This window comes from Xiphias gladius, chromosome 8, assembly GCF_016859285.1.
Source record: "Xiphias gladius isolate SHS-SW01 ecotype Sanya breed wild chromosome 8, ASM1685928v1, whole genome shotgun sequence".
In the NCBI taxonomy this organism is placed as follows: Eukaryota; Metazoa; Chordata; class Actinopteri; order Istiophoriformes; family Xiphiidae; genus Xiphias; species Xiphias gladius.
In genome coordinates, this window is record NC_053407.1 from 16,207,859 (window position 1) to 16,352,037 (window position 144,179).

At 40.9% G+C, this 144,179-nt stretch overlaps 2 protein-coding genes across 12 annotated transcripts; both read left to right on the plus strand.

The window, feature by feature from the left end:
* The first annotated feature begins 235 nt into the window (after positions 1-235).
* On the plus strand, positions 236-62,102 carry mef2aa (myocyte enhancer factor 2aa). Of its 10 annotated transcripts, XM_040132414.1 has the most exons (12): positions 4,253-4,393; positions 10,977-11,011; positions 21,271-21,487; positions 30,112-30,315; positions 46,135-46,269; positions 47,729-47,951; positions 49,439-49,498; positions 54,626-54,810; positions 56,292-56,315; positions 57,827-57,956; positions 58,120-58,243; positions 58,420-58,756. In XM_040132414.1, the coding sequence occupies exons 3-12, from the start codon at positions 21,434-21,436 to the stop codon at positions 58,754-58,756; spliced, it is 1,476 nt and encodes a 491-aa protein (XP_039988348.1). In that variant the 5' UTR covers positions 4,253-4,393; positions 10,977-11,011; positions 21,271-21,433. The 10 variants fall into 10 exon arrangements, with proteins under 10 accessions (XP_039988347.1, XP_039988348.1, XP_039988349.1 ...); XM_040132413.1 differs by lacking the exons at positions 4,253-4,393; positions 10,977-11,011 and adding an exon at positions 236-468; XM_040132415.1 differs by lacking the exon at positions 10,977-11,011 and having other exon boundaries at positions 58,420-62,102.
* Positions 62,103-62,791: 689 nt separating this feature from the next.
* On the plus strand, positions 62,792-96,525 carry mctp2a (multiple C2 domains, transmembrane 2a). Of its 2 annotated transcripts, none has more exons than XM_040133943.1 (24): positions 62,792-62,850; positions 64,842-64,956; positions 65,673-66,669; positions 67,700-67,759; positions 67,850-67,958; positions 70,202-70,344; positions 70,443-70,519; positions 70,630-70,744; positions 70,846-70,869; positions 73,195-73,371; positions 74,073-74,203; positions 74,311-74,497; positions 74,742-74,835; positions 74,931-75,033; positions 75,129-75,231; positions 75,338-75,439; positions 75,567-75,641; positions 75,918-76,037; positions 85,906-86,025; positions 87,141-87,182; positions 91,912-92,021; positions 92,136-92,245; positions 93,410-93,507; positions 95,656-96,525. In XM_040133943.1, exons 3-24 carry the CDS (start codon positions 65,683-65,685, stop codon positions 95,713-95,715), a joined length of 3,147 nt encoding a protein of 1,048 aa, XP_039989877.1. In that variant the 5' UTR covers positions 62,792-62,850; positions 64,842-64,956; positions 65,673-65,682; the 3' UTR covers positions 95,716-96,525. The 2 variants fall into 2 exon arrangements, with proteins under 2 accessions (XP_039989877.1, XP_039989878.1); XM_040133944.1 differs by having other exon boundaries at positions 73,198-73,371.
* Positions 96,526-144,179: the final 47,654 nt, after the last annotated feature.

A 144,179-nucleotide genomic window follows, 5' to 3' on the forward strand; every position in this document is an offset into this window, starting at 1 on the left:
ACTGTTCTCTATGTTGTAGAAATTTAAATTTTTGTATTCTTTCCAGTCTTCTGAGAGAGGAGAGAAAACTCCTCGACACCTTCTGGAGTTATGAGTGACAGCTGTGGCTGGTCCAGAGAGCTCTGAGCCAAGCCCCATCGCATAACGCATGCCCGACATGTCTATGTCCATCTGGGGTCCTACTCTTCAAACCACTGCCCCCCTTGCTCTCTGCCGGCAGAGAGACCAAGGGACAAGAGGAAGAACAGGGTGTGAGGACGGGCCTCTTAGGGCTCGGAGGGAAGCATCCAAAGCCAGCTGGTCTGGCTTTGAGATAAATCAATGGGCAGCGTGAAACAAAGGCAACAGAAAGAAGAGGAAGAGTTGCAGACAGAATCAAAAGAAGAGATAAAGAGAGTAAATACGTGCAGGAAGAGAAGGTTGGAACAGCAGGTTCTGTGAAGGTGTCTGTGCAACAACAACAAACAGGTGAGACACAGGTGTCACAAAAGGTCTTGACTCCTTGCACATGGTGGACGTGTGATGCCATTTAATGCCAATGTCATGTCAAGTTTGATTCAGGTTTTCATTGTGAATCTAATACAAGATTACATACGTTCAGGTGAAATTTAATGAGCTGTTGTAAATCACTACCTTAGTGTTGGTTGTATTTTTGCTAGCATCACTGTTTTTTTTTCTATTGCTGGCATCACTTTGGGAAGATGGGAGGGGTGTGTGTCGACACAAACGCGCTGCTAAAGGAGATGCTGAGAGCAATTTGGATCCACACTGTTGTCAGTTGGCATCAGCCTGAACTCACAAAGAACCACTACACAGCAGAAACTTTACTGATTGAAAGCACTCCAAGAAAACAGCTGGGGACTGTTTCTGTCTAATTGTTTTTTTTTCATGTCTATTGTTACACACTGTCTAATGCACAGGAAACACCATAATAACATTCATGTGTGAGAGGACAATGTATTATCAGTTGATATTGTTTTTTAAATAATTTGTAATTTTATGCTGTCCCACTTTTATATGATGAAATGTTGCCAATATGGTTTCAATTTTGGATACTTTTTAGAAGATGGTAAAAAAAAAAATTGAATTTTTCCTCGATGATTAAAATACTACACTCACATGATTAAGCAGCAGTATGAATGATGGCTTATGTCAAGATCAGTAGAAAACAAGGAAAACTGAATGAGTGCGGAGTTTTTAGAAAGCCAGTCCTGGGACGTCAGTTTGAAGTGAGTTTATCAGAGCTGGTGTCCAGTACAACATCTCTACCATAAAAGCATCTCTGGTTGCCATGGAACACAATCTGAGCCACCCACATAATAAAGGAAATGAATTTGGCATAACAGTATAATCATAAAAATTACAGATTTGATTGAAAATGTGCCTCTATATTCGCAAGGAAAACCTGCCAAAACTATCATTGGTACTCATGAATACATAGTAATCTGGAAAAAAACAAAAATGACAAGTAACAGTCTAAAGCTCCCCAACAAGCACATAAACATATCGCATTACCCTGCGAATAAGCTGCAGTCTTATGGTGCAACATGAAGGACTGCTGTGTGTGAGAAGCGGATGGGAGTACTATAGATCAATCATCAGTGTGGCTACCATGCCCTTTTGGTTTAGCATTTACTATGCAACTTTTTTTTTCTTTCACTTTGAATGGGCCTGTTGCACACATCATTTTCCTGTAATGTGTAGTTAGACGCAACTGTCATTGATTACAATGGACAGAGTGATCGTTATACAGTATCACCGCTGGCCTGTTAAAACCGAGCAGGTGGAATTCCTGGGTCCTTTAATATTGCCCATTTTGGAGCCAGAGTTTGCAAAGCAAAGCAAAAGTGGACCAAAGCTCAAGCAAACTGCAGGAAGAGCTAACCCACATCACTTCACGTGGCCACAAGGAACGCCCTCATCTAACCTGAACCGGTGCATGGCCAGGAGCCAGGAGCAGGATAATTCAGACAAGTGCAACTAAATTGAATAAACTTCAAGCAGTTGTCTTTTAAATTTCACCATTATTGCATTGTTATAGATTATGACATAAGGAGACATAATTATTGTGACTTTAATTTATATATATTAACTTGTTGATTTTAGTGAAAGAACCGTTTTGCATGGGCATTAAAAATCATTAAGGACAGTTGTGACTTCCAGGCCTAGAGCCCTGAACAATCAGGAGGAATGAGGAAGACTAGACACGACCTTTTCCTGTGGAACTGGGACTAACTGGTGACAAAGGAAGCACAATACACTAGGGACCAGACTATACTAGACTAATACAAATGAGCTACATACAGCAGCAGCCATCCTTTGTGAAAACCCTTCTCCTTCATTAGTGAGCATGCTGTGTAATGAAACAGGATGTCATTAGGAGAGGATGCCTAAATAATTTTTTTTACTGTTCAGCCAGGGCAATGGTGCCATTAAATCACTGATTCTGTTTGCAGAGATATCAAATTGCTGCTATTTCTAAAGCAAAGAAAGAAATCTTAATGCTTTCAAACTTCAGTAATGATGTGTTTATGAAGTCCTGTGACCTGAATGATGAAGTCATATGAGACAGAGGGAGTCATTCAAAAGCAACATGACATGCCTTTGCTTCCAGGTAATGAGTAGTCTAATGTTGTGAAACTTTGTGCAACTCCTGTGTCAACTCTGCAGTAAGTAAGTAGTAGTGGAAGAGTGATTCATGTCGCATAATTAGGTATAAGTAGCAATACCACGATAAAAGTCCTGCATTCAGAATTTTTACTTAAGTAAAAATATGGGAGAATTATCAACACAATTTTATTCAAAGTATAAAAAGTAAAAGTACGCATTATGGTGGGGAAACAGCCAATCAGTTATACATTTTTACAGTTTTATTACATAATTAGATTAATAGTGAGGCAGCAACGTGTAAGCAGCATTTTGATGTTGTAGCTGGTCAAGGTGGAGCTCATCTTAACCACTTCATATATCGCTGAGTAGTTTCATATAAAGCAATACATCATATTTATGAGATCATCTTAGATTCTCTAGATAAAATCCTAATCTGTAATCACTACAGCTGTCCGATAAATGTAGACGAGTAAAAATATCCCCCTCTGAAATGTAGCACAAGTAGCAGATGATGGAAAAAAACTCGAGTAAACTATGTACTCGGGTACTTCCCTTCACTGAATTCAAGCCCTAGATGGGACAACAGGTAGCCCTGTTCCCTTGACCCCAGGTTTAAACTGCTGAATTTCTTCACGCTCTTTCCATTTGCTTCTGTAGCTACTCTAGTGCCCTGGCTAAACCCGGTCACATGATCTTCCGATCCCATACCGAATACATATTTGGACCGGTAAATGATAACTGGGCTCTATTTTTCTATCGCACCTGCCTCCGACACGCCGGCAGAGAGAGTACGGCGGTCCAGGCACCACACCTCCTCTGATCCCTGCACGTACACGTGACAGGCTCATATGAGAATCAATACGGTCCCGCCTTCCTCCCCTGGTTGGCTGCGCCACAGACGCTGCAGATTTTCATTGGCTGAGCGAAGTGTCCTTCGCGCCGAATTCCATCGCTGTTGTCTTAGCGATATGACGTCAAATGTATCTAATGTGATGAGGCTGAGCCGAGCTATTCGGGAATGTGGTCGCCCAAATCTGTAGTCAGCCTGGAGGAAAAAACAAAATGTACTTCGATATGAATGCGGTGTTTGCTCCAGATAGTTGTACTGTGTAGTTTGGTCATTTTGCCTGTAAGTTCGGACAAAGTTTCCATAAGTTTTTTTTTTTTTTTTTACACACTGTAAACTGTCTCACTCTCGGGGGTGATTTGGGACAGAGTTGTTTTGATAACGAATATGACACGAATCAAGTGACAGCAATCTGTTAAAAAAAAAAAAAAAAGCTACGTAACAATAATAATCAGCAAAGAGTGTGTTGTCTGCTGTACCAAGTCCAACACATCTCAGATTCATTTTTACTTTATTTGCGTTTTTTAAGACTTAGGGAATAAACAGAGACTTTTCCAACTTGTCCCAATGTTTTGACTGTGTGTGTGTGTGTGTGTGTGTGTGTGTATTTAAGTGTGTGTGTGTAGGTGTGTGTATGTAAGTGTGTGTGTGTACACGCGCGTGTGTGTGTGTGTGTGTGTGTGTGTGTGCACGCGTGTATGTGTGTGTTTGTCAGTGTGTGTGTGTGTGAGAGAGAGAGAGAGAGAGAGAGAGAGAGGGGCAGTTCGTCAGATAAGGGGAGGAGTCTCTCACTGACAAGAGGAAGACTGGCTTTTCTGAGTTTGTCAGCTCCCCCTAAAATAGCAGTCAGCGTGTAAATGTGAACTGAAATTACGTTTATCCGCGGGAGCCACCGATATAGAGTGTCTATATACAGCGACTGACTTGGGAGTAAAGGTGAGTAACGGAAATAGAAACAATGTTGCGTTGAGTGTGGCAGCGCTGCTGTAGCTGTACAGTGAGTGAGGGGAGAAAAGCGCAAGAGGGAGATGTAGAGTGGATTTGGGAGTCGGGAGGCATTAATCTATTTATCTGTCTTCTCCGGGGTACGTGCCTGATGCCAGATAGAGAATGTAAAAGCCGCGTCGTGTCACTTAACGTTCGCCACGTGAAGCGAATCGGCGAAGGTTTGGATGCCGTGAGAAAAACGGCCGGTCGGGCGCGCGCGCTGTTGATACCAGTCAAAGGCGAGAAACTTTTTCCAGGATTCATCGTAAACAGTCGTGCGCCGGCAACACGCTTGGCCGTCACTGCCCCGGGGTGTCGCTTTCGCGAATTGCCCAGTTGAAACCCGGTGGCATCGAAAGTGTGAATTATCGAAATGCACTTCGTAAAGCAGGCGCGTCGTTTGGGCGAGAATAATAATCGGTGTGTATGTAATAACACAGCTGAGGCGTCACAACAACAGCGGGCTGCAGTTCACGCACTGACAGTATCGTGGAAATAGAAGTTGAGGTCGGATAGCGAGTTTACAGCAAATGATACGTTTTCACATTATGCCACTTCTCGGAACCGTTTATCCCCCCCCCCCCAAACTTATTTGAATTTAACCTATATAATAATTCTTACGTACGTTTTGAATTTTCCATATAAGCGCCAAGGCCAGTTGCCAGTTCTGTGGGTGGTGTTGAGATCTAGATGGTGCTGGTCAGCCCGTGCACCGAGGCATCGTCACAATTGGTTACAGCCCTACACGCCGTTGTGTCTGTATATCCACAACATACTCTTATCCATTTAACAAGAGGGGACATCGAACATCAAATTTAAGATTATTTTGGCACTTTTAACGTGTCACACAGTGATTCGGGCGTCTGTATCCGATAGTATGGCGTATTTCCTGAAGATAAAGTAAACAAACCCAGCCATTACTTTATTTAAAAGGGATGACGGGGGTTAATTAATTAAGGCGAGATGTTTTAGAGGCAATCTTTGTCTTGATAGACGTCTCACTGCATAAGAAAATCACTTGAAGATCCCATTTGCGGGGTGGTTCCTTGAATCTCTCAGTCTCTTGTGACCTTAACCCCTGGCCACAGTGAGCAATGGCCAACAGTAATTTGACCTTCTCAAATGTTTTCTACTGTATGCCTACACCCTACATGTCTCATTAATATTGTACAGAAGGAGTAGTTGTAACAGAAAATACCACAAAGTTAATACTGGTATGAATTTAGTCTTTGGAAAATTCTTGGTCGTATGACATATTGCAACTTGTAAAGTGTGTTTTGTGTTGTTTTTGTGGATACAATCCTGCAGATGTAAACTGTCTATCCTCAAGAGCTGTGTATTCAGTGGATTGTTTAGTTACATATATTTTAAAATGATCACTTTGCATTAACCCCAATAATAAACATTTAACTACTTAATGTATTTACCGCAGTCATCTGGTTGAACCAATGACAAATTTGACTGTTAAAGTAATTCTTCAGGGACTCGAGTTGTTGCAGCACTACTAAAGCCCGATGGTATTTTTCACTGTCCGTTTTATGTTACCGCTGTTCTGACGGCATGTACATTACCATACCAACTGGTTGCCGGTGATTTCTAAAGCAAAGCATAAAGCACCCTCCAATCTGCAGTCATTAGCTTCTGTGCTGCCCCAGGCCTTGTCAGTACCGTGATCCACATCACGTGAGCTCTTATGTCTACTGTGTGGATGAGGGATTCTTTCAGTGCTGCTGAAATGAATATCATTTTAACAATTTATGTTGTATATTAGTCAAAGGAATGAATATGATGTCTGTGAAGGCACAGATAGAGTCATCATAAATGTCTTTCTCATGAATGCGGTGAACTGTTGCTCTAACCTCGGAGATCCCGAATGCTCTACCTTTGCCATTACACACACACAGGGAGAGGTTTGATAATATGACTATTAGATTTTACCCTGTATCATTTAATCATGGACAGGATGATGCAGTAATGCGAGATAGATGGATGATATTCCACAACGACTACCGCTGTTTATTAAACGCTTTAGCCTTTGAACGTGTTATGTTTGTGTGCCCCTGCTTGTCTCTGTAAATGTGCACAAGTGCATCCTAGCGTCTAAGCACAAGTTCTCAGTGGAAAGGGAGAAATGAGAGGTGGTGACGGTGCGAGGAACGGGCAGCTGCAGCATCTTGTACTGCTCTCCTCATCCCACTTCAATATCGGTGTCTCAGCTTCTCCTTCCAGGAGAAATGTGGAGTGTGTGGGCGAGTCGGATCTGCAATTAACGCTGGTTGTCAGAAAGAGAATGCTGGCGTTTACATGATGCCTCTGAATAACTGAGTGAAAGTCTTTCTCCTCCACTGTCCTCCTCCCAGGACATTTTCCCATTTTTCCAATACATCCTTGGCTTTCACTGGAAGCCAAGGATGTATTGAATGAAAAATAAGATATAGAAGCTGAACATTCTTGGTCCAATAAAGGGGATAGTGTTCCTTTGATTGTTTGGTAAGCGGAGATGTTCTTTTATACTGCAAATCTAGCTTTTACATTACAGCAATTATGGATATTACAATTGTTTTACAATCGGTTTATATATTTTTAATTTTTGACACGATTGTAAATCTATTTTTAAATCATTTGGCTTTATGTAATAATGTTTTCATGTGCAGCATTGAAGTGGCATCTATACAGGGGTGTTTGTTATCTTCGTACTATACATTTGGCAAGTGAGTTTTAAGTGCAGCTGACTTTTCTGGCGGAGTTAGCACATACTGAAAACAGATTCTTGGTTGGTTTGGTCGATGAAACTGGCTATAATAAGGTACTGACAGTAAATTTGCATAAATTCAGAGACAACAATTAACTACAGCACTCTTTTCTTTTAAATTAATAATTGTCATTCGCTCCTTTTTTCTTTATACAGTTGATTTTAGCTCTATATTTTGGTAGTATATCATGCTTGAAATGGCAAAAAATAAAAATTAAAAAAAGTTAAAAAAAAAATTAAACCATCTGTGGCATGATAATGTTCATTGGCTCAGTGTAACTTCTAAACTTTCTCTTTGACCAACAAAATCATCTAAGTAACACGATTCATTGTTTATTGGAGCATCAACATGGAGATTCCAGCATTCTCCTGTGAGACCTGGAGTCTGGATGCAGAATCTTGAGCCTGGCAGATAATGTTTTAGACCGCAGCTAACTGTAGACTGTCCCCTGTAGACTAACAAGAAAAGTCCTGTGCTGTTTTTTTTTTTTTTTTTTGGTAAACAAATATTCATCTTAATATGAACATTTTTTTTCATCATTTCTGTTTTTGTACAGCAAGCTAATTATCAGAACTAACCTATACATTTAAAGCATGAAAGTTTTGTTACTTTAAATTGAAGTCAAGAGACACATTTAAAAAAATTTTTTTCCCTTCTGCATCTGGTTAATAGTAAATAGGTCACTTGTACCTGCAAATATCCGGAGTGAGGGGGCGTCACGGTGGGCCTTTGGTTAGCACTGGTACCTAACTGCAAGGAGATCCTGGGTCCAGTCCCTGGCCCTCTCCCTGTGAGGCATTTGCACGTGCTTCTCATATTAGACAGGATGTTCATGTGGTGTGATTGTGAGCCACTGATCTGGGCATGCACTGGGTGTCAGACAACATTAACTTGCTAAATGGTACTTACTGTTTTACATGGACTGGTTGATTCAGAGTAAAAGGAATTTTCTTTCAAACATTAAAACACATTGAGTACATTGACTTGTAATTTTCAGATATCACAAAGTCAGTTAATAGAATTCATACTAAGGCTGTTACTTGACTTAAAAAGTGTTTTGTTTTGTTTTTACTTTTCTAATATTTATAATTAATAAATGTAATACAAGCAGATTGCTCCTTCATAAAATAGCTAAATTTCACTGGCAGTCAGGAACTCTGGAGAATCTCCAGTATTGTTTAGGCCCTCTAATAGCTTGATGTAAGCTCAGAGGGTGAATTTATCACTTGCTGAGGCACCATTTGTATAGCAAGACAGCTAGTAGTGACCTCTCAACTGTCCTGCCCTTGACTGAGACCTCTGGTGGTAAGCCACCCTGTTTGGCTCACTCAGCACATGTGCTGCTGAGCAGGGCAGAGCAGCTTAAGGCCGCACTGTCTTTCCCTGCCTCCCCTGCTCTTCCAAACAAGGCCTGACTGGAGGTCTATTCCCCTCTTCAACCTGGACCACACATTGGAATCAGCAAGAAGATCCTCAAGCAGAGCTGCACTCCAAATCTGCTGTTAATCTGCTTTCAACACTGTGATCCTAGTCCGTGTCTCACTACTCATCCATACTGGTCGCTGACTGTGACTCTGAATACAAACAGACAAATCCATGGTGTTACATAGCCACTGTCACCACAGTAGTATCCTAAAATAGGGACTGTCCTCTAGAAAACGACGCCATACCACCCATAGTTACGTTTAATTGTTAGGTGACTTCCAGCGGCCATAATAATTATGACGGGAGTAAAGGAGAAAGTCATGCGATGTAACATATAGAGCGCCAAAGTCCGCGTTAGGAGGAGGTTGGGGTGGATGGACGGGTGAACAAGACACAGGACTTTGACACAGGAGACTGCAGTTCTTCTCCCGTTTTGAAACCAATAGTCATCCATGACTGTTCCACAACCTTAACTGCGGGACAACGAAGGTCCTCTTACCTTTTTTAATCCAAACCATGACCTTTCCCTAAACCTAACCAAGTAGTTTTTGTTTCTAAACCTAACCATACCATGACGGTTCCATAAGCTCAACCGCAATGAAGGTCTGCCATGCCTGCCGTTGCAGGAATGCTATTTCAGGTGTTCTTATGGGTCGTATCAAATGGTAGGCACAAATGACCTATATGGTCCTTCAGGTTGGCGGACTTTTGAAATTTTTTGTATTCATAAAGCGCCATACATCAATTCAAATTCCCTCAGTTGCTGGCAACTGGCTAGAATAATAGCACATGAGCACTGTGTGGTTTGGGACGGTAGACTGTGGAAGCATGCAGTGGAGCAAACTTGTTTAGCACCTTTCAAAGATGCCACCTCCTCCTTCCTTGGCTTTCTGGAGTGAAAGAGAAACCACAGAATCACACTGTGCATCATCTCAAAAGCGAGTGGGCCACACTTAGAAGACATGTAGGCCAAACGCGTGTGTCCTGTGGTTTAGTTAGTCATTATTTCTTAGCTTGTTTTCTAATTGTTGTATACATGAAACAGACATTTCCTTGCATGGAGACGTAATAATAGTGAGCGACTATGTTGCTACACAATACTAAGGCGATATTAAGTTGAATCATGTGTAAAGCAAAACTGATAGTTGAAAAAGAAGTTAAGAAAGACATCTCTTTGCTGAGTTGCATTTTAACTGAATTTTAATGAGACATACATAAATCAAAGGAATATATTATAATCTAATTTACTAGATCAAAAGATCTCCCATGATTGCTAATATACCCCACTGTATTGAATTCCTGATGCTCTACTGTAGATCTTTCTCTCTCACTGGAGATTTAACTTCCCCGGCTTTGTATAGAGTTGATTAAGTAGAAGCATCATGAGCAGACAAACAGTTGAATTGTGTGCAAAGCAAACTTTCTTCAAAGTCTGGTAAACTCTGTGATGTTTACTATGCTGTTACAGAGTGCTAAAATAAGCGATTTGAAACATCTCTTACAACCTTTATCACCATTTAATCAAGGATCCCATTATGTTACCCAAGATAGTATGAAGTAGAGTCCATGGAAAACTGTTTACCAGTGGCTGGTGTAGTAAATACAGCTGTGAGACCTGGGTGTCACAGCTCCTACAGTGAGCCCATTGACTAAAAGTCCAGTAGCTGCTGGAAGGAAGAGCTGGATCTCCTGCAGCTGGGCAAGCCCTGTGGCCCCCCGAGCTGCAGGAAGGAGGCCTGGCCTGCGATATCCTTGTTTTTCTGTCTGTCTGAGAAGCCCCGTGAACCAGGACAGCTGGGGGGGATGTGATTCCTCCCATTATTTCGTAGCAAACATCAGACATATGAACAGGGAAGTGACCCAGACCCCTCTACTCTCTGGAAGCTGCTTCAGTCCACCGCAGGGCTCTGACTTGCAGTTCAAAGTTGTCTTCCTCTCCGCTGTTAGGGTTGTGCTCTAGCAGCATGAACACTACAAAGCCTTATGTATGGTCTTTTCGCTAGAGCATTAATTTCCAAACTGTTGTACATGATACTGAGATATGTCATGTTATGTTTTATGTTGTGTGTGCAGATTCAGGATGATAAAAAGTCTTTTTGAGCTTGCCAACTTTAGGGGAAATATAAGGCATGTCAAGTATGATTTTTACATGCCATGGGACTTTTCCATGGCTTGTAAAAGGTTTGTAAAAGGGTAAACATTACTCCTTTTTATTCTTTGAGTGGGCACAATTTAAAAATCTCTGCACTCTGGAAAGCCATATCATCAATATTGCTTTTTCAATTCCGTTAAAACTAGTTTTTTTGAATCAACTCCATCCATAAGGTTATTGTCCTTGAATCTCCGGCCCCTAGATCCCGGCTCTCTATATTGTGACTGGGATCAAGAGGTAGGTGTTGAGTCTGCCCGCTGTTTGTGTGCCTGCCAGTCTGTCCTATCCCCTTCTCCCAGTCCACTTTCCATCTGCATGCTGTCGGCTGCAAATCTAGGTGAAAATGGTGTAATTTTTTCACCAGTGAGTTGTTGCCAGCCTGTATTCATGTCAGACTGTGTTGTTGATTGTGTTCCCCCTCCTCCCCTCAAACTCTGTTGCTGGTCCAACTGCCAAGGGTGTTCAGAACGTATATGGGGGGGGGGGGGGGGGGGGTTATCCATCATCAGCCGTTGGCCCTGGGACTCAGGACCAGAGGCTATCAGCAAACAGTTTGACTAAAAAGATTCCTGGAGAGGTGAACAGCAGCAGGGCCTGTGGGGGTCTCGCTTTCTTTCTTTCTCTCTGTCTATCTCCCTCTCTCTCTATCACAGTGTTTGCACACAGTATTCATGTGACAGCTAGCACACATCATCTGATTTGGGAGAAACTGGGTTGTAGCTGCAGAAATGCCCCTTAGATTATTTGCTCAGTGAATGCTGTTCATTGATGTCAATAGATATTCAAATGGAGATAGACACGCGAGAGAAAAATCCTCTCATCTTTCAGATTGAAGTCAGTCTGCCAAGTTGTATCAGTAATAAAGAAATGATCTGCCTTGCATATTTTTTGTCACATCTGCCTGGTGAAAACAGGGCATTGAGGGATAGTCTTCTTTTAAAACTGCTGTTTACTGTTAAAACACATCATTCACAAAGCAGATTCAGAACGTGCAGAACGTCTCCTAGTGTGTCACATAAAACCAAATGGCATAAAACCCCATGACAAACCTTTTACACACTCAGATTTTAGACATTTCCTGCCACTTCCAGCCTCAATGTGTCATACTGTCTTTTCAGAAATTGCTGAGCAGTTGCTTTATTTGATATGTTTACATGAAATGAAATGTGTGAATCACAAAGCCGGTAAGAAATCATTAAAAGACTAATTCTATAACATTAAACTGTAAGAAAAAAAAAAAAATGCTACTTTAGCTAGCTCCTTTCACTGTTGTTATGACTCATGGCCATACTCACTGCTCAGATTGCATAAACCTTTTATGTAATGGAACACTGTGGGAAAGAGGCATCAAGTGGAAGATAAAAATGGGAAGAGAAAATCAAATATTTATTCTGAACTTTTTAATTTTTTCCATTAAAAACGGCCATTCTCTGAAGGCAGACTGTAACTATAATCCTAAACAATATGACCCACTATTTATTTAGTGAAATCTGCCTGCTGATCATCAAACACTGGGGGAGAATTGAATATCTCGAATCTCAGTTTTTCCAAAGATGGGTTGAGATTGGGTAAATGCACTACTGCTGAGACACATTATGCATGATGTCCCTAATATCCTTACACTGTGGATTCCCCCTGGAGGAAGATCTTGGTTCATCTTCACTGTTTACCATTTCTGTGTTGCGGTCTGCGCAACATCAAAAGGCTGCCATGGCACATAACACAACTCGCAGGGTTCCTGGGAGGGTGGGGGGGCTGCTCCCTATGGTGTTGGCATTATTATTATTCCCTGGTGAGAAGTCCATCTGATGATAGACAACCATGCAAATTGATACATGCCATTGTACCATATCAGACCACAGCACTACACTATAATGCTATGCAAATTTATAAACCTCTAGGACCATGCATGAGTTTGTTTTTTTGTGCATGTGTGTTTGTGTGTCTGTGTGCAAGTGTTAGATAAACAGAAAGAGTGAGAAGACTTTAAAAAATTACACCTCTGGCAAAAAGCAATAAAAAGTAATGAAATGGTGAAAACAGAATAAAACTCACTCGGATGTGTAACATGTAACTTTAGCAGTCAGAGCAAAGTGTGACACAGGAAGTGTTCATCCATAAAGACTCCTGAATACTGGTGTTGTGCCATGTCAAGACACTGGCTTGTTAAACTGACATACTGTCATAAGGAATGTTGGTGATGGAGGGTTTTTGCTCAGAGACATAGTTTGTTAAACCGGTGGGGTTAATATGAAGTGAGTACTTATTCATTAGTCTGTCAATTGCATTGTACAGACATAGCATGACATACTGTGGATTGGCTGATCAGAAATTATTTCTAAGGGTCAAGACGTTAAACTAAGAGAAGTTTCTCAAGTATGCATTAGTCTGTGTTACTATGAGAAATACTGTAGCCTGAACAGCTTGACACTCCCCAGTTGGTGTCTCTCTCTCTTTTTTTTTTCATCTAGATGGTTAGAAGTGTCTTCAGGAATTGTGGAGATATCTTCGGAACAGTATTAAATGTTATTATGTTATACGTTTTTGAAAGATTGCCTGAAAAGGATTTTTTTTTGGAAAATCGGATGCTTAGCTCTGTGATTGAAACGTAATGGTAGTAGTTGGTGCTGGTAGGACACTATAGAAACTGTACTGTATGTCTATAATTTCTCAGTTGACAAGCAAATTCATTTTTAATGAGACATAATTCATCACCCTGCCCTTGCATCAAGGAAGTTATCATCATTTTCTTTGTTCATAAAAGTTTCACTCAAATATGCATCTAGGGATTTACCTTGAGGAGAAGAGTAGCTTTGCTACATGAAATGGATATAACTGCTTGGAGAGGGTCATCTCTTTATCCTTGAGAAACTGAGAATCCATTCATTGGCTGGGCCTCGAAAACCTGACTGACGCAAATGGATCATTGGGAATAGAAGTGTCCCAGCAGTAATTATGTTACAACGCCGCTGCCGCACACTACCACAGAGGTGGGATGGGATGGGCGCGGGGTGCTTCTTTTAGTCTTGTTTCCTTTACATCTTTCCACATAGTTAACACAGTCATACTGTCTTTTCTCTCCCACTCTCTCTGTCTGACAGTCCCTCCCTTCCTCTCTTGTTTTCGTTATGTCTCTCTTTCATACACACACCTGCTATCAAACCCAAACACACGTGAAGTGCAGTGGAAAGTTTCTGACTAACATTTATCCTGCTCTTTTGAGCAAATGTCTCGTCCCTGTGTTGAATGACTCTTGAAGTAAGGAAAAAGTTGGTAGCTGATCATGTCATCCATTTGTCACTTTTCTCTTCTTGGCCTCTAGATCCCCACTGCCTGTGCCTTGAAGCTAGAGCAAAATGTCTGGTTTCATTTTTTTCGTGGTATCCGGGACTCCGTGGCACTAAGTCAGTTAAAAAAGAGACATGAAATTAATGTAATGTCAATGGCGTTTTCTCATGAAACCCCAAGGCACTTAGTCAAAGTCACCTTGCATAGTCCTCTCATCCCCTGACAGTAGTGTGAGAGTGCGATGGAGGATGTCTGCCTGGTAATGCTGTCAGCATATGATGTCCTTCGGTTATTGGTTGTTATATCCACTCATCGTCATTCAGATTTTGTAGATTGGATACATGTCCAGTATTTATCTGAAGAGCGACATCATTTCCATTCAGCCGCCCGCAGAACTTGGCCTACAGTGAAACATTTTCTCAGTGAGAACAGGTTCATCCTGTGGGGTATTCTTTCCTTTTGATGTCATTTTGGAGGTGATAAGTAGCTTTCTGTCTCCTGGTCCCCGTCTTTCAGCACCATCCCCCAGCCCAAGCAAGGTGCTAGCAGCATGGAGGATTGTTTGAACTTGCATTGATCCAATGTGGGATTACAGCTGGGTCATTGGAGAGTTGGACTGAGCTACCAGTCATCAGGGCAGATTAACCACTCGCTGTCTGCTCGGCTGCCATTTTAGTGCAGACTGTCACCGCTGGCTTTGTGACTGTCCCGGTCACTGTCTCCTTTTGAACAATGCATTTTTATACCTTACTTGATTGAGTTATGTTCAGACTGATTCAATATGTAGGGGAAATATATTGCTTAATGAAAAAGACAAGGAAGATGCTTGATGACCTTCTTACATGGCTTTAAATCTGTAAGCAATCTATTAAAGATTTATCTTAATTTTACAATCTCAAGATTTAGGCCTGCAGGGTTTTCTTTTGTGCAAACTATATGTATTTGGTTTTCCTTTAAAACCTTCAAGCTATTCATATTGAAATCATTTCAGCCTTTCCTTTAAATGTTATTTAAATCACTCTCCGGTATGAGAAATGTCACCCGCAGCAATGCATTACAGAGGAAGGGGAAGTGCTGCAGAAAGTCCATGATTTGCAGACTGCCCCACCTCTCTCTAAATTTCTCAAAGCCTCCTTTTTCACTTTTTTGTTCGCATGCCCTTGCGATAGCTCTTATTAATTATATCTCATTAGTTGCCTTGGAAACTGAGGTGAGGGAATGTTTAACATGAGTTCAAAGAATGAAAGAATGAAAATGAAAAGAAGAAATCATAAGAAAAAGCAAGAAAAAGACAGAAGGAAAGAAAGAAGGGGGAGGGCTGAAAAGAGGCTATGGAGAAAGTGGTTGTTGAGTGTGTCAGATTAGCATCAGGAGACATTAACACCAGTGATGCTGCTGGGGCCACAATCCTGCCTTTCACTGCTGGAGAGGGAGATAAGCGCACTCTGACAAAAGGGAAGAGGGAGAGAGCGTGAGAGGGCTGGCTTGCCTCCACTCCCCTCAGGCCAACAGCCCCATTTACAGGTACAGCACCTCCTGATGAAAGCAAGAACAAAGAGGTGGATGTTCATTTCCTACTGCACTGGTGTCAAGGCTCTGTTGAAACAAATCGGTAAAACTGTGGATTTAGGCTGCTTTGTGTTATGTCACCAGTCTGCCAGAAGCTAATCATAACTGAGCCACAGTGTTGACACTTTAGGTTCGATAAACTTAAGAATGTTGTCGTGGATGATTTCACAGAAACTCCATATCACTGCACATCAGATTACTGTGTGAGGCTGTTGCATCCCGTCAGAAATGTAGCTCTGTCATAATCATGTTGTTTCAATGTATATTAACTTGTGTTTTGAGAGCTGTGATTCATTCTTATGTAACCGGTGGAGTGTCTGAATAACAAGTAAAGGTCTCTGCCTACTAATTGTAAAGTGAGGGGCTGAAAGCAGCGAGTGCACCTTGTCCAGCCTGTGTAATGATCCTTCCAGTAAACATAATAAGCACACAGAGCGAAGCCAAAAGAGATGAGCCTTTGTTGTTGTTTAGTCTTGGACTTACAGTCAGCGTGGTAATAAGGGGAAGGATCAGAGGGGAAGGGTGTCCCCAAGGTGGTCCCCTCCCTTTCTTCTCCCTCTCCATCTCTCCATGGCTCCCTCTGACTCCCCCGCAGAGGGCATGTAGAAGGGTCCTGAATAACAGGAAGTGGAGGGGCAGGAAGTTGAGTCTTGTCTGCCCACGGCCTGTGGTAGGATACTGAGGCTAACGCTGCCTTGCACAGGAAGCGCAACTGTCACGGCTATGCTCAAGTCTTTGGCTGCTGTCCATCACCTTCAAAAGAAGTAGAGGCATGCTTTGCCTCACATAGTGGGTGCTTCTTTAACACAAGTCGGATAGAATGAATGCTCGAATAGCTTCAATATTTTAGATTTTATTTGGACATTTGAAATGTAGACTAGAAAAGATTATAGTGGTATAGATTTAGCTGATCCAGTTTTAGCATATTACAAACATACAGAATGCAACACAAATTTACCACGTCATTTTATGTTTTATATGGGACAACAGTTGAAGGAGTAAGGCCTCAACTTTGAGTGGAGATGAACGCAGGCTTACAAGCCGAGAGAGAGGAGGGCATGCTGGATCCGGTAATTACAATTGGAATTGAGCATGTTTTATTGATCGTGAAAGGGCCAGGTCTGTCACTAAGCCTCCCATTGTCTCCTCAGTCTTTCTTAAGGGAGGAGGCGGCAGACTGGCCCTCCTGTCAATTGACCAGTCTCACACCTCGTCATGGAGGGTCTGTGCGGCTCTGGTTGGAACTGGCTTTTATGCTTAGTTACTTGTAAAGATATACCATATGCCAAAACTGCATGTGTGTTCAACAGCACGGCATGGACTCGTTGTTTTAGACGTGTCACATTGACTTTCTGTCAAGCTGTTGTGGTCGTTCCCTTGGTGACATATTCTCGGCACATTGATTTATGTGTTACAAATGTTTGGTAAGCGTTTTTCAGTGCTAGACTAGTTTATATCAAAGTACACCAGGTGTATGTATGTTATCAAGGTCTTTTTAAAGAGTATGCAATGAAGCGCAGGTGTGCACGTGCTATAATGTGCTGCTGTGTGCAAACTAGACTTGCACCGATACGACTTTTTATAACCCAAGCTACTGGCTGACACCATCTACCGATCCGATACCAGTGCTCTTTTTTCTAAAATGTAAAATTTGCAAACCTGTGTTTGTGGAATTTATTAAGAGATATTTGAGCTAATGTGAATCTGTAAATGCAGATCACTTCTTGAGTATAATTGAAGACGTTTTTACACCAATGTGCTTTTTAGGCCTGTACATTTTTAAAAGGGTTTACGAATTGTATCGACCACGTAACAACAGAGAGACCATCAAGTTTAACAGATGTAACACACACAGTTTGTGGTATAGAATTACAGGTGTTGTGAACAGGTGCAGACATTACAAATATTGTAGCCGCGAGCTGCTGGGATCAGAGAAGTTCAGATCTGATGCTGCACCCTCTGTCCTCTGTCTGTCCACTTTGAAAAGGCTTCCCTTAGCACAATTACAAGTTGCTCCTCCTTTTTTTTGCCTCTGCCCTGGCGACAGCCGTGGCCGGTGGTGTTGTGTTTTCGGGTTATCCGTCTGTCCCTCAGTCTGTCCGTCCGTACATTCGACCATCCCATTCTCCTGAACGCGATATCTCAGGAACGCCTTGAGGGAAATTTGGCACAAACGTTCACTTGAACTCAGGGATGAACTGATTACAGTTTGGTGGTCAAAGGTCAAAGGTGAAGGTCACTGTGACCTCACAAATCACGTTTTTGGCCATAACTAAAGAATTCATGCGCTAATTATGACAAAATTTCACAGAAATGTCAAATAGGATAAATTGATTAAGTGATGACATTTTATTCCAAAAGGTCAAAGTTCAACTTCACTGTGACATCATAATGTTCTGCAAAAACACTTTTCTGGCCATAACTCAGGAACTGAACGGAAGATTGTGACCATATTTCCTATTTGGTCAGATACTGAATTGGTGACACTAATCTTGGTTGCCCACCTCAAAACTGTTGAAGATGTGTGTGAAGCATCCATGTTTTTCAGTTTGTAGCTTCTTTGCAGCAACATCCAATATCCTTTTTCTAAAATTCCTTCAGAGTCTTTACTACATATTATATATGCGTCTGGACAGACATGGATGTAAACTACAATTTGACTGTTTAGCAGAGGCATACGACTGCGAGGCAGTAATTCTAGTTTAACTCCAGTTTACCGATACTGATTCAAAAAATCGGATAGATGCATCCTTAGTACAAACCAGGTTAATGACCTAAACTGTTATTCCCTCCTGTCTTTATTTGCAGAGGTACTGTTGGTACTACTTATGCAGTAGTTAGGGGGTTCCTGTTCACACTGGGTGAACAAGTATCTACCGTGTGGCTGTACATCTTTATTGATGTGGCCTCATAGCCTTGTGTTGCCCAGCTTCTGCTTCCAGATAAAGTTTGTCCCCTTTCCTCTTCTCTATTTATGTTTATTTCTTCGTCTCCTTGTTTTTTTACACACACACACAGACACACACACACACACACACACACACACACACACACACACACACACACACACACACACACACACACACACACACACACACACACACACACACACACTCATGCACAGAAAAAGCACATGATTAGGACCATAAACAGCTACTCTGTCCCATTCTAGCACTCAGGAGACGTCAGAATGTCACGCACAAACATGTACTCTGCCACAGTACAGACACTGTTCTCCTTTGTAATCGGAACATCTTCTGACATGTTTATCTGGGTACTGATGCCTACTGAAAATTTCCCACTTAGTTCTTGAGAAATTATTTGATCTACATTGAAGTATGTTGTGATATGATCAAACGCACTATTAGATTCTAGTGAAATCCATTCAAATCCTCAAAATTCGGTTTTGTCAGAGCCATGTTTTAGCTTTTGACTAACGTTTGATGAATGTGGACACCAAGTTGGGAGCGCAGCACACCTGCAGTCTGAGGGCCCTCTCATCTTGTCATTTTGTATCTGTGTAAGAAAAAAGTCATGACACAGTCTATTACGCCTCTAGACTTGAACTGTCCTGCCGTGACAGCTCCTCTGCATAAAGACAGGTCAGAGTGTGCGCATGTCTGCATATGTGTGAGAATGTCCCAACTATTTCGGAAGTGCAGTTTCACTGGACTTTTATAAAATGAAGAAGACTGCAGCATCATGTTATAATCCTGTAATGTGTTACTTGGATGAACACATTCACATACGCACACTCTCAAAAAAAACCAAAAACTTATTGTGGCCAATTCAGACCAGACTCAACAGATGATTATAGATTAATCCAGCGAATTATAAACTCCTCTAAACCAAAAACAATTTCACTCATAGGCACACTGATAAAACTGTACAGTACTGTAAACTAGTGCAATGAATTTCATAGGCAATAAAATAAAATGTTTTTATGACCACTGATAAACAGCAAACAGTATAAACCCTCTCAACCAATACAGATCACAGTGAGAAAAATCTCCTTATCTCTATGTGGATAAAATACACCACAGTGGTCAGTCGTCTGTCAAGTTCATCACTTGCCTGTTCAGCAAAAAAACATTGAACTAATTTGTTAAAACAAAAATCTGTTCTGAGAGTCCACTGAATTCCGATGTAAAGAATCTCCACTACTCAAAATGAAAGAAAAAAAGAATCAAGATTTTTTTATTATATTAACTTCAAAAACACACAGTGAATTCAACAGCAGATATCCAATTCCAGTAAATTCACCAGAGGTTTCAATATTTTATAAACACAGTGGATGGTTACCAAATTATTACTTTCTGTAACTTGCACCACTGTTGCTTTCATGGTGGCTTAGGTATGTCTTTCGGGGGAGCTGAACCCATCCCTGTCCTGACCTCTCTCTAATTCGAACACTGCTTTGTCAGTTTGTGTGTGAAATGGTAAAGGAACAAGAGCACCGTCATTCTCGCTGGCCTGTTGTGATGTGGTTTGGGGAAATTCTTTGTGGGGGTTCAGGCGGTTACTTTCCTGGCTCAGACAGCCGTGCGTGGGTAGTTAGTGAGGTGATCTCAAGTCAAGTTTGCATACAGTGGAGCCCCAGTTCAGACAGCCAGACACCATAATGCCAGTCCATCTGTAACCCATAATGACTGTGTGCCACTGGAACTGGTCATTTTCATTTTCACTGCCAATTCGGCCCCTGGCTTCCTCACCTCACAACTGCTGACTGCATCTATTGGTGTGAGTTGTTAACCTTTCTACATTTGTACTCATAGGGGAAATGTAGTTGTTTAGACATTTTCTATTTGCTGGGCGTAAGTGATGGATGCGCCTCCAGGGAGGGGGCTATATCTCTTCTTGCAGAGAAGCAGAGACAGGACAGAGTTAGACGTTCCCTGGGGGACAGTGTGGTCTGAACCACTGGCCAGGTTACAAGCTCAAGCGGGAATATACCCCCCACCCTCCACACCCCCCCTGGCTTCTCCACCAGCCCAGGAGATTTCAGCTGCTGTTAACCCCAGACTGGCTGCTCTCTTAATCATCTTAAGAGCAAAGCTGGCATCAGGGTGGGTCAGCTCAGGAAGAGCAAGGAGAGGCTGTTCTTTCTCTGCAGGCAGGAGAAGGCAGATAAACAGATTGTCTGTACAGTAAAAATGAAGCTGCAGCCAGCAGCTGGTTAGCCTAGCACAAAGACTGAAAAAGAGTGTAGAGCTGGCCTGGCTCTGTCTGAAGATAAAAGAAATCTGCATACCAGCTCCCCTAAAGCTCACTAATTAACATGTTAAATCTTGTTTGTTTAATTAGTATTTAAATGTAAGCTACTAAAATAGCCTTTAGAATAATCAAATCAATCAATCAATTCTATTACAATTCAGCCCAACTTGTCCGTGACTCTTGTATAGCTGTTGCCCTTAAAGTGTGAAGACGTCTCTCATTGACTTCAGCTGTGGTTCAAGTGCAGCAGCCGAAGAGATAAGGGCACGCCATGTGGGTCTCATACTTTCTGAATGTGCTTGAGAACAAAACACAGAGCCCTCTGGTGCTTTGAAGTGCTGAAGGAGACATTGTTGAGTGTCAAGTTAACTTTCTGTTTTTCTCCCTCTCTCTCTCTCTCTCTCTCTCTTTCGGTCGTCTTGCAGATTGTGGTGTGGTCTGCTGAAGAGCAAAGAGTGTATTGAGAAAAGTGAAACAGCGTATACAAGAAGAGCAACTGTTGCACGATGTGCTAGGAGAGTGGAGAAAGAAAGCTTGTTGTTTTTCTGATATTGTTGAGGTGTCAGAGAGACTGGAAAGGACACAGCCATGGGGCGGAAGAAGATACAGATCACCAGGATCATGGATGAGAGGAACAGGCAGGTGAGTGTCACCTTTTTCTTTGTACGCACAAAATCTATCAATCTACCTGGAGCACTTTTCTAAAGGTTCAAATACAGTTTATGTAGGATATATATATAGGATATATGATATATCCTGATCATCAGGATTATCAGGCTCATATTCTCTTAGCTTTTTTAAAGATGCTACTGTATTCACTTTACTATGTGTCTGAGAAAAAAGTCTACTCTGTACCTGTCTGAAGGTTACAGTCTTCCTGTATTTTCCTTCCTGCCTGGACCAGAGTTCACCAGCTGTCATGGTGTGCATGGATCTAAACAGACATACCTCCCTTCCCAAAGTCCCAGCCAGCTGAACACGGACCATGACATTTCTTTGTCAGTGTGGTTATATTTACAGACACGATTCCCTTGCCACCCTGCAATTTCAGCCAGAGAAGTTGATGAGGCAGCAGGAGCGCCGGGCTGCAGCAGGGGCCTCATGGCGTGGGAGTGAGCTGAGGGTAGCGAGGAGCACAGCGAGCCGCCTGTGGCCTCCCCACACTGTAGGGCTTGTCCCCTGGCCTGGCAGTATTGCTGGGCCTCTTCGCTGTAGCTCTATGTGTTTGCAGCTGTTTGGTAGTAATTAGGAGCAGCCAGTGCACCACAGCACCCTCTCATTTGCAGGGTGGGTCAGCAGGACACACAGCACCCTTCTCTGCCTCGGCTACACTGGTCCTGGCTAGCCACAGAGAGGGAGAGAGCTGGAATTCACTCTGTCTGCTCACGTTAAATATAAACTCCTAAACAGCAAAACACTGTAGAAAACAGCCGGGGTCTGTTTGAAACAAGAATAACAGGCTTAGATATGTATAGCAGGAAAGCTGGCTCTGTTTCTTTTTTAGATTTGTTCCCTTTGATTTAAGAGCTAGGTTGAGGAACCATAAGTGCAGTTTGTTTGACGAATTATACCAATTAATGTAGATGCGTAGGTTTTCTGTATCCAGGTAGAATGCATTGTGTTAGGTCCTTCTCAAAACATAATCTGCATTCCTTCGCAGGTGGAACAACTTTTTGCTGTGCACACAGAAATATAATAGAGGTACAGTAGTGCTTCCTCTCCTCTGGGTATTAACATGATACGGTACTATCCAATGGGTACTCTAGCCGTGTCTCCGTCTGTTACTGTAAGGCTAGCATATCAGACAAGTGCGAAACAAAAATCTTCACTGTGGGCCAATTGTCAGTAAAACATCTGGCTCTGGGTGGGATCAAAACAGGAGGGCAGGAGAGGAATCACTCTTGGCTCATTGCTGGTATCTAGAGTCTATGCAATGACCTGTGACATCAGGGAAAAAAGGAAAGAGCGGAATTCACATGAAACCAGGTTGTCTTCTGATTGCTAGTCGAGCAAGTTAACCCTTCAAATGATCCATTGTTTTTTACAATGGATATATTAAAGGAGTGAGGGAAGATATTTAGCTCTATTGTTTCAAAGAAAAGTGGAGCTGCAGAGAGAGACCTGGCTTATTATTCATGTGTCTCCCAAAGTTTAGTGTTTGCATCAGATTTTAAGTGTCTCACTGTATAATTTGTAAGAAGGTTTATCAGCAGAACGCAGGCATTTCAGCTTGCATTTAGTTGGTTTTAGCTGGCTCAGCAGAGAATCTGCTATGACAATAGGCCGCTGTGCTAAAATAAAGCTTTAGTATAAAGTGATGTATGTGTGTGTATGTTTCTCTCTTTTTTTCCATGGGCCATGAAGCACACAGTGCCATCTCCTTGGGGCGTGCTCCGAACCAAGGGGGAATAGCCATTAGCATATGGTCCCCATTGTCGGGAGACAATTTGAATCTTTATCTACGCCGCTCTGCTACTAGCTATCCATACTCGTTGCATTAAAATGAAAGAAGTCCTTAAGTGGGCTAATTAGACAGTATTGCTGTACAGGATGTTGTGTGGGGACAGTGGGGGCTCCCTTGCATTATCGCTGTAAGAGCTTTAGGAGGGTTGTTAACCTTTCAGGATTTATAACATGGAATGTGGCACAGGCTGAGAAGGTCTGTAATTGCACAATCTATCGGGAATTGAGAGTGCACAGTTGAGACAGGCAGGGAACTTACCTGATATTTTTTCTATTTTACAGTGTATACTGAAGTCTATTCTCCAAAAATGACAGGTATGATTAGATGATAAATAAAGCCCTGTACAATTGTTGCATACCTTATGTCTAAGTAAGACATTTGTGTGCAGAGGTCCTGTCATGCATACTGTAGGACGGTAAAGAGCCAGTTCCTGAGCCATGGCCTGCATAAATGATGGTCCTACAACACAGCGACAGAGTCATCAGCCAGACTGGCATGATTGCTGATTGCAAGTGAATGCTGGATAACAACCAGAAAACGGCACTGCTGATTCTCCTCATTTACAGTATTCACTGCAATAATTACCTTTTGAGACACAGACAGATACCCTTGAATCACCCACAGACTCAAACAAACTCCATTTTTCCATCAACTCGTTTTCTTTCTTACATACACAGTACACATGCAATTTCTAACAGTGGACTCAGATGGAGCAGTGAAATTTCAAAAAGAGAGGAGCATCTGTTGTGTTTTGACTTGACAGGTTTGGAACTCACGAACCACACAAAATAACAACGTCAGACCCAGTGGCACTCAATGAGCATATGTAGGCTCTTACTTACTTCTCAGAGCAGCTGTCATGGTATGCGTGTGTGGATCTACAAGGGGAATGATGGTGAAAATGGGAGGGTACACATTAGTCTCGTAAGCTAGTGTAGGGGAGAGGCTGGTGTAGCCTAGTGAGCGGTGTTTAGTGACGTCCTCTGGATGCCATTAAGCAGGCTCACTGGGGGTAATTGCCCAAGTCATTAAAAGTTTGATGTTTTTGCTGCTGGGCGGAGGGTTGCCTGCCCTTGCTTTGGCTCATTTTGGATTTTGCTCTGGCACGTCAAATACCCGTAGGCACAGAAAAGCTTTCTCTCTCTCACTTTCTCTCCAGGGAGCTACACAGCACATACCTCCCATTTTTTAGCCTTCACTCATTTCTGAAGTTTGTGAGTGGTCATCATTATATTTTTGACAGGTAAAGAGCTTGTTGATAGGCAATGGAAAGAACATAGGGACACTGTTAAATGTGACAGCCATGGTGTATATTATTGTTGTTGAAAATTATATAATATTTATAGTAAGTTATATACAATAGTATAGTAATATAATATATATTACTATGATAATATAATATAGTAATATAGAAATTTCAATAAAACTAAACTGAAGCACAAAACATGAAGCTTGGTGGTAGTGACTGGATTTTTGCTGCTGAGATTTGCACAGAGGTTGTACCTTGTAACGCACACTTAAAACGCAAAATTATTCATGATTTTATAAACACATCACTCTCAACAAATTGAACAAGCCGATTGTCCTTAAACTGGTTCATTCTCGTTATTGATTAAAGATTTTTCTAGTAAACCTACTTATGTTTTGTTAACTAGCATGTCATCCTCTCCACTAAACAGGATCAGTCACAGCTACTGAAGGTTCCAAGGTCAGTCCCACCCAGTGGATGAGGCCTTTGCGCTCTCAGTTGTCCACAAGGGGATCCTTGGGCTGTCCTCTCTCCCAGATAGAGATGATCCAGGCAGACAGTCGCGGTGGCCCTGGCCTACCTCCCAGGCCCGCACACTCTGGCACCGCATAGCCAGGGCAGCAGCCACAGGGCCCGGGTCACTCCGCCAGCTGGTGCCAGACCTCTCTGTCTCTCAAGCTCGCTCTCATTTCTGCCATGGGGGCCGTCAGAGGTGGCATGAGGTTTTAATAAGGCCACTAGCTCCTCACCCCTCTGAAGGTGTTAGTGAGTCAGGCATCTACTGCCAAAGCCCCAGTCACAGCTGCACTCTTAGTCCCAGATGTCTTGTTTGTCATCTTGGCACCTCTGCCTGAGGGCAGACATTGATAGACCCTTTGATTGACACATCAGATCTGTGTGGATGTGTGTGTCAGGGTTCGTTGTAGCTTATGTTATTATATACTATGCAATTCAACAGTGTCTGTCTAGGGGAGGATGAAAACGACAAAACAAAACTTGCATTTAGCAGCAAAAACATGGCTAATAGGTATATGCGCTTGTGCTATAGATTTAAGATGCATTTATCTCAGAACACACTGTGCAATTTTACACATAGGTGGAGTGTGGCATTTGGCACACCCAGTTGTCATGTAACTAAACTTTGCATTGTAGTTTAACCAACCTAGCTGGTTTGTGATTTTTATATATCAAAAAGATGACTATTAACTGATAAGCCCAGTTTTTCCAGGGAGAGAATTTTCTTGTTGCTGTTTTATAAAATTTTTATCATTTCCTCTTGAGTTCCATTTTCTCAGTTCCAGTGATGGAAGATTCCCATCAGTGACTTTTATGTAGGCAAATAAAGTGAATCTACACTGTAACTTAGGGAAATGTAGCACACTTTTCACTGCTGTAGCACCACTCTGATTTTGACTGACACGATGGCCGTATTTTTACAGAAACATCTTGACCATTTAAGTGTTGCTTAAAATATGTTTTTAGAGCCTTGTTAGCTTGCGAACACATAAATCTAAAAAAAAGTATAAAAAATATGCATATAAGAACTGAATTCACAAGCTCAATTAAAGCTCTGTAAAAACAAGTTAGGACAGTGGGGAACCTGGGAACAAGTCAGAAACACAGGAAGTGTGAATTGAGAGCAGAATTATCACCTCATCTTGACACTGTGAGAGAGTCTTAAAAGGTCAGAATTTTCAGCTTGCCACAGTTTAAATGAAATGCTAGTATAGATACTGATCTGTGGTATTGTGTGAGCTGTTATAATGACCTTATCAATGGCAGAGAAAGTTGGAATCTCTCTAGTTTATTGGGAGTTTAAATGTGGCCTACCTTTTCTTTTGCCTTGACATTTGATGCCTCGGAGCAGCTGTAAGATGCACTGGTGCTGTGTGTAGTACAACACAGCTTTACAATACTGAGGCTAATCCTGTCATTGTAAATTACATGAATTAGTCAGGGAGCAAGACTACATATACCACATCTTACCATAGGAGCAAGTCAGATTTTGAAACCGCATAAAGTGTCTTTGTGGGTGTCTTTGATTGGTGAACCATAGGAAATCTCTTCCAGTGAACCTCCCACTTGACCTCAAGGATGTCTGTGGTTTTCCACTGTCTCACCATTCACCCCAGAGAAGATGGGGGTGGATGGAGGTTATATTAGTATATGTCGGTGTCTATGCTCAGAGCTGTTTTGTATCATATCTAGACTTCTTAGATATCCTAAGAGGCAATATTTTCCAAATAGCCTACTTGTTTCCCTATGAAAGGTAACTGTGTAAGTATATAAGAGTAATGTGGTTGTCACCTTTAATGGCATTGTGTGCGGCTGGGGCAAGGACCAAGTCTCAGTGCTGCTGCTGATGTTGAAATGAAGTGGTGCCTGGGTCAGCAGCCCTGCACTCAGCACTCTGCCATGCATCCAGGTGGAACAAAGTCCTCGCTCAGCGTCTCATCCTGGGCTTCCTGTTGAAAGGTGACATCTCCATGGCTTAACAGCCACATTCATCTGCTAAAGAGCATACAATTTGTTAATCATTTTCCCACATGACAGTCCCTGCTTTCCAGTTGGTTAGGCAAACAAACAAATATGCAAGCAGGTGAATGGGCGAGTGGGCAGCCTTGGTGTTTTGTCAGAGGAGACTAGTATCAGCTGGTTAGAACAGCAGGTGCTCTAACTTGGTAGAAACAGACCTGAGATTGGTCACATGCATTATCTCCTTTTCTGCCTCTATGCAGCAACCACCTTGAAAAAATCATCAGAATGGCATCCACACAACCACATAATGCTTTTTCTGTTCAGCCAAACTTACTCAAAGGCTTTATGTGTCAGCGATTTGCAGGGAAAACATGTCATTTGATTCAGCTTCTCCTGTATTTAAATCTTGTCATTTCAAGAAATGTCATTTTAGAATTTGGTTTGTCATATAAGCTCGACTAACATTGGTGCACTGAATAGAAAATGACACGGGGACAGGCTCCTCCATGTCTAGAGTGGGAATAATGGTCTTGTGTAATTACCTGTAGTGAGGAAGATTTGAAATTCACTTATCACAGTTGGAGTGACCCCAAAGCCTGAGCGAATACATAGACTCTATGCAGCACATAGGATTATACTGCATTATACCAGTTAAAATGAGGGTATAGCTACAAGCTGTGACCAATTAAAGTTGAACAAAGCCAGCTCATCTGCTCAACTCCTCTCTTAGTAGGTCAGTGAAAATGATGGCGAATACAGACACATGCACTCCTCTGTGGCTCTAAGCACAGCTTTTACGAGCACATTTACAAGCCACATTGTATAATACACATTTGACAGGAAACATGCAGTAAAGGAAAGTATAAATCTGAAGCCTTGGTTTCAAAATGTACACATTTAAAGCTATTTTCTGCAAACATTACAAAACCAAAGATGAAAACAGCTAAATTTCAATCCTCCCTGCTTGTGAAAAATGTTTTTCGCTTGTGAAATGAGTGTAGCATGCCGTAAAGAGGTGGCATAACATAATGACATGTGTGTATGGGTCTTAGGCAACCACAGAGACAGAGCTGCAGAGATGCAGGACATAAAGTCACATTGCAGATAGGGTTCGTGTTACCATTGGAGTGATGTATGACCCGAAGTCCCATCTGAGGGCTCATGTTACAAGGCTTATGCTGCACTACAGAGATAGCTTTCCGTATATGGAGTCAGGGGCTAGAGCAATGTATGGACCCCTGTTGTTGCCAAAGCTCTGACTCAGCTCGCTGACTCGTGCCTCTAACTAAAGGAGGAATGATCTTGTTATCTGTCACCTTGCTTAGAGTAATATTGTTGTATTATAATGAGACCATTAATACTGTTCCCTGGCTTAGCCTATGGTGTACACACTCCAGATGAGAGTATTTGTTTTTTAGTTTCAAAGCTTTTAAAACTTAGCAGCACTCTTTGCTCATAGGTTTAATACAAATCTTTAAAAAAAATCTTTTTTTATATTTTACAAAACATTTATCAGACAGCTGTTGTTACTTCGCAGATTAAGATTTTACATACAAAACACATAATTACTTTCTTAAATATGATGCATTGCTATAGCTGACAATATTTAATAGTTAAAATGAGCTCCACCTCCACCAACTACAACATTTAAAAGTTGCTTACAAATTAATGCAGCAGTAAAAAATAATCTAATAATGTAATAAATTATAACGTTGCATAATGAGTAATTTTACTGTTTAATTCTTGTAGTACTTTTTGCTGATAATACTTTTGTACTTTCATGTTAGTAAATTAGAATACAGGATTTGTACTTGTAATAGTTTTTTCACTTTGGTATGGATATTTTTGGCTGGACTGCAACAGCGGGCCAGCCCTATAAACACAAATGTCTGTGACTGACTGACTGAGTGATGAAGTTACCCCATTGGTTAGCCGAATGCTGTGTGGTTAAGTATTGGAATTTCCCCATTAGCTGTTGCTCTTTCAAAATGAAATGGCGGGAACAGGTTCTATTACGTCATTAGGGGGGCGATTACCGGCAGTGTCGCAAATGTAGTGCCTTTGTCACTAGATTTACCGACTTTTCAGGCCCCTTTAGTGACTTTTTTTCACAAAAGCACCTAGCAACAAATCTATTGACTTTAAGGAAAAACCTTAGCTACTTTCCATAGAAGAGAGTCGCCAGTGTTGCCCTGCTAGCACAAGGTCGGGCTTTCCCTCCGCAGGGTCATATCTGTATGTGTTTCATTCAACTGAGATTCGACCGTACGGCAGCTGACACATACAAGAATTAGCTTCTAACTTTCTCTCTAAAGGATCATTTTGTGAGTATATATGGCTGAAATCACAGCACTGCCGTTGTCTTTAACTGAAGTGTGTGTGTGATTTCATCAGACGATGTCACAATTATAAAATCAGGATTTTAGCAGTGCAGAGCTGCCTCTTCAAAATGGCTTGATAGTGAACGCTGGTTAACATTTAGTCTTAATCTGACGACAGAAACAGAAAAATATGTAAATATGGAAATTCATCTGTATTAAAATACTGTATATGTGAGCACAGACAGTAGGAGAGAAGGAAACAGATAAAGGGCTGAAACCGACTGACACAAGGCAGAATGCAAATACGACAAAATGACCTCATGGTTATGCTAATTATCGTATTACACAACATTATCGATTTTCCGAGCAGGCTTTAGCTATTATAAAATAGTTGTTTACAGAAGTTCCACAACAGTTTTTCAACTATGTGATCAATTTCATATGACATCCAGCCAGATACTAGGTTTTGACCTAGGCTTGTTACTTAACTAAAAAGATGTGAATACTTCTTCCACCACTGACAGTTACTGTATCCACAAACATGGACTTATAATAAACTAGTGCTTACTTTTATAAGAAGGCTAAATTAACATTGTCATGAGGACAATGTTAATTTTTGTGTAGATGTACAAATTTTTATATTGTACACTTTACTTCAATTGTTGTTCATTTTAATTCGATTGCTGTTCACTTTTAGTTTAGAGAAACTGTTTTCCTCTGTAATGGATGGTTTTGTTTTCTGTGTGTTCCTCAGGTTACCTTCACAAAGAGGAAGTTTGGCTTGATGAAAAAGGCGTATGAGCTCAGTGTACTATGTGACTGTGAGATAGCCCTCATCATTTTCAACAGCTCTAACAAACTGTTCCAGTACGCCAGCACAGACATGGACAAAGTGTTGCTGAAATACACAGAGTACAATGAGCCCCACGAGAGCAGAACCAACTCTGACATTGTAGAGGTGAGTGAGTGTTGTTATCTTGCTTTGTGAGGGAAAACTTCCTTCACATCATGCCTTTTTACATCGCTGTGATCAAGTATTTTCTCTTCATACACAAATTAGTGAGTAAGACATTTATGTTATTTTAGTACTGGATTTGAACCATAAAGTATATTTAGCCTTAAAAGCTTTGATAAATTCGGTGAGGGTAACAGACATACAAGGGTGAGGAACAAGTAACAGTTTCCTTCTAGTCACCATTCAGATAGGACACAGGAGGTCTGCACTCCCTGATAAGTTCAGCTTCTCTTGTGCCCATCAACTGACGTAGAGAACCTATCTCTGCACACTCATGCACACAGTAGCTTGTGACCACCATGGTGACGCTGTTTCCCATAGATATTGTACCTGTAGGGCTCATTTCTCTGGTTATTCCTCATTACAGACGATCACCCGGCTATTGCTGCAGTATTTTTTCAGTGAAAATACAGTGTTTAGTACATTCCGCACTGCTCTTTGAAACTAATCAGGCACTTGGGTTTCCTGGCAGCTACTGCATGCCCAGCGACTAGCGGAAGAGTAAGCCACTTGTTATGCCAGCATGCAAAACTGTCAGCCAAAAGTGTAAAAGCCAAAGTAAATGAGAATAATTAGGTATAAATCCTGTTCCAAACATCTTTCATTCACACATGTGTGGTTTCTCAGCTTATTCGAGATCTGGTTTAAGAGGCAGGTATCTTCACTCTGACTAAATGAAAGCACATACAATGTATGTTAATGCCTATTGACAAAATAATGACACTGCAAGTATAAAGTTGCCCATTTGGTTTTTATAGCTATTATTTAAAATACGCTTAGCATAATGTTTTCTTCACAAAGATCGTTTTATTAGACAATGGCAACTGCTGCATTGCAATACTCTGGTGGTTTTACTGCCACCTGTTCCCTACAACATACAGCATTTTTATTACAGCTTCTCAATTAAGAGACATTAGGGGTTTAAGATGGGTGAGATTGAACATTTTCAAGAATCCTAGCTTTGGAAAAGACTTTCACTTGGGGGAATTAGTGAAATTACATGCAGCATAAAGGAGTCAGCTGTGGCCCATCATATCTTTTATTCATGCTGCTGCTGCTGCTTGTGAATTACCTGCTTGGCAGAGCTGCAGAAGAGTGCTTTGGCATCCAGTAGACTCATGCAGTCACTCCTCCATCAGGGGCCCTCAGAGCAGAGTAGGGGCTCACCTGCATAAAAAATACATGGATACATTCCTTACTTACATAACAGTGACCACAAATTTGTTTTTTTGCCGTGACTCTGGGAGCTGTCTTATTTCAAACAAGACTTTTCTGCAAACACAACATCACTCCATACTCAGAATCATTATGGGGTTATTTACTGCCAGCTGGGTCATTCCCCTCATGCTGTAATATCACATACATCTGTGGTCTACTGAAGTATGTTTATCTTGACAGCATGGTCTAATTGCAATGTACATTGCACATAATGTAGCGACAGTGGTTCCACGCTGATTTCCCACTGAGCTCTTCTTGCTACTCTCAAGGAAGCTGCCCCGCTGCACAAAAGGCGAGAACAAGTCACTGTTGTCCCTGCTCATTCGGCCAGCATCTTTGCAGATATGCACAAATCCCCCTCTGCCTGCTGGCTACGTGGTCAAGGTTCAGAAGTGAAGAAGCAGAGCAGAAGTAACCAACCCTGTCCACTTCACAGCATCACCACATAAACCCACTATTCACTTGGCCAGAGAGCCGGTGTTGGACGTGGTTGACAATCTGTGGAAACTATGATTTGATCATATTTTAACAGAAGTCCTAATCTCAACTGTTTTTCTGACTGCCTCTATCAGTGAGCACTTTTCCAGTCTTTGTGCTTCTCTACAGCTGCACAGATCCTTGTACACTACACAGAGGAGCTGATGCATTTATGGGAAGAATCCACCCTGCCCCATTTATCTAGTGAAATGCGCCTCACATGAAGACAGTTACACTGGACACTTATCTAAATTTTTAAATTGTGTTAAACCAATCTTTGCCATGCAAACAATCATGTGCTCATTTGTCCAGTTTGAGGGGCCAGAAAAACCCTATCCCATTTTTTTTTATTGGGAAGCTCATTCCGTGTGAGAAACTAAATCAAAGGTCACATTCCTGCTCAGTAGTACCATCTGTAGATAAAGGGCTGATCTGTGCAGTGTGGGAGAACAGTCTCCATGTTTTCCACAGATGGATGCATGCCTGCGCCACAGTTTGATAACCCAGTGGTGGGCTATGGACTCAAACCTGGCTTGCAGTCCAAAGCAGTGCAGTAGGCTCAGATTTTTCTTCCGTGTGTGTTGGTGTGTATGTGTGTGTGTGTGTCTGCATGTGTTGATGCTATTACCCTTACCAACGCCCCAGGCGACAGGTAAACTGCTGATAGAAATCTCTCTCTTTATGCACTCACCTGTGTGTGTCACACAAACATTTCTTAATTTTTAAACATTTCTAAACAACATAAGCTGCCTTCCTTGTGTTATTTGTAGATGCTCTTATTTACTAAGTAAAAAATTATATATTGTTTTCTCAAAAGTATATAGTAAAGAGTCACAGCACTCACTCTTCTTTAACTTTTATGTTAAAACCAGCAACATCTGCAATTCCAACTGAAAGAAAACAGTTCCCACTCGAAAAAAAGTCTTTTAAAGTTCTCACGTGCCTATCTATATCCTTTTGTAATTCAGAAGGGCAATCGACACAAACGTTTATGCTGATGCCATCCTCTCAGATCATACTATCAACATATAGTAATATTTCCTTGGAAATAAATGTAGTATTTAAACAGGGTTGTGTTACTGTGAACTCACATTCATGAACTCACTGAAGGTTTTATGGTGTTGTTTGTGTTCTGTTTATACCACAAATGAAAATGCTGCTGTTAGTCATTAGATTAATCTAATAATATTTACTCTTCCTCCCCTCTCCGCTAGTGGAGCTAATGAGATTTTGCTTATGCTCTACTATAACCTCACACTGTTCTCCAGCACACAGAAAGAGCCCTGTGTCTCCAGGAGAAACCTTGAAATCAGATAGTAACTTCACAGGCATCATTTGGCATTTATGTGTCCCCTCTTTGAGCAATTCAATAAAATTAAGATATATGATATATAGTAGGATTAATCGGGTTTGCAGGCACATGGAATCAACATTAAGCCAACACTTAACTGTAATCTTATAAAATCAGGGTTGTGAATAGACTTTAACCCAATTTGAGAATGCAATTTTAGTCAAATACCAACGTTTTGTAATTGTAAATAACTAAACTGCACCATATGCAAAGAAGTGACTTTTCAAAGCTCTTTTTATATCTTTTACTCTGATGATTTGTGAGCGTAAACAACCCGAGATCATTCATAGGGAAATTCTGATTATCTTCCTCATTATAAAGAGGGGTGGCCATTGTTACTGTGACTTGGGGAGAGCAGACAATTCCCTGTCTGTTTATGAAGGAACAGTCCCCCTCTCACAAGACCACTACAGTAAGGGAAATGAGCATAAAATTATTGGGTAATTTCAGTCAGGTTTTATTTCATGATCACTATCAACTTTTGTGATAAATTGAGCTTTATAAACCATTCAATAAGATATGTAAATTTTGACCATTACTGAATGTCAAGCTCTGTTTTTTCATCTGAATTACCCCTTTTTTCCTATTTTCTTTGTGAATTTCACCCTGCCCTTTGCAGATTTCACAGTGACAAAAGCTACGTCCACAATAACCAAAACTAAGGGTGCAATTTGTCATCATGTCCCATATTCTGTATCTTATTTTTTTATCAATGGAGACAATCAATGCAGCCGCTGTGCTTCAAAAGTGCATTTTCAGTGACTTGCAGCTCAAAGAAAAAATCATTTTAATGCCAGTTATGGAATAAATCCCTTAAAAAGCTCTGGGCTGATTGGGCACCAGGAGTTTCAGACAGGGGATGTTTATGTTGTCAATCAAAGGCTGAGCAGTGATTAAGACTCATTTCTATCTTAATGAATGCAAATTGGCACATCTGCTATGGTGGGCTAGCTGTCCAGACTCTTCAATTAGCATGATTGATCAATTATCCTCCTGCTGGTGGCTCACTGGAAATGGAGGCCGGAGTGTGGAGTTGGGAGTTGGTGGGTAGGGAGAGAGATGAAAGAGCCTGAGAAAAAAAAGAGCAGAAAACTGTCCTAAACCTTGACTCAGAAAATCAGATGCTTTATTTGATTATACTAAAAGAATAGTCAAATTTCTTTTGCTCAAAGAGGACTCACTTTAACACACATTTCTTAAAAATAGATGGTGATAAATGCAATTGAAAAAGCTGTCATTTTATCTTTGGACATGAAAAAGGGCGGGTTAGAGATCCGAAGTTGACATTCCTCAGATTAAAACAGAGAAATGCAAGTATAACTCCACCATACTGGTATCTAATGTCAGTGGTTGGATTTCTTTAAAAGGTTATATGGCTAATACATCAACTTTACTTGAGCGAAACACAATTTGCATTTTAAGTGTCTGATTCTCCATCAGCGGAAATTATGATCAAATATCCCTCTAGGAGATGAGCCTCAGTCATGCAAATATTTAGTAGATCAGTTCTCTTTCAAGTCTGAATTTCTGTCGAGGACATTGTGGTGTGCGGCTTGTTTGTGCTAGTTTTAACGGTAAGCACAAATCCTTGAATATCAAAGCACACTGGTGAGACTACTCCGAGTACCAAAAGCAGACTGTCCTGAGTGTGTATTTATAATTGTGACATAAAAACATAAAAGGACAGTCAAATAAGGCTCTGGCTGGCACAAAGAGAAACTGTCATTGCTGCTATGTTCTCTTGTGCAGTTTACAGCAAATATTAACTATCAAGCTAAGTGATTAATAGAACTAATACAAAAATGAAAAATCCTCTGTGTGATAGTTACAGTGTTTAAGTAATGGAATAAAGATATGAGTCAGGCATTATTTTGGTGTTCGAACTAACCAGTAAGAAGTCGCTGTGTACAGTAAATATTGCATGGTGGACACATGAAGCTGCTTGATACTAATATTTAACAGTTAGTGGCAGAATTTGGTCACTGATCAGGGCTTTATGCCATTTACACTTGACTGTTTTCAAGAATACTATCCCATGAAACATGTTATGTTATGTTATTCTCCTTTAGTACTGCAGTACACACTTTTTAGGTTCATCTGATAAAAGTAAAAGCAGTGGTGTTGTTTACAATGACCTTTAGCTATTTTCAGATGATCTGTGTACGGATTATCACCCCAAATTGAAATGAATGGACATTCATGAAACTGAAACTAATGTAAAAGTAATGTAAGTTATATGTAATCTCTACTGAAAAGGCCAACACACAGTACCCCTGATCCCTGACAGCAACTTTAAAGTGTTATCGGTGAAAGACGATTTAAACTAGTACGGTTTACCTAGTATAGTTTACAGGACATTAGTTGAAAAGTACAATATAGTTTAAGCGTGTTTAAAGAACACGAGATTTGATGATGTCCCCAGTATACATTTTACTTTTTCACAGTTGTGGAATGTTGAATGCGGTATTGTCTTTTTTAATGATGCAGTGTCTGCGCTCACCATTAGATGTCTTGTATCAAATAAGAGGATGTCCATACTAATATTGGCTGAATAAGTATAGAAATTCATTTGTATTGTAGTTGTTGAGTTTGAGCTGTGCTTTGGATAATTATTGTTATACGGGCCCAGTTAGAGGTGGTAGTCTTAAAGCAGTTTCATGTATTTCTGAAGATCTTTTGTCTGGTGTGCAGGCACTAGTAGTTTTTTTGTCTCTGTGGCTGTGCTTCTAATGCTATGTTGTGATTTATTCTGAGGGAAACTGACGTTGCTGTTGCCAGAAACATGAGTGGCCTCGGTTCCTTTGCAGCTGAGCATTTTTCTCTGGAAAGAACAAGCTCTCTACCTGTTGTTGGCAACCTTACGGTAGGTTGATGTCCATGGGCAAAATCTAAACAAGGCTGCCGCTTAGTCTATCTGTCTATATGTTGACAGAATAAGTGAAAAAAAAAACTTTACATGTGAAGTTTAGGTTTTCTCTTCGTTCTTCCTTTGACTTTTGACTTGTGGATGTAAATCTGCTGCACTGCCCTGGTCTGCACTATGTCTGGGTGTCATCTTTAATATCCAGAGATCACAGAAGAAGGGACTGCAAATGCTTAAATCCATAAGGTTTTGCAAAATGACCATGCAAGTGTTTCACAAAATGTCAAATAAACCAGTTACAGTAAAACTTTATTTCTACATTCAGACAATTATCTCCACCGCCCGTTTTTTTCTAACCTTTTGGTTGAATTAGCCAACTAACTGTTTTCTTTTTCAGTTTTTGGTCAGTGTTTAAGGTCTTCAGAGAAACATGCTTGTGTTCTCAGTGTTTTATTTCTTCTTTTTTTCTAAAAACTAGTAAACTGTCATTTTGAGGAATGTAGAATAGCAACATTTTGTATGTAGGGGGGACTGGACTTGTGACAAGTCATTTTTCTAGTTGAAAATATCCATGATTTTTTATTGTCTCTACTGGCCAAATTGCTCAGTCTTTGTATATAATTATCTAAATCTTAATCTGTCATTTGCTGGTCTGTTCACAATGGTTTGGGAAAGGGGGAGCGGCAGTCGAAATGTAACAACAACATCAGAATTCAGAGCAGATATTTTTGTAATATTTCAAATATCTGATTGAAAATCTTTAATATTTACCACATTTACTTTGAACGAGGTGAAAAGTGGCAAATCAAACGAGAAGTTGGTCTTTTCTTCAATGAGGATGGCATCTGCCTCATGCAGTATGTAGAACAAATGTAGCTAATTCAAAAGTTTTCCTTAATGAGATATGTACAGTAGGTTCACTTCATTGTGACTTCATTTCCAGGCCTTTATAACGCTTCCTAATCACCTCCAGCTCTACACAATTATCCTTCTACTTCAGTCTTTCTCCCCGACTGTGCCTTCATCGTATTACTATTCTCCTTTTTGGTATTTCACCATAGAGCTCACAGCAGCAATGATGAGATATCCCCTTTAAGCTAAATCAAATGTCATTGCTATTGACATAGACTTATTGGGTTGATGTTGATTTTCCAGTGCTTTTCAATATATGTGAAATTTCTGCCAGGCCATTTTTAATATTACAGAAAAAAAGTATGTGCACTTTTGGGCTTCTGTGATTTATCGGAGTGATATTAAAATCATTTTCTATATTTTTATTTTGACTGTAGGTCATGCACAGTACTACTGATTACCTTAAGTATGATGATATTATATTTTGGAATTTTATTCTTTTAATCAATGGATATTTATATTATGTGTGGTACTGCTTTGTTATGAGGAATATGTTTCTTCTTCTGTGTGTTGCCACATGAATACAAAGCCTGTGAGTCAATCTGTTGTCTCCGGAGACATTGGTAAAGTAACAGGATGGGCAGTATTAATTTGTGTTTCTACAATCCTATTACCGCCTCTTCATTTTTTCACTCACTTAAGCACACCGTGTTGGGAAGACGAGCTTCTTCCTATTTCGCGTGTGCACCGCATGTTTTGTATACCAGAGAGCTGCCACTTAACCTTTGGGCCTGTGTTTCAGGCCAGGTCAGCTCTGGAGTTAACTTGTGTTGGAAGTCAAAACAAACATACTGGCTCTTCACACAGCACCAGCATCTGTTATCAGACTAGTGCAGTAGGACAAGATATAAATAAATAAGAACTCACAAATATCAAAGTGAAAACAGAGAGAAAGATTATCTTTGTTAGCCACAGTAATACCTCTGATAATGTTACTTACAGTTATAGCATGAGGTTTCAGTTACAGTGAGCTCCCGTGAGTCTTATTTGCAGAGTAGATACACTAAATAACAAGATAAACCCTAAAACATTACTGTAGGTTGTTTGTTGTTTAATGGATGTTTTCAAAAATGCATTCAGATGCTTGCATTTATGAATTAATTTTAAAAAATTCACTCTGGCTTCCGGTAATACATTTTTGCTATATTACATTATAAAGTTAGGATCATGGTAGTGTAAATAATCCCGTTCATTTGAGTTGTTATTACTCTCTTCTTGGTGTACAGCATCACATCTTCACATTGATATCTCTTACGGATAAGTCTGGTAAGAGTTGTCTGAAAAGTCTTGTCTCGCCACAGTGAGTGACGCGGTATTAAGGGTTCTGTTGCGAGCAACATGCTGGGTTTCAAAGTGCCTCTTTTTATAGGACAAGGACTCCTTTTCCTCTGGGCTTTTAGTGAAAAAGGGTCACCAGTCCTCTTTTGTAGTTTTCTGAGTGTAATGAAACAGTTGTGGTAATGTTCATGTGAGTATAGAGCACACTATTCTGTAATATATGTGTCCTCTGCTATGGAACTGTTACCTGATGGCAGTGTAAGGGCCTTTGATTGTCAAACTGTGAAAACGTAGTGTGATTACTGGAATTAAAATGACCATAACCAGCGGTATCCCTGCTCTTTATATGGGATTTTGTCCTGTAGGTCTTAACAACAGTTTTCCTTTGAATTGCTGAATTGCTTATCTCCATTATCAAGTACTGGTTTTCTGTGCATTTTCATTTGTGCATCATGTATTACATCTCGTTTTTTTATTATGTCTCTGCTCTCCAGTGTGTGATGCTTGTTACCAGGTTACTGCTAAGAGATTTTTGCTTTTGGCACATGTCGTGCTTCATTGACGTCAGAGCCTTTTTCCACCCTCTCAACTACGTTGCATATGTCTCATTTCAAACTGAGGGTTTCTTAGAGAGCATATAATGAAAGAAGACAACAGCAACAAAACACTGCAAGCCATGGGGTCTTCTTCTAAACATTAGTTTCCAGTGACACTAATGAGTTAATACTCCAAGATGTAACATTAGACACTACTAAAACTAAAAACAAAGTTTATTCAACATTGAGAAAAAAAAAGAGAATAGATGTTTTTTCATTTGAACTGATCTGTGTGCTTTTCCCGCGTACCTAGTGTGAAACCAAGTTTACAATAAGACATAATCTGTAAATACAGGTACCTCAGTCAGTTCAGAGTGAAAAGTGGACTTTTTCTTCTTTATGCATCCGCTTCCACAGAAAAGAGGATAATTGACATATCACTTGTCTCCAATTTCTGTGTAAAGAGAAAAAAACTTATTAAAGCTCTCAAGTGTATGTTCAGCATTTTGTTTATAGTTTGCCAACTAATTGATGGTGTCATTCATTTTATATTGAACTTTACATAGATTAAATATGATAATTCTTTATGTTGTCCAATTAAAATGATTTAGTTTAGATTTTTTTCTTTTTTTTTTTGATATTTTAACCTTGTGTTACCTAACTAAACACTATCTATTGTACCTTTTTATATTTTGTGATTTTTGAGGAATGACTTAGCAGAATCAATGGGTATAACACAAAAGTAATGTAATGAGTACTGTAACTAAATATTCCTCTAATATACCTTAATAAACATATTAAGCTAATGAACTAATTGCATCAACAAAAGTAATGGTAAGATAATTTGTTACTTTTCTGCAGTAACAATGTGTTGGACGGCATATACCGTTACAATGCATTATGTGTACTTTAGCTTCTCAAACTGAGCTCAAGCCATACACCTGTCATAAACTGTGGTATGAGCCACATGAAATAGGTCAAACGATGAGCTGACCTAATTTAGCTTGATCTAGTTACAGTGCAACAGCGATGCTAGTTATGTTAAAGATCATTAGAACCACACGCCATGAGTCCACCCTCTGTGTTCTCCAGTGCCCTTGCGGGCTGAGCGGCTGAAATGAGACCTTGCGCTTCTCTGCACAGCGGCTTCTGTGAGTTAGCTCATGCAACAATCAGCTTGCCCTTGTGCCCCCCTCCTCCTACTATGCGTGCTGTGTGGCCAACCCCTCCTGCCCAGGGGCGAGGACAGAGCAAAGCCTGCTGGGATTTTGGGTGGGTGGGGGGGGTTAGCTGGCACTGGGCCATCTTCCCCTGGCTGCCGGGCCTGACTGGGGACAGAGAGGGACTGCTGTGTCTCAGATTGATGAGGGCAGGTCTGTGGTCTGGGTGTAGAGTGTTGCAGAACAGACGTCCTGCTGGCATATCCTGCCCTCTCTGCCGCACGCCCCCCCAGCCCTCCGTACTCGCCTTATCGGAACTCCTAATTGTCCTTATGAATATTTTAGAGGCGAGCAGGAATGGGAGTTCAGGGTTGGGGGTATGGTTTCAAGGGCCCTGACAGCTAATGATCCACTCAATGACCAGAGAGAGAGAGAGAGTGAGACAGAGAGGCCGGGACTAAAAACAGTCAGAAAGATTTTCTGTATGTTAATGCTTTTGTCTGGATTGTAATTTTTTCTGATCATTTTTTTAATACGTGCCACCTTTTCTTAATGTGGAGTGGGAACAGAGGGCATGTTCTCATTCTTTTCAATCTGTAGATAATGATGACATTGATTTGCCTTCATCCTCAATTTGTAGTTTAATTCCCTCTTGTCTATACTGAAAATATGCAGTCGACTGATTGAGACTGTTCTCTCTGACTATGGCAGCTAATAGCTTTGTCACATCAGTCACTCACCACAGTCTCAGAGCAGAAAGCTCTGAAGGGACTGCTCACTGCACAGCAATTGCCTCTTATTCAGTAAAATGGATGGGCTATATTTAATTGGCAATCTATTCAGCCATATCCAGGTAATTGTTTGCGGTGTTCAAGATAGAATATTGGGAAATTGTCTCATATGTGAATATGGCTGCTTTAGATTTAGCGAGTGTGACTCACTGTGGATTAATAGCCCACTGACTTTGAACTCTTAGTTCACTGTGGTCTGTCCATTGTCATTGTGATGTCAGGTGGGATTGAATCCCACTATGTATATTGTTTTTCTAACAGCTGCAAGACAGCAATATGAAAATAAAATGCAGAGGGTCTAGTTGAGAGCTGGCCCCCTCCCGCTGCTCTTCCTGTCCACTGAGTAACTAGACAATGGAGTGAGCCAAAGGAAGGACATGAATCCAGCCTCATATCCTGATATCAGTCCACTAAGTAATGTATAATGGTCACGAGATTAAACAAGATATGTCTGGGAATTACAGAGGTCTCCTTATCTAATAGCCCCTCACTCCCAACTCGCGATGTGTGCTGGGAAAAGGAGAGAGAAGAATGCTCCCTATATTACAGTAACCTAGTGTTGCATTTGCCATGGCATACAGAGCCTAAAGACCAACAAAAATAGGCTTTTATTCCCCTCAAGTGAAGACTACAGCACCTCAGGGGAAAGAGAACATGGTGGTAGTGAAAGTCTCTTTAGATGTTATATAAGAGCAGAAATATTCCTTAGCAGATAAAAGCCTTCCTATCAGCCGCCTCCCCACGCTGATTTCCTAGCGCGTTCACACTCAAAGAAGCCCTTTGATAAGCACATTAGATGGAACGGCCTGGACACAATAGTGATGTCATGAGGATTAGCACGCTACCTTTCTTAGTGTAGTGGCGGGCACAAGGGCTAATTCACAGCAGAGCAGGGTGAGAGGCCGGGAGACCCGGCTGATATGAGGTGAGGGGAGGCCGCTTCACAACAGCCAGTTAAAATATAGATGATATGTAGTTGAGGGAAGGATGGGACAAACAACATGGTTTAAACACTCTCGATGTACTCCGCTTTTTGAACATTTTGTGTAATTTCCTGCCGTATTGCCATTATGCTACAAACTGTCTTGCTCTTGAGGGGCCTATAATCTGAGATGTGGTGTACCAGTCATAAGTCAAGTGGTGCTCTACCAATAGCGAAGGTTACTGTAAGTATAGCCTTCTGCTGTGATTCAGGCACAATGGAAGAGACTATACAACAGCCTCTTCATGCCTTCCTTTCAGCCATCTCCCCCACAATTTTGAACTTCAGCTTTTAAACCTAACAACAATCTTTCTCCTTTCACCCTGCCTTCTATTCACGTACAGTACTGTATAGTACATGAATAAGTGAAATGCAGAAAGCTCTCTTGACACAAGAGAGGGAGAACATCAGAGTGAAATGGTTTTCCAAGACACACAGTGGCAGAGTAAATTGCTCGGGCCCTTTTCACTGAAAGTGCTTCTCAAGAAACAGGTGATGTAGGTGGCTTATGCAATGGTTTGAGTTTTATTTTTAATCCATTGAATAGTGTTTGCTTCAATTTTGACATAAAAAATGTGAATATAGTGCAGAAAAGTAAATCAATGGTCCAGAATTTAGCGTAATGTCATGTACTCATTTGGTATGCAAGGTTGCCTTTCACTGCATTATAGCCTTCTGCTCTGAACGTATACTGCAAACCTGGCGAGGCAGTTATTGTTCTGAGTGCTCCCCATGTTTACAGCTAGGTTAGTAGTCAGGGATCAGATGGAGATGACGGATAGATGTTTTCTTCAGGACAAGGAAGCTTCAAGGCCTCCTGCAATGGAAAATGTTCCTTTGAGAGGAGTTGAAGTATCACACAAGCAAACTGATGGACACACTTACATGCATACACAGACAATAGTGCCCAGTTGGTTTGACGTCAGCCTCTCAGAGTCTCATTTTTATTTGAAGAGCCAAATTTCTATCAATACAGGTTTGGACTGCTGTGAGAAAATAGCAGCTGGCCTTGGTCCCACTCATCTTTGTGAGCCTCTCAGGGCCTTGTGAATAGATTACACAAGTTCCCTTGTCTATACTCTCTGCAGCCCCCCTCCCACAACAAAAAGCCCATATCTTTCATTAGACATGCCACTGAAAATCCCAACCTCAGCTGTATTCACATCCAGCCAACTTTACTCTCCAAAATACAAACCCCACAGCTTGGTTTAACATTTGAGAGGCATTTTGAAACTGCGTTCATCAAACTATTCATAACTCAGAAAGAAGTCATCTTCTCTTTTTTGCGGGCCGGTTGTCCAATAAGTTCCCATATTATAGGTCAGAACGCTATAGCGTCTGGAGCAATCTGCTGCATTGACATGTAAGAGCAAAGTTGATCTGGGGTCGGGTGGCCTTCAGGGCTACATGTGGCCCCTTGTACGGCCATGTCTCTGTGCGGCTCCCTCTGATTGGCCAGCGTGGTGAGCCAGGTCTTGACAGGTGTTTGGAAGAGGGACACCTGTTCGGCCATGTGCTGATTTAGTGATCCATTTACTGGGAGCTGTGGGCAGCATCTGTGGGACACCCAAAACATGCCAAGTCATTTAACAGAGAATTACAGCCACACTTTCCCAGGCCTTCAGTGTTATATACATTAGAACTCCACAGAGATGATTAACTCTTGCACACCAAATGTCCTGCATACACAGCACATTGCATCGCAACTTAAGTGCATCTTTTTGAATATAATACGTGTTTTAGTGATTCCTGTCGTGTCATGGAACAGATCGGAGTGCTGCCCTCGTCCGCTGCTATCTGGTTCCTGCTCACCATACTGTGCTTCTGAAACCATTCCCTAAATGGCTTGGGCCAGTGGGTGCGGCGTACTGAAGGCTGGCCAGGCTTGTTGTGAAAGTAGAGCAGCCCTGCCCGTCTCGCGCAGCCGTGCCTGACCACTCTGACCAAGATATTCACATAATGAGCAGGTTGGAACTTAAATTTGCAGGTTGAGATCAGATCTTTGGCTCACTGGTGGAGAAAGTGCATAGTTTAACCCCAGTAAACACAGGCCTTTCAGGACCCTAACTAAAGAGGGTTCGTTCAGTAAACAGGAAATGAACCAGCAAGGCGTTTTCTTAGAATGAGAAGAATGCCACTGCTCTGTACCACACCAAACAGTAATGAATCTGTGGTACAGTGCTGGCCATTCATTATCCAGGGAACTTTTCTCTCTCTCGCTCTCCTCTGGGCATTGTGGACACTTATGTTTGAAGAAATGTGGGTGCTTTTCTGAACTTCCTGATATCTGTTTCAGCCGTGTGCAGCCTGTGCAATGTAGATTGACATTGCTTCTGTACCTGAAAATATACAGTACATCTCTAAGAAATTGTGTACATGTGAATGCATGGAGCTAGAGTGAGCAGTGAGGGGCTGGTTTTAATGAGCAATGGTATTATGCAGGGTGATCATAAAGCCATGGCACAGGTTTTAGGAAACGTGACTTACACTGAGGTTGTGGTGAGCAGCCCTGGGTTAGCCACATTGTCTGCACAGACCTAAATGTACTGTCACATCGCTGTCAGAGGATGTAGCAGCTGTAGAAATACCCCCCCACCCCACACCTCGCCACACACACACGCACACACGCACACACGCACACGCACAAACACACGCACACACACACACACACGCAAACGCACAAACACACGCACACACGCGCACACACACACACACACACACACACACACACACACACACACACACACACACACACACATAGCAAACAAACCCACAAACACGCACGCACACACTCTCACCCCCAGCACACAGACATTGCACATATGCACCACACACACTCCTACTCATATAGTTTCTGTTTTTCTCACTGTCTCTCACACACACATTTTCCACTTTGTTGGGTGATGAAGACCAGAAACAGAGAGTGAGGTCTCATTAGTGTGTGTAGGTAACTCTCCTCTGGCTCACACTCTGACCCTTACATCCACAGGAGTCAGCGACCTCCCTGTAGACATGAGGCCTCCGAGGCAGCCCACAGACAGGGCAGGGCGCTGCTGTGGACCTGCAGCAGCCTGATAGAGAAACCTTGAGAGCAGCACATAAATCATGTTTTGATGTACACTGCCTTGATATCACAAGCTGTCAAATGCTGTCAGCAAGTCTTGTTAACGCCGCTATTCAGAGCTGTAATGAGGAGCAGAGAACAGCCTGTATGAAAGTGAGCAAAAGAGCACAGCGTTGCATTTATTTGTTTAGTTGTATGACGTGTTTTATTTTTCCTGAAGTGAGAATGAGCTCTTTATAACACCACAACACACCACGCTATGTACTTATGAGCCCTTTACTTTTACAATAATTGCTCGATTTCATGCTTAAATAGGCATTTTTGACCACATTTGATAATCCATTTTATTTCCCACATGCATTAACTTTGATAAGATCCCATGAGTGACAACCATACTGAATTACAGTCTGGGACAAACTAAAGTGCTCTGCTGTAGAATCTTCTTATGCGGGGCTTTCTCTCAGCTGGGTGGCTTATGATAACTGAAATAAAATGAAAAATGCAAACACACACTTGCAGCAACAGGGAAGGAAGAACAGAGAGGGACAGAGGCAGAGGGGGTGGGGGGCAAAAAGGAGAGAGAAAGAGAGGAAAAGGGAGGAGAACAATATTTTGTTTCTCTGAACACTTCTGAAGGGTTAAAGGATATGGAGTGACATTACAGTTTCCCCCTTGTTCCAGAGCCTTGTATTGAACTGTAGTTTAGCCTAGCATTTCTGTAACAGCTGTTAATGTTCTACTGTGACAAAAGGAAAATATATGAAAAATATCAAGGACAAACATAAAAAAAAAGGACAACAGTAATAGTTGTTAATTTTTTGGTACATGCTTGATGTTATTTTCAGACATAAATGTATAGTTAACAAGCAGCAAAAACACAGAGCCACATCTTGTATACTGTTTCTTTTCAACTGTGCAATTTCATTTCAGAAATTGAGAAACAAAGGCCATAATGACTGTGCTAGTCCTGATCCTGATGACTGTTTTGGGCACAGCCCCCTCATGGACGACCATTTCGGCAAACTAAGCGAAGAGAGTGATTTAATGTACAAGCGCTGCGGTGTAAGTACTTCCTTTTGTCCCCTGCTATTTTTTGTTGATTCCTGTCTTTATGTTGATGTTCACTACAGGCGCTAAACAAGAAAGAACACAGAGGTTGTGATAGCCCGGACCCTGATGCCTCATATGTCCTCACTCCTCACACAGAAGAAAAGTATAAAAAAATTAATGAGGAGTTTGATAATATGATGAGAAATCATAAAATCGTAAGTACTGTAAATGCACCGTTTTTGCTTGGCTTTATGGCACAAAGGATTTTTACTCCTTTTTTTCATTTAACTTTTTCCTCTTTTTGTTACCCTACCCCAGAACCTCTGTCAACTTCTTTCAGAACTACCCTAGCTTAAGATTAATACCCACTTTACTGGGTGTGCATTTGTTTCTTATATTGATTTGTTCTGCAACTGATATTTTGGCACACCCTGATAAGATCACATTTCATTAACAGGTGAAATGTTGCATCCTTTTGCTGGAAAAATGTACAACCCTAGTATCATGGTCATGTTACCATGAATCAAACAGTAGTCGCTATTTAAACACATTTGGAACTTACAGCAAATAGTTTCTTACTCATGTATCATGAGAGTTTATCATAAAGATCTGTGGGTTCTGTGATTTAGGTTTGGGTTGTTTTCACTTCAAACCGGATTTCTACCTCATAGCTCAACAAAAAACACATAAACAAGGAAGATTTAGATTCATAGTTTCTTGATAATGTAATGTTTACAATTTTTCCTTTCAGATCTTTCTATTACCTCTCTCTCACTGCATTCTAGCATTAAATATCTCTTACTCCTGAAGAGTTCCGGCAGTAAAGTGTTCTCAGAGCTCACTAGCACTACACTATCATCAAGGATCTTCCCTCTCCTTCATCAAGTACCACACTGGCTCACCCTCTAAAATACCAGAAATCTTTTGTGATCTTATCATGCGTGACCATATTAGAATTGTGCAAGAACATAGAGCTTACTAAGCAGTCATTTTCTCCATGTTCCTGACTTGAAGAGCATCACTTTGCCATTAACAAACTAATGATAACACCTGACTGGCTCACTGGATAATGCTATGATGAAATGTTCTCACAGCCACCTATCATCCTCACTTACGCTTTGCACAGTCAGCACTTTGTAGGTAAATGCAAGTGAGTCACGATCCTTGTAGCTGTGAATGCCCGCTACACTACCACCATCCCCCATTGCACAGTGGTGTTTCATAAGGCAAAAGTACATCAGTAGTGCTGACTGCTGCAATGCCAAAGTGATCACCTGAATGCATGTTTTTGGATTTTTGTTTTCTGTGTTTTGTGTGTGCTGTGGTAGCACTGAAGATTTGTGTATATTCTGTATGTATGATGTTAATGAGAATAAACTTTTTTGATGGTTGTACATTGTCACTTAATAGTGCTCAGATGTTGAGCGGAAATGATTCTTAAAATATTCTGTTATAAAGAACCTGCCAAGCTTAGTATATCCTTTTTTTGCAGTTCTTTAGTGTGCTCTGCCTGACTATTTTGTGAAGTTATTAGTTTATTAAAGCTAACCCTCAAGGGTAGCCCTTTGTTAATGATGCCATGACAACAACTGACCCAACAGACTCATCATCAGACCTTGGATTTTGAGTGTCTTTGTGTGTAAATATCTGTTTGTGTGTGTCTCCCTCTTCTAGCCCACAGCATTGCCTCAGCAGAACTTCTCCATGCATGTGGCAGTGCCTGTATCCAATCCTAATGTCATGTACCAGCCAGGAGGGACTCTGGGCAGCCAGTCCCTGGCAGCAGCCACAGCCTCTCTGAGTGATAGTGGGATGCTGTCCCCTCCACAGGCCTCTCTGCACAGGAATGTGGGATCCAGTGGAGGCCCCCAGAGGCCCACCAGTGCAGGAAGTGCAGGTTAGTGGAAAACAGCTCAGTCATTTGGTCAGTGAGGATGAGGAGGATAATCCAAACCACCTAGACTAGGTTTGATTTAATTTATTAAAGCACGTCTGTGTATATTCTTTGTTATTATAGCCTCTTTCAAATTATTCTGACAGCATAGTTTTTGTTTTGTTTGTAGAAAAATTTGACTATTCTAGTGAAAACTGATGGTGGTCAAGGAGGGGGTCATTAGCCTAGCTTTGCATAAAGACTGGAAACAAAGGGAAACGGCTAGCCTGGTTTTCTCCAATTGTTTAATAACATTATAACAGAAATATTAAATAATAATCTGTGGATTTTGAGAGAGTTATATTCTATACTATTTGTAACTATTTTTTTGATAACCAAGTTATTTGGTGCCCCCAGCATTTCTCTAAGGGTCTATGCTTGCATGGGAACTTCACGGTGATGACAAAACTACAGGAAGTTACCTCATCCAGCCAAGAAATACTTATAGCACATAATCCCTCATAAAATCATGGACAGATTCAGACTACCTGTTTTCCCTCGCTGCCACTCTTTGTGCTAAACTAGGGTAATCACTTCTTCTCTCCAGCTTCATACGTAGTGCATAGACAAGGGACTGGTATCTCCTCATCTAATTCCCCAAGTGTCAAACCATTCCTTTAAGATAATTTCAGGGTTTTTTTTTTTTTTTTTTTTGGTTGTCTCTAATACATATACAGTAGAGTTTACACCCCCCCAAATGGCATTGGATGCAAGGATGATATACGGGTGTGATACATGTCTTTCACACGCTTTGAATTGCTGATCATCACACCTTTTACTGTGTAAGCGTTGTGGAAAATGATGTCAGTCTACACTAGTACTTGTATGACTAGTCTGACTCAGTCAGTCCAGGAGGCTTTTGCAAGATTCAGCTGCACTGCATACAATAGAAGTAAATGCAACAAGGTGTGAAATACCTCATTCAAATTCAACCACATCAGAATTAGTTTACAGCTACCCATTCACAGGGGGTTTACTTAATGGTTGTTTTTCAAAAAAACCTCTTCTTGCTTGATTATACACTGCATGATGTTTATTGTTTTTTTTCTTTTTTTATGATTCATATTATATCAGCATATTTCAAAAGCTGAAAAAAAATATTTGCAGCGTGTACTTTGATTTAAGTCTCTCTCTTGAAAGTGTCTGCTTGGTTGATTGTTCATAAGACAGTTAAGAGAGGCTCAAATAGATGCCTGATTTCCAAGAGAATGAATAATTACTTGTTGAGGGTGCATCTTCATAGAGGAATCCTTGATTTTGTTCTCTTTAATCATATAGTGAACATTTCCCCACCATGAGAACACTGACGGGAGAACATGCCTCCCTTTTGTGTGCAGTGAAGATAGATCTACATGACATTTTCATGTCTGGTCTGGCATCTCCATCACATGCTCTGCTAGTTTGCAGAAGGATGCAGATGGTTAATCATATCACTCTGTGCATCTCATTAGGTGGCATGCTGGATACCACAGACCTTTCAGTGCCAAGTGGTGCGGGCTCCAGCCCAGCGGGTAAGTCCTCCCGGAGAGAGTCATTAGCTCTCTGTAGCTCTGCCCAATAGGCCTCCTGCTTAGCACACGGGCTGGATGGTTGCGTATCCATCTGTGATTGGTTCAAGACAGTCGTCACATCGTTGACTGGTTGTGCATTTGCCTGACTATATTTTCACTGCATGCAAGGGGAATTCATGTGTTGCTCCTCTCAACAGAGGAAATGTATGATATGCTTGTTAAATGCATGTTTGAGAGATGGGAAAGAGCTCAGCAGCATCCACACAGTGTGGTGTGTGTGTGTTGGATAGTGGTAACCACGTGAGGTAATTAGCTCCCCAACTGACTTTGGCAGATAAATAAATGCAGCGTTTCCTTTAAACTTCTCACCTCTATGTAGCCCTCCCCCCTCCTGTTTCCTTCCCTCTATTGACAGGTGCATCTGTTTCCCCCCACTACCCTGGCAGCCCTTATAAGGTGGGAGAGGGTCTGTAAGATGCCTAGACCAGCATAACCCTGTAGGTATTCGGGCCATGACATCCCACTAAGTCCTCGGTACACAATGACCGGACAGCCTGTCATGGCTGCAATGTGCTGTGTGAGAGGCGGAGGCAGGTGGACTTTAACTCTTTCCTTGTCACTTAGCCTTCTGTATTCCATATAGCATTTATGACAAAATGCAGAATTTTGTTATGAATTCATGTGACATTCAATGAGAATAACTAGCTGAAGGCAGCAAGAATATAGGGTTAAGGGGATGTAAGATTAGACATTGATGAGAAAGTATGAATACCACCTCAGATTGGTTTACAGTCAGCATTTTAAAGAGAGTACTGGGTAAGTTTTAAGTTTGGGGTGTGGCACCGGGTCGGGGTAAAGTTAGGACCCTCTGCCAGGGGGCGTCAGCGTTTGGCACAGTGTGAGCATGCTGCAGCTGTTGTTTGTACCAAGTGTGTAGAACAGCAGAGACTACAGGGATGAGAAACCTCTCCAGCCCTGCTGTCAGATGACCATTCCTGACATAGCTCTAATTTTTCACAAGTAGCTGCTATGACCATAGCAGAAGCTTTTTGAAGGTAGCTAGATGGAAGATGTGCTGTGTGGCATCTTCTCTCCTGTTTAATGGTGTCACCATAGCGAGAAGATTAAGCGCATGTACAGCAAAGTCGAGTGAAATACTGATCAAATACAAGAGGAAACTGACCTCCACACAACCTCTGGGTCCCTTTTAGGAGTGATGGACAGCTTTTGTAAATGTGGGATCTGAAAGCGTGATTATTTACTTATTAGTTGATTGTGAATATTGCCTATATTGCAAGCATGTTAATGTCACAGTGAACATTACCAGAAAGATTTGTCAAGCAAACGAATTTCTGTTCTTTCTGTATTAAGCCATCTATTGTTGTACGCATCTAGCGTCTGTTTCAGATATTGGCTCAACAGCTGCTACACCTTCAGAAACATCTCTCTTTAAGTCTCATTTTATGCTGTAACTCCGGTGTGTGGTTCTTTAATAGATCTTTTCTCTCAACAACTCAGACAATTATACCTAATTATAAGCTTTGGTTCTTAACTGGTGAGCGTTAAGAATGACAGTCCTGGTGAAAAGGGAGGATTTAAAAGAGTGCTCTCTGTTATGCAATATGTCTGCAAGCTGTACACATCCCTTCATTAATACTGGAGCATTACAAGCTCTTGAAACACATTTACAAAGCATGTTTGTATGTTCAACAGATAATGTCTGGCAATGGAATAGATAGTACTGTAGTCGCACCAAGTGCGTATTGGTGCAAGTTTTACCTTCAGAAAGTTATTCTCTGTTATTGTAGACCGTGATTTTCTCATGCCGAAGTTAATTAAACAAAGGGTGGTGATCAATCATTCCCATGCTGTATAAAAAACAATAACGTGAACAGACTACCAGTTTTCTACAGTCTGCAGTTTTTAGGAAAATAGTGGGGGGCAAGCACAATAATTTACCTGGTTGCCGTCAGTCTTCAGTCTTAACAAATCACCCTCTGCCCAGTCTCAGTTTTCTGAGACACAACAATAGGACTGTGCATGGCATCTACCATTAGAAAACTTTTCTGAGGCCCTTGTTTTACATCTATCAGATCTTCTCATTCATCAGGACATTTTCTCTTTTGTCTGAACCTGATGCATGTGGGATGTTGGGCACAATAAGTCATTGTGTTTTCTTTCCCTGAATTTAAAATGAAAACTGAATGTTTCAGTTGTAAACACATGGCCTTATGTAATGCCTCTTCCCAGACCGTGTTAATAATTCAGGACAATGAACAGAAACCAAATAGCAACATGCACAGTTTTCAGCCAGAGAGGATTTATTGGCACAACCAATCCGATAGAGAAGTCTGAATATAGTATGAGGGCAGACACCAGAAAAGCCAACTGAAATGTCCCCGTTGAAAGGCTGGGTCTTGACCTGTGGCAGTTACCTTGGCTCACAATTAACTTTGTGGTCTAAGTTTTTGTTCAGACATGTGCTCCTGTGTTGGCAATTAGTTGAAAGAAGTGTGAGATTTAGTCATCCTCAGACGTCTGAAGTCATAATCAGAGGTGCATTCCAAAGATATGCAAGTCAGGTGGGTTAATACAAGTCTAAATTAGCCAACAAAGACAGCACTGAGTGTCTGTCTGTCTTCGCCTTGTGATGAACTGGCAAAGTGTCCAGTGTGTCACGCTGTCTTCAGCCCAGCGTACGTTGGTATAGATACCAGTGGAATGTAAATGGCTATATTATTGTTATAATTTTACAAAAAACAAAATAGAGGGCAATGAGCAATGCAGGCAGGCTACAGAAACAGGTGTATTTGATTGAATAACTGTAGCCAATAAGAATGTGTAAAAGATGCACAAAGACAGCGTTGGCTATTCACATTCAAAACATTTACTGTAAGATAGGCAGTTACTTGCAAAACGCCAGGGAGATGAGGAAAAAATGCCCTTATTCGGGATAAACTACAGGCTTATAGCATGCCTTTGCTTTCAGTGCACACTTCATTCAAATTCTGCATTTAAATATATGTCATTTGAAGGTATAGAGAAGTACATTTGTAAATGTGTTACCGTGAGATGTCTTGTTATGTTCTTGGTGATGTAATCCCATGAGAGAATGGCCAAATGGCATGAAGCAGAAATAAAAAAAGCTAGCTAACTAGTCAAGCTTTGGCCTTTTTCACAAAAGACATTGTTATTTCATAGCAGAAAAGCAGGTGTAATTAATACTAACAATGTTTGCATTATATCGAGGTTGACCAGTTTCAGGGCCCCGGTACTGTGCGTGCTAGCCAATGGCTTGGCTTAATACATCATTCATTTTATTTGTTACACCTGTGCATTTGAACCTATGACAAGTCAAAAAGTCTGTTGTGGAAAAAAAGCCTGTCTCCTGTCTCTTTCCTTTTGTTTTTCTCAACCACAGCCTAATGTTTTGGGCAGAATCTCGAAGTAAAATATCACAGCTTACTGACTGTAATCAGAAGGCACTTCATTTGCCAAATTGCCACACTGCAGCCCATTCCTTTACATCAACTTCTATTCCCACTAACATCTCATTCCCACTGAATGACATATTCAGTGCTTTTAATCAGGTTTGCTATTTTTAGGGCCTTGGACATTTACTCTGCTAATTCTGTAAACATAATTTTCTAGTAGCAGCCAAGTCTTGTATGATCAAAGCCAGAGCTGAGGGCAATAGCTGCTTGTATATACTGTTGATTCAGCTGTGAGATACTATTGTAGGTGTCATAACTGTTTATTTGACCGTGAATTGTTGCTGTGCTTATCTGTAGTCAGAGGGGCTATTGTTCCATTATGTTCCTACGCAAGAGCCTACTCGCTGTGCACACACTTTGTATTTCACTGGAATACACGGAACACAATGTAGAAGTCAGCAACTTGTTGAAGTGTTACTGATCCGTTGATGCAGTGTTAGATACCATTTATTCGCCCTCCCCCCTGTTTTCAGGATTTGTACATATTTTTTGGTTTTCATTTTGAGTGTATGTTGTAAAAGTATAGTTTTTACTCAGACTTGCAAAAAGTAAATTGAATTTAAAATTCAAGGTTCACTTGAAATATTGCTTTTGTCTGGTTAACAGTTCACTCCATTTTTATAGTATATTTGTGTTGAATCTGCAGAATCCCACTGCAGACCTTCTTCAGGTAAATCACACTGTATCTTGCACTTGAAAATAAAGTACTCTATGTTGACGAAAACAGGATGAATTAGTCTTGTTTCTGACACCTGTATTAAAAAAAACAAACAGCAGATATCAAAATACCAGGTGCAGACAGTTTACAGTGTTCTCATGATTTGCGAGGGGTTAATATTTTTAGATGGTAGTTGTGCTTCAAAATTATTTATTTTAATTGACAAGCTACCAAGAACAAGACTGATTTCTTACATTTGCGAGCTACTGAAAATGAAGCAAAACATCTTTGGAGACTAAAGTGTTTACAAGTGACAAATTGCAACAAAAACATATTTCTCAAATAAAATTTCTTATTGAATTTCAATAATCTGTCCACACCCGATAATAATATTCATCTTTTTCACGAGATATTTGTCTAGTGATGAGTGGGTGTGTGCGTGCGAGGAAGCTCCTAAAGTAAGTCAGTGAAGAGTCATATTCACTTTTTGAAAAAAAGGAAATGATTAATGGCCATGCACATCAAGGTGTGAATGTTGAAGGGTGAGTCTAGCACTTTTCTATTGTTTGTGTGCACAGTGTAAAAAAAATAAAATAAATAAAACAACAATGTCTAGAGTTCTTTTATTGTTTTTATTCAACTGTAATGGCTTCAGCTATTTCTTTTAAGTAGTCACAGTACATTTGTCAGTGAACTGCTTCTCATCCCAAGATACAAAGAATTGACTTTGATGTAATCATTCACAATAAAAATAAAAGGCTCATCAATTTTGAAATGGACATTTTGTTTTTGTAAATGTGCAGGATAATTATCCAAGTCTATTAAAACTTCCCAGAGGGTTGGAAACACTTAACGCTGCGTGCTGCAGCAAGCTGGAAAACAACACTGTGTGAGAGGTTTGCTTGATGACTGGGAGTGTTGTAAGTCACAGTCCATGGTTTGATGATGTGTTTCTGTTGCTTTGTACCTCTGCAGGGAATGGTTTTGTTAACCCTAGGGGCTCTCCGGGCCTCCTCAGCACACAGAGCGGCAATGGCCTGGGTAAAGTCATGCCCAACAAGTCTCCACCACCCCCTGGCGGGAACATGGGAATGGGAAGCCGCAAGCCAGACCTAAGGGTTGTAATCCCTCCATCGAGCAAAGGGATGATGCCCCCGCTGGTGAGTAGAGCGCATACCACTGAACACAAATATCACCAACTAAAGGACCTTTAAGTCTCTCTGCTGCAGGGCAGAGTAGAGCATTATTTAGTGTCTTTAGACTTTCATAGCTGAACGCTTAGCAGGATTTTGCCTACGCACATTTTTTATGTCATCACATCAGTGGTGCATGCTGTGCTATTGAGGTTGTCACCTCACCAAGGACTATGTTTATCTGCCAAGTGGAACTCACTCACGGTGTGCAGGCCTCATCTGAGCTGTGTTCCTGTTGTGCGGCGTTCTTCAAGAATCTGCAGCCCAGGTGTCATAACTCTTGCCCAGTTAGTCACATTTAAATGAGAGGCTTTCTCTAATTATAATAATGAAGGTGCAGTTCGCTCTGACCACTGTGAACACCTGAGGCTAAACTAGATTCTCGTTGTCATAAATCAACATTCAGAAAACACTGTAAGTGGGGGATTTTCAGACACCGGCCAGCAATGTACTATTTCCAACTTTGTGTGTTGGATTGTTGTCAGCAGCAGGAGCCACGCCAGGAAAATGATTGTGTTTGGTAAATAGACCTCAGGTTACTGTGGCCGCTCCTCCTTTGCCGAGCCTCAACTAGCCTGAATCAGTGTTTAAATAACTGTGTGTGTGTCGGCATGTGAAATCGGTAAGAGCACAGGACAGGTTGTGTTGCAAGAGGTCTGAAACAGGTTAGGCAGGGTCGGGAGGTCAGTTCTGCTCTGTCTTGGCAAGGAAGCATTTTGGTGCTGGCTGTGGCAGGTCTGCAGACAGCCTGTCATTAGGCCATAATGGTATTAAATTAATCACATCTCAGTGTGACAGAGTGTAGATGAAGACTTAATCATGGGCCCAGGGTGTGAGCCAGATAATATCTTGTCGCCCTTGTCGTGTCTTCCTACCGCTATTGATTGAGTGTGGGTATTAAGACAGCCCTGGTCTGGCTGCAGTATGTCCCACAGCACAGAAAAGATGGAAGATGGGCTTCTGGTTCTTCTTTCAGCGCAGGGAGGATTTGAAATGCACAGTACTATGCAGTCATTGTTGGTACCAGTGACGAAACTTTATCTGCAATTTCTGATTATTATGAGGTGATTGCAGTGTCATGTTCACAATCAGGTGAGCATTAGTCAATATCCAGAACAAATTTGCAGCCTTAATGTACTCTTAGTTCCTAACTTCACTGGCTTTTGTCCAGGAGTTTGACTGCTTCTTTTTCATCATTTACATAATACACAAACTGTAGCTTCAGAGCGTCACATTCACACATTGTTGGAAAATTGTCGTCAACAGACTATAGGCACAAAATGAGTGTGATTTTACAATGACTGCAGAAGTCATCCACACTTTTCTATTCCCTATTGTCCCTTTTACTGTAAAATCTAGATAGCTGGCACTATCTCCCAGAGCGATTTATAGTCGCTCTGCTTCTTTTCTGTAACTCTGCCTCTCTTCTTTTCTTCGTTTGAGGGCAGTCGGAGGAGGAGGAAATGGATTTGGTGAGTTCTGACAAATGCCTGGGCAAATGGCTGAAATGTGAACATGCTTCCGGTAATCACACATGCTAGACTAAAGGCGGTGCTCAGACCGGAGATTGGCTCTCAGAAGTGCCAGCAATATAAAAATAAATAAATAAATAAAAGTTTTGTCACTGCCATGTTTTGGGCTTGGCCTGTGAAAATTGCCTGAGCCTGTTAAATTGGCTCCTCCATTCCCCACACGTCAGTGTTAGTCATATACCACCAGTAGTGTGTGTGTATTTTTTGTTTGTGTGTTTCTGTGAGTGAGAGAGAGAGAGAGAGAGAAAGAGAGAAACAGCTAAGCGCAAATCAAAGTTTTAATTTTTAAAACTATTATTTTGTAGTAACAATCTGAAAAGTTTGAGAATTAAAATAGGGTTGAGTAAAATATAAATCATTTATATGTTTTCCACGGGAAGAGAAGATGACATCATCTTAAATGATATCATTCTGTCAGATACTTGGGTTTGGTGAAGTCATCTGGCTGGAGAGTGTTGGAACAATACAAGGAAGCCATCAACTAGATTATGATGCAATGCTGCTTCAATTGTAACTGCTGGCAGCTGCACATACGCTTGTTGCATTATATTCTGAGGATTTGTTATGGTGTTGTTCTCCGTGTTGGCTTAGTGTAGATGGAGTGTGTGCATTTGTAGCTCACTGCGCAGTTTCCTGCATGACCACACCAAGCTCTCTAGGTGTGTTTTTGTGGACCGCATGCCAGTCACTGCACTAAAAACCACTGGAGCTCTGCCGTACGTAATTCTGGGATTAAAATGTGCCACTTAACCCTTTTGCACACTCTCAGTTAAGAGTTGTTTATTTGATTATAAAACTGATCTCTAGACCCACTTTGATTTGTCTCAGTCCAACACTCTTGCTATAAAACCATTTTATTTTCCTATCTAACAAAGTAAAACTCAGTAAGCAGATTCTAATAAATCTGATCAATAATTTTTTGTGCCTTTAGCTGCATGTCAGTTCTTGTGATTTCTGCACTGACTACATCTGTCACTTGTCTGCTTTAAATTGATGGAATAAATGAATTATTTGTTGTAATTACTGAAATCCACTTAGCTATTTTAAAAACCATGGTGACCTGTTTTGATGTGTGGATGCATATGCACATTATTATGTTTTTAGTGAGCTTTCTCTGTGAGAAACCACAACATCACTTACTGATGTTTTGTCCCTTACTTCTTCCCTCTCTTTTGATATTTGTCAAAACATAGTCAGTTATGATTCAGAACGATTAGGATATTGACAGCCATAAAGCTACACTACCACCTTGTGGCAGCCTTTATTATTACACTCACAGCTCTGATTACCACAACATGTAAAGTACAACTTAAAAAAATGTGAAAGCTCTAAATTAAAGGTCTTAAATGATTTAAAAGTACGTGCATTGTTTAGTATTAGAGTTAACTGTTTTTAGAGTGCTTTATTTTGGGCTTATGCTTACTTTCTTTGTTGCTTTTTGTGTTTTGCAGAACACCCAGAGGATAAGCAGCTCCCAGTCCACCCAGCCTCTGGCCACTCCAGTAGTGTCCGTCACCACCCCCAGCTTACCCCCACAGGGCCTGGTCTACTCAGGCATGCCCACCTCCTACAACCCTGCTGGTGAGTCTGGCCTCGCGCTCCGCTCATACCGAAAAAAGCCGCCTTAGCCGTGTCTGTTTGTACTGAACGCTGTTGGTTCTTGCTCTTTTTCTCGGTGGCGCACAGTGTTGCAGATGAAATGCGAGTGAGTTCTCACTGTGTGTGGCTGCCTTTGTTTTTACAGAGTACTCCCTGAGCAGTGCAGAGATCTCTTCCCTACAGGGCTTCAGCTCTCCTGGGCTCTCACTGGGCTCCATGTCGGCATGGCAACAGCATCAACTGGGCCAGGCAGCTCTTAATTCTTTGGTGTGAGTAACATACTTCCAAACAAAAGCACACTCTTCACAAGCCCTCACATAAAAGCAACACCCACCGTGCTCTGTGATATTATGCTGAATCACACATCTACATATTCCTGGCTTTTCACATTTTGTTGTCTCATTTTTGAACTGAACACAAAATGCCCTGCTTATCTTCTCTGCAGTGGTGGAGGCCACCTACCTCAGGGCTCCAACCTATCCATTAGCACCAGCCAGAGCATAAACATCAAGTCAGAGCCCATTTCACCACCACGGGAGCGTGTCACCCCATCCGGCTTTCCCCCTCAGCAGCCGCAGCAGGGGTCCAGCCGACAGGAGGTCCTGGGACGCTCACCTGCCGACAGCCTCAGCTCCTCCTGTAGCTCATATGACGGCAGCGATCGGGAAGACCACCGGCCAGACTTCCACTCCCCGCTGGGGCTGGGCAGACCCCCTGCTGGTTCTGAGGACAGAGAGAGCCCCTCGGTCAAGCGCCTGCGCATGGACACATGGGTGACATAAACAGCCCTGATCAATCCTCCAGTCACCAGCCAGTCAGAGAGAGGGAGGGGTTAGACATGGAGATAAAAGAAAGAGCAAGGGTCCTTAGTGCTATCATTATCATTATGATACTATTATTCAACTCCATTTCAATTTTTAAGACGGAGATGTAATGTAATAAGACATATGTCAGGACATACTGTATCTAAAGTAAATTCTCAAACTGATACAGTAAGATTAAAAAAATCTCAGTTAGCTGGACTGAATTATATGCACAAAGAGGTGGTATCAGGTACTTGGTGCAATTCAGTAGACTTTTTCAGAAGAAAGAAAATTGTTAAACAATAGGCGGTAGATTATTGTAGTCACTGGTCTAGTCAGACACTTACATGTAGTTGCTGTTTTGCTGTTGTGCTCGCATGTTGCAAACAATCAGAGAAACTTGTGTTGCTTACAGGCTGAGGACCCTTACATATGATGTTGACTGCAAGAACTATCTTTTAAAATCATGCTGTAACCATACAAGACCTTTATCTCAAGTGGCCTCTTCTAATTTATTGATTCAGTCGATCAGGAGATACGGACAGCATGGAGTTAATTAATACTGTACAGGAATTTTGGTCATACAAGAAACAACAGTTGAGACTACTTTAGTGAATAAATGAAACAATACTGTTGGGGAGGTAAAAACAAAAATAACAACAGAATTTATTGCAATAATGACATACTATTCATTTTATAATTTAAAAGAGTAGGATATATAAATGTGCAATTAAGATAATGCGAACCTGTCCAGTTGAACTGGTGAGAAAATCAACATGTTCACGTTTGTGTAACAGTTCATCAGTAATATAAGCCAAAGCTGTTATTTTGTGTTGATTTGTACAGTTGCTATGGTTTCCTAACAGTTCACTCAAATGCACCAGTTTTTCGCCATAGTTTTATTTTTCATGTGCTTTATTACAGACAGTGTAAAGTCATGTAAACCAGATCATGAATCAATATCTAAAGCCATGAACATTTACTGTTCTGTTTGTATAATTGAAAATTTGAGCCAAACATTTTCTTTAGTTGTGTAAATAGCGACTTTAATATATATCACCAGGGTGTGAGTACATACTGAATGTACTGTATGATCACCGTTTTCAAGAAAAGTATATTTTTGTGGATTACAGCCAAGTTTACAAGAGTAGACCCTTAAAAAGTAGATCATTCACTGGTCAATATTTGCTATTGTGTTAATTTTACTGTAATCTCTTCTAAATTTAATTATCAGCATAATCTCCTATGTGTTTTGGTTCCAGATGGTCGATTTGTTCCGTTTTTTTTTCTCTCTCTCTCTATTAGTGGTGACTGTTTGTCCTGAAGACATTGTAATAACAATGCTGTGAGGTTGAAGTTCCACTATTTTCATATTTGTGAAGGATGATCACAAGGCTAAGGGAAATTGGGTTTCTTCCCTCCTATTGTGTTAGCTCGTGTTAGTTGTGTACCAGCAGCTGCGGAATACACTGCCAACATTCAAACCCAAGGTCCCAGCCCCACATTGAAGAATAATGTATTGTTATTGCGTGTAGCTCAACTGAAAGACATGCCACCTCTCAGGCCATTTCCACTATCCTGTTACTGGTTCATGGAATTTAAGCAGAAGACATAAACGTGGTAGAAGTGGCTGCTGACCTTGACTGATCATGCCTGTGTGGTTGTAAATATCGCAGTCTACTTCAAATGTCAGTCATAATTACAGTATGTACAAAAATACTCACGTCTTTCCTTAATTGGCTCCAGAAATTGTATCTTATATCAATGCCCTGTAACTAGTAAGAGTACTGTAGGCCTAGGAACCTTAGGAGCCAGAAAGTGAAAATCTGAAGGTGCTGAAGTCATGTATGTGAAAGGTGCTGCAACAACAAGGCTGATGCCTCAGTTATCACACGTTGCAGAGAGGAAAAAAGGGGCTGAGACTTGTTTTATTCTCCATCATCACAGAAGCAAATAATTCAGCAGCTAACTCATAATAACAACAATGCAATGTCACTGACGTCAATCTCACTGCTGGATTGCACACATTTGTATGAGAAGTTTGCTGTACGAGGGGGGTATCACTCTGCATTCGCCGTGACATATCTTGTGTATGTTTCTGAGGTATCTCTTCTCTCCGCCCCCATCATCAACTCCACAGTCGTTCTCAGTATAAGGCCATAAAGATCTATGCAGTTTTAACCTCAGTTCACATGACATATTCAGAATATGATGTCAATACAGGTCGGACGTAGTCCACAAAGCATTAGGAAGAAGAGCATCTGTTAGCCTCTTATCCTGAAGTGCCACAGCTGGAGGTTGCTGGTCTTCAAGATGCATACAATACATTTTATTAAATGATTGATTTGGATCCCCTGGGGCAATCTCTTCATGTTCATATACCTTAGTAGACATTACATAATGTATAGTAATTCATAATGTAATCCAGTATAACACAGCAGGTGAAAATAGCAATAATAAAGGACTACAACAAAAATTGTCTGCCGGTTTTGGCAGCATCACCTCGTAGTTGAGCACATATTTTAGCACTTGATAATATATCAGGGAATTTTGTAGTTTCTCTATCTATATGCACAGTTAGGAAATGCCTTATCCCAAAGAAAAATTACACCACTTTTATTTTCTCTCAGTTAAAAAAAAAAAAAAAAGCAGACAATGCAGTTATAACTCAAACTTGACCAGACCTGCCTCTTCTCAGAAAAGACTCCCACAAGAAAATGCATAGTGAATGCACTGTGATACACCTTGCTCTTTTGGTCTGTGTCCAAATTGTGCACAACTGATGAATGTGAAAGGAAAGGGTAATCGATGAACCTTTGTAGAAGACTTTCTTCACTTTGTTGTGCAAGAGTACACTGCTTTGCTTCATGGCTTTTATAAACAGAACTACGTGTTTGGTAAGTGTTTGTAGTTGATAGTTCACATAACTAAAGAAGCTGTTTTCGGTTTGGATGCTCAGACCGTTTGGCGGCACAAGCTGGACTTTGTTGCCAATAATGAAATTATTTGTTTCAAAATCGAAAGAGATTTTAAGTTAATCTACATTTTATTTCCCTTGAATGTGTTATTTTATTTTCATCATACGATAAATATTCAAGTGAACTTTTTATTAAACAATTAAGATACTATGCTAGATGTTGTTGTACAAAATTTGTATTCTTCACAAAAGTACAAATATTGGCTTTTAATGTGTAATTTAGGTTATCTCTCTTATTCTGTATAAAATGAAGTAAAAAACTCTTACATAGAATTTGTTCTCCTGTGAAGTCCCAAACAGTAGAAACTGTCAACTTTATTAAACACCTCAGTGTATGCTCAATCCGAACTCAATGTCTATTCATCTCTGAATTTACCTTTGCAAATGCTTTTTTATTGACCTCATACATCAGTTAGTACACTGGGGCCACTGCAATCATCTATCACACAGTGACAGAAAGTGAACAGACAGCACAATGCTGTTAAAAACTTGAACTGCCTGAATTCATGTAAGAAGACTGTCTCACATACTCTCTCTATTAAATCCCCAGTATAAGAACGAAAAATACATGCCGTTATACTGGCTGAGTGCAGGTTGGCAGCCTGCGGTGGCAGAAACACTCTCAGTCACTCTGTCATTACTGGTGTCTCAACATGTAAGCGACAATTTGATGTTGTAGCTATTTGAGGTGAAGATAATTTTAACTGCTCAATAAAATATTGGACTCTGTCTTCTATAACAGCCTCAACATCATATTTCACTGAAGTGATTAGATGTTGTGAAGGAAAACCTGAACCTGCAAAGTGATTAGTGACTATAGAGCTGCAAATATTGCAGTTTCACAGCCTTTAGTTGACGTGGAAAGCGTTAAATCAGTGTTTGAGGTTTTATCTATACAATATGGATACAGATACATATACACATCAAATGCAAACACCATACAGTGGAAACCACAAAGTGTTTAACAGGTGGCATCTGGGGATTTCTCTTTTAGAACAGTGACTAGCAGACTATCACCAGCAGGAGGCACTGTAACACAATAAATCGCCCGGTAGGTTGCTGGGCTCGTTGAGAAGCCTTGTTAGCTCAGGTACAGGTGAGTCGGTGAACATGTGAAGCTAACAGGTCACAACGACTGTCTGGGGAAAAAAAAAAAAAAAAAAACAGGTAACTAGCCGCTGGTTGGACCTGTTAGTCGGTCCTCCTGAAGATGTGAAGCTATACATCTGCTATATATATATATATATATATATAGCTATATATCCATATGGGCCTCAAGAATTTGTGGGTTTTTTATTAACATAAGGTAAGTTTCATCATTTCAAAGAGACAGTTTCACAAACGTGAGGCTGAACTGAAACATTGACACACGGTAACTTAACACGTGCCCACAGCTGCCAGGTAAGTCGGAAGGAATTGCACTTCGAAGGTTTACGTGAGGGCCCCCCCCCCGGGGAGACTTTATTCCGAGATTTCACGGCTTTTTGAAGGGAAATAGAAATTATGCTTTTTTTTTTTAAAAACTCCATTTATCTGTAGTGACCAGTTTCTGTAAGCTAGAATGGGATATTACGTCTAAAACATTAAATAAGCTCATGAAATATGGTGCGCTGGTGTAGCTAGGTAGTGGCAACTCCTCGACAGTAATGATGGCAAGTTAACGATGTACAAAATAGTTCAAGCACTCTTACTTGTGGTACAAGGGCACACTTTTCTACTTACAGTTATTTTCCAAAGCGTAATTCTGAATCCTGGACTTGATTTGCATTTCTCTCTATTGTGGTGTTGCTACGGCATATGTATTAATAAAAACGTTAGCTACATTTTCCACCACCACTTGAATAGCAAAACATAAATCACTGCTAGACAAACAGGGGTTTTAGGTCAGCGGTGTCAGTCTTTCATCCTGTATTCACTCTGAAGGCTTGCATGTGCATCACTCTGTATATTTGTCCCCAAGTGCATGTATTTGGCTTCCTGTCCGTCAGACCAGCTGTGCTGCAGGCTGGAACGGGTCCAGTATGCATGTGTAGAGTAACCAAGCAGGGTTTCGGGCTATTTGAGTTGAGTGAGAAGGAGGGCGACAGGCCACCTGCCATCGGGGCTTGCCCTGTTCGGATCCCCGTCCCTGCCTTTCAACTTGGAGCCAAGTTGGGGTTCTTTCATGTGGGCCTGATCTCCTTAAGACATCAGCAAATATTGAACAAGACTCGGTCCAAACTCAAACACATCTGTTGTCATGTAGTCTCCACCGTTAGGCACAGACAAGGAGAGAGAGAGGGAACACCGGTGGGTCTGTTGCATTAGCTTCTGTGTGTGGACAGACAGCTATGGTTTATACTTCGCAAACACAAGTGCTCACTTTTGATGAGGCTAGGCTAAACCTTGTTCAACTGTAAACAAATATGTGGCTGTGTGAAAGAAATGCAGTTTGGTATTACAAGGCAGCCACCGAGTGCCAGATCCATGCTGAAGATCAGGGATGAGGTAAAATGAACAGATAGCCAACATTTCATATGCCACTGTCATGTTGTAAAATCCATCGGCAGTATTTTGGGCCTGTTTTGGAAAGATAAGAAGGACAGTTTTAGATTTACGCTAGATTATGGCATTAAGTATATTTTCAAATACTTGGATCTATTAGAGAGTCCATATTAGATGAACTGTAATGCATGCAAGTCTTAAAACAGACAAATATCTTAACAAATAAAAAATAAACAGTCAGTTATTCAAATCAACAATAAACAGACTTATGAAACAGGCTGTTCAACCTACTGTGCTGTGAGCAACTCTTTCATTATGACTTCAGTTCTTCAGTGTCTGTTTAATCTTTTGTCACAGTGTCATAATTAACTGAATATTTGTCGCCTCATTTTTTTTTTTCTAATCCCACGTAACTTGAAGTCATACTGTAAGTAATGTAATTGATCGTGGAAGATCTGGGCAGGACTGAACACTTAAGCTTTGACTGTGGCATTCTCATACTCATTGAAACTCAACTTGTGAGACTGGTATGGCTAGTTTCACCCAGTTTGGCCTCTCCACCAGTCTACTTGTCTTCAAACTTCCTCCTCTTTTTCACCACAGTTAGGATGGTTGAGCTGCCGGTTTGAAAGTTTTCTGCTGCTCTCCGTGGAAACTGAATCAGCGTGTGGCTTTGAAAGGCTGTTTAGCAGCTGTTTAGCAGAGGTCAACTGAACAGGTACAGCATGATGTTTTCTTTGACTAAATTAGACTGAGATGATCCAGGATGTATTTTCATGTAATGATAATTTAGGTGAAATAATCTATTCATAAATGTTTGTAAAATAAGACATCAGGCCTTAGCACTCATGCTAAGATTTTACTATGATAATGTAGCTTAACACTTATTTCCTGTTTTGTAAGGTGCTGATTAAGTTATCAGAAGGCATTATATGCTGTTTTTATAAGGTCAAGTGGGGTGTGGTGTGACAGTGATTCAACATTAGAGATGTCTTTGCTATTGTCTGTGTGTGGTGACAAATCCTCTGAAGGGCTTAATCTTCCACCATGTTACTAGATCTTAATTTACTCTAAATACTTCCTCTCTGTACAGTAATATAGGGTTTCAATAGATTGAATTTTGCCTTTATGAAATATTATTTGAGCCAAAGTCTCGAAGATCCAATGTAGAACGCAAGCAGAAAATATGTTCACAGGTTTTATATTTTTTGCTCAAAGCTAAGTGTGGGTAGAAAAAATCTTGGGTAGAAATCTTCATAACTTTAATCAGTGGCCACCTCTGGTTATTTTTACATTTGGCTGTTTATAGTTCATGTAGTTTATATCATTTCCATTTGACTGAGTCTGTGCAATACATTGGACACCTTGTTGCATTGCATTAGGACTGTGCACATCTAACACAAAGGACCTTGATATTTTTTTTTTATCTGAAAGGTATCAATCAATGATGGATGTCAAGAAAAAGACCTTCTTAGAGAACTTGCGTCTGAAAACTAGGTTGCCCAACCTGAAGAAGCCCGGTAAGAAGGCACTTGCCAAGCAGGGGAGGCAGCTGGTCCATCGGCGCAGTATTTCTGTACCAGACCTAAGGTTGGTGCCAGGTGAAGCATTTTTTACAAAGACCTTGGTGTCCCCTGACTATGATGCCATCTCCTTTGAGATTTCTCCCCATTTGAGTGATACTGATTCTACTGCAAGTGGCTCAGTCACTGATGGACCACCTTTCACAGACAAATTGAGTGACTCAATCCCGGAAACTAAACTCAGGGTTCCTACAGATCACGCAGGTGCAGCTTTGAATAGAATAAGTGCACCAGTAGAGACAATGAACCTTTATGAGGAAACTGATGATGTGAACTTGACTCGAGAACCCTTGTATGCACGGGTGGATAAAAGAGTCAAGTGGAATACACCTAAATTTACTTTTGACCCTATTCCTGCACCAAGATCTGTTTTTACCAATGCACAAGTTCTTTCACCAAGACCAGACCTCGCAGAGAGAGAGAGTCTCTCTGGTGAAGACACCCCAGCAGAGAAAATGCTTTCAGGTAATGTTGCTTCCGCACTGGCCAGAGCAAACACACTGGGAGACCAAGCGAACCCATGCATAGAAAAGAGGACCACATCAAATGACCAGAGAAAGACATCATCTGAAAAAGGGACTCCACCAACAATCAGAGAAACTGCTCGTCCAGACATGATGCCTTTGACATTAGATACTCTGGGTACTCCTTTCGAGAGTGCTGACGGTACCTCACTGGACTCTGCCTGTGGCACCCTCAGTGAGGACCGAGTCAACATGCCCTGGACGACAGACTCGGAGGAACTGGACCGCGATCCCTGCTCTCCCTTTTTGGGGAGAGAGTTCTATACTGAACAGGCTCTGCTAGAAGAAGCCCAGCATGACGAGACCCTGGAAGAAATAGCAGAGGTTAGTTTTGTTACGTGTCTTTAACTACAGGTACATTCAGAGGATCCTATTTTTATTTGAAGTCTTTAGATTAATGTTATTTGAAATGTTATTTGAAATTTGTGTTCAGATGTCATTTAGTGATTTCCTTTTATAGTGAGAAATCCAGTCATGTGCACATACACCAGAGACCTTATAGTTCTACAAACTTAGATGAAACTATTCATCTCATAGGAATTACATCAAAGTATTATGTCTCTAGTGCCATAATAAATTAGTCAAGAAGAGGTTGTGTGAAATTATGAAGTTATGATAAATAAAAAAACATAACTTGTTGCAATTATAATATGAAGCAGCACCACAGTAAGTACTGTGAGTAATGTAATATATTTCAACATTGGTCCCATTCACTTGAATAATTTGCATGCTTTCATTTTACTTTAAAATAGTTTTGGTTTGGTTTTTCACATACTTCAGCTGTTACTCTAAGAGGTGTCCTCGGACTCTAATATGGTGCCTTGCATTAAAGTGATATTTCTTTTTTAAGCAATAGCTTATACTTAGGACAGTAACTACTCAGTCTACTGGCGCAACATATCAAAAGCATCATCACAAGCTTGGTGTTAAATGTAAAGTGACCACCTGGAATTTGACTTTATAGAGCTCTTGGTTATAATTGAAACTAAGGCTATATCCTCTTTACTCGATGCCTCTTAGATATGGAAACCGGTTGAAAACCAGTCTTACTAGTTAGAGACACGATGTGGCGTGGAAATCTCTACAAAAAGTACATGGAGAGGCAGATAACATCTTATTTGGCCTTAGACTTGACAATTTTTACAGCTGTTAACAGTACAATACATACTGTAGACACATTGTTTTGCCCTAAAAGACATAATCTATAGTCATGAAGAGTATTTTAAAGTAAAGCCATAAAAATCATGTGAACCAGAGAGCAGTAAACACACCCATACATCTCAGCTTGACTGTACTATGCTAAATATTTGCAATCTGACGTTTCATAAAATGTCTTTAAACCTATTCTATGTAGATATCCAGTGAACTGCATGACCTCTTCGAAGAAAATTTGCAAGATCTTTTAGAAAACTCTGTGAGTATTCACTGGACTGCCGTGCCCACTGAAGTAAGCCAAACATCTGACATTTGAAAGCATATAAATGTCAATGGTTCTCCACATCAGGTTATGACGGCAGGGTCTGAGGTCCAAGCACCTCTCCCGTTCCAGCGATATCTCCTGAGCATCAACTTAAAGCAGGGAAGGAACCTGGTCATCAGAGACAAACGCTCCGGTAGGTCAACATTCTGCAGATGATTTATAAATCACGGCCTTTCCCAGCCCTTAAGACTAAGTAGCTGTCTCACTTGGGTCTCCAGAGGATAATTACCACCTTTTTATGAGCTAACATCAAACTATTCTCTTAACTGTGGGAATTTTTTGGATAACTGAGTACAGATCGAGAGATGCTGGATCAGATTTCATGTACATCCTAAAAATATGCAGTTCTTTGTGCGTTGGCTTTTAGCAACAGCTAAACGACGAGCCCTTGATGAAGCACTTCATGTACACACAGTGCGTATACATCTTGCTAATCTTTTTCTGTTTATGAACCAATAAAACAGTGGAAAGTTGTGAAAGGGAAATTGTGTTATTGTGTATAAATGCAAGATGGGCCATGCTCAGTTAATGCTTCTGTTTACGTGTTTGGATGACGTCTCTTGTCAAGTGGTGTATGTACAAAGAAAAGAACACTAGAGAAGTATGTTGTCAGACCAGTATGACAAAAGACAGAATGAGATAAAGCAATCAGTACTCATTGAGGAGAACACATGCTCTGCACATGAAACCACTGGTACTGCAACTTATTGAAACATCTTATTTTGAAATGATATGCCAGAGGTAATGGTAGTAGATTCTTTGCTAAATTGAATAAATAATCTAATCGTCATGAAGTAGTGCATTTGATCCATACTTTGTTTGCGATTATTAATTGACACATCCTGGTATAAAATTGATCCTGGACTTTGAAAGATGGTTTAGATTTTAACTAATTTAAATGAGCTGATTTCCATAACTGTGTTGTCCTTTGAGATTTGAGTCACCAGTGACAATGATGTATTGATCTGTGTGAGAAAGAGAGTGTGAAATACAAATTTCCCTTCCCTGGAGCCCTGTGAAGTTTATTTTGGGAAAGCAGCGACCTCAAGTGGATATTAATGGAACTATGACATATGAGTAAATTCATGTGTGGTCTCATTAAGTATGATTATTTACTGACTATTTTTTTGACCAGTATAGTTAGGTTTACTTAAAGTAAAAATTATAATTAAAACTAGTCATTTTAGATTGCAAGATGTGTTTTTATAGCAGACATAAGTGAAATGACAGTATTTCAAAACCACATTAATCTTATCTAATTGAAAATGTAAACCCTTAGGCTATGCTGTGGTTTTAACCAATATTGTACTTGCAGCTCCTGTAGCTTTGGGAAATCACTTTATGGCGTAATGGTGAAAGGACTTTGTTCTCATAATGACGCTTAACACAACTGGCATGATGTCAGGAGACCCTCCAAACCCAGTGCCCTACTCCCTGCTAGTTGAGACCTTACTGTCCCTGACAAGATGGCACCAAGATGATGCAATCCCCACACGCCCCCTGTCTCTCCACTGTTTGCCCAACAATCAACACCGTGCCAAAGGCTCACCAATGGCATACATTGTCATTACATATTCTGAAAGGACCCGCGCCACCGGCCCCCACTCCTTGGTTTTTGTTCTCCCCTTTTTTCCCATTAATTTCCATCGTCACGTTCTCAGTCATGCCAGAGCTTTTCTCCTTGCTAGCTGCCACATTCTCCTCCTGTCAAGTTGCCTGGAGGTTTCCCTGTCACAGGCTGGCAGGGTGGAGCTGCTGTGGGTCCTGCCTGCCTTTGCGAGATGTTCATTTGGAGTGGGGAGCTGACAGGCCTGACAGCCCATCCCCACAGGGCCTTTGTCATGTGATTCAAGCCTCCCTGCAGGCTCTCTCAAGCACCCCTTTATTCCCCTATACAAATGAAGGCATGGGACTGGCTTTCATTTTTTGGCCAATCTGCATGCAATTGCAGAAACAAAGAAGTCCCATACCCCCACCCCACTCACAGACAGACTTTCTTAACAGGCTTGGGAGATTAACACTGGTTGCTTCTAGATTCTGGTTTCTGGTTGCCTCATGCTGGCGAGTGTTTCTACTCTTTCACAATTAAACAGCTACATCCCTCGGTTTTTGCCATGTGTGGGGTGCACCTCCTCCTCACATATTTCAGTGTCTCACACAACCAGCATGGGGGAAGGGTGTGTATGTGTGTGTGTTTATGTATGTATTTTCATACAGTGTAAATTTTTAGTGACTATGTTCCACACAAAGTAAACATAGTTTTCATTAAATAATTCTCTTTCACCATGGATTGCTATGATTTTATGTTATTTTAACTTAACACTTTAAGCCATATCGTGTTGCTGATTTGCTCTTTTTTTTTATGTTGAATTTTAGGTACTAGTGATCCCTATGTGAAGTTCAAACTTGAAGGAAAACAGTTCTATAAAAGCAAAGTGGTTTATAAAAACCTCAACCCACAGTGGAATGAATCCTTCTCTCATCCTCTGCGAGATCGAGAACATATTGTGGAAGTTCGAGTAAGCATTGTTTGCTTGGATAGGAGTACATTATCTCACGATACAGGAGCCCATAATTTCAGTTTGTAATCTTAATGATGTTTGTAATGTCGTTGCAGGTCTATAATAAAAATCGAACTGCTGACGAGTTCATGGGTTCCAGCACTATTCCCCTAAAAATTCTTGAATTGTACAAGTGAGGAATATCTTTTTTTTTTTTTTTAAATTTTGGGGAATAGATTATCATAATGATAGCCATTCTTGTTCATCAGATCTAATCTTCATGCCCTTTCTGTCTTTCAACAGAACCTATGAAATGGAGTTGTGTCTTGTTGATCCAAAAAGTAAAGAAGATGACATGGGAATTATCATTGTTGATGTCTGCTTAATGTTTAGAGATGCCACCATCAAAAGAAGCCCTGTAAGGGTATTTCTGATATGAGAAGTATTTCTTGATGCAATTATTTGTCCATAGTCTCTGAATTTTTTGCACTGATTCTTTTAATTCTCTTCTTTTTATAGAGATGGCCAGCAAAGAAGAATAAGGTATGGATTGTGATATAATTACTTTTACATTTTAACTTGAATTTCCAATTTGTATCCAGAATGCCATTAGTATTCCTGCATTCAACTTTTGTCATTTACACAATCGAGCTTGCGGTTACCCTGATGTAAAGCACTAGGGGGCAGTAGCTCACTGTACAATAGTACAACAAAGAATGAGGTGTATGCTCAGGACTCAGGCTTTTGTGTATAACCTTGGAATCGGCGTAGCCTATTTCTTTTGTGGTTTTATGGTGAACCTTTTTTGCAATGCATATTATTTTCAGTGGTATCATTTTCTGTGAAAAAAGTATGGTACAATGTTACATCCTCATCAAAACCAAAATAATAGTATTGACTGGATGTGTTGTAATGAAAAAGCCCTGAGATGAGTATTATAGAGCAGTATTTTGTTTCGTAGTAAACAAAGTTCCGTCCTTTCTCAAGTGGTTTTCCATATATTGCAGCTGTAATTAGATTCAGAGTGAAATAGGAGGGTGGCTGTTTGGGACTCACACTGCAGCGAGTGGGTTTATATTCACACCTATGTAGTCACTGCATCTGCCACTGTTCAGTCTCTTGGTGGTCCAGTAGACAATCTCAATTTGAAATTAGATGACAAAGGAATGAAGCCATTTTCATACACATTGTAGGTTATCCACTACAGATGGTTAAAGATACTCAAAGGGAAACAGAAATGTGTGATGGGACTCTACACAATGTTCTGCTGCCTGAATCCTAGTGCTAATTTAACAATGTAACAATGCCATTTTTTTTGCCATTCCATTTTTGACAAACGTACAATATCTTATTGCATTTAACACCTATCCTGGAAGTGCTGAATACCCAGCTCTTACAGCTCTACTCCCCCTCTTTCAGAACATCGTTTTCTTCCTCTGTGTTACCACCGCAGAGACAGGGAATGGCAAGTGGCTAAGTAAAACTCTGCTGTGTGATAGTGTTTCAAACGGGAGGGGGGGCGTATGCTTGGGGGGGGGGGCTCTGCTGATCGAGGCATGTTGCCAGTGTGGGATGCCTAAGATCGGCAAGGCTGATAATTCCCAGGCATAGCGGGCAATAACCCAGATGTTAGGATGTAATATCACAGCTGTGGATGGACAGTGCTGAGGTACCAGCCAAATGGTCCTGGGTCTGAGCTCATCGTGCTTGTCCCCATGCTGTCCCACCATATGGAAGCAATCGCACAGCCCTTTTAGGACCAGGAATAGATTCTCTTTAGGGGCCACTTACAGTTAAGTGGAATTGTTTTATTGGCCGCTGAGATAGAAATGTGTCCAAGATAAACACTTGGGATGACTTGGCTAAGGCCTGTTTTATATCGCTCCTCCACTCCCTCTGTTCCTCTTCTTTTGAAGGGGCTGATATTTATAGGGCTGTGCCTGTGGTATTCCATGTTAATTCAGGTCCCTGAGATGTGCTTTGATCCCCCTCGGATTGGGTGGCAATGTGGGTTGCGACCCTGTAGTGAAGAGGAGGGGCCTGAGTGGCAGGGGAGTTGTAGTGGGGCTGTTTGAAGCAGTGTCGCTGGGGCAGCTGAAGGAGCTGGGCAATCAAAGAGGCTAGAGCAGATTACGGTCCTGCTCTTTAATTACAGTCAGCCCTACACAACCTCTCTGCTGTTTGTTTTTACAGCCCTGGCCTATCACCGCATGGCCTCACGGGAACTCTCACATGGAAACATATCAAGGCCTCTCTTTCTCACTCCCTCTGTGACACACGGCAGGAGAACTGGATTATTTGCTGTGCTTGTCCTTGATTTCCACACATCATCTTTTTAGTTTCATAGCATCATGTTACTAGAAAAGATTTGTTATTTTTCTGGTTAAATTAAAACTGGATGAATTTGCCACCATACATGAAACTCTTATGATGGTCATACATATCCTACATGTATGCATAATTTGCTGATGAGAGAGCTGTGGGGTTTGCATCATTACTCACTGCTGCCTGCTGTCTCTGGTGCAGTATGCCAAGTGTCCTGCCTCCCCACACTCTGTCTGGGAGCCAGTGATGAGTGGGACTGTCACAGCCAGGGACATCTGGCTGCTTGCTGACGTCCCTCTCTTCCTCTCACACCAGGAGCCTTCGTGGTGTGGCTTGCCTGTCAGTAGAGATGTGCTAATGTGCTCCAACAGAGATGTGCTGTATAGTGTAAACCTTTGTCCTACTTTCATGAACTCTGTGAACATGATAAGGTGCCAAGATGAGGCAGGAGCAGGTAAACAGAGGGGAGCAGAGAGAGCTTCAACAGAAATGGTGCTTTAAAAGAAGAAAAAAACTCTGTTTTTGTGTATCTTTACCCTGTAGCAGAACCAAGCCACACCATCCCAGCGGCTACCTGAAATGCAAAAGAATCAGCTGAAGAACCAGAAGTGGACTGGGGTGCTCGGTATCACTTTGGTGGAGGGACAGGACCTGCCGCAGTATGGCCATGGGGACATTTATGTCCGCTTTCGCCTTGGTGATCAGAAGTACAAGAGCAAGGTTAGACTTGTTTTGTACAAGTCTTTCTCTTTTCCCACTTCTCCTATGCTCCCTTTTCTCATGCTCCTCTGTCTTTTTAATGTCTGTTCTTTATACTTAAAGTGTTTCTTCCTGGCCCCTATCTCTTACTTCACCACTTCTTTCACTCAGCAAGGGCCTGTCAGTGACTCAACCCCACCTTGGCTCACTGGGCCATGGAAGAAGCAGCTCATTAGACTGGGCAAGACTGCCACTCACTTCTTCCTGTGCTTCGGTTTGCTGGCTTCATTGCCCTCATTTGCATACCCAGCATGCCCTGTTCATCTACCTGTACTTGTTGGCCTCCCCCCTGATGATTCCATGGTGTACTTGTCTTGTGTTGTCGTGTCATTTCTTTGTAAACCTCTCTGCTTTCCTCTCTGCTTGTTTGTTTGTTGAACAAAGCTGATTCTAATTGGAAGCTGTCAGTGTTTACAATCCCAGAGTGGCTACTGAGGTGTACACATACAAGCACACACAAATAGAGACACATCCACACAACACACCTCTCTTTCTCCTCTTCTGCCTTGTTCTAGTTGGACTGAATGAAATCTTAATCCACCTGTCAGTGCAGGAGCTGCTTGGTCTGATAATGCATTAAACCTGACATTGCGTGAAAATGTGTGAGTTTGTGCGTTTCCACATTACTGTATGTGCTGAATCTGTGTCTTTACTGCCCTCAGAACCTTTGCATTCAGGCCAATCCCCAGTGGAGAGAGCAGTTTGACTTCAATCAGTTTGAAGATAACCAGGAGCCCCTGCAGGTGGAGGTGTACTCAAAGAGAGGGAGGAAGGGTGAGGAATCATGGGGAATGTGAGTATTTCCTGATGGGTAGTGTTAATTTTTGCTCACATTGGCTCCTCCACAGAACTAGTTGCCCTCATGTGTTACAATGGAACAATTCTCCTTTTGTGTCTCAGTTTTGAGATTGACCTATCAAGACTCTCACCTAATGAGAGGAAGCTCTACACTCATGTGCTGGACCCAGGAAAGGGCAGGCTAGTGTTTTTGGTCACCCTGAGACCCTGCTGGGGAGTCTCCATCTCTGACATTGAAACAGCTCCCCTGGAGAAACCTGATGAGAAAAACACAATAGTGGAGAAATTTGTAAGTCTGTTTTTTTGGTATTACATTTTTATTTAATATTTTATTTTAGCTGATTCAGTAAGGAGTACAAATATGTCATATGGATTTGTATGAAAGACTGGTGGACACATTTTCAATAACATTAAAAACAGTCTGTTACATAGTAAGTTAAATGCAAGGATGCAATTTTATGTGTTACATTTTTTAACCATGCTCAAAAATGTGGTTTGGATAACATTTTTTTAATGATATTCATTTTTTTAAGAGCTTAAAGAACTCTCACAAATGTGTGGTGGAAGTTGGCTTCCTTCAGGTCAAGGTTATAAAGGCAAATGATCTTCCTGCAACAGACCTCAATGGTAATCTGTAAAAACAATTCACTTCTTTGTTTTCTATTCTCATCTTCATGGCCTTCTCTTTACAATAAATAAAAACTCCTATTTGTTATTTGCAGGAAAAAGCAACCCCTTGTGTGTTATTGAGCTTGGTAACAGCAAACTGCAAACTCACACAATCTACAAGACTGTCAATCCGGAGTGGAATAAAGCCTTTACATTGTAAGTAAGACATCTGGAAAAAAATCAGGACATCTCTCCTGTTTTGTGTTGTATATTTTAATGTCAATAACATTTGTGTAACTCTTATATTACAGGCCAGTTAAGGACATTCATGATGTGATAGAGTTGACTGTCCTTGATGAAAATGGAGACAAAACCCCAAACTTTTTGGGAAAAGTGGCCATTCCTTTACTGAGTGTAAGTTTGTTTAGTTTGTAAAGATCTTATATATCGCAGAAATACAAAATATTAATTCATTGTAAATTATGACTATAGACAATTATGTATTTTTAAATTCTACAAGGTTAAGAACGGGCAGCAGATATGTCTGTCCTTGAAGAAGGAAGACTTGGGAAGTGCATCCAAAGGAACCGTCACACTGGTACTGGAGGTTATCTATAATACAGTAAGGATCAAACTGAATGAGGTCAAGTTTGTTAGAATGGTGGTAACATTCTGCATCATATAGTGTGAACTCAAAAACCTAGTTAAAATACAGTATTATTATAATTTTTTTGCTTTCTTTGTCCCAGGTCAGGGCTGGTATCAGAACCTTCCAACCAAAGGAGACAAAATTAATGGAGGAAAACCTGAAGTTCTCCAAAAAGGTTATCTATAATGATGTTTTAGCAGAATTTAGCAGATGGAACAAAAAAAGCTTGCCAGAAGGTCCCCCCCCACATCCCACTGATAAAGTGGCCACAACAAAGCAACACATGGTCATAGTTTGAATCGGTCATATTCAAGCTAATTAGTTTAATTGGCTTTAAACATCTAACTTAACAAGTAGCAAATAATAGATTGTAAAGCTGATTCAGCCTCATTGTAAAGTCATAAACATTATGTCCAGTATCAAATGATACTAACCAATTATTTCCATTTAGGTTCTTGCCCGGAATATATATCGGGTTCGAAATATCAGCACAGCAGTTCTGTACACGTTACAGTACATTAAAAGCTGTTTTCAATGGGAGAGCACGCAACAGAGTCTAATAGCCTTTCTGGTAAGTCATTGCCTCATGTTAATGAACTCTCTTTAAGCCTAGGGGCGAACAAGTTTTGTCCCATTTCACTGCAGCCCAGTTTTAACTCTTTCATTTTATGTGAATTAGATGTTGAGGAGAATCTTTGGTTTAGCCATTTTCTCTCTCTGCTAGTCTTTTTCCCATGAACAACAATGGCTGCCTTCTGTTTTTATCTCGTTGTATGTGATGGATATGCTTTATCCTTTAAATCAAACCCCACTTGGCTTTCCCTCAGCTCTGATGACATTAGAGTGTATTTGAAGGGATGGGGTTTGGGCGTTTGTACATCTGACTTCTTAGCAAAGCCTCCTAACCCGGGGGACGGTGTAAGGAGGATCACAGTCTCAGCTTCCTTGGGTGGAGGAGTGACAGTCTGCCTCCGAGATTTGAACCTTGTTTAAATGTCTCTGTTTAGCTGTTTTTAATGAGGGTATGTGATCTAAGGTCCTAAGCTTAAATAATCTTAAATCACCCTGTGAATCCCCCTCAGTACAGGACATGTAATGTCATGATTAAGAGTGTACACTTGCCATGAAAGCCCTGCCAGCACCGTGTCAGGGTGAGGAAGCGGTCACAGACAGGGTGTGTGAAGAACTCTCCTTTCACTGCCTTTCTTCTGTCTGCGCTGTCTCAGGATGACATGCAATTCATACCTGGTGTATTCTATAAGCCCTTCTCACTGATCCTGAGGTGCAAATCCCCCCAGGCAATGGCCAGGCTCAATGTATCACAGCCTTTAGAACAGCACGGCACACAGACAGGCAGGCGGACACATAGACAGGAAGACAGAGAACAATGCAGGCAATTGTATAAGGACAGAGTGGGAGGCAGGCTGCTATCTGGGAAAGAAAGTTGGAGCAAAGAAAGAGGAAGACAGTTCGGTAAGAGCGCAGTCTACGAAGGAAGATAGCAAGAGACTTGGAGGCAGGGATATGGGCAGGAGAGCAGGAGGATAGGCAGGCTGACAGGGGACAGGTCAGCGGGACGGGGCCGTCTTCTTCCACCTATAATTAGATCCTCCGCAGGCGATGGGAGTGTGTGGTGGCACACTCTAATCTTTCATTTCCACTTCTATTCCACCTGCTGTTTAGGAGTGCAGCACACACATAGAGAGTGTAGAATGGAAGAAAAAGACTTACATACTCAGTTTGTCATGATCATCATTGTTACTGTAATGTAGTGCTCCTCAGTCTTATTTTTAAACTTCATCTGCTCCCTTACAGTGAGATGGTAATTCTTGTGACATTGACTGTTGCTGCTTTGTCCTTTTATTTGAAACAACTGCTCTATTTTCAGACACTAACACCAGCATAGTGGTTGATATTTTTAAAAGCAGACAGTAACAGATTAGTCAGAGTACGCCTTTGTCTGCAACGAGGTGTGCTTCAAATAGTCTAAGTGTCGAAGGTGCAGGGCGAGGATCGACCAAACAGAGTGAAACTGCCACTGTGCATTCATCACCCACTCATCAGCAGACCGGGAGTTCAACGAGTGTAAAGTTCTTTTTTTCAATGATTTATTATATTCTCAACAAGCAAGAAGCACATTGAAACATGCAAATCACATGTAAATATTGCATGTAATTGCTAGCAACAGGAAAAACTCTGAACTTACACTAGTGTCTGACTGTCAGGGAGGGCAACAACAATGTCTTGACTGACTGTCATTACAAGTCTAGTACCATGCCACTATCCACACTTGTGCCCCTGCCCACTCCAAGGCCAAGCCACTGTACAGTCCCTCCTTCTCCTCCAAGTCATCATTTGCAATTAAGTTAGTGTTTGGAGCTGTCTAAAGCAGCATGCTACCATTTGCTTTAATGAAAGCGGCTCCCACTCCTATCTTTATATCTTTAGGCAGTGGTAATAAGGTAACTGATTCAGACATTGACAGATGGCCTCTGCTTGCCTCTCAGATGTGCATAATTATACCACTAGTGTCTGCTCTTTTCCACAATGGCAGGTAGCGCAGGGTTTCTCGGGGTCTGCCGGTAGGAAATTCTGCAGTGGTGGGTCTAACTTTAATATACATTACAATACATTATTTATCAAGCAGGCAGATCAGTCTTAGCCTTTTTCACCATATACATCCTGTAATGCATTACCGCTGTTGTGGTTTCTACTGGGACTGCGGGATGCTTGCGTAGTGCTTTACCAGGAATACTTAGCCATTATATCACTCAGTCCCACAGGCCAATTTTCTGACTTCCACACAGCATGCAGTCTAAATTTCTATCCTGTTTATGTAGATTCATGTATGCATTATGAAGTGGTTGTTGGTGTGTCGTGTGTAAGGTATTCAAATTTTTCATGACGGATCACTGCTCTGTGTTCACATTAGTGAATGACACTGTGGGAAAAAAATTATTATTTTTTTTCTTATTTTTTTTGAAGAAGGCTTGTTTGTTAGATAAATAACTTTTCCTTCATGAGTGTTAATCAGAAAGCTGCACATCCAGGAACATATAAATTGAGCATTTACGGATTGATGGGTTATTTAGTTTTTTGCTGCTACTGAGTGTTACTGTGCGAGAGGAAACTCTTTAAGGAGTGGAAAGTCGTGCAGTGTTGTCACTGTTTGTGAGTGCAGGAGGTTACTTGTTTTGATTGTGCAATTTCATCAGCAGACTCCATACTGTTTGAAGTTGCTTTCGATTTTCCACCAATGGGTTGCAGTTTTAAAATAGAGTCTAATTAGGTAATGTAACAAAAGAAAAAAATCTTTCTCACGCATTTAAACAAAGTTCTGGCAAATCCTCATAAACATTTTCATCAGTGAACGGAAATACAAACAAGAAATTTGGATTTTTTCCTCTGCTTGTTTATGCTACAGTAATGAGCCTAGGATCTGCGCTTTTCAAGAGTTTGACAACAGCATGTTCCTTTCCCTGAGAGAGAGAAAATGTGACAGCTAAAATCTTCATAAAATAACGGCCTTTAGATGTGCTTTTCACTAAGACTGAGCGAGATGAATGTGCTATACATCAGCAGTGACTGCAGAGGGGTCACCCAGAGTTCTCTGCTGCACACAAGAATAGGACCTGTAGATGGAGCTACAGCACTGCTGGAAACGTGAATGGTGGCACTAAGGAGATCAGTTACTTTTCCCAACAGGAGCCATTCGTGGGAACTCTTGGAGTGAAATCCTCCATTCTGTCCATTAGACCAAGAGAAACAAGTTTCTTCCACAAAAAAAGAAGAAAAAAAGCTAAATGAGCATGTATTATCCAGCCAAATTAATCTGTTTCAGAAGTTTAAAGTTGAGAACAATTTTGATTTAGATGAAATGGGTGAAAGTTAAAAAAAAAAAGAAAGAAAGATCATTTACACATGAAAGCTGATTTTGAGCTTTGCTGTCATTAGACTGCTTTAAGTATTTAAGTAGAATTAATATTTTAACATATGAAGTACCTCATCTGTCAGAGTTGGAGTAGAAAGAAACCTGTATACCTTATGTGAGTATTTCTTTTTGACACTGCCAGGTAGCAACCACTTTAGACATCATTTGACAGCCTGTGAAATGCTGATTGCCTCACATCACACACTGTAAAGATGGCATTTGATGAATGTTTGATGCGGTGCAGCTGTAAACACACTTGGCAGGTGCAATGGGTGCTTTTTCGGGGCTGATAGAATCACCGTCTCCCCAGATGAGGGCAGGACAGGGTCAGATCTGGCTCCAGAGGTCTCAGGAGACCACCTGTGTAGAGCCACAGCAGTCGGGGCCATTAACCAGAACACCAGCCCAGCCGCGATCAAAGCTTTAATCAGAGTTGTCATAATTGTTCTTGTTAACACTGTCCCTGAAAATGAGATGCTTTGTGAATCTTGGATCTGCCCAGTTGTGGTTTACTGCATTGCAGTGTGGCCGAGGATTTGTGAGAACAGTGAGAGGACTGAGCACGCCTGTGAATTGTCTCCTTGTTTCTGCTTTGCATCTGTTTTCTCTCTGTTTGAAAAAGTTGGAGGCCTTAAGGGAGTGGGTTTCTTCAGTCTCATGGGGGTTACTCTCTCCATCTCCATGGCTGTGGGAGTTCTCACAGACTGTGCAGTGGGAATGTGTCTAGTAGGGAAAAAAATGATGGCAGTGATGGCGATCTGTGTATTCATGGTTTTGAGTCTGAGATCTATTAATTATTAAATGATAGGCTATGACTACTTGCAAACTGCTCAGCAGTGCCTCCTGATTTAACACAGTATTATTATTTTGCTACCCTGAATGGCTATGTGTCTGTTGACGGCTATTGAAATTGGCTGAATGTAATGTGTAACCTTGAAACATGTCCTCTTATTAGTGGGATTAATAAGCTTTCACTGCTAATACTCACTTTATTAGGGCTGTGAAATTGCTCATGTTTTTATATCTTTAAGGACATGGATTTCAGGTTTGAGAACATATTTAATTCAATTTAAACTAACCAAATTCATCATTATTGTTTAGCATCATTAAACAGTGTAAAATAACTGTTAAGTATGAACAAGTAAAGTGTCTTCAGATAAATATTATCTTACTGCACTAAATAAATGTGTTGACATCTGAGCAGGTAAGGTTTTATCTGTGCATCTGTTGTTCTTTGTTGTTTTATATTAAGCCTGTTTCGAGCCTAGATGAAGTATGCTCTGTGTTTAACCCCATTGTGTGTGCTGTATCATAATGACTGTCTTTAACATACTCACCACCTTCCTAGTCACAGAGGACACCACTCCCCAGGCAGCTAAGGCGGCGACCTGTCCGCCCTTTGTGTGTGGCTGTTCCGGGGCCAGTCTTGGCCCCGCTACGTTAACGTGCGTGTGAGCTGAGCTGACAGGGAGAGAGAGTCCATGCCACTCCCTCCCTACCTCCTCAGGGGAAAAGGCTCGCATGGCAGATCTGTCACCCAGGAGGTCGCTCAGTGTTAACGCTCCCGACACGGATTAAACACTAGTGGCCAGTGCCGGAGTGTGGGGTCAGTGTAGCCACCGCTGACAGGCACCATGGGGCCCCTGCTGACTGCCCCGCTCCAGCCCCATACTAGTGCTACTCTGGCCCTGGCATGTGTCTGACAGGCGGGGAGACAACGGTCAGTGCTGGCCCTGTGAGCAAATGCTAATGCTTTGCCTTGCCCGGCTGCTCTTCCTCAGTGCTTTGATAAAGAGCTGCTATCACAGTTGCACTGTACTGTGCAAGCGTCCTTACAAGCTGTGGCATTTGCTTATCATTTTGCAATGGCTAACGTTTTGTTTAGAAATTAGAAAAAAAATGCTTAAACTGAATTAGCTGAAATTATACTATACGACACCATGGTTTATTATTATTGTTATAATGGTTTATTTTTAGTTTCCAGTTTACCCAAGGAATATAATTGTTTATGCTTATATTTAGCTGTGGTTTAATCACTAAAATGTGTTCCTTTGTTGTTTTTTTTTAAGCCATTGTAAAGCAGACTAATAGTAATCATTGTTAACAAACTGGAAAGTTAACCACTTAACTTGAGTAACTTAAGTACAGTAAATATCGGTGTTAGTATATTTGATTTGAAAATTGAATTGTAAATTGTATTGCACTCCAGAACTGTTGCAACCGATTTCGACCTGCTGAAGAGGGACATGAAATTCCCTATTTTACTGCTGTCTCTCAAATGTAGCCTCTCTCTCTCTCTCTCTCTTTCTCCCCCTCTTCCTCTCTCTTTCTCTCTCTCTCTCTCCCCAGTCGATAAGACTTGAGCTGAGCGTATGTGAAATATTTATTCAGCGTTAGCTCAGAGCACTATGGCTGCCCACACACTCTACCTGCCCCGGAGAGAAATCTTATCTGTGCTTCCTCTGCCTCTGACACCCCCTGAAAGCCTGTCCCCACACTGGCCCAAGCTCAACACAAATTACATGTCTCATTGCTCTGCATTTACAGCTACTTTAAAGCCTGCCGCTCCTGTCCCCTACATAAGCCCTCAGCCAGACTCTGTTTCAGCCTGGCTGAAAAAAAAAGAGACCTGCGTGAGCTGAGCTGCTACGTGTGCTTTTGATTCATTATTAATCTCTTTTTTTTATATTTTACTTGAAAAAATTAATTAATTAATTAAATTAATTTATATTTTACCGAGAAAAAGAAGAACATCTCTATTAGAGTAAAGACCATTCAGGGTTTGGAAGAAGCTCCTGTCTATTTAAAAAAAAAAAAAGACATTTTAATTTATATTCTTAATATTTGTTTATCACATACTTGTACGCCCTCACACGCATGGAATTTGTCCTTTTTCTGTCTCGAGCGCATACATGCACAGAGACAGCCACACAGATGCAGCCTGAAGTCAGTCTTGTTAAACTCTTTCAGTGTATGTTCACGTAATCTGGCATCCGTCCACAGCCCCCATGACTGACCCTCATAATGCTGCCTGGCGCTCTTCTCGCTTTGTTTAGCTTTCCAAGTGGAGTGCAACTGAAGAGAAGTAGTGAAGATACAGCCAAGATGAAATCTTCTGTGTTTTTGGATGGTACATAGACTTAAAAATAAGGGTATTTTTGAAATGTACCACGGAAAAAAATAGTGGAAAGGGTGTTTTTGGTTTGCTGTTTTTTTTTTTTTTTTTTTTTTTTTTTTTACAGCAACAGTAATGATATTGTATGGCCCCATGTGCTGTGACATTACACTAATTTGGCTTATCAACTGTATTATATTTGTTATACTTATGTGACGCGTACATTTATAGCCAGTTGTCTCCTGTATTGTATAAGGAGAGCATTTGGCAGCCTTAAGACTGGTGGTACGTCTGCCAGTCAGTGGTTTGAGTTGGTAGACTGTGCCACCCCTTCCTCTGCTAATCAATTTACAGGATGGTAGAAACCCTTAAAGAAGGTGTCTTTGTCCCTTTGTTCCTGCTACGATATCTTCTCCCTCTCCTGGGAGAGTGTGGGTGGTGGAAGCTGCCCTGCTTGCTCAGCTTTAAGTTATTTTATTCACACTTTTAATCGCTGAGTGCTTTATTATTAGGTGCTGGATTCTGCTGGCCAGGGGATCTGCATGAGAAGGCGCTGAATGCATTTAGTGGAATCATATTAATGGCACTATAAAACAAATCTGTCAGGCTGTTCTTAACCTTGCTGGCAGAATTGCTCTGCCCAGGGTTGCCCCCTTCTCCGAGCGCTTACAGGTGGCTAAGGAGAGTGCATCTCCATCATCTACTCCACCGTGTGCTAATAGTTTTATTAATTCATTCTTCTTGTTCTCCCTAGGCACCCTGTGCATAATCATACAGACATTTTTCAGCCAAAGGGTGTTTGTCAAGGGAGGTTTCCTATATTAGAGACACTCCTCCCAGACATACACACTAACACTTGTTCAATTACAAGTCATTTTTTATCCAATGTTGTGTGTAAACCTAAAAGCTCAGGTATATCGTTAATTATTACCTTACCTAGACAAATAAATGACTGTTTCACCACACTAGCAACATATTAGCATTGTGTTGAAAAAGTACAAGGTTTTACTTGTCATGCATGATTTGTGTATTAATTAAAAAAATATGCAGTCAGGCCCTTTTGACTGAAATGGAGCCTATCTTTGATGGCAATTAAAATGTGGATTATTTTTTTTATACAAATTTAAACTTAAGCCTGAAAGGTTCCACTTTGTCCAGCATGCCCTCTAATCACTCAGCTGCTTGCTAATAAAACATAAACCACTTAGTTCTGTCTCCATTTCACAGAAACTCTGGAGAATGTGAGGAGACAAGGGGAAGATATAGCCCTGCCTCTGCTCATTACTGTGGGATATCTGATGGCAGAATCTCAGTCTGTGCACCTGAGTTAAGGAATCTGAGAGGTTTTCCCAGATGTTTCTCTCTATAGTTTTTATTAGTGTTAAAAAAGCATGTAAATCCTGAACACATGGGCTGACATACCATGAGGGAAGAATTGAGAAGATATTTCTGACAGTTTTGGTTTATACCCTCATTTAAGCGCCCAGTTTAGACACAAGGCATTGTATTTCTGTAGGCTTTTATCTTGTCCACTGAGCGAGAACGCGGTGAGCAGAAATTTGCATTAGTGGGCGATTATGAATACCTGTGACAGATTCTCTCTGCCGGCTCCCTGGGCGGAAACGAATTGGCTCCCTCTGTTGACTTGCACAGGAAGACAGAGACCAAGCAATTAGACTTTAGTGGTTAATGTAGCAGCTTTTGCAGGGAGGGCAAGGAGGTTCAACATTCCTGCTGGGCTCGTGTCAGTTTCCAGGCACATTTCCCCCCCTTTTCTCTTTCCTTTTTTATGAGAATACTGGGAATATGACAAGCTACCTGTCCACCAGCCATCTGAATTCCTCTGGGGTGAGGAGAGCATCGCTTTAGAATCGCCTCATGGGAACTGAGGTGACAACACATGACGTAGGTTATTCATAACAGAGAGATGTACTGCAGCTACCTCTGCACATCATACATATTCATTGTTTACCTTTTTTTTTTTTTTTTTTATCCCCCACCAGCTCTAGTTTGTTGCTGTATATGTAATTCAAATGAGTTCTTATAAAAAAATAACAATAACATATTGTTCTTATTTGTTAATTTCCTTACATCTTGGTCATCCCGCTGTGTTTCTGCATGACGCCTCAGCTCACCAACCATCTCCCAGGTTGTATGGAGGGATAGTAAACGGTACAGCGGTGAAGCCTAGGGCACTTGGGCCACAGTGCTGTCTGCATTACTCATGGTTCACGTTTCTCTAGTGGCTGTTTGAACCTAGGCCTGGTGTGGTAGTAGGTAGACTGGCCCCCCAGAGCAACATGCACGGACTCTGCATCGTTGCTATGACAGGAGCAGTCTGCTGTTTACAGGCCTGCTCCTGAGGCCTGAAGGCCCCAGTGTTTCACATCCTGTCTGGGGCTTAACTTGAACATATTGTTCATACTCTAACCAGCCTCCAGCTCTTTGAGCCTAGACTGCACAGTGCTACCATTGTGTGGGGCCAGCATAGCATTCATATTGAACGTTTTGAAATAAACCTGTTATGAAAGTGCAATAAATGTAACTGTTGCAAAGGATGCATGATTTATAGAGAATGGCGTATATAAATTATGAGGAAAAATTTACCTTGTGAAAGATTTCTGGGGTAAATAAAAGTAGACCATATGTTGGTTCTATTGGCGCATAATCACACTATAATAGATTTTAAGATTCAACTTGCTGTTTGGGAATTTTTTATTTCATCCCTGTCAACCTGCTGGTGTGATCCTCCTCACACATTCCTGATAATTTCTGTTGGAGACAGACTCATTAGACTGTCACTAAATGGGTTTAAATGCAGCCGTCCAATTAGTGCTCTGCTGTGAAATGCAGTGGGTGTTGTGCAACGTGCTTAGCACCACTCCTTTACAGAATTATGAGGGATTACTCATTCAGTGTGATCCATCTTATTTCTACCAGGGGTCTTGGCTTTTCTCAGTATCATCGCCACGGAGGGGGTAAATGTTGCAAATGCTTCTCCAGTTGCCATATGTGCCTCGTCAGAGCGCCTCGCTGCCTCCGAATCTAAGAGGATTTGATGTGCTAGTTAAAAGACAGCATACCATGCCTATCCATGTCATACTTTCTGTTCGGCAGTAAGGCACTCTGCCAGCACAGTGTTATTGCTATATATAAACGGGATTTCAAGATATTAAAAGTTGTCCCTTACTTTCAAATCACTAAGAGTAAAATCTGTTGCCATTGGCTGTAAATCTTAGAGGCTTTACATGCTTGCTTTTCATGAGATTTAGGACATGGTTAAATCCGTTATATATTTTGTTTTGGGAACAGGCTTGCTGAGATTTGAAAGCTGGGTGCCGGTGCTATAGTGTGATGTGCTTTGCATTATACTCTCATGTCCTGTCTCCTCAGATCTTCCTTGTGACGGTGTGGTACTGGGAGTTCTTCATGCTGCCCCTCTTCCTGCTTCTGCTCATTGGCTGGAACTACTTCCAGCTCACTGCGGGGAAGGCCAACTCCAACCAGGACCTGGTGAGTGACGAGGAATCTGAACTCTTCAGTGTCTTCATTCATACAGATCTGCAGATGCATGCTGTTATAGTGCGAATTCAATCTGTGTTAACCCACCTATGGTCATACCTGGATGGAATGAAATCCTTTTGGTACACGTTGGCAAATTGCATTTTCACAGTAATGTCAATTAACAACTCTTACACTTGCATATATACAATATAATACAGGAGTTCTTCTATAAAATGCACCTCTGATTACAGTCAGTTGTGGCAGCATTCCGCATGTTTTATAGCTGGTTAGAGTAGTTTCTACGTTGTCTCCAGAGGCCCAATAAAACAGAAAGCAGTAAGAAGCCACTGAAATTAAATCACTGTAAATGTATGTATAGCCTGTAGTCTGTTGATATAGTCTCAGCACATCTGAAAAGGCAAGACTATAGTTCTTTCCACAGCATACCACTATCTCCTCTCTATCTACTGTTATGGAAATTATGTTTGCCCTACACATGTCTGTGAAGGTTAATGCTGTTCACACTTCTGACTGCCCCCCAATTTCACTGTGTTGTAAGCCTTCTCACTGGCCAGCCAGGGGCCTGGCCTGCTCACACACCCTCCCCAAAGAAACATTGCCGGCCCAGTGATTGTGTTTATGGCTGCTGGCAAAGATGCCGTCCCTAGGCAATGTTAAAGCCCAGGCTCACCCTCATATCCAGTGTGGAGACACTGTCACCCCTCTGTGACCCTCTGGCTGGCAATGACACAGCTCTGTTCCCAGGCAATGTCACAGTGTGCACCACAGTAGGGTCAGGGATGACTTGATATAAAGTGATCTAGGCAACAGCATCCAAATTAAATGTGTTTTTTTTTCTTTCCTCTTTCTGTTTTTCTGTGTGCTTATGTTGTGGAGAAATGAGATTGCTTTGGTGTGACAGTGCTCTTGTGAAGAAGGCCCTCTTTCACCTCTCCTTTTGTGTGAGGTCACCCCTGTGATGCAGTCTCTATGGAAACAAGCCTCTCCCAATAGGGGTGAATGTACTCAAAGAAAATTTCATTACTAGGTGTTTGTTAAAAATGCTCCAGTGCCCACATGTCCCGTTTGTTTGAAATCACCCTCTACCCTTTATTTTCTCTTAGGTGAACATGAGCATGGGTGACGACGAAGAGGAAGACGAGAAGGTATTTTATCTTGTCTCTTTCTAACATTTTAAGGGATAATATGCTCTGGTGGAATGTTATCACTTCTCAGTTTTCATTGTATTTAAAAATATATTTTTTTAGCTTTACCATCTATACTGGCTCTTTTAACATTTCACCGAGACATTACTCAGTGGTTTGTACAAAAATCCTTTTCGGACGCATCAGAAGTGTGAACTCTGCTAATATTCCTTTCTGAATAACCAAGGTTGAATTTAACACACAACGGTGTCTGCATGCTACCAGGTGGTACAAATTCCTAGTTCAGCAAATAGCTGCGATTCTTATACAAATTAGCACATGCTTCTTTGAAAACAGAAAATATCCTACCAAAGTGCCATACAGGTTCTAGTCAATATTTTAGCATAGTCCCAGTGACAGTTACTTCTCAGAAGCTCTAACTAAGAATAGAAATATTTTCATGCATCCCAAATGAGGGCAACATCTTTGAAATAGTTGTAGCATGTAGCTCTTTATTCTGATCCCCTGGGTATTCAGTGTCACTCTGCAAATGCACTCTGCTGAGATACCGGAGCCCTTTGAAAATCTATAAATCAAATTTAAAGAGCATCATCATTTAGACTTTGCACAGCTGTTGGGGATAGAATCAATAGATTTTTGTATCATCATTGTGTAATTGGAATAGTTATATTGAGAATGACCTTTTACTACCAGACCAAATGAACAATGTACAATAATACAGCAGTAAACTAATACTATACCCCAAAGGTTATCAGTCATTTTTACTTGTTCGTTTGTGAGAAATCATAAATGATCATGTTTATTAATACATTTCTCTGGTGTCTCTTGGAAAACAAAACAACAGGAAATCTTTAAGTAGCCTGAAAATTATACTTCCCCACAGCAAATAATATTCAATTACACTCATCCCACTGTTTTCTGTAGAGAAGGAAGTTAACAGGGATGTGTATTATTGCTTTATGGCAATGAAGTGTGGAACTAACGCAAAGCCTCCAAGCAATGACCCTTGCGCTGCGTGTCTAGGCCCAGGATTCATATCCATAATGCGCTCAATATATTCTGTTGTGATGACCTGAGGCAGCGAAAAAAGCCAGCTTCTTTTAAAAACACTGGCACATCCACCAAATCCTGTCTGAAAGGATGGGCTAATTCACAGATGAAACTCGCATGATATGTCTGCACACACAAAGTGGGAAGCCGCACTTGCTATCATTGCTAGGAACAGGCCAACTGGTCCTTAAAAAAACAACAGTGATAGAGAGAATTCAGTGTTTTTATGAATATTAAAGCAGGCAGGATTACCTTCATACATTCAATTTAATATCAGTGTTTCATTTGTCTTTACCTTGAAACCTCAGTATATAATATAGGAACGTTTACTTTTTCAGTTTAAGAAATGGAAGTGTCTTTAGAGAGGTTTAAGATTCTCTCAATATGCTGCATATGTTTCAGACTTAGCCTCTTAAAGCTTTTTGAAAGGTTTTCCACGAGGTTCCTAAGCCCTTTCACACTCAGAGGAAATGAAATATCTCCTTTCATTTACTAATTAAGCACTCACCCATGTTTGTTTTAAGCTGTCAGCTTTAATTTAAAGTGGCTTATTTGAAAGTCGTGTTATGGTCTTGCTGTCACTTGAATGTGATATCATGCAGTTAGATCAAGCAGTGTAGCTTTACACCTCCTATCAAAGTCTTCTTTAAAAATATTTGGGGTTAAAGAGTGATCAGTGTTAAATTTGATGACTTCAAAGCCTTTGCTTTTTTTTCCCCTAGTCTCTCCTCTAACATGTGAATAAAGGCTTTTCCCTCAGAGAAGGTTGTGATTACCACTCAAATATGTTTTTATCCCCCATTTTTCCCCCTTGAGGAAGGAAATATGTAAACCTCAGACAGAGCAACAAGAATGTGAAGGCATGACGTTAAAGAGAGACGATAGGCAAGGCAGTGTTACAGCAGGATAATACAGAACAGATTCTCTGCCTGTGAACAAATCTGTCCTCAGGGAAAGAGACAGCTTACAAATTATGTGTGGGCAAAGTGACTTCCCTTTGGCCTTAGGTATCAATTGTGCAGATAGACAATATTTAATCATAACATAAAGAAACAGAGAGGCAAAACAAGTCCATAGATCTCCAACAGAAATGAACAGGGAAGTTCAAACAGCCCTTTCATTGCCCCCTGGCTGGCAGTGCTGGTCCGGGGTTGACTTGCTCCCAGAGCCTAGCCCTGGGGAGTCGGGGGGGGGAGGGTGAGGAGTTGGTTGTTGGGGTGCTAGACTGGGCTGGGGGGTTACTGTATCTCTCACCCGGTAGTCCACTGTCACCGCTGGGTCTTCTTGAGCACACCAGTCCGACAGACTGCCCATGTCATGATCTGTGATGTGCATTATGAGAGCCCCCTCTCACGAACCAACCAACGCATTAAAGCCTAAAGAGAGAACTTTTTTGTGTTTTATCCCGGTAAATTGTTTGTTAGCTCATTTTAGCTCCATATGAGATCATTCGCCAGGAACACAGGTGTTGTTCATTTAGATGCACTTCTTGTCTTTGTCAGAAAAGTCACTAGAAAAATATTCAGTCTGAGAATTCAAATTTGGCACCGTTTATTCTAATTAAAATGATGCTAAATGAGCTTTTTCCAGTCTTTGATAACACCCCACGTCTGTGAGAGTATGTTTACCTTTGTGCAGGAGATCAAATTGGTTCTTCATTACTGCACCTTAAAAGGTAGCTTTTACAATTTTATCTGAAATGAGAATATGATTTCACACAGGTTTTCTAATCAGTTGCCATTTAGGATTCATTTAGTCCATCCCTAGTTTACCCATCCTTTTCCATTTCAGAAGGAGATCTTTTATTTATTTTTGTTTTCTCTGCACTCATGTACATGCTAAAAAGAGAAATGAACAAAGATAAAGAATATCATCAAATGATTAATATTGGGAGGACTTCAGTTTTGGACGCTAAGGAGATGGAGGATTTTAAGAATCTTAAAGCAAATGAATAATGATAATCATGAGAGCTCTGTCTCTTGATGCATACTTCAGAGTACATCTATTTGTCTCTCTTGCCTTTTAGAAATGAAAGCCAATATAGTTCTTCTTTTTTCCTGCCGGAACTGTATTTCTTGCTAAATTTACCTTGCATGTGTATCCACCGCAGCTAAATAATGCTTCATATTTCTTATTAGATTTGAATTCTAAATTATGTAATGGATCGCTTGAACCAGTTTAAATGGAAATATGAAAAGGAATCTGAGCCTAACTGATGAGGCTCAATGTGTGGCTCTCTGGGTCCATCAGGAGCTCAAGGACAAGGATTGTAATGGCTGTAATGGCAGACTCTAACAGTGTTCCCTGCTTTCAAGTAAATTTAGGATAAAGATTTCAATTAACACCTGAATTGGAATAAAGAACATGAATGAAGGTTTGCTCAGCCTCCCAATGCAGTGGAGTGCAGTAGGGTGATGCATACACACAGATAGACCTCTTTCCCCATGATGAGACCATGAGATGTTAATCTCACAGAAAGCATATTTGCGATAGTTCTTCCTTTTTTGGACAGTGCTGAGCCTCCAGTGTCTGTCCAGATCCGAGCCCAGTGGGGGAGGCTCTGTTAGTGTGGGAATTGCTCTCTTCCTGCGCCTTTCGTGGAGGAGAGTGGGCCTGACGGTGGGGAGTCGCTCTTTGCTGGCAGACATTGTGTTCCCAGGGGCTGCCTCATGAAGCTCTGATAAAGACATTCTGTCTGGACCCTGTCAATGCACACAGGCTGCGGCTTTGGCTGACTTGTAACATAAACATATAGACATCCTCAAGCCTCCTGTTAGGGTCCATCAGAACACCCTCCCCCAACACTCTCATTCCCCTTCACCCTCTCACTCTTTCTCTCCCACCCTCCTCTCTGTCATCATTCCTGTCATTATTTCCTCCTTTTGATGTGCTGCTTCTCAGTCCTCTTTTGCTTGTGTTACTCGCGTTACTTCGAGTCACTTCTCTGCCTCTGGAAGGCTTAGCATTCGTTATTTCTGACCTTGATGTGATCACATTTTTTTTCACTTTTAGACAAACCTCTCCAGCCCCCTCACGTGTTGACTTATTGCTTTGCCAGACTCAGTCGTTACTATCTTAGTGCATTAAAAGCAAATAATACTTAATGTGCAGTGATGGTTGTGACAAGAATCATATGAGTGAAAGAGCGAAAAGGCATGCATCGCACTGGTGTTCTAAGCGGGATGAAGTGTTTTTTCTCATGCAGAGAAAGTGTCAGAGTAGGTTAGAAAGCCAGACCTGACAGATTTGTAAAAACATGTTCAAGCTTGTCCTGTGCAGGCTGCTTGAATGGAATCTCTCCTAAGTTGTGAGGCCCCTGCACTTCTTGTCTAGGTCGTCTAGTCTGCCTGATTGCGGATGGCCATTTTGTGTACTTTTCATCTACCAGAGAGTCTTGATTGTGCTGCACTTGTGCAACAGCTCTATTGTGTGTGGCAGACAAAAGCTGAAATCTCTCAGCCAGCCACATAACAGCTTCTGAGCACTGAGTCTGTGTTATCTTCAAAAGCATAGTCTGAAGATGTACAGTGTTTGCTCATTATGGGCCATTCAATAGATAAATCACACATAATAACACAGCAGAGATAAACTGTTCTTTGTCTACCCTGCCCACAATTGACATACAGTGTACCTCATCAGTGTCTGTGCATTTTTTGTTTCTTTTTTTTTTTTTTTTTAGGAATCCGGAAAAAAGGGTTTGATGGATAAGATACATATGGTGCAGGAAGTAGTACTGGTTGTCCAGAATATTTTGGAAGAAATCGCAAACATCGGAGAGCGAATCAAGAAGTAATTCAAGCATTTCATTTTTCATTTGTCCTACAGCCTTTGCTTCAGTATCAGTTTATGTGAAATTAATAGTTTTTAAATAGAACTTAATCTGACACAATTATTCTTTTACAGCATTTTCAACTGGTCTGTCCCCTTCTTGTCATGCCTGGCCTGCTTAGTGCTGTTTCTGTCAACAGCTCTATTATATTTTATCCCGCTGCGGTATATTGTGCTGATATGGGGTAAGTTCTACATCTAAAAACACAATTTAATTCATAAAATTGTAAATCAAAAAACAATTTTGCTCATTAAAAGTGTATTAGGAAAATATATATAAAATCTGTCTCATGCTAGATTCTTCATGACTATGACCAAAACATCCTAACAAATAGTATAAAAATCAATCCCCATACCAGTCTCTCAAAACACAGTAAACTGCAAATCCATGATTTAATGAAATACAGTAATTTAAGAACTCTGCCATCCCTACACCTCTGCAGATGCACAGAGATCAGACAGCTGCAGAGGTTTGCTTTGCTCAGTGTGGGCTGATGTAGCAGAGCCCAGCAGAGGCGAGGCCTAGGGTTTGTGTGAAAACAAAGCAGAGGTAGAGTAGCAAGCTGTATATAATACATGATGTCCTTGGGCAGTCTGTAGGCTCCTGGTCTAGCCTCTCATTATCTGCTGTAGTCATACAGAATAGACAGTCATCTCTGTGGTCAGGGAGATGTGCTGCCCTTAACAGGCTCTCCTCCTCCAGCTGTAAGCCCACAACCACTGTACTTCCACACTGCCTTCAACACAATCAATACCAAAAAACCATCATATCAAACAAAAAACACACAGTCTGAGACACTCCTCTGCCTCCCCAGTTAACCCCCATCTCTGTGGTTGCAAGGCAGGCCTTTCAAGTTGCTTGCACATATTTAAGTCCTTAGGTTCTTTGTCTGCATGTTGAGGTACAGGCAGTACCAAGCTGTGAATATAATGGTCCCATTACAAGACCCCAGAGATATTTCTTTCTCTGTGGTACGCAGCCATGTGCAAAGTAAATATAGACGTGCTGAACATCATTAGATTGAAGCAAACAAAAGTAAGGAAAAGTTGTAATGAAAGTATGCGTGTTCAAATTATGGTAACAAATTGATTAAGTATTGCTTTATCCTTACTTGTCACCATTGTATTGGTCAGGCTTGAATTCAGTTTGGCTGAAAGGGATGAGTTGAAACAGCTTCATATAATGCAGTTACTGATATATTAATGGGATCTCAATTCTGTACATGCAGTAGATTGGGTTACACAACTGTATTTATATTACACATTTTAGTTTTTACACCGTAGAACAGTGTTAGAAAATGCCAGTTGGTATGACACTTTTATTTATTAATGTGTTCTTGTTTTCACAGGCGTTAACAAATTTACCAAGAAGCTGCGCAACCCATACACTATTGACAATAATGAAATACTGGATTTCCTCAAGAGGGTGCCTTCTGATGTTCAAAAGGTAAGGGTCCAGTTTTACATACAGATAGGGAGGGAATTCCCTGAAGATGTCTGCATTATTTGCTGTACCAGAATTCCCAAGTGTTGTGGAAATATATCCTCTGGCTTTGTTTGATTATTAATGGACACTCGCCTTTAAAGCAGCCCCGGCCCAATTATTCCTCAGTGCAACTCCATGTAGTCACCGTAGTGCCTGAGTGAGGAGATGCTCAGATCTGTCTTCAGCCATATTGCCGCTGCCTTGTCCGTTATTAGCAATTTTGTCTGTCTGATTGAAGCGCTGTGACATTAAAGTGGGTGATTGGCCGAGGGCCGGCAGAGGGCTCCTGATGTCTCTGGCTGTTGTGTCAGCACCGAAAGTCTGATGTGGCCTCAGTTACTTCAGGGTGGTAGAGTCAATTAATGTAGTCGCGAGCCCCAGTCGTCTTGCTGGGTGCCATATGTGATTACATATTAGCCATGGCTTATATGTCATTTGCATTTACATCACAGAGCTGAGGAGAGCTGTCAGGGTTTTGTAAGTGGTGCTGGGTGCTCGCCGTCCTCTGACTGAGAATTTTGCTCGGCCAGGAAATGAAGTACCACACGGTGCCTTCATCTCACAGGTAACTCGGACAGAATTCAGTGAGAAATCCTGACAGTCTGGATCTGGAAAGACACTCTCACCCCAGTCTGTTTCTCTGCTGCACCCTTGATGTCCTCCAGCAGCAAGCCATTGCTGACTTCTCTGTGATGTTGGAGGGAGCCTGTGTTGTTTGAGATTTGGCTGACTGAGTTGGCAAAACAAGGTGGTGAATACATTTTGATTCAGAATCCTTTGTATGTCTTCTTCCCCATTGGGATACATTGTTTGAGCTTTGAAAATGACTCACTTTCAAATCCCATGGAAACAATACTTTTTAGCCTGGTTTAAAAGAGAAACTACATCTTGAAAATAGCTCCAATCATAAAAAACAAAACACCCTTAAGATTCATCATAAGTACGTTTCATTATGTACTGTGAAAAATAACCTTAACATCATATACACAGGAGACCCAAAACAATAGACCACATATTTTGTTTTTGTTGACTTAGAACTTCAATCCTTAGATAGGTGTGGACACAAAAACACCACAAAAGCTGAAAATTGACTCCTGTCTTTCCCGCAAATGTGACTTGGCAATTAGTGCCTGTGCACATCTACAAAGTATTCCTCAAACAGGGACTTCTGACAACGCTGTGTCTGTCCTGAAATAAGAAGCATCTGTCAGTTCTGAGGACAGTTTCATGTTCTGATGCAGGAGGCAGTCACTTTGTTCCCACATTCCATCTCCCGTTCTAATAATGGAGGCTAGTTAATTAGCATAGAGTTCTTACCTTTATTCAACAGATTCACCGTATTGTTTGAGCTCAGCAAGCATGCATCAAAAGCAAGTTTTCAAATTCCAGCTCTTCTCATTTTCACTTTACCCTATGATCAGTCTTTGGATTATGGTTGAAAAAAACAAAAACAGACCATTGAATTATTTTAATGTCAAAGAGAACATGATTTTACAACATAAATTTATTTTGTGAATCCATTTGAGCGTCATGGAATTTCTGAAAGAGAGACTGAAACATGAGTGAATCAATCTTGAGCTTAATTCTACATATGTAACTGGCAGAAAAAAAGCAAGGTTGTAAGTTCAAATGTCACATTTCAGGTCTTGTTTTTGCCTGAAGACACAGTCACACCAAGAGTCTGTAAAGACATGAAGAAAGTTACACATCAGCCGATGTTGGTAACTTCTCAACTCAAACAACACTCACTTTATACTATTCTCAGTCTTTAAGAAAGTTTTCTTTAGGGGACATAACTTACGGTGAGTGATTATGCAGTTTGTAACTTCCTCACTGGCCTGGCAGGTCATCTCAACAGTTGATGTCTGTTTCTAATATTGTGATTGTGGTGCAGAATGAGGGGGGCGTACACTGGTACGGAACCCTTGACTCTTCAAATCCTTCCTCCCTGTGATTAATCCCCTCTGCTCCTGTGTTTAAAAAATGATTCATTACAGGCGAGCCCGCCTCGCTTTCCCCTGCACCAGCTCTCCTCAGGGGAGCCATTACCGTGCGCTCCACTGAGCTCGGATTACCTGCCTCTGACCAAACTCCTGTTTGTTTTTACAGGTGCAGTACAGCGCGCTGAGAGCGCCCACCAGCCAGAGTCAGCCACGGAGGAAAAGGTAGGCTCCGCGGACATGCTGAATGAAAGGCTGGTCTCCTTTTGAATACAGTACACCGCGGTCTACCTGACAACAATGCTTCAACGCTAGCAGAGCCTATGACCCTGTGCACCCCACCATACCACCCTAACTCTGCCCCCTGCTGATGAGGGGCAGCCAGCCACTCTCTGGCATGTGTGTTTGCCACCCCCCTGACAGGGGCTGTGAACTGCAGCAGCTAGGAGGGCAGCACATGCTGCTGTCAATCACAAGCCTGGAGGTAAAGAAAAGAGAGCACTGCAAGGCTCAGCCTTCATCTTCGGATATAGTTTAGAAAAGGAATGAAAAGCATCGGGTTTGGTTTAGCTTAGAATTCAACTTTTTTGCTTTTTTTGACTTTGAAATTTTTCCTTAAGGTAAAGTTAGTACAAGCTTAACAGTTTATGGAAAACAAACCACGGCAATGTTTTTTTCTATTTCCATGTGTTCATATAATTAAAGCTTAAAAGGTCATATATATTGCAGATATTTAAATAATCAGGGAGAATTATTAAGACTTAACGTATTAAGACAGTACTGAATTGTACTATCACTGTTGTAAGGATTTATTGTATATAACATAATGCTGTCAGCTTTCTTAATCTGATCTCAGCAACAAATATATATGTACTGTATGTGTTGTTGTCTTTGGCTGACTTTATTTTTTTAAATTAAAGCTTTTTTATGTTGTATATCATGTCACTGATTAATTTGAGGGTGTTTTTTACTCAGTATCATGTCGACATCATCAAATGGAGAATTAGCAAAAATCCTGAATAAAGAATGATCAGTTTGAGTTCCTGTTTTTAGCCGTTTTTTTTTTTTTTTTTGCAATAACTGCAGTCTAGTTAGGATGGATCACACCACTTCTTTACTTGAATACACAGTAAACACATCTGATTACACAACACAGCCATTGGAACAGAGCTCACACACCGGCCACCGCTGCGCCTTGGTTACCGAGCTCACATCAAAGCTGTGTGGCTCCAGTGTGCTTCCTAATGCATTGCTTTGTTGCCTTCTCACAATAACAGGGTCCAGATGAGAGAGAAAGAGCTCATCTCACAGAGAGCACTCTCTCTCCATCCTCAGCACTTTGTGCTTTACATTCCCACTAAAATCACCTGGCCTATCTAATGGTTGTCCACACATACTCTGGTTTTTCCATCTGTCTCACAAATTAGATTTTCCAAGTAGAGGGATGTAGTATATAAATTTTCTCAACCATATTTAGTTTACATATAAAAAATAATCAATTATTGACACATTTACCATTTTGATTTTTGCAAAACAGATAAGGCAATTTTTGACTATTGTGACATAAACGCACTACTGAGAAAGGAAAAAAAAAAAACATGTTCCTTCATACTGCACCAATTCAATATATGAACTCATCTACAGAGGGGGCAGTTCAACTTTCACCATGATAATACTCATTTGCATGAAGAAATTAGTTTCCTCCTTTACCTGCTTTCTGTCTTTCTGATAGTGGACAAATGGTAAGTCCTCCCTTTTCAAATATACATAGTTAGAAATGAAGTTGGGGGGGAACTGAGGTTTGGACCCCAGCAATGGGAGTTTTTTCTAACTGACTGGGGGACTGAGCATCACGGCCGGGTGCCCCCCTCCTCAGCAGTAGCATGCTGGTGAAAGAGCATCCATCTGTGCTTTGTGAAGAGTTTGATTGGCTCAGGGGGACCTGGTGGAGCCCCGGGCTATCTCTTTTGACAGGCTGATAGAGACATCACTGGGCTCTCCCAGGAGCTGCCACCAGGGGTCCATTTCAAAGTGAGAGGGTGTGGAGGTGACCCTGAGCTTCTGACGAGCTAAATCCCACACACTGGCTGAAACCCTCCTACATTCTTGGCTCCATTGGGGCTGGGGCTGGGGCTGGGGGGGGGCTGTGCTTGGAGAGAAGCAGAGCTGAGGAAGGAGGGGGGGGGGGGGTACAAGTAGATCACTGGCCAGACCTGAGTGCCCCCAAGAGGTGAAACCAATTAAGCAATACTCCCAGGGTACTTTTAATCGACATTTCAGCAAACAACTAAATTGCTGCACCAGGAAAAATTTGACAGAATGTATAAGACCCTGGCAATTAGTGGGCACATAAAACCCAGTTTAACTAAAAATCTCACATAGGTGAAAAGCAGTTTTTAAGTTAAAATAATATTGTGTCCTGGGGAGATATATTATTGTGGCAAATGCTGCCAGGGACATTACGAGAGGTCATATGTGACTACGGTTGCCTGCCTCCAAGCTGTCAAATTTTTGAATCTGTGGCACTGCAGTTGGGGACTTGGATGTTCCCTGTATCATTCATAGTCAATGGATCATAGAGAAGAGTCTGACAGGGTTACAACAATTGTTGATTTGGCGCTACATGCACCAATGCACACCCGTGCTACCTACACACACATACAAACACACACATGCACACACAACAAACACAAATAACCCCTGTTTCAAAGAGGTGCAATCATATTTAAGGAATTATTCGCCACTGTATTTTCTCCTGGGAAGGCTATGAATCTCAGTAGAGGAAGTCACTGTGCAATATGGTCCCTGAATACAGCGGGGAAAATCCCTGGATGTTCTACAAGCTTGCTAATGAACATTTGAGCCACACAGCAGTTAACATTGTCTGATCACATTTTTTCAGTAGTTGTTGTTGTTGTGCATGGTGTGGCAGTGATGTCTTCATCAGGCTGTCAAAAAGGAAGTGCCTGCAGCTGTGGCGGATCCCCCCAGAGCCTGTCACACTCCTTGTTTCCATGGCAGTCCTTCAGGCAGCACCACAGGCAGGCTGTGTGCAAGGACCCATACAACCTGTTTTTTCAGCAGCCGTTCCTCTGATGTTCAGCCCCAGAGCGGGCGTCAAACTACCAAGTGCAAAGAGAGAGAGAACAGTGCACCCTTTCTCTGTCGCGGTTCTGTGCTGCTTTACAAGGAGATGCATAGCAAAAAAAAAAAAAAAGCTCATTTGAATAAGCCACTATTCTCAGCACCTCCTTAGTAATTGTTACATGTGCTGTGCTGTTAAGGTTCTCTGACCTCCTCTCTGAGAGACGTAATGCGCACAGTAGGACAAAGTAACAAAAGCATCACTTATAGTTGACTTACATGTGTTAAAGCTCTTATGCACGTGTTATTTGGTCTGCTTGTACCACCTGAGAAGCAGGTCATGGAGATCAGTGGCTGCGCTCCAAGTCCCAACTGGTCTAAATTAAAGGTGTAGAGGTTATGGTCCGCCTCCAGACGGAACCCTGACACCAATAAAGAGCGGGATTTGCCGTGCGTCAACTCAGTGGAGACACAATACAAATGACAGACCAGACTGAGTTTGCTTCAGTTAACTGATTGTTTTCCCTGTAAGAGCACATATACCAGAGTAGGTTGCATGGGGAGCTTTTAAAATTATGTGGTAGCCTGCTTTTGCAGTTCGTTCCAGGTTGTAACTTAACCAGTTGGCACGTTGCTTTAGTCTCTCTTGATGATAGAAGATGTAAATCATGGCAACCAGGATTGATGTTTTCTCTGGGAATAGGGGTGGGAATATGACTAAGATAACAACGGAGAGAAAAATGGTCGCTAATAGCAGCTGTTTTCAGTAGCTCCGGTTTACTAATAATTCATTTTGTGGCACCCAGTACACACTAGTGTAAGGACATGGCAAAAGCCATAATTCTTTATAGCATCAAGAATAGAAGATGGCCTTTAAGAGCTGAAATTAAATCATTGGCCTTTAAAAGCATCTCTCTAAGGGGCAAGTTGCATTAATAAATTCAACTGATTCTGCTTTAATATTATTCAGAGTGCATTAAAATGAAGACAACAGCTGGGATCATGCCCAGTCTCAGGAGTATTGCTTGGGCCAATGAGAGCTGTCGCGATGCAAAGCATGTCTGAGCGCAACCCTTCGTTGTGGTGGTGTCGGGGGGGTGGGGGTGGTGGCAAGGTCTCAGTGTTACAGGTGCAGGCCTGACAGTTGCTGTTCTCGGATCAGAGGTTGTTGGGTTCTGACACTGGCTACAGGACAGCTACTGCCTGCCTCAAAAACAATGTCACATGGGAACAGACACCTGGCTACCCAGCCAATCGGGCCAGCTCCTGTCAGAATCATGACAGCACTGCTTATGAGAACTACAAGAACCTTCAAATACTTAAAGGCTTTGTTTTTATAGCCACTGTAGGGAATGGTTATGGGCTTTCTCTGTTGGAAAATTGATAAACCGTAGGAGAAAAAAAAAAACTGCACTGTGGCTTTGAAAAAAAGAGGAATTAAAGTGTTAAGCTTTCTAACATTTGGTGTTACATCAGTACTCTATAGTTAGCACAAGCACGTGCGTCAGGAAACAATACGGAGAATAATTGAACTGCATATTTCATTCTAATTAACGGTGATATAACGCAATGTGACTCTCAGCCTCCTGAGGAAAGAGCGCCATATTTTGTTTGATGAATCTGCTGAAGCCACGGCTAGTCTCGCCACTAACCCCTAGGGAATCAGGTATCATTAGAGATAGGAACAGATCTGCTTTTTGTCTTGGTGAAAGAAGGGGAAAACACATTGCGTCCGTGCTGGTACATTGGTGAATGTGAAAGTGTTCAATATTAATAGCCTTTCATCAAGGACACAATTAGGACACCTCTATTTGACACATTCTATAGGTTCTGAATGAATATGAATATATGGTCCCAGGGAAGGAGCCACTGGCTGAATAACAAAGGGAAATCTCCAGCAAACCCAGCAGAATGAAGAATGCACAACATGACAATCGGGAAGCTGATGTATTTTGATCCGATGTGAATTTAAAAGAAGCAAGAGACTTTAAGTGTATTTTTATTAGCCTGAATTATAATTCACGGCCCAGGGCAAGTTGTATATTTATCCAAATTAGCATACACGCCGCTATACAAACACACAAATGCAGCACACATTAAAGACGCCACATTACTTTTATCTGGTGCACCAGCAGCATTACTGCTTATACTTTGAAAACTGACACTACTGACACTACTTGTGTGTTTCAGTATTTCTATTTCTTTCAAGAGAATTAAAAAAACGATTAAACCCTAACCCTGGTCATGGATCAGTCTGAAGTTCACAAAGAGCAGATTTGATTAGTGAGTGCAGTTCAGGATATGTAATTTTCTGCACCAGAGTTTTGTGGCACTGACTGTGAAGCAAAGGTGTGAAGAGGGCCGTGGTGAAGTGTTGAGACTAATCACATGTGTATCACCCCTGAGCACGGTCTCCTCCAAGCTCTGCCACATTATGACACCAGAGAGTCATGTAGCACACGAGCACAGTTAGGCCCATTAACTAGAGCGGCTAATTATCGGCTCCTACAAGGTCTTCAAGCTCTCAGGCAATGCATGCTCTCATTTCTGATTAAAAACATAAATGCATACAGAAAAAAAAGGATCAATTACAGTGAGGCAGAAAAGATAACAGCCGCGTACCAGAGTAATTAGGCTGGGTGTTTCATCGGACCCGCTTGCTCTGTGATGAAGGTTTAAAGAGTCCAGTGGCAGAAACACCACAACTGTTTTATTTATGATGCTGCAGTGTCACCCACCGGGGCCCAATTAGCCTGCGACTGATGCCTTGGAAAGCATCTCTCTGCTTCGCTTTGACAGGAAATGAAAGCTCCACTTGCTTGTGCCCTTCTCATGACCTGTGGGCATCAACCTGTTAAGGGGAGACTGGCCAACAGCAGTGGCTCGAACATGCCACCACAACCTCCTTCCTCCAGTTCTTTCGGGGCCATTTGCCAGTACATTTCATATCATTTAACTGTGTCAGCAGAGGATGCCGTGGGAATAATGTGCCGGTTTGGCAAGTATTTAGGCTAGAGATTCACTTCCACACCACTTTCTCCTGGCTGATTTGATTGTGATCCTCTGTGATGTATGTAACAGCCTTCTCAGTGTTCCTTACCCACATGAGGGAGCACCACCATAAGGAATGAGCCTGATTGCAATGTTGGCTTGGGCTCTTACACCAGCTTCAAACCGTTTGTCAAAGTAATTTTCTTAATTAACTGCGATATGCTCTGATTAAAATAGTATTTACCAATTTACATCATATCAGGCAGCACTGGGTTTAAATTGGCTTTCATGGACATAATGCATATGTTTTACGACAAGAGAGAGAGAAATAAAGCAGTAAATGATCTAGTCAAGCTTTGATATGGTATTATAAATACGCTTAGATTTTTTAAAGGACATACTCATTTTAGTGAGCAGCTTCTCCTTTCAATCTTAATAACAATAACAACTGTTCTAAAACTACTGTAATAGTAGTCTTTCACACCTTCCACTTTGCTCAATTAGAACTACACAGTGCTTCATGTAATCCTGAAAAATACTACATGCACACACGCAGATACACACACACACACACACACACACACACACACACACACACACACACACACACACACACACACACACACACACACAGTTTATTAGTTTCAATAGGCAAATGAAAAAGAATGTCTATGGTCCTTTAAGCAAGCAGCAAGAGACCAATTAGCAAGTATCTCTATTCAATTTCTCCATATCTCTACTTTGTGAGTGTGAGGGAGAGAGAGGTCTGGGGGGAGGAGTTTGAGCGGCACAGACAGGAAGAGAGAAAACAAAGCCATCATCTCCCAGTGCTTGCCCTCCTCTCCCCTCTCCTCTGCAGCTCCAATTACTGGCTTCTCTCGCTGCCATCAGTATGCAGCATGGCCGCTCCTCTCCTCCACTCGCCCCAGGCCATTGAATACGTTACCTCCGCTATGGGGCTCAGGGCTCAGGGGCACTGCGCCCCCTAACCCCCTGGATAATTTGGGATTCCTACTCCTGCCTTGGAGAGCTGAAAACAAATAAAACACCCAGATAAATAAAGAAATAAGGTTGCCTCACAAATATCCAGAGCTCTACTGATTTATTGATTTGTTCATTCCTCTACTTATTATTTGTAAATCATTACTTATCTGCAGCCTCCCACACCTCCATCCTGAACCTACGCGAGAGGATGAGAATGCAAGCAAAAGTTTTGGGCAGCTGAATCACATGAAAAACACTCTTTAAAAGTTAAATTTATTTCTCCTTCTAAGGAAATGACCAAAGCAAATATAAATAATCATGGACTACTTTATAGAGTAATATTATATACAGTTGTCTCTGTTTTTTTTTGCAGATATTCAAATTTGAAATGTATTATTTGAATTATAGTTAAATGTAGATAGATATCTTGCTTTTTATGTATAAATGAAACCTTAAAAACATCTATATTTTGATACACTGTTTCTTCTAACATCCCTTTTTTTTTTCTAACCGAATGAAAACAACTGTCTCAAATTGCTTATCTCTAAAATTCTCTGTAAGAACACGGCCTTTGTTTTATGACAAAAACCATTGCCAGGTGAAAATAACCATTTTCATTTTTTTTTTTACACCCCAAAATCTGCACAATGCACTTGAGGCAAGTCTATGAAGCCGTTCAAACTGCTCTGCCTTTGGCTTAGATTTCTTTTCCATCTCCCTGTCTTTGTCCAAGGTTTAAGGTTTAAGATAGCTCACAGCTCCAGACCATACAATTCTTTTTCTTAAAGCACTAAAGGTTTCACGCACAGTACAGAATGGTGTGTTTTGAAATCCTTTTTGAAACATGAGCAAAATATGTTATGGTGAACTTGTCAAACTATAAAAAACCCATAATCTAGTCCCCTACATCACTACTTGTATCAATATTACAGTGCTTAAGTGGAGCTGAATGTAATGAAAATGCATGCAATCATGGGGTGGAATAACAAAGCGGCGTGCAACTGCGGATCTAAAATTGTGAAAGAGTATCTCTGTCTGTTTAGAGCCTTTTATGTTGACAAACACCTACACTGTAGTTCTCATGCAGTAGCCTGTGTCCACAGCTGCTCTTCCCACTCGCCTGCAAGTAGATGCATGCTTCTTTTGGTACAGCCTCATGACTGACTGAATTGTTTTGGAGATAGGGATAACAATGAAATGCAAAGAAATGGGGTGGAAATGGTGGCGTGAAAAAGGAGATCTTCCACTTCATTGTACAGCTCGAGGAGGTAACCGAGAGCAAAACCCCAACGCGGGCCGTCCAAATCAGATAGCACTCCCATCGCACCCAAACTGCTGCATTCTCCTCATAGTGACATTAATGCCTGTTTAATATGCTCCTGTTTCTCCGAAAACAGTTGGTGTAAATGATTACTAGATTACTTAATGTAGCGCTGAATCAATTCCCAAATCTGTCTGTCCCTGCTATACAGAGTAGTGGGGCTGGAGGAGCAGAGATACGCAGTGAGTATGATAGAGCCATAGGGGAAATTATGAGACTATTAAGGAGACACTGTTGTTACTCTTGGCGTCTTACAGGATTTTGTCAGTGGATGTATCTCCATATTGTTAGTTGGCAGCATTTGGTCAGGCGATGTTAAATCTGCTGGCCGCATATTTTAAATTGTGATATTGTCAAATATTGTGTTCACAAATACAACCATGATGTAATGTTAGGTGAGGTAATCCACTTACAATGATTAAGAGGCCCTGTTTTCCTCTTTCCTCCATCACAGTGCACCGGCAGATTCCAGTCTCAATGTCAAGGCTTGTTGATTGTAACCAAGCACTTCTGAAAGAATTCTACATTTGAAACAAACCACATACGAGGTGGAATTTGACATGCTCATAAAGTATCATCTGCTTAAATGCCTTATGACAATGTAAGATTAATGACAGTCCATTCCATGCTAAGCAACAGAGGTGGAAGCGGCACCTGCTTCTCAAAGGCCAGCTCTAATCATTCTCATCTGGACTCCCCGCTGACATACTAACCTGCTGTTCCTAAGGAAAGGAGATCTGCCTCCCAGATCCTCAAACACTTTTCTGGGCCCGCCGTATTACTTTCCTAATTCAGCCCAGATGTGATGTCCCCACTCTGCCATCCTGTTTTTCCCCCCCGCTCTGCTTCATCTCATTCCCACCTGCTAGCTGACCTGGGGACCCAAGGCCCAGACTCTCATTTGGTTTGCCTCTCTCAAAGTAAAGTCCTGTTCTTTGAATTGCAGCAATCTTTTTTTTTTTTTTTTTTTTTGCCTCAGCCTGGAGGGTCTGTGGTGAAGTCTGCGCACTATAGAGAGCACAGGAATCTTCCTGCTCTCACATCCTTGCATGCCTTTTGTTGTCTTAATGAGAATCCCCTTGTTCATTGCAGAGTGGTCAGCCCTCAGGGTAGATGGGTTACGACTGGTAACGCTTACAGTACATACCTACTGACTCTGGTCTGTTATGCTCCATGCATACTTTCATAAACATCACTTCTACACCACTTTATCTCATGAATATTCCAGTGTAACTCGCATGTTGTGGTCCATTTTACTCTTCTTCTTGTCCTGATACAAACAACTGATGACCTTGCATATTTTGCCTCTCTTACAATAAAAATATGTGTTTTGCCCTTAAAAGACTCTGGATTTAAATCAGAAATTATTAAGGCAATGTTACCGTTGGGTGATGAAAACCATCCGTTAGCACTGACCGCCTGAAACATCTCTACTTTAATTGGATTGCTTGGCTTCCCCAAGTTGATGGACATGCTTGTCTCTCAGGACCGCTGAGTGTCTAGATGGGCCCCAGTAAATAATCTCTCTCCCCTAAACGTTTACCGTTAATTGTGTTTTTTTTTTTTATCTTCTTCTTGTTTAGATATAGTGGGGTGGTGGATGGGGATGGGTGTGGGGTGGAGGGATAATTAAAACAATGCCTCTGTGCTTCACTTTGGAGCAGAGATCCCACTAGAACTGAGGCAGGTGCCTCTTACTGGAAGAGACTGACTGACAAGGCCTGCCAATCAAGCCAGTAGAGCTCTCCATTTCTTGAGCTCTTAGGTGCTCTATTCCCTTTAGCCCGTTTATTCCAAACACGGTTTTAAAATGCTGGGGATTAAGCAGGTAGCAAAAAGGCCCAGTCTGTCAGAGGAAATCAGTGTTCCCCAGACTATGTGCACATCGTCTGCCTCAGCCCCGTCTACAGCTGCGCTCATGGTGGAAGGTTTTATCTTACAATTGATTAGAGAGTTCGGACTTTAGAAGCTGAATTGTTACAACAAAATAAAAGTAGTGCAACAAAGTCTTTGTGCTTTATAACATGCTACTTGGAATACCGATGTCGTATAGCAACACAATGCCTTTATATTCCATTTCTTTCCAGTGTCTTAGCCCATTACAAAGGTTGTTGAAGGGGACCAAATAATCTCCTTGGTTGGATTTATATAATGACAAACAACGTTTTTCTAGTTTCGCTGCTTTTAATAATTTCTGCCGAGCATTTGCATGGAGAGTACTGCAACTATATAAAAGTCATGGAGGAACACAGAAGGAAACTCCTTTTCGTTATTTTTATACCTGACCTGGAGGGCATTGTCAAACTGTACAGAACTGTGCGGACAGAGCATATAGTATAATAACATAATCAAGGCAAAAATGTAATGCTACTGGAAAAAAAGAAAAAAAACAAAAAAACAAAAGGAAAAAACATATCTCTTTAAACTTGCTCTTCATCTAGTAGACAGGCTGGAGAGAAGTGCCAGCAGCTATTCACGACGGAGCGGGAAAGCAGGTCATAGAGTCACGGCCACTAAGAGCCGCTGCGCTATAGAGCGCCAGTGACAGGCTTGTACAAGGCCAGGGCCTCATCTGGCTGCAATGCCAAAATTTAGGCACATAATGTGGTCTACTGTTGAGACATAGAAAAGATATCCTTGCACAAATAAAAAAGAATATCCGTATCCATCCAGAATATCCTCACGTAGTTGGAAATAAATAAATAAAGGTTTCATTAAAGGAAGAAAACATCCCAGTGAATTAAAGTTTAAAATCAGAAATATTTGACTCTCATTTGTCTCTACATTTGGTTTGATTCTCATGTAACGTTTTTTGGAATTTTAGATTTGAAAAATGGACAGGCACACGCTTTGTACTAAATGTGATATGGGAGTTAAGTGAATGTGAGAGTGGGTCTGAATTCCCCAGCAGCCATAGCCACTCGTCACACACAGACAGGAAATGGACAGCCACTTTGGGGAAATTCAATTCAGTTGTCGTCCACTGTGAAAAAGATTGAATCATGTAGACATTTGAGGTGATTTAATGGTGTTAACATACGCACAGTGGAGCTCCATGACTTAAGCTGCACAGACTTTGGATTATTGAGTTCACTGTAAAATCAGTCACTTCTCCAGAGTCCATTTGACTGGGAGAAATGGATGGACATTAGCAGGAATTCTGAAAGTGATCTCTTTTTTTTTTTCTAGTGATGGATTTCACCTTGGGCACTGTTCTAATATGCCTTTGAAATTCACTGGATCTCACCTCTGGTTTGATTTTCTTTAAATGCATTTGGGTAACATCAGATTTGGACATTTTTTAAGTTTTAATGGAAGTTTTGACATTTAAGTTAAAATGTTGAAAAAGAAGAGTCTCAAAGACATGTGGGGGGTTGGGCTGGAGGGCTTGAAGCTGCTTTTGTCTTTCTTTGATGTGAAAGGCCAGAAGGTCAGGTGCATCGCTTAGTCTGGCCAATGAACTGGTAATTGTAAGCTTTGAGAGCAACAATTTGTTTAATCAGAACTCAGAGTTTATTCCTCTCTGTGAAAGATGGAGAGACAATATATTGGTAGCATTTTCAACATAAATGGACATAAGCAACTCCAAAATTGGTCACACTACATAAAAACAATGTAAATCATGATATTAATGATATAATGTCATTATATATACAATATTTTTATGCTATGTTATGGTACTTGCTACAAAGCAATATAGACCAAAAACAGTCCTTCCAACCTTTCTCAATTTACTGATGTTACGAATCTTTGCTGGAAAAAATATTGGCCAAGGTTCCTTGGCTTAAAGTGTAGATGATAAATTCTCCCTTTATCATTGCACACTCTTCTAATACTTGAATAAATATGTTTCATACAGTAGTTGTAAGTATATAAAATATGTTTGCTTTGGCCCTGCTGGCCAGAATCAAGGTTTTCTAGGAATGGAAACATTTACTTGATCATGCATGGTGTGTGAAGATGGCATCTAGGGGCTGCTAGCAGGGATTTTCCTCTTGTGCTGAGTCCAAAGCTACTCACTCACTATTTTACCAAACTATATAGCATGTAAATTGTGAAAATTAGAAACAAGTACCAGACAATATTCAGTTTATTCTGTTACTTACTCCTTCTTGTGACACTTGAGGGCTTTTTTCTTTCAATTTATAGCTAATGCAGCATGTCAGGCTAGTTAGCATTAGTTTTGTGGCCATTACATGTCCATCACTGTCTACGTTATCTAGTCAAGTCAGTTTTATTTATATAACGCAAAATCAAAATCGTAAATTTGCCTTAGGGGGCTTTACATCTGTATAGCATGCGTCACCCTCTCCAGCAGCGGGAGGGGAAAAAAAGATAAATACCAGTATAAATAAACTTCATAAGAAAAGTGTCTGGTGGGATGATATGAGTCCACTATACAGGATGTCATGTAACTACTATTTAATGAAAAGTAAACAATTTCAGACACCAGTTTCAATCTCTTTTCGTCATCACAGCATAGTTTTCCAAACTACTTTCTGTAAATTTATTAAATCCATGTCATTTCCAAAAGAAATTTTCTCTCACAAATCAAACAAATATAAATATTTTTTTGTTTTCCAATTAAAAAAAATGTAGCTACCATTTCGTTAATTTAAGATGTAAACTTGTCTAACATTCAGAAAGCCTTTACAAGATCAAGAGAACACACAAATACTTTACTACGTGACGAGCAACATGAATTCCTTGCACTTCGTGTACTGTACACATACAACGTCATGAAGACTCCCACAGAATTTTTCCAAAGGACACACTGTTGGATTCAGCGTGCAGGTGGCAGACAGGCTTGACCTTGAGTTTGACTTTGTACACTTACAATAAAAAAATTCATGATTAAAATGAAATAATTCTCTCCCGTATCTGCTTGTTATTGTCAGTTTGAGTTTGTCAAGTGTTGAACATTCACTGTTCTCTCCTCCTCACCAGCAGAGTCATGGACAATGTCCGTTCCTAAAGACTTCCTCATCAGCTTCAGAGAGCGTGGGAGTGCTGGTATCTGGAAACAAGCTTGAGCTGACTTTTTTCAGACTACAACAACATCCTCCTCCCTATGCTCCATGCACATGTCCTCTCACTCCATGCATTATAACCCTGATGAGCTGACCACATCCTTGGAACACTTCACAAGATAAATAATTGAACTCTCAATAGCCCTTGATGGACAAAAATTGCTCCTACAGCTGCCACTTCTTTTTTTTTTTGCTTTGTTCTCAAGAGCAACAACAACAAATGGGCCTTTGCAGAATCCCACACTAAGAAAACACATTTCACAATGATAACACATAAGAGCTGGGGTTGCATTACTCTCCTGCTCAGATGATTTGTGCCATTAGAGGTACCCTATGTGTTGTACAAATAGTAATAAAGAAGCCTTCAAAAGAGATATGTGATCTTAAAAGAGTGTTTTATCCCAGCAGATGACTGATGTCACTATCATCAGTTATCTGTTACCAGCTAACTTGTCTTTTCAGCAATCAAGAGAGAAGGCAGACAAAGGTTTCAGAGGCAGAGATGGGTGCTTTGAACAATAGGTGGCAGTGTGCTACCACAGAAGGCAACAACAGTATCTGCAAGTTGTCTGAATCCAGTCTTGGCAGAGGAAGGCTTGAGGCTGTTCTGTGGATTTAATTAGACAGAAACAGATACTCACATGTTCATTTCTCAGCTGCCTCCCATCCATTTCTTTACAGTCTGTTGGGGAAAAACGCTTTATGGTCCAATTGTAACTTTAACTGTGAGCACAGAAAGAACCACACATTCATAGTGAAAAGTCAAGTGTTAAGACCTTGTTTCACACCTCCTAGAGGCAGCCATTACAGCAGGTAGAGCTGTCAGAATCACAGGCCATCTGTTAAAATACACAAAAAAGAGGGCAGAGACTTTTTTCCATGGATAAAGAAAGTATTTTCTAAAAAGTCTTGAGGTATCCTCCAGGCTGAAGACCACACCCCACGCTACTCAAACAAAGACGTATAGAAACCTTTGTATTCGTGAAGACAGAAATACACGACATGTATAATGCCCTGGTTATCCGTCACATTACTCAGAATCAAACAAATCAGCACAGTCTTCATTCAAGTGAATCAAATTTTTATTCCAAATGCTAACATACATGACGAATGCCAGCAGAGGAACAAAGAATGAAAAAAAGAGGGGGTATAATTGAATCAGAGGGAAAACATGGCGGTGTGGGGGGCTGGGGGTGGTGGCAGAACAATATTTAGACCAGTGGTAGTTGAGAAAGTGGCTTGGCCTACCACTAACCTTCACATCCATATTAAAAGCAAGGTGTCACTGCATGCAAATTAGAAGTAGCCGGATAAAGCACTGTTAATGAACCCCGCCATTGAACTCCATACAGCAGGCTTGTCGTTAGATAGGTGCACCATAAATAGTCCATTTGGCCAAGAGCCAGAGGGAGAGGCTAAGGCAGAGTTACTAGCAGTAGGATAGGGCCTTTATTGTGTTATGACAGACAGAGGGGACGATCAGACAGGATAGAGATATGGGCTTTCCTTTCCAGATTAATTAAAGAAAGGATCAATTAACAGTGATGAAAACCATGGCGGCATACTGACTAGCTGATAGGCCAATCAAACCTTGAAATGCAGAGTAGTTGGCATGTTTTATCTCTCCAAACTTAATTGCAATTTTCCAGAGGGAATGACGTGATCAAAATGGCAGGGTGAAATTAGCTCCACATGAATAAAGTATGTATTTGATGCATTTGTATGTGATTTCAGGACTAAGTCTGTATTGCATTTATATAGTTCTAATTTCACAATTTATACCCCCCCGCTCACCTTCTTTATCAGGGGGTAATTGTGAACACGGCTCCATTCCTCAACGTTCGCTTTTGCTGAGTAGCAAAATGCCTTGGCTGAGGACAGTTTGTCCCACACTGCCCAATCATGCCAGATGCATTTGGTTATACAATATGGAGCATTCATGAATTAATTTGCATATTAGGACATGAATTGCATACCCCCTCACCGCTGCTGCTCTTCAGCAGATTCGAGGCAATAATGACCTTACAACAGATGAAAAGAACAGAGATTCGATGGCTCACTTGTGGGGGTAAAATGAATGTAGTATGTGCAAAGAATTAAAGGGGGGGGGGGCATGCACACAGGAATGTGATGAGGAAGTTTAACAGAGGAGCAGGAGTTTGTAAAAGTAAAGTAGCACCTTTAACCCCAGAAAACAAAGGCTATATATAGTGTTTGGTGTCATCATCCATCCCAACCCCCAGTCACGAGGCTCACATTTTGGTAACATTTGGGCGGTAAAGGAACCAAATCAAGATCCCAATAAACATGTATACAGTGCTTTACAGTGAAGCTCCACTGTACTATTAAAAGTTGTAAAATACTGCAACAAAGTCAAGTTGCATTGGTGGTCTTTAGAATGTAACCATTTGCTTGTTTTTAATAATTTATCCAGTTATTATAACAATATTAGCTAAGATTAAACACAGACACACACATTGCTCATTACCTTGGGAACACAGCCCACCAAAAGCTCATTTCCTGTTGAGGAAGACTGCCTAACCCCGATTGACCCTCAGATATTCCCATTACCATGAGCCAATGTTTAAGGGAAAGCTTATTGAGCTACCTCAGCTGGAACACCCACCACTGATTTATGAGCAGGAGACTACTCTGCTTTTAATGATTATCTGTTTTTTTTTTTTTTAATTTTTTTCCCACAAATCATATCAGAAACGAGGAAACGAGAGTTATTATTCAAATGTGCCAGTAAATAAAGGAATCAAAGGAAGTGAATCATTTGATTCTTCTGCTGGTTGAAAAAAAATGTTAAGTGTAAAAACAAATGTGAGGAAGGGGAGTATTTTGAAATTCTCCTGGGGAGGGGGGTGTTTAGTTAGCCTCTTTTGAAGTTAACTTCTCATTTAGTGAAATTTTTATTTTATATTTATGTCTTCTAAAGCCTGTTTATGTGCAAGAAGGCATAAAAAAGAGATGTCAGTATGCTTGACTCCCTATACAGTCTATAACTAATTAATCTAATCCCTGTCAATCTTTAAACAGCATCCCGGTGGAAAGAATTCGGTCCACCTGTGTTCCTCTGACACCTTTCATTACAAGAACAAGGTCTAAACTGTAGACGGCGTAACCTCTCTGCTTTTTCTGGCGGTGTATGACCATTATGCACAACAAGAATCCTGAGATCTATCCTTGTCAGTAATGCTGCTAGATGGAGGAGAAGCTTAAGCAGGTCTGTCATGGTAATTATAGCGGATAGTTGAGGACTATCAGGTCCTCAGCTCGCTCACTGCCAGTCTGATCTACCCTGAACATAAAGAGTCTCCTGTGAGCTTGGGGGGAAATTGAAAAGATGCACTTATCTACCTAATGGCAAAAGCTGAGGCAAATCACATGCATTTTAAGGCAAGGAATAACTGTATTTGAGGCACACTGTAGTATCAGTGTGTGCCCTGTAGCCATATTCAGCTGCTACATTTGATTATCCATCAGGCTGTGTCAGAGTGTGAATGAATGCTACTGTAACCAGCTGACTGGTTTAGGCAAGTGCAATGTCACAGACATGTCATTTATTTTATAATTTGCTTCCCGACAATCCAGTCAGTCTTTGAGGGGCAGAGTGTCTGAAAGCAGCAGCCAGCATCTCACAGTGCCTATATGAAGCAGGCATGCCTGTTCTTTCCTCATTTCTATATGTCTGGTGACAGCTTTCGGAGCAATAAACGCTGAATATTAACTTACTTTTTCCTGTAATAAGAGCGGGATTCAGGGATTTCGCATTCTGGTTTTAAATGATCAAAAAATGTTTGCTTCCGTGCTATTGCTGTGTGTAGTTTTGAGATGTTTTTTTTTAAACCACAGTGACAGTATTGTAGCACATTATCTCAAGTATATAAGTTACTTAAATGAGACAGTGGGACTCTATGAAACCAGAGTAAGGCAGTAATTGTAATGTGTTTGTGAATGGACATCAGTGGCAAGGCAGAGCTGTTTTAGAGTCATTTATCTGAAAATGGCAACATAATGTAATAACATTTGGGAAGCAACTGTTTTGATTGGGATGGGATAGTCTGCTGAGCTGCAGTTACATGCTGAAAACACAATATTAGTGTCCATCATTTGAGGTAACTAGCAGGGTTTCAGTTTCAGGGTTTTTGGGAAATCAAATTAGTCTGCCAGACATCCAATTTGTGTTTTGGTTTAGTGAAATGTGGCTGCTGCATAATATGCTGGAGGCCACAAGACGAGAGGAAAGTGGCTCATTTGGGTTACATAACACAAAAATGTGCCGCTCTTGATGTGAAATGGAAACTTTGCTAAGCAAAGACATGACCTACACTTGATGTACTAAAGACCTTGTAATCAAAAGGTTCACATACAAGCAAGCTGCTCAGCAAATCTGATGTGAATAATACATTTCCATTAAAAAGGCTCATTAAAATAATCGTTGGTCAATAAACTAGTGAGAGTAAAAGTTAGCCTCAAAACGGTCAGCAGGATTGTCAAGCTCCTGTGGTCAGTACATAGTTCTTCCACAGCTAAATCATATCAGATGGACTATTGACAACATCCTGTCAATAGCTGAGCCCTTGGAGGGTTAGCTATTTGCACATTGACTGATTGACTGTTTCTTAATAGACACATAATTGGTGACAAAGACCTTCCAATGAAGTGTCATTTGCCAGAGCATTTGTGATAATTCACAGCCTGTCCCATTTTCTGTTGGACACAGTCCCAAAGTAGGGGCTGTGAGGAGAAACATGAACCACTAGACAGTGTCACACTGACAAGAGAAAATGTACAGTATTTGTGGCATGGTAAAATAGCTCAGCAGTAATAACAATGAATACAAGACGTACAAACCAGATAGCTGGTATGAAATCTATAGATGGAAACATGGGGGATGCAATATGGAGCATCTCAAACTTTGACCTGATATAACATTATTCATTGGCAGAAATATTACAAGCTATTTCCTCTCATTCCAGACTGTGGACAATGTTGATGGATAGTAATTTTCACATGGCACTTTTGTTTACCTTATTTATCTGCTCTCCTGTCTGACATAACCGTCATTGCCTTCATCAGGGAATCAGGGAGACAGAGCGTTTACAGCTGGCTGTTGTGATTGCAATGTAGTGCGGACATTTAAAGTAGAGGAAGAAGAAGAAGGAAGATTAAAAAAAAAAAAAGGAAAAAACCACCCCATGATCCCTGAACGTTTCATGAAGGCACTGCTTTTCATACCAGCTGCTTGGAGGATTTTTAACATCTATTAATGCAGAATTACTCCAATTACAAGCCTTCTTTGCGCCAAGGCCCCCTTCCGCTGCCTGCGTTAGATAGTGCACACCTCTGGGAGCCAATCACAGCCTTCACAGCCACTGGCAGCAGATGTAAGCAATTTACTTCTGATTTCTTCATATTCAGTGTGAGACGAGCTCCTGGTGACCCGCGACCCTGGAGCCTGCAGGATTCTAACCCTATCAAATTAAAGCTCTCTGCTCACTTATTCCCTAGCGCTCCTCTGGTGCTAAGCAGCCATCTCGCTGCATAGCAACGCCGGTCGGGCGTGCTCGCTCATACGCCCTGCCTCATCAGCTGCTATTAGGGAAAATATACAGTGCTCTAATTGGATGAGATTCAGCTAAGGAAGTGCAGTTAAAGGTCATTTTCCACCGTGTGCCTCCTGCTCTTCAGAATAATTTCTGTGTCCTCCGTCTTTGGGAGCTTTTAAACAATAGGGCCAAAGTTACAATCCTTTCTCTCTTTTCCTGACAGACTGCCACAAGCCCTGATGAGCAGCAAGTCCTATGAATCATGTAAACAACATGGCCAGGCCTTGACTGATATGCTCTGTGTCAACTGCACATCTCCTCTACTGTCTTGCTTCAAAGTGTCCTGGTGCCTCTGTCGTAACCTTGTCGTTAGCCAGTTTCATAAATTTGCAAAAGGGTAGAAAAGACCTCCTACTATTCTAATTAGTGGTCATTTTGCTGTATTTTCTCTCCGTGGTGTCAATTTTAAAGGCTGCTTTGTCATGTGATTTCTCTGACGGCGGATAAGGGAATAGTAAGAGAGATTAACAAAGGTTTACAGTATGTTTTCCCCGAGCTAATATGATGCTATGAGATGGTCAATTATAGCAATAGGTCACTGTTACCATAGATGATCTTAAGCCCATAGAAAGCATTCAGCTGTAATAGAGGAAACAGAAGCAAAGAACCATTACAAGACCTGAAACAATCGTTCAACAGTATCAACAGCGATTACATTATACTCGATACAATTTGTTTCCAAAATAATGCAACTGTACTTACATTTTGTGTAAGTCTGTACAGAAAAGGGCTGGCATACCTGGCCACCAGAAATGTTTAATTAGGAACATTAGAATATCCCATTGTAAAGGTAGACCATGTGTTAGTGAATTGCCATTGGCATTCTTGCCTATAAAATAAAATAACATTCCAATCTGTATAGTGAAGACTTGGTAAAGGATACTGGTGAGCATCGCAGAGGACCACAAGGGTCTGATGTTGGCTTACAGTTAGTGTTACTTACCATCACATGAGATCATAGGACCCTGAAGGATTTCTGAAGCTGCTATAAACAGCTTTGTAATGATGACCTGTTACGTTGTTTAAATGCACATCAGCTGTTTTATGTTACAGTATGTACTGTAAATCCCACATAAGATCCATGATCCTTTTAAGTCACGGGCCACTTCATAAATAAATTATTTTGTTCACTGAGGGGATTGTGGCTCCGGTGTAGTTCAGTTCTCTAGCTTGCGATGCAGTAATGATAAATGCAGACCTCCAGCACTCTCACTGAGTGCTCTAATGTATAGAGACTTACACAATAAGGATCACTATACTGCAGCAGTGCTCAAGCAGCAAATGGTGCATATACACAATTTCTAAGAAACAGAAAGGGTTATATTTGAGTATCATTTCAAAACCATATAACACAGGTTTTCCTTTTTTTTTTTTTTTACTATGTAGTGTAATACATTGAAGTCAGGGGGTATAGCAGGTTTTTTCAGCCAAAACTACAATTATATTTAAATATTAAAATATCAGTTGTTTGGTCTTTAATTTGAGTAATTCATGTTTTTAAAAGAGAGAAAAGTACCAAAACATACAAACATGTTTGTAATTAGAGTTTTCTTCTACCAAGAGCTATGAATGATTGAATAATCATAAAAATTATCTAACTAATCACTTATCAAAATAATATAATCAACTACACACACCACTGTGATTTTTTTCTAGTAAACTACAGTTTATAGCAAATCCATTTTACACAAACAAGATTGTTGATACATCAAATCCGTTCGAAACACAAAATGATTATGGTAAATTCTAAACTAAACCCTTACAAATGTTTTCAGAGATGGCAATTATATCAAGGTTTTTTTTTTTCACACATAGTTTCAATTATAACTTTCCTCTTTCTCAGATTTAACAGCTCCATCAGTATAAATTCGCACAAATCTAATCAAGGTGGATGTATTAGGGTTGTTGCCATTTTTATTAAAATTTTACTAATTTCTTTCATGGCTAACAATAATTTATGGAAACACAACACACTAGATATAACATAACGTATACATCTATATATAGAGCATTTGTGCTGCTCTCCTTCTGACTAAAAGTATGCAAAGTATGTTGTTTTCAGTCCCTACCACAGGCTGGTATGGGCTGTGCTAAAGCCTGGTTAGCTCCTTCAGAGTAAATGCTGCAGTTTTGTGTAGACTCACAGTGGTAGGGGATTTCAGAGGCTCCCTGTCTGCCAATTTTACAGCTGGAAGGGCAAAGGCCTTTTGAGCTCCACTGGAAAACTGAGAGACATTCACCGAATGAGAGGGCTGGGCCCTGAGTCCCACAGCTTCTCCCACCTTTTGTCCTGCCTGAAAGGCCTCACTGCCTGAAACGCATCACTTGACGCCCAGTGTTTGCTGTTGGGAAACCTGATTAAAGGAGGCGAGACGTACACATACACAGTCTAAGCCTATCAATGACTCTCACAACCCCCCAAGATACTGTATTTGTCCTTGCAGCTTGGGTGCTCAGAGTGAATGCTGCCGTCCATTGATCTTTGTCTGATAAAGCCGCTGGCGTGGTGTGCATGGTGCCTTATGGGTTTCATTCCACTCAGGCGAGTCCATTTCAGTGAGCTGTGGTTGAGCTAATGTGGGACACGCTGCGCCAGTCACGGCCTTTGGGATTTGGCCTAAGTGCTGTGCGTTGTGATGCTTTGCTCTGAAATTCTCAAGCACAGGCAGCCTTGAAAGTCTTTTACACTTCTTTAACAATCCCTCCGAGTTCCTCTCATCTAGTGAAAACCTAGCTAAAGTCAACAGAAGATTGATTAGAGGATATAGTATTTTCTGTTTTATTACTGTTTAATTTATTTACCTCACAATATTGCACAGTATCATGGCCTTAAAGAATATCTTTCCATCCAGAGAGAACTTGTGTGTCTTTAAAAGAATGCTATCTGATTGCTGAGCAAACACTCCTGTCGCATACATCTGACAGATGCGCTTTGAGTTCTATTGGCTTAGATCCTGCTGCCTGTCACCTTTCACATCTCAGTGGGCCCAGAGGTGACCTCTCAGTTGCCTTGGAGCTCCATACGTTATTGGCCCTAACACAATCAAATGCACGTTCAGCATTTGGGGGTTGAAGCAGTGGAAGCCTCTAAAGTGCCCTCATGCACAGAGAGGGCCAACTCCTGTGACCTTTAGCACCTGAACCATGACCCTCATTTACAAGCAGGTCACCTCTGCAACAACTGCATTTACACAGGGTCAGCTAAGATCTCTGTACAGCAAACAGCTCTAAAAAGCAGACAGATCATAATCATATAGTGTTCCCTAAGAGCGGAGACATGACGAAACACATCAGCAGCATAAGAGAAAGGTCACAGCTGGGCTTGGCGTCGAAAGAAATACAATGCTACAAGTGGAAAGACATCAACACCTTTCCTCTTAGAAAAACATACAAAAACATACACAAGGGCCTTAGGTCAATTATCATCACAGGTATTGAAGTGATTGTTGTTCTGAGCCTTATATTATAGGTCACAAGTGTTACTGTATATAGAAGCTAAACACATATGAGTCTTATATTGTTTTAACATAGTAACCACATGAGGAAAAACAGAGGAGAAGTGGAACAATGTCACTTGTATATATTATAAAATAAGGAGTGAGGCCAGTTTTATATCACACAGTTTCTCAAGCACAGATTAAGCCTCGGTCTTGATCTAAACAAATGCAAACAAACAAATGCTGAGATCTTGTTTTAATCACGGTGTAGGTCTGAAAAAAAACCACTACTACCACTCAAATTATGACTGACATGCAGAGTATGACCACATTTTGCAAAACAATATGTAAATCTGTTTTGTCAGCAACATGATCTAACCAAAGTTCAGCCATGAACCCGAACCCCTGTTCTTCTGGACACAGTGAAGTCTGAAATGTGATGGCACAGAGGCATTCATTGTTGATGATCGGCCTGTCTTGGCATACAGCTGTGCTGAAACAGTACCCTTATTGCTTAGACATCTCAATAAAAGTAAAAAAGGGGTCCTTTAGCTTTGACCTTCTGGCAGCTCTAAATGGCATAAATAGGAATGACATAATGCACCGTTTTATGCTTAATCGAATTCCCACAGAGCAGAGAAGCAGGAGAGCAGCTTTACAGTTGACAGATGTAGTCAGATATTGTTCATCTGCCTCACATGAGTCAGTACTGACGAAATTTAAATTCTGTATTTGGGTTACATTTATAAAACTCTTCATTATTAACACAAGACTGATGTATTAAAATTATACCTTACGGATTAAAAAGTGAGAATTTTATTTCTAGGCTTTGGTAAATCAGTCTAAATAGAGAAGGAATTTTCATTTGATTCATATTCTGCTTAATACTCCACACACAGAAAGCTTCACCTGGCATCTGCTACTCTCTCATAACACATTTATAGAGAGACAGACAAAGGGCAGCAAAAGAAATGAGGAGGATATGGAGGGAGAGAGAAAGGAAATAAATTGAGAGAGAGGGAGAGAGAGGGAGAGGGAGGTCATAGCGACCGTGTGATGGTCGCTGACACAGGAGTTCAGCCTACGGTCAAGGGAAGCAGTTGAAGATGAAGCAGACACACAGGCAAGGCTCTGTGTGCAGGTGCCCCCTCGCTGCCCCGCTCGCTTTCATCCCCCATCCACTCCCACATTGCCCCGCCAGCCCCGCCTGCTATCCACCAATCAGGGCACAGGGGGGCGGCGGCACAGTGGGGACACATCAAAGCGTTCTCTCGGTGAGAGGCTCAGGGCTGATGCTGGCACAACACAGAGGAGCACAGAAGAAAGCAGGGACGGCCAGTTAGAAAAAAGGAGTCCAAATGGAATGGAAAAAAGGAGTCCAACCAGAACAAAACATTTCATTCTCTTCACAAACCAGCATTATGCCAGCCGTGCATCCAAAAACCCAGACACATTTTTCTCACTGCCTTGAGCCAATGGCCCCCTTGAGTATGTGAACAGGGGGGATAATTTAATTAAGAAAATCCAATCTTCCAGTTTGAGGGAACAAAGTTAGATTTGAATGAGCGCAATATGTTCCCTCCTTTCTTTTTTCAAATTAAAATTTCATAGCTGAAATCAAAGCGTTGCTGAGGTGCCCCCATCTCTATTGAATGTATGCTGTCGGAACAGACGTGATGATGAGAAAAACTGCTAGTTTTTCTGTGTCCTCAAATCTAATTAAAAATATTTATAACATTTTGCTTCTCTAAATGGAATGCAATGGTCTGTAGGTGAATAACATACCAAGAATGTGTTTTTGGTACAAGACAGTAAGAACGCAAGGTTATACCTTAGATCTGTGAACTAAAAAATTGAATACTGAATATAAATAAAAATTAATAATGTCCAGTTTCCAATCTTATTAAGTCATTAAACTGTAGAATTTCCAAGATGCTCAAACTCATACCAAGACATAATAATGCCTTCTGTCTGATGTTTGACCCTTCATGTTTGCTCAAAACTTATAATGACTTTCTTTGTGAAAGCCCTCGGAACAAGGAGAGCTTTCTAAATGAGAAGCACCCCTACAATAATGCTGAGCAGCCCTCACAGAAGTAGGAGCCTCATAATACGAGTGTGTCAAGTCCCTAAGTGAGTATGATGCACAATCCAGCAAGCTTTTGCATATGTTAAGAAGGATAATAGGCTCCTATGGGAGAGGAGGCTAAGGCCCAAAAGTGAGCTTGACTATAAAAGTGCTGTGAAGGGGATGCACACTACATGGAAAAGTGTAGAAAGAGCCACAATGAACAAACACCACTTTGAATTATGAACTACATCGAGGAAATGAAGCAGCACTTGTATATACAATACTAACAGTTTATAGGTTCGGCATCACCTTCCCTAAGGCACTGTCACTAATTTGAACAAAATGTCACTCAAATTCAAAGAAAGGGAAAAAGAGAACAAAGCATGCAGTACCCTTGCTTAAAAGAAGATATTTTGATTTACTAAATGCTCTCTTTACTCGTCTTTTCCCCAATGGAAGCCAAACATGAAGTGCAACATTAAGATCAATACCTAACAAAAACAACAGCAACAAAACAACACCCTTGTGACTTTGCTGGATCAAGCTGCAAGGGAGCGCTGCTGCTGTTACTGTCTTCACATTGCTCATGTTCTTAGGCCTTTCAATAAGACGAGCAATGCCTCAAATTCCAGATGTTTGAATTAGACCTTTGTCTGGTGCACTATAAGGTAAAAAATAAATACGTTAAAAAAAAAATGGAATCATTGAAAAAGCTACAGCACCTTGAAGACCGCAGGATAAGGACAATCCTTTCATCATCTCCTGCCCTGGGAAGAAACTATCATACCGTATTGACTGATGGCAACCCCTTGTTGATCATAACAGGAGTGAGGACATAGAGGTGTGGAAACATGAAGTCTTATTGATAGAAATATCAAAGCCACAGACAGACGCTGTTGACCCATTCATGATGTCAGCGCTCAAATCGTGCTGCTGGGCACCGTTTAAGTGATAATATAGACATGGCATCTCAACATAATGAAAAGTTATTGATGCCCTGTGCTGCTGTAATGATGAAATTGACTGAATGCACTAAGCTATTATTTGTATTATTCCAGGCGTTTGACATGTGTCAGTGTCCCAGAATAAAAAGGAAGGTTTTATCTGACTGGTGTCAATCACTTTAAAGCACATTATAACCAGTTTGAAGACAGCAGTAGCATACAAGTCTAAACAATGAAAAATGTGGCAGTTGTGACAAATCTCAGGATTTATCACTGAACAATAAAACAGAGCTGCTCAGCAGGAAATGGGACACACTGAACACATGTTCCATGGTGTGTGCAATCTCATGTAAAGACCCAGCTGACATTCTGGCAGCGTCCTCCTTTCTGTTTTCACTTGCCGTTCTCTGCTCCTGTGCCAGCTTATCCTGTGTGTGGTCTTTGCTGTGACTTGGCACTGTACCTCCGCAACTCAGATTACCACATTCACATTCGTTTCTTTGAACGACGCGCCGCAGTAGCTTTTTGGGTGGAGAGAGGGCAAACGCAGCTACATAGACGACATGGGCAAGGTCGGATCTGAAAGTGCAGATTTTAGTAAAGTGAGAGGTGTCACTGTGGTGCTGCAGCCACGTGGCTCGCCAGTATGTATTTGGCATGACCTTCCCATTGTTCCCGAGCAGAGGCTGCCTTGCCCCTGGTCTGGACTGGGTCTGTGCCCGCGGCCAACCTCATCAGACACTCAGCTACTACCTATCCATCTTCCCTCATTGTGCACAGAGGTGACAGCTGGCATTCAGCTGTTTGTAAAAGGCTTTTAAAAAACACGCAGGGCCTCCATACTCGGCTACATTAAAGTAATTAGCTGCCAAGCTAGTAGAAAGCACCCCCCACCAAGTGCCAGCAAGACTGCGGATTGAAGTCGGCATCCTGTTTGACACATCTGGGCAAGGGAGAGTAATGAAAACAGCTGCTTCTGCCCATATGGCATCCAAAGGCTGGCAGCGTGGCGATGTGCTGTGCCAACCTTAGGCAAATTATCCATCATTAATCCCGGGATCTGACCAGCATACGAGTTGCTGCTAATCAAAACATCTGGGGATGGTGGCAGAAGAAGGGGGGAGGTCTCACTTGAAAGGGACGTATTTTGTGAGAGGAGTCAATGCAATTCGACTGTTCAACAAAGAGCCCTGGGTAGATTACAGGTGTCTCTGCAGACAAATAGTGAACAATTACAGCACCGGAGATCTTACTAAATTTAAAATCTCAGAGAAAAGATGCAGCATTATGGGCACAATGTTTTCCTTCATGTTCTCTAACTATCTATCTATTTATGAATATCTGTCATGTTGCTGGCGCATTTTCTCGATCAACGTGGGGATTTAACAAGAACCCAACATGACTTTTAAATGTTGTTGTTTTATGAAATCCTTGCACCACAAACACTCGCCTCGAAAAATCAATTCCCTGCTATTCTCTGATTAGCTGCAAATTGCCCTCACATTTGTTTCTGCGTATGTCTATTGTGTGTCCTTTCTTTTCATAGGCTGGCCTGCTCAAAACCAGGCTACAAATTCCCTCAGAAAGTCAGTGACATTAAAATGTCCTTTGATGTGCCTTCCCCAAGCAGGGAGCACTAACAGTAATAGTGATTCTGTCACTTAATGCTTTTCCGGGGATCAATAGCTCTTAAATGCTAAAGTGGGACAATTAAAAATAAATAGGAGGTTGCTCTAGTCTAAATCAGATTATACATTGCTGCCCCTAGCAGGTCCTCAAAAGCACAGTATGCCTCCTCAGTGAGTCATCTGCACAGCACCCTGGTTTGTGACTGATGCATATGTAAGTGAGGATGAATTGGAGACACTGCTTGTTTTTTTCTTTTCCTACCAGAGGCTCTTTCCGACAGTCAATACAATAATGCAGTATCTAATAAAGATTAATAAAATACAATTAAAATCGGAGAAAACCCCCAAATGGCAAAATAACGACATGACTGAGATTTATATTGGCTTTTCAGGATCCATCAGCCTGAACCATGGCAGTGAGGTCGCAGGTTGACTCCAGTTCCCCTGTGGTTGCTGCTGTAATGTCAACTCTGGCAGTAGTACAGCTGTAACTGGAGGCAGAGCATGATGGGAACCCGCTCCTGAAAGACATGACCAAACCCAACACAATTAGCTAGCGACAGCAGGTGCTGCCTAACTCTGTTGCGTTAACACGTCTCAGGTTTCCTTGTAATGGCCACAAAGTGATCCTAACTTTCAATTAACACATCCCCTGCCTCCACCACCCTGGCCAGCCACTCATTTCCACATCTCCGCCATTAGCTGCGTGGGAAGCACTGCTTTGGCACAGGCGGGCTCTGTGCACGCTGACTGTAAGAGGAAAGAGTTTTCACAAACAAAGACACTCATCTACTCAGTTTCTTTATTTCTTCCCCTCTCTCTCACTCACACAACACAAATACACAATCACCACTCCATTCTTCAAAGCTTTAAACAAACACCATTCTTCAGAGTTTTACACGGCAGATTTGTAGCGAAAGCCACTAAGGCTTTAAGAGGCTGAATATCAGTCTCTGTCCATCACAAAGGGGAAGTACTGATGTTGCTACTCCAGGCTAAATCAGGATAAATGGCTGGAGCCTCCAGGAGAAGGCAAGGAGGAGGCGGCACTGCTGAGTGCACAAACACACATAGTGTAGACACCTTCTTACGCACAGGAAGAGGTTCATCTTCATTCAATAGTGCGCCATCCATCACATCATGTGACTCCACAACAAAGGCCCTGAAAACCACACAGCTGTCTGGGAAGCATCTCTGGGACACAGTGCCAGGGGAATTACATGGTACAAATGATTGCTCAGGTAAGGAGTGAGTTGCTGTCGTACAAGTCTTGTCCTTAAGTTGCTCTCCGCTCTCCTTCAGAGCAGAATGAAGAAGTGTTCGGCTCTGTCATTCGAGTCTATTGACCTTTACTGATTCACTGGCAGGCTGTACCTGAAACAACAGACAAGAGGTGAAGGGTGTGGGCCTAACCTACACACCAGCACAAACAGCCAGCCTGATGAGCAACACAGCTCTATAAAGTGTCGTTTACCCTGTCAGCCAGCAGATACACCATCCATATGGATGGACACACATCCTCTCTAGGTCACACATGTTTTCTGCGTGCAGACGGAATTGCAAATTACTGTTTGGGACGCAACTTCACTTTCTGTGACAGGTATCATTTGTCTATCATCGTCTATAGCAACACCTTTATACAGTATATGGCCTGTGTTGAAATGAAATGGATTAAATGAAGAAAGAATGTGATTCCTCTAACTGACTCTGCCTGGTGATGAGTTGGTTTTAAAATCACATTAAATCATGTACAGAGGAGACATGAGTAAAATAATCCACCATGCTCATATTAGAAAAAGCATTTTATCTTATACTTTAACTGGTACACATTTACCCCCCACAACCGTGCCTGTATGGTGCATAATGCAGTGAGCCCAGCCTGGTCTCAGAGGCACACTACCCAGTGGCACTTGTCATGCTGGCTCTATCACAGTTTTGACCTTGTTTGAGGGGCAATGAGAGTCGTCAGGAGCTCCCTTAACTTCCCAGGGACTCAGTAAAAATGGCAGGTCCCTGCAGAGTCTGAATAAACATGTGTTTTAGTGAAAGTTGTGTGTAATTTGCTCTTTGCCATCTTAACTGTAGTTATTACTATTTTAAATGGATACATCTGTCTATGTGAAGTCTTTCATTACCTCCACTCATTACCAGCACATCACAGTGCTCCCCAAGGACACGCCTTTTACGTGCTCGTCCGCTGAAATCCACTTTAATGTTCTGTATTTGACGCTTGTCTCAAAACAAATTTGTCTGAGGCAATTAAAAAGTATCACCTTGCAAACAGCCCATCCTAAACGGTATGTTTTAAATCAGCTTTTCTCCCACTGTCTGGAAAACATGTGTGGCTCTACATGTTTGACCTCACTTTAAACTGCAAATCTGACATGAATAGATTAAAGGCTTACTTTTGATTTCATATGAAAAATGTGTGAAGCTCAGAATCATGATTCCATTAGTATACATCCATTATTTGTGTATTGTGTATGTTGTCACTGTGACAACTGTAGAATGGAGCAAATATATTTTAAAACATAAAGGTAGACTCATTAATGGAATACACAACCACCCTAATTTTCCACTAGCCAACTTGCAATCACTTCCAAACAAATGGTTAAAATAAATAGTAAAACCGGAGAAGTGTTTTTAAGCTACATGTCTCAACTGTTTAAGAGAACATTTTTGCATTTCTGATGCTGGAATGTCTTATTCTGTATGTGTGTACTGAGTTTTGGCCACACAGATGCAATTAAGGTGTTTGTGACTGAAACCATTTATAAATAAATGTGTTAATTGGTACCTTACACATTTTTGGTTTGCGTATTTTTTTCTTCTCTTCTCTGAATTAGTTTCCTGAACCAAAGTCCAGCTTGTGCTTGATGTTTACACCAGAAACTATTCTTTGGAAGCCATAGCTTTACTTAACTGTCCAAGTGCTGAGATGTTATATTGTAAAGCAAAGATCAGAGGACTTAGAAACACAGACCCGTGAGAACAGTCTATGAATCTGGATGGGCCACATTTAATAGGTTGGATTCACAGACACTGAGTAGGTGCAGATCTTAAAAGTTGCCTTTTGTGCAGCTATCCGCACTTTTTCTAATCACAGCTGCAGGTCTTCTAACCTCGATGCTATACCCAACCATGACATCAGACATCTAAACGCCTGTATGCAGCGTGCCTCAGACACACTGCCATACTCAATAAAATCTAGGCCAACATGATACCAGTTGAAACTAAAAGTAGCGAGAAAGGTCTTGACTTGTGCAAGTGGACAGAAATATGAGCCTCTTAGGAATGTATTTTAGATGTCATGAAAAATGCAGCTGTTGCTGATGAAATCAGTTGGTTCCAGACCTCATTTATAGGTCACAGTTGACTGAAATGACAATTGCATAGGATAGGCTTGTGGTTCAACATATGCCTGCAGTTAACAGAATTACATTTTGAAGGTGACTTTTAGCTCATATTTACTTTTGAGAGCATCACTTGAGGTCAGTCCAAAGCACCAAATGGCTGTGTTTAAATCTCCAAGAGCATGTTGGAAACGATTTGGGTCACAGGGTAGCGGTTCAGTTGCAAGCAGTTCAGTCTTTGTGTCTTCATCCCCGCCTTGCCCTTGTTTTTTGGCTGGATTACTGGCTTCCTTTTGAAAATATTTTCCCTGTTTGTTTAATATTGTTTGTACAGCTGTAATACTCAGCTGCACATACCTGCTGGCAAACTGGTTTCCTGTCTCCTCTAATCCAGTGCCTCATGGAAGTCATTGGCTGTGACACAGCTTTGATCCAAAAGTGGGACTGACACGTGCACCATTCAGAGAGCAGAATGGGGTTGGTATGGTTTATGGGTGGATGTATGCTGAGTGCATACAGAAGCCACTCAGTGTTCAACGTGATGGCTGTTGTATAAAAATTAAATTCATAATTTGGTATGCAATTTGGGGAGAATATAATGTCACATGAGGCCATTTTAGGATCTAAGATCTAACTGCAATAAACTGTCTTCATGGCAATTTACAGTCTTATAGCCCAGCTATGATTAGTACAATGCCGAAAGACCATAGTTTTAACTAGTTTAATTTTTTTTATGACAGTATTGGGCAAGTTACTTGAAAAATGTAATGAATTACTCATTACATATAGCTCTTTGAAAGACTAATTGCTTTACTAATTACTAAACAGCAAAATTAATTAGCTACTTCACTCACTACTTTACTTTTGCTACCTCTCACAGCTCCACCAAACATTCCTTTAAGCAATTTAAAATCCTCCATACCCACACATCTCATATTCTGCATTCAACAAATAGAAATAGAAAACTATATGTTACTGTTTAATAAACAGATACTTTTTTTGGGGTATTTGCTGACTATCAGTGGCTAGCTTAATGTCGTCTCTGGTGACTGTATGCAGATCTCTACAAGTCCTGTCCTCACAGGGAAGCTGCAGGGTTCACGCATCCTCCAACTCTGAACAAAAGCACCTGATAACTGAATTTAAGCTTAGTGACTAATGCGAGCAAGCCTGCTAATAAAATACAAAATCAACCACTTACTGTCCTTACGCCACGGTAACAAATACACTATCGGACCAGTCTGTCAACTGAATGCAGAGCAACCAAACTAAACCATCGATCAGACATCTGGTAAAACGGCCAAAAACTCCACCCCGAACTGTCTAAGTGATGGAGCGTTACTCAGATGTGTCCATGTAATGTAATTATCAAATTTAAAATCCCTTACGCCACTCGTCACTCAAAATGAGTAATCACGAAGCTTTAACACATTACTAAGTGTTGTGGTATTGCCTAACAATAACACTGTTACGTACGAGGTTTAGGAAAAGCTATTTTGAGTAGAGGTTGCAGTACATTATTTGAAAAAGGTTTTACCTAAAGTTTTGGTCTATGCAGTTCACTTCTTTTCTTTCAAAATAAATCTGATGTCATCTAATTTCAAACAAAGAGGTACACATTTCTAGTGGGATTAGGCTGCAACAAACTATATCATTTAGACCCCAGCACCACTTAAATATGGATCCCGATTTGACCTAAAACCTTCTTGTTAGCTTATTTCCCTGCCACCTTTTGTCTTTTTAGAGTATATTTTCATTAGAAACACATAACTATGCAGAGTGGGTTTGTGGGAGTTATGACATATCCACCAATAACTTTATGCTGTCAGGCAATTGCACCTCAATGGAAAAGGCCTGATGAAATAAATGCCGGCTGCTGACTCCTCCAATTTCACGGCACTCCTCGTTGTCACCCCAAGTGCCTTTCCCCAGATTGAGATATTTGCAAACTGTCATCTCCCATAAATAGCTGTCTGGTCTGATGCTGCCTGTGCCCCTCTAACTATGATTCTAAGAAGCTTTGGTGCAACATTTCCTCTTCCTCGCCAGTTAGTCTACTAAAAGTCAGCACTGTTGCAAAAAAAGAGTGACAATGGCTGATGAGTGATGGACCAAAACCCCTTTTTAACAACACATAAGCACTCACATAACTATGCACATACCCTTCCTCACTTCATACCCAGTGCTGTCACTCACTTCCCATGACTCCTTATCTGACATGCTGCAATCTTTGAACTCCATTAGTGGAAGCAAATCCCTCTCCCTGTCTTTGGGATAAAATGGGCTTTGGCACAGTTCCATGCTGAGATTAAAAGTTGTCATGTCTTGTGTGGTCACAGAAGTAGAATAAGTCTTCACGGCTCTTTAGGAGGATATCTGGCAGCTCATTATTTCATGCACATTTTCATCTGTATCAGATAGAAAATAGATAAGAATTAACTAATTTTATATTTTTTCCAGATAAGTATGTCATGCAAACTTAAATATAATAGACCATGTATGGCTAAATTGAGTGTGGAAAAAAAAAACCTCAAATTTTCCATTACCTTATCACACCAGTAGTTTTTGCGTCATATAATATCCATGCAAAGTACTATTTTGATAATGCCAATGCTGGGGGTTTATGACTCTGTGAAAGAATTTAGACTATATAAGTTTAACAGCAGGATTTGTAATCATATGCCTGAACAAATGCCATGTTATATGTTATTGTTTATCCTCTGATAGTAACACCTCAGAATATTGGCAACAAGCCCACCTGGAACTAATGAGAAGACATGGCAAGGTAAATGTACAGCCAATAATGAATGGACTCAATTTGCCAAAGGAATCCATACGCACAAACAGTGTGAGGCTAATTGAACATTACAAAAGACTGTAAGAGTGTGAACCCTAAAACACATTTATTTGGGCATACACCTTTCTGGGGCCCTCATTAGCTATGGCACTTGAAGCTGAGCAGAAATACAATACTAAATCAAATATGGCAGAGGAAGTTAAGAACGAGGTTAATGAGAGGTTTAACAAAGCACCATAGAGCTATGAAAAATAAACAGTAAAAAGCTACTTTTGCAACCATTAAAATGGTTGTTCTTTCTTGCTTTTCCTGCCAATATCTCACCGTTACAACAGGAAGTGTAGACAGGCTGTTAGGCAGCAACACAGGCCTTTATGAGCTTAGTTATTACCACTGCTGGCCCACTTTTAATAGCCATATGATCCACCCAGCACACAATGGGCTGTGCCTGATAACATCATAACCAAGTATTTACCATGGAGCCGTTTGAGATTTCCCAGATAAAGCTGAAACACTAGAGCTGCAAATTTGTTAATATCATTAAAAGATGTTACCAGTAACTGAAACTGAGACAATATGATCCCTCAAGGCTCAGTCTGTGGAAATAATTTATAATGTAACAGCTATAAAACATGTACAAGTTATCAGGTTCAAGACCTGTCCCAGTATCTGAAGGCTCCTGTTACACATGGCACTACCTTTAATACAAGTCGTAAAACAATTAAGGGAAATGGATTTTCCACTGTGTGCATGTCAGAAATCAACCTCCCAAGTCTGTCATAAAAGCTCAAACCAGAATAAGTACATTAAGCAGTACTCATTGAGAACAAGTCATAAAAACTTACTTCACTTTTGAGCATAAGCATTTTCTATATCTTGTGGATCATGGTCGAGAAATCATGTTTTCCTATAGATTGACCAAATGTATAATAAAAAAAAAAAAAGATGTATGACACAGGGTCATCCATGCAAATGTTTTCCTCTAGTGTAGTGTTCCTTAAACCTTAAAACAAACAGTTACGAAAAGTGGAGAAAAGCATCATATTTAATGCAACGTTTAACCTTTCCCACAGTAAGACGTCAGGGTTTTTGTGATGATACAAATGACCAGAACCCTGCCATAAATTATCGTATCTACAGTATCAACATATGTATAATACCTATCTATTGTGTCTAAGGTGACAGTTCTGTGCAACAAATTAGCTATAGCAAATGGGGCATAATGGCCCGGCAGAAGAAAGAAGAAATGGATGGTCATTGAAGCTGCCATAGTGTTTAGTATCTCCTTTATTGTATTCACAGTGGTAATGTGATATGTCACAGTGTTGCTAATACACTTCTGTACGCTGTCATCTGGCTGTAATGCTTATCAGGCCTGTGTTGATGATTTGCCCTCTTGTCAGGGCCAATTATGCCTGGATGTGTCATGGTGGCAGGCTGTGCGACTGTTATTACTGGTGCAGAGGGATGACGTGAGGTACTCGCAAACTGCTTGGCCTCTCCACCCAAACCCAGGTTAGCAGGTGCTTCACTGAATCTCCCCTGCTATAAGTCAATGTAGGGCGAGAACCCATTTTCAGGTTAAAGCTAGCATGGATTGTTGAGTGAGGAAAAATGATATGCTGGTTGTTTTTGGGCTTGCTTCCAATTAAAGATATGAAAGGAAAAGAAACAGAGACATGAAAAGAAAAATAAGACCAATTAGCCTATGAATAATCTGTTGTAAATGCATAGGAATTTCCATTAATCTTTAAATACAATTCAATCCTATATATGCACTTTCTCATTAGAAAACCATATTTGTGACCTTGAGAAGCTCATAACATGGGTGAAACCATATTTGACATGACTGAAATGTTCCTTTTTTTTTATTTCATGCTTTATTTCATGCCCTTGGCATTGATTAGTCAGTCACTTGAAAATATCTAAATACACCCCGTGTAATGCATACATTTCAAAAAGGTATTGCATCTTATGAAAGTGCTATTGCAAAATGATATTACCAGCTATCATAATTCTTGCCATCAGGGCAGGGATATAGGACATAAGCTGTCAAGCATATGTTGGAACTTTGAAAGTGTTGAATTGCCTTTAGACCATAATATTCAATTCCTGGACTTCAACTTTGTAGTGTTTCCCTTTAAGCTTTGTTTGGTTCAGAAACAAGACAGTTTCCCAAAATAAAACTCCTCTCCGTGACCTTCCCTTTCCACTGAGTAGTGCAAATCCCCATTCTCTCTGCCAACAAGGACTCATTACTCCCTGTTTTAAAGTGAGCTTTCTGGTCCAGGAGGCCTCATTACAGCTGAAAAAGACACCCATGGGACATGCAAGCAAAACAGTGAAGACCCCCCCTTGAGTAATAAGCCTGCAAACTTCTACACAAGACTCAGTGAAGAACTTACTAACTGTAAAGCCAGCAGCCCCCCACTGTTCCATAGGAAAGGTGTCTTTGAGGTGTGCAGATTGTATGGCTCTGTAGTCACAAGAAGTTCCAAACGCTCACAAACTGATTAGCACTGCACAACGGTTCAAGACAGCAAAGTAGGTACTTTGACACAGCTGATGCCTTCACTGTCAAACACTGCTAAGAAGAATGTACTTTGAAGCTTTCCTTTTAGCCAAATGTCACCGCTAATATGCTGTCTCTGTCCTATCCAGTTGTCAAATTCAATTAAGGATTTGCTCATTAAATTAGCTTTATTAGTAAAATAATCTCCCTGGTGAGATTCAAGACTAATATCTTTGATAATAAATAACTGTACTGTATGAGAAATAAGCACCGCCTCTGCATCTGAAAATACAACAATTGTTGCAACAAGAAATTTTAGAAGGAGTTATTTTTAGTTGGTGTCTATTGAGTGACCTTGTGGGCAGGACTGAAAACACAGCTGCTCATTTCTTTGGACAAAAATGTTATCTGAACTAATAAACTTTGGACAGAAGTTTACTTTAAGAGAAACATTAAGGGACCGAAAAACTCACAATTGAATTTTCCCACATAGTCTTGCAGACGTTTTTGTTTCAGTATTGCTGCAAGCTGTGATTCCCACGTGAAAGGCATCAGTGAGCTGCCTCCTCCTGTCACTCACTGCTAAGGACAGAGAGCCTGGTACGTCAGTGTCATGACCCCACGCTCCAGGCAAGTGTATCCACCCACAACCAACTCTGTGGTGTCAGTTACACAGTCTGGACTTGATCACCATATTCAGTCCAACACTTTGAGCCACGGAACAAAATAAACACATAAAATGTACATGCAGTGTGAGGAAGGAAGTTGATGATTCTCGTCTTCCATGTGTCTTGCAGATAACTACAGCGTTTTACTCCAAAGAGGGAAAAACTGCAGAAAGAATGACTTTACATGCATGCAACTTGACAGTAAGAGTATGTTTTACTCCTGGCCCTTTGACCATTTGTGTCTACAGCAAAATGATGATTTCTAAAATTACAAAAAAAATAAGGGACTGCCAGTCTGTTTAAAAAAAAGTCAGTGTGTCCACATCTCCCCATCTGATGAGTTTTGGATGACTTCAGTGTCTGCAGAGGTCAGCATTCCCAACAGTTAACACAGTGGCAGATGGCATCTCCATAAGATTTAGTAACACATGTCAACTGAGGCTCCCTTAAGGGAGTTACCCGGCCCATTTATAGCATCAACTTCAATCTCATCTGTAACAACAGAGAGGTGACTACAGCTCGCGCTCCTCATGCAAATGTAATGTTTCTTTTTTTTTTTTTCTCTCAACTCTAATGCAATTGTTATTTCTAGACATGCTTCTGTCCCTTATAAAAAAAGAGAAGTCAGTACAGAAAGGTAGAAGGAGATAAAGTATTGACTTAGAATGTATGTTGGCGTACACATTGTGTGTATAATGTTTGGTGTGACAGCCTTAAATCATGATTCTTTACATATTGAGATTAGTATATCAACCTTGAAACTGCTGAAAATCAATATATACAGCAGTTTACTTACATTTCCGTTTTTGCATCACTGAATAAGCGGCAACAAATTCCTACAAGAGCTCAAGAGCAAAGACAAACTTTAAACAGTTATTTATTATTGAATGACGTGTTTAAATGTTTTAAATTATCCATGTATAATTTCTCGCAAATATACATACAAAACTGATATTATGGCACTTTTACATTTTAAACTTAAACTGATCCCCGACTACACTGCAAATGTGGTTAGTCTTTGCTGTCTAATAATTAGTTGTGTTTACGACCGTGAGGCGCATTGACTGGAAGCAAGTGACACTTCACATGGGCCAAATCCACACACTTCAGCAGGTAGTGTTGAGTCATAGGGGACTGCCTATTGACAGGCCTTTAAATGTTCAAGTCGTTTTAATTGATCAGCCCCTGAACTTGCAGGCTGCGGGTTCAGGAGAGCTGTAGGGCAGGGGAATTTAAGAGCCATTAGGCACAAGTGAGTGCACAGTCGTTGATGTGAACAGATTATTGTGGCTGGTCAAGCCTTAAAGAACACTGATCGCAGTGATTATCTTTTCAACGGGAGCACTCAAAGTGCACTGACACTGGCAAAACATTTAAGGGATGTCCAGGATGAAGTGCAACTGGATAGGGTTCCTCTCACCACCGCGGATCAATGTGCCATGGCCTACCGCGGTAAGTGGCTTGCTGTTGACAGGAGGTCATCTTAATTTTCCTAAACTTATTAACCCATGGGTCGCGATGCCTACTGTAGGCCAACAGCATTACAATACATTTGCCTAGGCAGAGTAGAAATAATTCTCTGCTTTAATTTCTGCTACCAGGCAGGCTCCAAGTGTTAAAATAATCCATCCTTCATCACAAGGTTCTCCAGTTAAATCCCTGCAGCTTAAAACATGTCCAATTCATTATCAGCGTTCTGGTATGTTGTATCTTTTATTAAGATGCCGAAAACCTATCTACTCACTCACTCCAAGGTGGAAGATAAGAATGTTACCTAAGGGCAAAAAATTAAGTGAGGATTTCTACAGTCCTCAAAGTCCGATAATTTTTTACTATATAGGATATAGCCACAGTCAAAGGCACACCATTGCAAGGTGAATCTGAAATACTATATGTTGATGCATGTGACATATTGGTTTCACTGCCCCTATCATTTTAAGTCCAGATGCTCTGATGGATCACACTGTGAGTTATTTCTGTAATAAAAACCAGCTTTTTGTTTGCTGTGCTGTCAGACTTTTTGTTTATCGATACCCATAGCAAATTCTGTTTGAGTGACAGAACATTGCAAAATGCCAAAGTTGGAGAGAGCTTTCAAGTGGAGGGAAATTGAGTATGCAAGACTGACACTGACTGATTTAGCAAATGTCAAGCAGTTATCTTGAGCAACAAGAGCCACAATCATAATCGGAGAGGCTCACTTTCAAGTAGCTGTTGAAAGAGGAGATATTTAAAAAAAAAAATGTTTCATCTACTTTCCTGTTCTGCTCGAGTCCATAATTCTGAAGATTTCTGCGCTTCTGTTTTCATAATGATAGATATAACCTTGATATTCCAGATTCCTTGAATCACATGACTGGGAAAAATATCTGTACAAAACTTTGGATGCCACCGAGAGAAATGTGCACAACAACATTCTTGGTGTATTTGAGCTGTCACTGAGTTGTCAGAGTACAGTGATGCTGACAATTGATTCATGTGCAAATGTCTCCGCTCCCCGGATGGCAGTCAGAGTATATAAAACTCACTTTTCCCTCTGTGAGAATGACAGGATGCAGTGAGTCAAGACAACAAAGCTGTCACAAACAGCTGTCTGCGCTGACAATTATCAGATTTATTTATTGACAATGATCGGGCAGAGCCACTTCATGAAAAGCATCGTCTGAAGACAGGGACATCCTCTCCTGTTAGAGAGGATGGACAACTATGATAATACACCACACACTTACACTGATAGGATGTTGTCAATCACCTCCTCTTTGAAAGGCTATAGACTGATGGCAGAAAAATTCTCTGAGGCACTTGTTCATTACCTTTCACCAGCCTTACAGAGGAAAGAGCTCCTAGTCGAGTCAACCTGAAGTACCAGATATTGAACTGGGTCACGAAAAATAATGTTCAACTAAGTGAATCTAGTGAAAAATAGCCTCAATAATAAAGATCTACTCTGTTAAGCACATAATGATCAAAAGGCTAACACCATTACGGACCCAGACTCACCTCAGTGTCGTACTGGCTCTCTGAGGACAGCTATACATGCATCTCAAGAAACACAGAGTGTAGGCCGCCACCCTCGAGTGGCTTATGTACTTCTGGTCACAAAAGCAGTGCCCTGCGGTTAATTTAATGATCTCTCTATCCAAAACCCCCTCTGAAAGGTGAGAGTAATAGCACTTGTAACCCTGCTTGTTTGGCGGAGAGCGGGGAACGCATGTGACTTGGCTGTGGGGAGCATGTGTTAATCCAAGCACTCGCGTCTCTCCCGAGGCAATGGCCCTTCATGTCTCATCATTTCTTTGCTGTGCCCCACTGCTACCCATTACATAAAGAGGCTGCACTGTTTGTTCACTGCTGTAAGTGTCAGACCTATCTGAAGAAGTTCATTTGTATTAGTGGATGCACACAGCATGCTCTGGCACTCATTGCTTATGGGGTGGATGTATACTGAGGCCCACCAGCTGATTTGGGTAACAAGGTTTTCAAAAGAGCAAATATGTGGCTTGAGGTAGCTTCCAAGTGGTGCCGAATAAGAAGTATGCAGTGGGCAGCATGGTATTGGATTTTAGCTTTGTGTCACGATGGCATGGTCAATCCTACTTGTCCAGATAAAGTCAAACACTGTAACATGTCCAGTGACACCCAGTATATTTGCATCTAGACAGAACACGTAACTGCTGAATCCATATATCTTCAAACCATTGCTCCTTGTTTTTTTAAAGTATATAATCAGTGAATAATATGATGTTTAATAATGTTCCTGCTGATCAATGTACCACTGCCTTGATAATTTACTCCCAATTTCCATCTTTTCTTTTGAAATGCAGTACAAACACTTTCTAAAATTAGAGGTCAAATTATTCAAATTATTATCATAATATTCTATCCCAGACTAAATACTAGTCAAACAATGGGGAACAGAGAAAGAAAGGGATTTAATTTCATTATTCAAATTAGAAAGCTGCAGTATGGTTAACATAGCTCTTCTTCCCCTTCTGTCATAAGGAGTAATCATTATTAAAGAATATCAAGAACACCCAAACATGGGGTCTACATACAAAACAACTTTTCTTTAAAAGCAGATGGAATTAAAGCATTCATCTAGAAAAAAAAGGTTTTACTCTACTCTACTGTATGTATTTACAGAAAGAAAACTGAATTGATTGAGCAAATGTGAGGAATGTATTGTGTTATAGTGTAGCAAAGCTAATGCCAAGATGTCGGCGCCGAGGTAGTCACTTAGCCCTCCAGCCGATTACAGTGTCTACTATTTTACATTTTCACTTGTAGCTTGTGTTATGCTCACATGGAATGGCAGGAAACTTACCACAGAGCCGGGGGCGAGTGTCAGCAAACTGTGGAACGTTATGCTGTATCTCCTGCTCCGCTGAGGTGCACAGGTGAGGTCTAAATGGTCTGAGAGGAGACAGTAATGCTTGAAGCCCACACATGAGCAGGAATTACGCCTATGGTCTGTATATGGACCATTTTGTGAATGTTAATTTACAGTGTTGAAAGTCTAACTGATATTTGTAATTATGATTTTCATTATGTTATTTGAAAACTGTGAGTTTAACTTGATATAAGTGATTTCAGACTTTACAGAAATGATTGGGTCCATTGCAGTAAATCCCTCTGAATTTGTTGTCAGCACAACACTTTTTAGGAATCCTTATTTGGTACCTCCAGTGGAAAGATGTTTGCCATGTAGCTGATATTACATAAATTATTCTTCTCTACTGGTTCCACTGTGCTAGACTATTTTTTAACGTGTAACAAATAACAATTTTAATGATTTTATCACAGATGTAGAAACAAGATGCACAGTCAATACATTGTACATTGCTATATGACAATTTTTTTTTTTTGGTGAATTTCCACGGTCTGGTTGCCTAATGATGATGTCAACTCAAGAATCTTGGGAAATGTTGAATGATAATTCAATGTGCCACTATTCTGCAATTACCATTATTTACGTTTATTCAAGTGTCCCAGTAAGTCATGACAGAGACACAGTGAGCGAGCATGGACAACACCCGTACCCTGAAAAGGAAGCAGCTAAATAGAATCAAGCCGTCATTACATTTTTTTATCTACACTTGTTCTTTTCATACTGTGACAAGTCAAAGTTTCTTTTGTGAAAATAGTCTATTGATAATTTTTTCCTTTCGACATTGCAGCATGGTGATTTCCAGTGTTCTCTGAACGCTTTTCAATTGAAGGTCACTTGGTCAGGATAGTTTGACGCTATGAATCTCTATGAATAAGTGGATGGAAAATACCACAAAAATAAACACCTCCAGCACACAAGATATGTACACTTATAGTGCATGTTTTACCTTTACTAAGAATGTCAAAAGCATGGTGGTCCACACACTAACTAAGAAAGTTTGTAGGGGCACAGAAAGGACTTTGTACATTTAATACATTGCACTTCAGTGACTTTCGCCTACAGCTATATGGATTGGTAAACAAATCCTTCTCAAATTATGCCGGGATGGCTCATTTTCTTATTGAGTCCCAGGTGCCGCTATTTTAATCATTACCTAATTGTCTGGCTGCTCTATCGACAGCATAGAGGCCTCCCACTCTGATTTTGCTGACACTGGCAGGGCCTCCAAGATCTGGGTTAACCTTTCGATGTCCATTGACGCTACACAGGCTGATGATGATTGATCGAGGTGGCCCTTGCTGTTAGATAATACCTAATCAGCGTTCGGAGTAATTTGTGTAAATGAGACCTCATTATTGATGGTAGGCAACTTTAGGAGCTTTCATGCACGCGGAATCTAAACAGGGTTTGGATCAGCAATAAAACTTTGCTTTGCGCCTCCTGCATCTCCTGTTAGAGATTGAGGGCAGGCAGGCTGGTTGAACTGTGGGATGGCAAATAAGTGGGAGAAGATGAGATGACAGAGAGTACATTGAGAATAAGAACAAACTGCATACTGCACTGTAGACCTATCACAAGGCTATGATAGCTGAATGGCTTGACTAGCCTCACTATTTAATTTTATCAATAAAATAAAGGTAAAACAATAATAGCAATATCTTTATTAGGCAAATAATACTTCTCAATGCTGCCTGGAGTTTTCTTTTCCATTTATATAATGCTCATAATGTAACTTAGATTTGTTCTTTCTTATCTTAATTGAACTATCTATGATGAACCAGGGGAAAATCATTTTCCTTTCCATAAGAAGACTTACTCTCAGAAACCATTCTGTCAGCACCCTGGTGAAATAAGTCCAAGCAGGGTATTAAAATGATAATAGAGCGTGTGGGTGCTTGACAAGCCGTCTATGGTAGAGATTATGAAAAGTAACTATTATGTTCAGCTCTTTACAAATTTCATCTGTGGTGGAAATGGCTGCCAAAAGACAGACAAAAGTCAGCATCTGGACGCCAGTGCCCATGGATAATAAGCCTTCACTGCATATACACCATAAAAATCATATATAGTACCGACAATTATCTTTTGATAAAAACATCTGTCCCATCATCTGGGTGATGTAGCTCAGATTTTGTCATTACGCGCTGGTCGCAGCAGTATGTTGAAATCAAAGTGAACGCTTCAGGTGCTGCTGCTTCTGAGATGTTGATGTTGGAGGATGGATGGTTGCCCCAAGGACATGGCCCGGGCCTGGCCCCTGTAGATGGAGCTCTGCCCTGCCACTCACAGCACAAGGCCTGGGCTCTGACATGACGACACCAGGTCTTGATGATGATTGATCATGTTGTTTTCTTCATTACTTTAAACCCAATCAGTGCTTGCTGTAATTTGAGTAATGATGGCTCATTATTGGCAATTGCAGAGTTTAAGGGCTTCTTTATTGTACCCCACCGCTGGACCCTTTGGGACAGCATTAAAGGATCAATGATTTTCCTCTTTTTGCATACACATAGCCAGCCTGGAAATCCTATTTCAACTGTGAAGTTCAAATTAATAGCTCGTAATTTATACTAAGGATGGCTTTGTCATTTTACAACATTTGTAAAAAACACCGGTGGTACGTTGAAGCTTGAAAATCCAGTGAATCATGAAAATAAAACATCATTTATCGCAGTGAAACAAGAGAGCAAAGGGCCATCATACTGTCCATGAAAATCTTCATTTTGATTTGGTCAATACATTATAAATGACATATAATGGTGCAAACATACCAGAAGATAAAGATGCATATTTTTAATCTCATTTCAATATAATTAAGTTAAGGGATGCTAACTAAATATGAAAATACAAAATCTGAAGTAGTATGGGGCACTTTATTTCAGAGCCCTTAATGATCAACTCATTAAGCATACAACACTTCAATTATACTGATTACTGCAGCAGATGTACTTACTTTGAATAATTCAATTAATTATAGACTTGTGTACGATCATATAAAAAATGGTTTGAACCTAATTTCATAATTTTCTTCAAACCTGAGGCAGGTGTTTTTCCTTTGGTGTTTGTTTGAACATGATTTTCACATCATTAAATAGTTTTTAAACTTGTTCACTGTAAGTACTACAGAACAGATACAGATTGTTGTATGTGATTTAGTCAATATATAATTCACTGACTTATTGTAATAACTGTACAAATGAGAACACAATTCTATAGAAATGTTTTGTATGTTGTATGGAAGCCATACAAACTTGTCACACTTATACTTTTGGTTTTAGCCAAGTCCGAGATATTTCAAAGATAGAGCTGATAAAAGTGTGCTCTGAACAAATATGACATATATGTATGACCAGGCAGATTGAGTCTTACATTTTGATACTACATTTCGATAGTATACTATTATATATTACATTTTTATTTACACTAATATACCAATTAATACAATACAAATGCTCATACTGTAAATCAATGTGTTCTGGTGCAAAATGCACAATTTTTTCTTCATATGTTTATCTGAAGGTTTGACTGTGGAAATTAAAACCTAATTTGTTCGCAGTGTTTTTATCTATTTTAAACTCCAGCTGGATGCTTATAAGCTTTGACACACATTTTGCGTAGCTGATAATCAGCTATTGATCCCGACCGTACAGATGTTGTGAAAGACGAATAATCAAATAGCTTAGTTATTAAAAAGGATATGCAAAATATGAAATATGACAGCTTAATTAAAATAAGTTTGCTAATTACAAAGTGAAATGACACTGAGCTGATGATAGACACAGACATCTGAATGCCAACTCTGTTGGGATTCCCAGCAAATAAAAAGATATATTACCATTTCTAAAGCTGAATACTGCAGGTGAACACTGTCCATAGTAGCAGCAAGTTATAAAGGTATGTCAAAATGATATCGTTTCTGAGTTAGATTGGGATCATATATCCTTAGATGAAGAAACCAAGGCGATCTGACCCTCGTAATAAATACTGTGCAGGTGTTTAACAAAACGATCACAGCAAAGAGCATTTCCAAATTCACTCAATGCCAGCAATCAATCATAGGTCCAACGATGGGACATAGCAATAAATGCACCTGCAAAACCATTAATAAGCCTTTCTAGTGCTGAGAGACACAGATGCTGAGAGAGAGCCAAGCAAGGGAATTGTAAAGAAAGGTCAAGCCACAACTTTACACAGTCTGATCAGAATCAATACAAAATTTGGAGACAGAATATCAGCGGTCCTCCAGGAATCAGTGGCAGATAGGGTGATTAATCATGCTAACACTTTATTATTACTTCTGTTCCTCTTAAAGTCACAGCATGGGTGCACAAGACACTTTCTCAGCATGCTGAAAAACAAATATTAAAATTAAGTCTGGTGTATACTACACTATTTTTGTATCTTGTTTCTTTAAAGTGTTACTCTCCACTTTGATGCCACCACAATGACCCTACTATCACACACTGTTATGAAATTGACTGCATAAAAGAGTGATGTGAGACACATGAAAGAATCTGCAGTTGTGAAGTCTATAACAATTCTTGTTTGTAGCCTTGACAATGTTGATCCTGTGAGGCACTAATACCCTGAATTAGAGCAGATGAATGGACCACTCTGCTGGTCATGACAGGGTTTCACTAGCCATCTAGTCTTTCCCTTTTCATCTTATTCCCTTTAGTGATTCCCTGGTCCAAATGTTGTCCCCTTTCTTCTGGTCTCAATTTCTGTTCATCAAAAGAAAGGTGAACATATGTCCAAATCCTGTGCCCTCAGCCACAGCATACTGTGTCATTAGATCTGAAATGGGAGGGTTTTGCCTCAAAAAAACACACACACACACACACACACACACACACACACACACACACACACACACACACACACACACACACACACGCACACACACACACACACACACACACACACACACACACACACAAACATGCTCACGCACACAAGCAGACTCAAACATTTCGACTCAACATAATGGTGGATAAAAACATAGATGTACAGCATATATATTGATATACAGTCATGTTCACACACACAACAGTGAGCACAAAAACACAGACCCAGTGTACATTGACACACACACACACACACACACACACACACACACACACACACACACACACACACACACACACACACACACACACACACACACACACACACACACACACACACACACACACACACACACACACACACACACACACACAGACACAGGGGTATTTGATGTTCTCCCTGTTTGAAGCCAAATTCTTGTTATCACTGCTAGCTATATACTGTGCTCCATTCCCAAGGTTTTTGAGGAGAGTCCAGGGCTTTCATCTGAGAGCCATCGTCTATCCAGAAGCCAACAGTCTCAGAACCAGTGACATACTGACTGATGGTTAACATTTCAAAACCCTTGCCTTATATTAATACATGACAGGTACAACCAAAATACCAGGTGAGTGGAAACCACACACAGGCACTCAAATACGGACAAAGGATTTATGCACTCTCTCTCACAGACACGTAAGGGCCAGTGCAGATCTGACTACCCCTGCCTTCAGTCTTTAGATATATTTAGCTTTTAGATGTCATATATCATTACTTTATAATATATTTCTGCCCCCGAAACCTACACCTCAACCAACAGCACCTCTCTCCTCCTGGCACTAACACCCACTCCTTGTAGTTCTGTAGAGAGCCACTTACAGACAGAGTAGGTAGGCATTAGCCATTAAGCCTTGTTGCTGCCTTTTCCTGTCTCATATTAGCAGACTTGTCTAAAACATCTGGGGTGTGGGAGTGGGCTCCACGTACAAGCATGTTGCAGACACTGTATGTTTTAAATTTTTCACTTAAGTGGGGGGCCCTTTCAAAGTCCTGCATTCCGACAGAGTAAAAAAAAGAACCACAAAATGACTGACCCTTTTTAATGAGCTAGAAATAGTTTGAGTAATCAACAAATAGTGTAAATAGGCCATTGTAGTTATCTATATGTAACTCTCTTCGTGTAAATAAACACAGTTACTATTATTAAAGGGGGATAGATCACACTTATTTTAAGTAAATTTCAAGAAAAACTTATCTGCCATCATGATTGTGGGTTCTGTGTCAATTTTGAACATTTCAGTATATGCAAAAGAGAAAAAACAGTTTCAAATACACCTGATACACTTGCTAAGACACTGAAATGATTGCATTTGCTTTATTCAAAAGTCATCAAAAGTAATAAATACCCCTTTAATGGCATAGCAAAATTGATTCGCTCATCCTCGCAAATATGTGGAAGCTTGGTGAATACTTGCACTCTTGATCACTGGTTGGAAAGTTAGTTAACACAGTCACACAACTAATATGATATCTTTCTCCGTTATGGACTCTCCGGCTCTCCATCCCCACAAATCAGCATGGTCAAAACACTGTCCAATCAGTAAACCGTGAAAATTTGTGTGTAAGTTGAACCTTGTGCATATTTACTTCATCTCGGCAAGCAAATCCTCTGATCACGCTGATTCGGTTACAATGAATTTATTTCAGTGTGAAATTTTGATGGGTTCTAAAGCTAAAACCAGCAGTTTACACTTTTCTCTATGATAAGGGAGTTTAAGCAACTAGCAAGCCCGTGCTCTCTCAAACCTGCTTAACAGAAGGAAATATAAAGTAGATTGTTTACACCGGATCTCCGCTGTCTTCCAAATGACCTACTTTACATCCGCCAGTAGACAACAGGACTATGCTCAGTTGGCTCCCAAAATTTAAAGGATAGGAGTCAGGTTGAAAATCAGCCAGGGCGTGCTTCAAAGACCGCTGCTGACCTCTAAACATTATGTGAAGGAAAGTGCAAGAGGAAGAGGTAGCAAGACCCAGAGCCCAACATCCCTCATGACACTAGGCAACATTCTGCAATATCATCTATTAATATGGTAAATCTGCATCAAGACCTCAACACATAAATGACTTCTATCTGAACTTTTGTGTGCCGGCTATTAATGTGTGTGTGAAAGAAAGAGAAATTGGTACAGACAGAAAAGAGAGAGAGAGAAAGAGGACAGGCTGGGGGTTGAGGGTGTACTTAACTCTATTGTTCAACGAATGTTCACTTTCTTTTTGTACACATATTTGATTTACTATTTGGCAGGATTTCAATGCACTTTTACCCTCCATTTTCAGCAGAGGAGGAGTTAGCTGACACTCTCAATTCAGAACTCTACCAAAAGCTGAGGGGATCCCTGGAGAATCACTCATTCATTCAGCATTCCCATCAGCCCATTAGACTGGCCATCAGCCAACATAACTGCTTCCTGTTTCTCTAAGACACCTTTTTCATCCTCGGTATAATTCAGTTGTTTGAGAAACTTCCAACGGGAAGAGGTAGTAGATTACTTTAGCCTGAGGATTCTCATACGTTTAACAAACTGAAACTGAACCAAATATCAGGAGAATGGTGGTGCATTCATTCCTGCAATTCATCGCCTACTCAAAAGCATGAGGATTGGATTGAAATTCAAATCTATGGCATGAGCTGCACTGGGGTTGATGTAAAAGTGCCTGAATGTGCAGTGTAAGTGAAAAAGTAAAGGGTCAACACATGTAATTGGATTTCACAGATGCAGCCATTTCCACTGAATGTCTCTTTGAAAACTGAATACCGTGTAAGTGCATCACTGACTGAACGTAAACACCCTCTCTATGATATAAGGAAAGATTAGTCACTTTCATTCTGGAGTATTTCTAGTGATTGTTTGTAAAATGCCACTCATAATAAAAATGTTACCAAGTTATTAACAGGAATAAGTATAAATAATTTGCATTTTGTCACATTCTACACTAGCAATGAATGGCACATGGATCTCATGGAACATGGGTTCACA

What these genes read in the sequence shown, in the direction of transcription:
- mef2aa (XM_040132413.1), top strand. Translation starts at nt 21,434, where the DNA reads ATGGGGCGGAAGAAGATACAGATCACCAGGATCATGGATGAGAGGAAC. An exon ending in CCAACTCTGACATTGTAGAG is followed by an intron (nt 30,316 to 46,134) that starts GTGAGTGAGTGT and finishes TGTTCACTACAG; the next exon opens with GCGCTAAACAAGAAAGAACA. An exon ending in TGCGGGCTCCAGCCCAGCGG is followed by an intron (nt 49,499 to 54,625) that starts GTAAGTCCTCCC and finishes GTACCTCTGCAG; the next exon opens with GGAATGGTTTTGTTAACCCT.
- mctp2a (XM_040133943.1), top strand. Translation starts at nt 65,683, where the DNA reads ATGATGGATGTCAAGAAAAAGACCTTCTTAGAGAACTTGCGTCTGAAA. An exon ending in CATCAGAGACAAACGCTCCG is followed by an intron (nt 67,959 to 70,201) that starts GTAGGTCAACAT and finishes GTTGAATTTTAG; the next exon opens with GTACTAGTGATCCCTATGTG. An exon ending in CCACCATCAAAAGAAGCCCT is followed by an intron (nt 70,745 to 70,845) that starts GTAAGGGTATTT and finishes TTCTTTTTATAG; the next exon opens with AGATGGCCAGCAAAGAAGAA.